The following is a 144,179-nucleotide window of genomic DNA, read 5'->3' on the forward strand; positions in this document are numbered from 1 at the left end:
AATCATTAGATGCAGAGTCTACCTTTCTCTGTTGTGCCCCAACAACATATTTTATCCCCAACTACAGAAGAGCACTCTGCTTTATGGCACCAATGTGACATTTCAATATCACAAATTAACCATCCTGGCAACCTTTCTGGCTGGAGTGTATGAGTTGACTGATCTTGTGGAGCATTGTGCTGTGGGGCTTGGAGCTGACATGACCCTCGCTCACATCCAATTTATTTTATGAGCTTAAACAGTCAGAAGAAAGGGGAATATTCATCCCATTGGTCACGCACTGGACTTGAGAACCAGCCTGAAAAGGTGAAAGACTGAGTTCAACCAGATGGTACAACTCAGTCTATGGCTCCTCTCTCCAACCTAGAACATTTGAATTTCAGAAGTTTCCCATCTTCCCCAACTCAATCCATGGTCCCTTTCCTAACCTTTAACTTTCAAATTTGAGAGGTCTCCCTCTCACCCTTCCCCCATTCTGTGACTTCCGAATTTTCGAAGCGAGAAAGATGAAGACAAAACACATTTGAAAAATAATTCACAATTCATTTATTTCCAAAATTCTCTTGCTTTTGTTATACCAAGGTGTTAAATAACTTAAATACATCCTCCACAGTCACTCTGAAGAATCAGTACATTACCTACAAGCTATGCACATGAGGTAGAAACAAATAATTTAGGCTCCATTAGACTCTGTGAGAAAAAAACACACATAACCTGGGTATGTTAGTATCAGGAGTGCAATGACCACAAGTTCGCTTTTCTTTTTCCACTTTTCATTCAGTTAAATTGGTAAGCTACATGTAGCAAAGGTCTCCCGCTATCCCACCCCGATATTCCAGATTTCCGCACCATGTCTGACTGGGTTATATATCTTCATTAACATTGCAGTGCAGTACCAAGGAAATGCTGTATTGCATGGGGTGTCATCATTTGGATCTAGATTGCATCTGTCTGTTCAGTTGGGTGTTAGAAAAATCTAATTGCACTATTAGAAGGAGATTAGAGAGTTCTGCAAGTGTCAATTGGTTATTCAACTCATTACCGCTTGTGCAATCTTGCCGTGTGCAAAATGGCTGCCATGCCTGATTACATAACAACAGTGACTGTATTTCAAAGTAATTCATTACAACTGAAAGCAACTTGCTAAGGCTCCTTCATCAGCAAACCCAACAACCTCCAATCTAGAAGGATAAGGGCAGAAGGTGCATGGAAACTCCATCACCCCGAAGTTCCCCTCAAAGTCATTCCAATTTGGAAATATATTACCATTACTTAATCGTCGCTGGGTCAAAATCCTGGAACTCTCTACCTAACAATATTGTAGGAGTATCTTCACTGCACAGACTGCAGCAGTTCAAGAAGGCACACCACCACTCAAAAGCAATTAAGGATGGGAAATAAATGCTAGTCTTGCGATGATTTTTGAAAAATGTGAAATGCTTTGAAATATTTCCCAAGAGTTATTGTGATTTTTCTGATTTCTTCTTTGCTGTCAGGGCACTGAGATTTGGAACTGTCAATGGTAGGGCTGTGATAGGCACAAACTGGCTTTAGGACATTCAATGGTACAACCCATTAGAGCAAAATGCTCACTGCGCAACTTCCTAGAATGAAGCCCCTATGGCAAACCCTAGCGTGAAGCAAGTTCAGAAGCTGATTTAAAAAATGCTCCCTTTTATCACTGCTTTAAACCATAGTGGCACAACCTAGTATCAGAGGTTTCATCAGAATAACTGCATTGGAACATAGCAGAAAGACAGTTTCATTGATTTCTATCCAATATTAATGTTTTTTCCCACTAAAGATGACAGTGGCCATATTACACATTCACTGCTTTGATGATATTTCAACTCTCTATTTCAAACTGTCAAATATCGGAATAAAGTCTTGAGTGAGGCTAGGTGGTCTCCCTCTCCACACAGGCTGCATCGTTGTGTGATGACATTACTGACTACAGATAACACTTGCGAGTGCATTAAGCCTCAGTGGGGAGAGGTACAATTAAGGATGGAAGTTTGGCTCTTCGCTCAAGAGCAGGTAACAATGGGTGCTCCAAGACGAGGCCAAGAACTTGCAAGGGATTTTAAGTCAAGTGACCTACCCCCAGCCGCCCTTCCCCACCACCCCTCCCCCCCACCCACATCCCATCAACCGTTCTCAGTGAAGGGGAAATTTCAACTATCACTGCAGGTCAGGAATACCTGCTTAATAACAAGTTAGAAAAGACTGGCGGTCGGATTAACACAGGAATATCTGCTAGAATGGGATTAATATGGTGCCCAGTCCTAGGCCTTTCTTCTATCACCGGAAATCTGAAGTTCCAAACTTTTAGGCCATACAATCCAGAAATATTCTGAACTCTGTCGACTAACAAATAAAAAAGCAAAAGAGCAGGGCCAGCATCATCAAAGGATGGGTACTGCTTTAGATCAAGTCCTTTCCATCAGAATTAGGCAATACTGATCTAGAATCCTTCCCTAAATATTAATCTTTCTTCTTCTCAGATGCTGACAAATCCCTGCTGCATATTTCCAGCAGTTTTGCTTATTACAGATATTCAATGTTTTTCATTTTGTCTCCACTGCTTGACCACAGTCTTGAGGGGTTCTCATGTACTCGGCACTCTGGGTTAAGGTGCTTGAGGTGGTGGAGATTCAGGGAGGAGGCAGGTCAAGGAATTAGTGACTTGGAAAGAGAAAGTCTGCAACCATTGCACTCCTAATTAATGTCAATATAAAGTATATGTGCCGCACTAACTGAGACGTATTAATACCACAGGAGAACAGGAGAAAACTCAGTATTTACAATTTACAAGAGCAAAATATATCCACATTAAATAGTATATATTTAAATAATTACAGAAAGCATCCAGGTTCAGTGCGAGAATCTGCTTTAAAGTCACACAGCAACCCTCATTCTTCCTCATATACACCCTCACCCACACATAAACACCCCAATCCATACATAGACATCCTCACCCACACATAAACATATACATCCTTGCCCACACAATGCACATAAACATTGGACCTCCATCTATTTCCTCCTGTCTCTCTTTTGGGGTGAAACCACAGTATATGAACACATTACCCCCATGAAGTTCCTCTCTCCTCACTTTTAATGAAGGGGCTTAATCCATTTTGCTTCCTCTGCAGGTGAGTGACACAATTATTAATATAGCAGTCCATAACTTGCATTTCGACAGTGCACGCTACATACAGAATGCATCTCAACACACTTAACATTAGGACGTCAAAAAACAAAGAACACCGAGCATTAGGGAAGAAGTGGAGAGGGCCCGGGGGGATGGGGGTAGTTGGAGGAGAGCAATCAAAGATGGAGGAGCTTTTCAAAATCAGGGATTTGGGTGGCAAGCCCAATGTAACCGGGCTGGGGAATGATGGAAAGCAGTCAGTGGGAAGGAAAAAGGAGAGCACCAGCTGGGTAATGGAATGTGCGGCAGGAGGAATTCACTAAGATAGAAGGAGCGAGGCTATAGGGGTGTTTGAAATTGAGGCCAAGAATTTTGAAGCAAGCTTACATGGCAATGAGGAGCCAATGGATTAAGGTGATGTAAATGCAGGACATAAGCATTTGACACAAATACATTTACCCTTGCACAGTGAGGTTTCACCTCATTTATGACAAAGAAAAGCATCTAAATTGCAATGCAAGCCTGAGTTTTAATATTGAATGAATGCTGAACCAATGTAATGCAAATTTAATTAAAACAATCTTGTGTAAATGTTTTATTGCTATACATTTAATAATTTTATCCTTTCTCATCATGTCTTCGAAAAGCATTCTTGCCTATCATTCATCTCAAATTAGCCCAATATACAAATAAAATCATATACCCTTTGGCTCAGTGGGTAAATGCATTGCCCTGCATCTATGTTTTTGTAACCTCCTGACTCAACTATTCAAATGTTTTCCTGGTCAGCCTCCCACTTCCACATTCCATAAATTTAAGCCTATCCAAAACTCTGCTGCCCCTATCCCATTCACCCTCCACACTGGGGCTGGCTCAGCTAAATTGGCTCTAGTTCACAACATGGTGATTTAAAATTCTTATTCTTGTGTTCAAATTCCGCCATGCCTTGTCATCCGTGTATCCTACTCCAGTCCTACAAACCTCCAAGACCTCTGCATCCCCCATTTCCATTACCCTACCATTGGCAGCCATGGATTCAGCCATCTAAGCCCCAAGCTCTGGAATTCTCTCCCTAAACCTCGTTGCCTCTCCTCCTGTGTCTTCTCTTTTAAGTACCTCCTTAAAACAATTCTTCAATTCACTCAAAGTTTCTCATTGAACAGTCCACAGTGCTATTCCATTTGATAGATTAAACTCAGCTCTCTCCAACAAATGCCCCCAGAATTCTGGATTCTCATTTGTTGATTGTCACAAGAACTAAAGGAACCCATGGGTGTGAATTTCTACTCTTGTCCTAAGTTCTCTCACACCCCAATTCAGGATTTGCTTGCTGACTCCAATTATGCAAGTATGGATCACTTCAATCTCAAAGTGTTTACCTGTCTCAATTGGGAAAGAGACAGCCTCCAGTTAATAGGGAGTTCTTCTGAGGAGGGGATGATTCCTCCCATAACATTTGGCACTAGCTGGACCAAGAAGACAAATGAGCAGGGCCATTACAGGGCAAAATGGATATCAAGCTGGGCAGGCTGCAGACATATTTCTGCAGGGAACTCTAGTCCATCGATTGGCTAAGTGGGACATAGCTGGGTGGAACTGCAGCTTTCCTCACACTCTGATGAGTAATTTTGATGATGATGATTTTAACAAATTATTCTAAGGACTCCATGGGGACCTAGACACAACTTCAGACTCTTCGACAGTTTGTGGACAATGTTGTTCCCCTAAATGACTGAACAGTCCCAAATGGTACCATTGATACCATTCCAGTAATCTGAGCACTCCCACAAGTTGGGGGTTGAGATTCTTGATATTACCAATGAGAATGCTATGAAGTGAATTTTACACAACACAAATCCCCACAGGTTATTAGATGCCTATCATGGCCTAACTACCTGCAGAAGGAGCGAAGCTGAACTACAGACCCTTATGAAGCCCCATCTTTGTTCACTGATGGAATGCACAAATGGAATGGAACGTAGGCTCCTCCACACATCTATATGATGATTAAAAGAGAACTGCAGTCTCCATAGCTGCATAGACAATGCTGTCTGCACAACTTGTCTGATTTTCCATTCATTCATTAATGAACGGGTAACTCTCCACAACCCCTGCCCCAAGATATTCCCCTACACACTCCACCCAGGCAGTATTTGATGTACAAGTACAAAAGATGCAATTTGCTGTACGTTTTTTAAACATATATTACCTATCACCACCTCCCCCCCCACCCACCACCACACACTTCCCCAACATACACCTCACCCAAGTACCTATAACTCACATTGAACATATGCTTCTGTTCGGTGCATACAACCATGTGATATCCTTCAGAAGTGACAACATCTCTGCCTAAATTCAATGTTATCACTTCAATAAAGGGACATATTTATTAAGGTCTCGCAAATACTATTTACTGGTATTTAATCAAAACCTCTTCTATGTGTTTTGAATGCTTATTCTTGTGTTCCTTTTTACATTTTTTTAAGTTATCCATTCTGCTGAGTTGGAGGAAGATATCCTTGGTTTGCCGTGTGTTAGAGATGTAAACCTATTGGTAAAATTTCATATGATCCCCAAGTTTGTGGCTTTGCCGGAAATGGCAGATGTCTCAAAATCTTTGTTAGGTTTTACGATGTCACCAACACACAGTGACCAGAGATAACCTTTGCCTTATGTGTTTCCTGGGATCAGTTGACCCAATTTTCCACACACACATACATGCACACGCACACTCACATGCAGCCATTGCACCCCTTCCCTCCCACTAACATTTACATATTTTATAATATATATATATTTATGATTAGAACTGACCAGTTCTGTGACCGTTATACTATAGGTTACAGCAATGGGTACACTTTTATCAGCCAGTGGTGCACTGTGGTAGAAAGTTAAACTAAAGCCCTTCCAATACTGCTACCAGGGTCTATAAACTCTGCACTGTGCCAGTCATTTATAACACACCCTGCAATAGTGTGGGTTTACGTTCACCTTTATTTTTGCGTCATTTAAGAAAATCTTGGTATTATGATCCATGTCTGGGTGTCAAAACAGGTTACAAAACACAATGTCGCAACTTTCTTTGGATGTTCTTTCCCCAGCTCCAAATTACTATCCTCCTCTCTCTTGAAGGCACTGACTGGTGGGGTGTGGTTCCATGGGCATCATCTGCTCTTAGATACCTCACGCCAGATGGAGTTTTGGCAATTGAACTCAGGATAAATTGTAACTGAGTCTGAACTGTCCTTAACTAATATCCACACAAACACACACACACATACGTGCCTGCCAGTTGGAGTCATTGAATAGCAATCTGGAGTAGGAACACTTCCAGATCTTTTGGGTCCATCCTCTAGTCCAGAGGTACTGAGCCCAATCATAGTGCCTCTAATGGTTTCCTGGCTGAGATCAGCTTACGCAGTGTATGAAACCTGGGACCTATCTGCCTTGCACACCTCAGTTCTATACTTGGAAGTACATGTACCCACTAAGCCACTGAAGGAATTTTCAGTTCCCACTGGCACACTGTGATCTACAGGAAATAATACTAGGGTGTGTTATAAGAAGAGCATGTAGCACATTAATAACAGTCGTTTAACAAAAATCTAACAACAATTTTTATAATTCTATACAACTAATATGAGGCTGTTCACCACATCTGCATGCACTGAACCCTCCATCCCCATTTCCACCCTAGATGAATGTGTAGCTCCTTTGATTGGTTCTTACATTGCTCTGGGAATTCTAGTCCCAGTGTTGTCCAGCCTTGTCTTATTGAATTAATTTGGTCCAAGTGGTTTCCATGTCGTCATCCAAAGTATTCTTTGAGCATAAGAAACCATCTTAAGTATGTCCTGAAACCCAAGGTGCTAGAAATCTGGTCTCAGTCCAGGAAACAAAAATCCATGTACTGTCAAAATGATCTGATGTTCCTTGACATTTTTTTGGGATATTGTGTCTGAATTAAATGATACCAATCTGATGTGTTGTGCACAAATGGCTGAATGGATCAGTCTAGCAGCCAAGTCAGCTTCAAAATCTCATCAGTCCAGTATTTACTGATTTCTGAACAAGAATTAGTCATTTTTGATTAGAATTAGATCTAACCACGCATTTGATCATTCAACATTAGATTGGCATTCCAATTAGATCCAATGAACCCAAGCCACCCAAACTGGTCCATGGAATTTTTTTTTTAAAGTTGATGCAATGTTGACATTCTACCACTAGATGCCACCAGCATATTTAGTGAATACTATTTACACGGCATGCTTGTGGCAAATAAACTTAAGTTTCAGAAGGTGAGGTTCGATTGTGTTTCATCTTCCTGCTGCTCCTCGGTATGTTCCTATTTTTGTAATCTGCTCATTTCAGCTGTGAATGCTTTCCTAACGGAGCTACCGGTACTGAATCCATCTTGTAGAAATTAGAGGTGTCAGAGTTAAATAGCAGTTTGTGAACATGCATGGTGATACGTCAAATTCTTATAATAGAGTGCGGAATATGTAATTACTGCCACTGCTTTAGATCTTCAGGCAGTTAAATCCACTTAAGCACAGTAGGTTAGTATCAGAGACCAGCTTTTCCAACGACATGTGCCACCATGTCTACTTAAAAGTCTGCCAGTCTTCAGTCTGAAGAACCACAGTCCTTGGAATAAAATCTCGTCCTTGTCCAGCAGCCCTCCACAGTCAAGTCTACATTTTCGTGCGAGAGCTCTTTAATTTTATTGGCTAGTGCTTTTTCTGTCATGTATAATTGACCTACAACAATCATAGCGTAAGAACGATGGATAACGTTCTGACTCTACCAACATGGTTGTTGGAGCATACTGCAATTTCCATTTTCAATTTGGTTTCCACTGAAGGCTACATTGGGATGGTCAGTGGTGTATTGGTCTGTATTCTGGGAGACATTATTTAAAGTGAGTAGTTGAGGAGAAACAATGGGCCACATTGCTAGTCTGGTTTTCATCTGTTTCTATGTGTAAATCCTGTGTTTTCTATTTGTAAATCCTGCTTTCCTTGTATATCAAACTGCCTGTTCAGCAGAGGACCACAGGCTATTGGCGAACATTTAGCTTGCAGGCCTTGTTTATTATGAATACCACAACGTAATGAGATCATTGCGTCATTGAAGCGTGGGAACTCACTGCCATACACTGGGGCCACATAACTGTCCAGGGTTCACAATTTATGGCCATTTTATATGAGCTGATTCACGCCAATTAGGGTTAAAATGGGATGGTCCCAGACCCAATATAAACAGATCATTAATGTCTACTGGCATGGATACTACTACACTGTGGGCCTGCATCTTCTGGGAACTTGACAATTAACAGCCACTGGAGTGAGGAGACTTTCATCTACCTGATGCCTCAGCTGGATTCAAACGCACGTCCCAGGAATGAAAGGACCAGAACATATTAACACTCTGCTCTAAACCCTTTCCATGTACAAAAGCCGCTTTGTCTGGCTCCTTGTTCTAATTGCACTATGGAGACCTATTTTCTTTTAACAACCCAACCTGAACCCTGCAGAACAAACATAAAAACCGTGACCCTCAGAAAAGGCATGTTAAGGTTAAGGAAAGCTTTGCCAAGAACTTGCCGAGATTCTAAATAAAACCATGAAACATCTCATGTTTTCTTTCTCATTATTCCACACCCCACCCCATCCCGATCCCTATCCCTCTCGCTGGATGGCACTGATTCCTCACAGGATTACTGTACCATAGGCACCGGTCACCCTCATCACCTCACTATTATTCACATGCGAGCCATGAAAGCAACAGGTTACGAGGCTATTCAATTATGGGGGATGGGGTGGAGGAGGCATAAACCCAAACTTGCCCTCAGCTGACTTCCACACTCAAGCACTTCGAGCAGATGTCAGTGTAGTAATTAGGAATGAGGCATAATGGCTGATTGCCCGCTCTCTAACCCTGAAGCAGTGCTATCACTTGCCAAGCTGAGATTAGGTAGCTCAGCACTGGGAATCGATGTGTGGCCTTCCTAGTTGGTATGCCTGAGCTACAAAAAGGGCAGGTCTATTCAGCGACACTTGTCTCTGTTCTCACCATGTTTCTCTCCTCACGTCCTTGGGACACTGGCTCTTGCTGGGACATCAGTCGCAGATAGCTTGTCTTCTCTGGTACCTTACACCAGTGACCATTCTTAACTGAGTGCAGATAATGAACTCCAGCAGGCTGTACATTTATAGGCGTTGTCCCAGACCTACCCTCAGATGCATTTCCAGCAGGGAATACTGGATAGCAATCAGAAATAGCCACAAGTGTCTACTTCCCATTCCCTAGTCCTGGGGCACTGAGGTCAATTGCAGCCCCATCTCCATCCCTGTGGAGATCAGCTCATTCAGTACAGGCAGAGAATCAAACCTGAGTCTTCTCTGGTCTGTATGGTTCACCACTAGAGCAAAGAGGGACATTTACTCCCTAACTTTCTACCATTTTATGTAGATATGAGGAGAGCAGCTTACATAAAGTAGGTGTTACTCGATGATGTCATGAGCTTGGCCTGAATTCCCACCAAAATATGTTAAATATTTGGATTGTGGCTACCTTTTGATAATTCTTCATCCAATCAACTTTGGCTATTTGTTGCATAATGGCCTTTCAAACTGTTTCTTCACTCTTCTGCCCTTCAGCCCAAATGACACCTGCTAGCTCTTCTGCCTCTATCTGTTCTGTCCAATATTTAAAAAGTTTCTATGTAACACAAATAATTAACTAATTGAGCACTGAGTGATATGCAATGGACTTTGAAATTGTAGGCCTGAACAAGCCTGGTTGTAATCCATTGGAATTAAATTTCTTACATTCGTAACAAGCTCGTCAGTGGGAGACCTACTGAAGCATGCTCAGTTGCTGTTGACCTGCCATATGCTGAAGACGATCCATCATATCCAGGATGTTGCAATGAACTGGTTTGTTTAGAATCTGGCATTGTGCCATTCAATATCTATCTACCTTCTCTGTGTTGTTTGACTTTAGCTCTTTGAATCCAAAAGGTCTGTGATGGAGTTTATACATTTGATGTACATTGAAACCAGAATTCTCTCTATGTATTTTTTGGGACTATTGGGAATTCCTGCAGTTTGTCCTCAGGCAGAACTTTCCTGCTCCTCACCATAGTTCTCCAGAGCCTTTTCCATTGGAAATTGGAAGTTTTAGTCTTTGCAGGTATAAATCTCTTCTCTTTGAGTACATTGCTTACACTCCACATAACAGCACCAGCGCACTTGGCACTGACAGGGCCGTGTCACCACTCGACTCTGAGTATTGTGCCCTCGACCACAGCAGATGCTCTCACAGTTCTTGTCCTTATAGCATTTCCTTGTCGCAGTGCCCGGCGAGTACTTGCTTGGCCGGCAGAAGCTCGGCGAGTCATCGATATAGACCAAGTCAGTAGTTCTTGGGATCTGGTTTTGCTGGTGATGTATAGAAGCAATGGCCTTTTTCGGTGGTGTAATCTCCCCTTCGCCAGTAGCTTCATTGGTCGTGCTGCCCACCTTGAGTGAGGTCTCATATTTCAATTTGAGTAACTTGCCGATCTCATGGAAAGGGGAGAGCTGCCTCCAGCAAGTCCGAACGGTGCAGGAGCCAGAAACACCATGGCATTTGCAGGTGGTCTCCACACCGGATTTGATAACCTGTAGAAAAGACAGGTATACAGACATCAGTCAGTATAAAAAGCTATTTGAGGCAGCTCAACAGTAAGGACCACACGAGAAGTACACTTAGAATCTTCGAATTATACACCATTCGGCCCATTGTACTTGTGCTGGCTCTTTAAAGGAGCTATCCAATTGGTCCTACTCTCTTTGCTCTTTCCCCATAGCCCAGGAAGTTTTCCTTTTCAAGTATCTATCCAATTCACTTTTGAACGTTACTATGGAATTCGCTTCTGCTACTGTTCAGGCAGTGAATTCCAATTTATAACAACTTGTGGTGTGAAGAAATGTCTCCTTATCTCTCCCTTGGTTCTTTTGTTAATTATTTTAAATATGTGTCAAACCTTCTGCCAATGGAAACAGTTGCTGTCTATCTACTTTATCAAAATGCTTCATAATTTTGAACATCTCTATTAAATCTTCCCTTATACTTCTCTGCTCTAAGCTGAACATTCCCAGCTTTTCTCGTCTCTTCACGAAACTGAAGTCCCTCATCCCTGGCATCATTTTAGTAAATTGCCTCCATAGCCACCAGATGGCCTTGACATCCTTTCTAAAGTGTGGTGCCCAGAATTGAACACAATACTCCAGCTGAGGCCTAACCTGTGATTTATAAAGGTTTAGCATAACTTCCTTAGAGAGGTTCCTCTAAAAAGACGATTTCATTTTAAAACATGTGATTTCTGCAGGAATTCTCCCCATCATCTACGGTTACTTCAGCAGAGAATTGGCAGAAATCATGGATAAACAGTATAAATGACCAGTCACACCAATTTCTCCAGGGCTTCCATCCATTTTTGCAGAGATTCTACCTCCTCATTTTGTGCTCAGATGGGAGAGACTTTAACATCAGGAAATGAAACTTTGTTAGCCTCAAATGTTTCCAAGGTCAGGTATAGGACGATTAAAACTCTCTCTAAGCTAACTTAAAAAGAAAGACTTTCATTTATTTAGCACCTTTCATGACCTCAGGATGTCCCAAAGTGCTTCACAGCCAAGGAGGTACTTTCTGAAATGTAGTCACTGTTGCGATGCAGGAAATGCAGCTGCCAATCTATTCACAGCAACATCCCATAAACAGAGTAAGATAAATGACAGTTATTCAGTGATGGTGGTTGAGATATTAATGTTGGTTAAGTCAACAGCAGAGGTCCCTGCTCTGTTATGAGTAATGCTACTTGATCTCTTATGTCCACATGAGAGTCTTGTTTGCCCACTGCCCATAAAGCTGTACGTGAAATGAGTTTTGGTTCTTTATTCTGTCAGTCTGGACTGGAGTCAGGTTTATAGTGATCGAGGACCAATGTCAAACCCACTCATTTTTACCAATAGCAAGACACAGATTCTAGAATCTTCCTGCTTCAGGCTACAAAACAATTTTTAGAAACATGTTAAAGCCCAACATTTGGCCCAACAAGACCAGCCCACTTGCATTGATCACAATCCCACCTTCTCACTGCATAACTCAATCCCTTCTCTCATGGAATCATAGAATGATTACAGCACAGAAGCAGGCCATTTGGCCCATCATGTCCATGCTGGCTCTCTGCAAGAGCGACACAGTTAGTCCCACTCCCCCACCCTTTCCCCGTAGCCCTACAAACTGTTTCTTTTCAGGTGCTTATCCAATTCACTTTTGAAAGCCATGATTCAATCTGTCTTGCGTAAAAAGGTTTTCTTCAGGTCACCATTGTTTTTTTGCCGTTCACCTTAAATCGGTGTGCCCTGGTTCTCGACCCTTCCACCAATGGAAACAGTTTCTCTCTATCTACTCTGTCCAGACCCCTCATGATTTTGAACACCTCTATCAAATCTCCTCCCAACCTTCTCTTCTCTGAAGACAACAACCCTAGTTTCTCCAATCTATCCACATAACTGAAGTCCCTCAACCATTCTCATAAACCTTTTCTACACCCTCTCTAAAGTCTTCACATCCTTCTGAAAGTGCAGTGCCCAGAACTGTACACAATACTCTAGTTGAGGTGGAACCAGTGTTCATCATTACTTGCATTTGTACTCAATGTCTTTAATTATAAAGACTAGGATCCTGTATGCCTTTTTAACATTTTCTTAACCTGTCCTGCCACCTTCAATGATTTGTGCACATATACCCCAGGTCCTTCTGTTCCTGCACCCTCCTTAGAATTGCACCATTTATTGTATATGGCCTCTCTTTATCCTTCCTACCAAAATATACCACTTCTCTATCCAGTAGCACATCTAAGTGCCACTCTCTTCAGTAGCTTATCCCGGGATATGGGAAAAGTTCTGCCTGACTTCCAATATTACTCCGAAAGTCCTCATTCTTAATTTGGGTCCCTTGGGATTAAAAAATGAAATGGGTGGTACAATACTCTCTGGGCATTTTTAATAAATTTCTCCTGTAATTTTCCAATAATCTTTCCCAATGAGGGAGATTCTGCGCTGGGAGCAGAGAGATGTAACTTTTAGTCTTTACTCAACAGCAGATAAGTGATGACTTTAAAATGGCATTGTGCAATGTTGATGTATGAAAGTGTTTTGGGTTCCTATGATATTCCTCTGTCCAGTACAGGTGCTGTTGGGTGCAGTAGTGTAGTGGTTATGGCAAGCCAGAGGACAGGAGTTCAAATCCCGCCAAGGCAAGTTGTGAAATTCAATTTCAATAATTTGGTAACTTGTGTCTTGGCAGCAGAAATAACCAGAGAAGTTGTCAGATTGTTCTAAAAACCCAAATTGATTCACTAATATCCCTTTAGGAATTGGAACCTGTAACCCCTACCTGGTCTTTTTATTCATTCTTGGAATATGGGAGTGACTAGCAAGGCCAGCATTTATTGCAGACACCTAGTTGCCCTTGAGAAGGTGGTGATGGGCCTTCATATTGAACTGCTGCAGTCTGGGTGGAGAGGTTCTCTCACAATGCTGTTAGGTAGGGAGCTACAGGTTTTTGACCCAGTGATGTTGAAGGAATGGCAATATATGTCCAAGTCAGGATTGTGTGTGACTTGGAGAGGAACTTGTAGGTAATAATGTTCCCTTACATGAGAGGTATAGACAGGGTGGATAGCAAGAAGCTTTTTCCCAGAGTGGGGGATTCAAATACTAGGGGTCACGAGTTCAAAGTGAGAGGGGAAAAGTTTAGGGGGGATATGCGTGGAAAGTTCTTTACGCAGAGGGTGGTGGGTGCCTGGAACGCGTTGCCAGCGGAGGTGGTAGATGCGAACACGATAGCGTCTTTTAAGATGTATCTAGACAGATACATGAATGGGCAGGAAGCAAAGAGATACAGACCCTTAGAAAATAGGCGACATGATTAGGTAGAGGATCTGGATCGGCGCAGGCTTGGAGGGCCGAAGGACCTGTTCCTGTGCTGTAATTTTCTTTGTTCTTTGTTCTACACCTGCTGCCCTTGTCCTTCTAGGTGGTAGAGGTTGCAGGTTCTGAAGATACCTTGGTGATTTGTTGCAGTACTGCCACAGCACTCCGTTGGTGGAGAGAGTGGATATTTAAGGCTACACATTACTCCAGTCACCCAATTTGAAGGTAGAGGCTCACTACCTCCTTTGTCAAGATAATTAGGGGAGGGACATGAATGTGGCCTTGCAAGCATTACCCACACCCCGAGAACAGATAAAAAATTAACCTGCTCGACGTAAGTGGGGTCAATGCGTCTGTAGTGGGGTCGATGTGTTTGTCAGACTACAGACGGAGAAATGTGACACTAGTGCATGAGGCTTTTGTGTGCAGAATTATGCAATTTTAATGCAGAGTTTTTTTTATTAAATGTAATGAAATTTGTTCTTGGGAGCAAAGGGAATATATGAGACACTCTCATAAAACCTAACTATATGAACAGAAAATGAAAGCTGGCATTGCAGGCACAAATCAGCATCAATTCCACTTGTAACTCCTTACAATCTACACAGGTTTGTGATGCTGAATGGGTTAATGTGGTGTTTGAACATTCACAGTTTTATTTGCTGTCAAATTTACATTACTTCCCCTCTACCCCCATGCTCCCGATGGACTGCTCCACTGATGATGTCATGAGTTGACACTCTGCCATGCTCTGTGTATTATCTGTTAACCGCATGACATCATCCAGTGGAAAAGTCTGTCTGAAAAACAGGGGCATAGCATTTGGCACGATGATTTAAGGTGTTGATCTGAGATTTAGAAGACTTCATTAACTAAAGGGGATAATCCCTCTAATTTTGTGCATTGTTTTATCTTTGGACCATAAGAAAAATAAGAACAGGAATAGGTCATTCAGCACTAAAATTGCACCCTCTTGCTCTAGATTCCCTTTCCAGAGACAATCATTTCTCCGTATCTACCCTATTGAATCATTTGATCATTTTCAAAACTTTGATTAGATGACTCCTTAACCTTCTAAGCTCAAGGGAATACCAGTAAGTTTATGCAACTTGTCCTCATAATTTAGCATTTAAGTCCTGGTATCATTCTGATGAACCTGCTCTTTATCCCCTGCAAAGCCAAAATATCTTTCCTCAGGTTTGGTGAACACAGTACTGTAGGTGAGCGGAGGGGTGGGGTGGGGACCAAGGCCCTGTACAACTGAATCATCACTTCATCACTTATGAATTCAAACCCCCTTGAGATAAAGGCCAACATTCCATTTATCTTTCTGATTAATTTTTGTGTCTGCACTAGGTTTTAGTGATTTGTGTATATGGACACCAAAATCCTACATCTCTACAGCTCCTAGTCCTTCACGATTAAGGAAATGCTCCAATTTGTTTTGTTCAGATCCAAAGTGCATAACCTTACACTTCCCCACATTGAACTCCATGTGCCACTCACTTAGTCTGTCTATTTCCCTACTCCCATATACAGAATTTACTATGTCTCATGGTTGGATCTGAACAGACAATGTTTGGGTTGCTAGTCTAGTACCATAACCACAAGGGTCGTCTACCCTATCCCCCTGATCAGGTACAGCACAGTTAGGTATAGTACAAAACTTTCTCTGCAACACCCCATCAGGCATTATAAGATCAGGTGCACCAGGGGTCAGATGTAACTTCCTGCTCCTATATCTACACTTTTAATGGTAGCCTCCTAATGGTAGCACTCTCACCTCTGAGTCAGAAGGCTGTGGGTTCAAGTGCCACTCCAGGAATTGAGCACAAAAATCAATGTTGACACTCCAGTGCCGTACTGAGGGGGCGCTGCACTGTTGGAAGTGCCATCTTTCGGGTGAGACATTAACCTGAGGGTCCAACTTCCCTCACTGGTGGACATAACATTTTGAAGAAGAGCAGGAGAGTTATTCTTCCTGGTGTCCTGGCCAATATTTATCCCTCAGTCAACATCACAAAACAGATTATCTGGTCATTATCACATTGCTGATTATGGAGCTTGCTGCATGCAAATTGGCTGCTGTGTTTCCTACATTACAACAGTAACTAAACTTCAAAAGTACTTCATTGGCTGTAAAGTGCTTTGGGACATTCATAGGTTGTGAAAGATGCTATAGAAATGGAAGTCTTGTATTATTACACATTGCAGTACAGTGACTGTTGTTACAAAGGTCAGGAAAAGTGGCAGTTATTTTGCATTTAGCAAAACACCACAATCAAGAGTGAGATGAACAGCAAGTTAATTTGGAGGTTGAGGGAGGTCAGGGTTTCTTCAAATAAAGCCATGGCTTCTCCAGCTGCACCTGGTCCACTGGAATATTGGGTCTTGGTTTGACATTTCAACTGAAGCATTGAGCCTTCAGTACTGCTGCACTCCCCTCAGTGCTGTACTGCAGTGTCAGCTTAGATGATGAACTCAAAAGCTTAGTATGGGGATTGAATCTATGACCTTCTGGACCTGAGAGGAGTGTGCTTTCAACTGAGCCAAGATGACACATATGCACCAGTTGTGCCAAATCTGCTGCCAGGCCTCCACCAATACCACTGCAAACGAGTCAACAGAAGTTGACTGAGATGAATGGAACTCCTTTCAGTCATCATTCCTCCTCTCCCTCTCTGGCAGCAATAGGCCTTCATTTAGCAACCCTCACTGACAAGTTGGATGGAAATCCAATTGTGGAACTGACTGCTGCCACTGTTCTGTCCCCTGCTACTCCAATGAATGGCATCAAGCTGCTGAAACACTAGGGTTTTAATGAGTGATTTAGCAGCCATCATTGACAAAAGCATCAAAGGGAAATAATGCTCGGGAACCCATTTAAAAAAAATTCATTCTGGTTATGTGGGTGCTGCTGGCAAAGCCAGTATCTATTGGCCATTCCCAGTCTCCAGCTTACTAGGCCACTGCAGAAGGCAGTTTAGAGTCAACCGCATTGGTGTGGGACTGGAGTTACATATAGGCCAGATGGGGTACTAACACCAGATTTCCTTCCCTCAAGGTCATTAGTGAACGAGTTGGGTTTTCACAACAATTCTGCAATTTTATGGTCACTTTTACTGATACCAACTTTTTATTTCCAGAACTTTTTAAAACTAAATTCAAATTCTTAATCTGCCTCAGTACGATTGTGAGCTCACACTCTCTGAATTAGTTGTCCAGGCCTCTAAATTTACGAGTCCAGTAATGTAACCACTGGAAGTACATTTTCATTTAAATGATGAATGATGCTGCTTTGAGGAGGTATTGAGGTTATAATTAGACCACTGTGAACTGCCTACATATTGTCACAGACGTTTATCAGCTTCTGAAAAAAGCCTTGTGAATTCATCACTTTGACGTCATAGGCTTTGAGAAAACAATGCAGACTAGCCACCGTCTTTAGCATTCAAAAGTCATAGATGGTAACTTAAGGTGGGTGGTACACTTGCCTGTCATCTCTAGGATCTGGCTTCCAACCCAGCCCAGACTATGAGATAAAAGTCTGCTCGGCCTACTGACTGTAAGGAGCTCATGGGAAATGAGTTGGGCAGTCTCAATCCAGTTACTAGTGGGCATGTATCCATACCACAAAACCTTAATATGGTAGTGATTAGTACTCTATCAGAAAGGCTACAGGATGATGTGGGTAGGAAAAGGGGGTTGCTGGGGGAGGGCACAAAATATCACACTGGGGGTGAGGCTGAGGCACATCGTTAGAACACAGTAGATGGCACTTAACTCTGCATCTAGCTGTACTATACCTGACCTGGAGAGATTAATGCAAACAAATTAATGCAAATTTCCAGATCCCAACAATGCGCTGCGTCTACATTCTTCAAAGGTTAATGCTCTAATTGAGACGGAAGTGAGCTCAGTGCCCAATTAGTGGCGCTGAACTCTGAGAGGATATGGGAGATGCCTATTGGAGCAGGAGCCTCAAAGGCAGATGGCAGCCAGGTGGGGCCTACGCTGTCTTACACAAGAGAGGAAGCAGGAATTCAGAGGGCCAGAAGCCTCAGTGCACAGAGAATCGGCCAAACATCCAGGCAAACAGTACAGCATCCGATCTCACAGTGAAACACGTGGTGGCAAAATTTTTTTCCATTCCTTATAAAAGCTTTGCAGCTCCCCACATTGAACCCAACAACTGTGCACTAACATGCACCAGACTTTTGGGTTTGGTGATTCCCGCTTTACAAATCGCCTCCTGGCCCTCACCCGCTCATTAACAACTCCTCAAGGAGCTTATTAGGCCATTAATTGGAGATGAGCGGGTTTCCGGTTACCCCCCACCTGATCTCCCGCACCCCTCCTCGTCTCCTTCCGCACCCCTCCTCGCACCTTCCGCACCCCTCCTCGCACCCCCCACACCCCTCCTCGCCCCCTCCTGCAATTGAACATCCTTTTCTTGAACAGCCCTTGCTGTCTGAAATGGGAAGAGTTTCACTTCCAGCAGTAATATTTCTCATCTTGATGGGCACAATAGATAAACAAAGACAGAGAAAAACATAGCTTCGAAGGGAACCATAGCTCTCGGAGCCCAACAGACCAAGAAGCTCCCAGATTGAAGCCCTGATCTGTTCTGAGTTAGCTTTTCTCAGCTGGGTGGTCATAGCAATGCTACAATTAAACTCAGTAGGCATGCATTAGGCAGACAGTCTACTCCTTAATAATGACAAGGCCTTTTCCGGAAAGTGAGTGTATGTATCTGGCTATTGGTTGAGGACAATATTGTGCTGTTAAGTGAAGCTCCCGCAAATGAATAAACTGTGAAAACTTGCTCTCTAGGATCACACATGAAGCATAGGTACTTGGGAGAGGTAAATCAGGATGCACAATGTCTGTGGAACAATTCTGCAGCAAAGCAAAATGCTTTGGAGAGGAAGAGAGAAAACTGGAGGTACCAAAAATAAATCAATAGGAAAAGAGAATAAATGACCATTGTGTTAAGCTATCAAAGGGTCCGTGAGGCTGGATAAGTCATAGCCTGAACCTTGAGAACATTTACACCTCAGGCTGCCATTAACTTAAGTCCTGAATTAGAAATGACTTTCAGTTGCAATGGGATTAGTGCTTCTTTGCAGCAGTCTTTTTCTCAGGGAAAGAGAGAATGAGAGAGCGTACTTGGGAAGAGAAAAGACATTCGTTTTTTTCATAAATGACTCATTGAGAGCTGGAGCTCAACCTTGACACAAAAAAACTGAAGAGGTTTCTCTTAATTACCTCATCCTCACTCCAGACAAGCCCCTTATTTACAATGAGTTAGAACTCATTGAAAGTACTTATGGTCTTTCAAACAGAGCATCTGTGATGCATACTATTGGTTTATGTCTTTCCTTGTGCACTTATGACTAAATATGTGAGGAGCAAACAAAACAGAGGGAGAGGACAAAAGAAATCACTCATAGATAGAGAGATACAGAATGAAGTAGCGAGATGGAGAGAGATAGAGATGGAGAGGAATGGTGAATTAGAGAGACAGAAAGAGCTGTAGACAGATGGAAAGAGGGATGGAGAAATAAAGAGATTGGGAAAGAGAAAGACAGAGAGACACAGAGATGAAGAGAAATAGACGAAGAACTGGAGACAGAGGGAGAAAGATGAAGAGAGTACATAAACAGAGTACATAGACACAGGATACAGAAAGTAGAACATACAAAGAGAAAGAGAAAAACAGAAAGAGCCATGCATTCAGAATGAGGAAGAAAGGCACACAGAACAAGAAAAACAAGGGGCAAAAACAGAAAATGCTGGAAAAACCCAGCAAGAAAAACAAAGGAATGTATAAACAAAAAAATGAGGGAGAAGGAAAAAAAAAAGAGAAAGAGAGAGAACAAATCAAGTAAAAGTTCAGTAAGAAATTGGAAGAGAAGGAAGCTGAGAATTCCAGCTGGCCGCTCCAATATTGAATTTCACTTCCTGATTACATATACCTGCCCAACTTTTTGAAAAATGATCATTTTCTCTTAAAGCAGTGAGTAGAGGAGACTGACAGAAGTCAGCTTGTCCAGTCTCTGAGGATAGATGGGCCCTGTGAGCTGGCTCATCATTTTCTGAGGTGATGGAAAATTGAGATACCGGAGGTGGGATTCAAAAAATGTGACCGCTGCATAGACTGGGTTAGACACTTGCCATGACCATAGGGTCATGGGTTCAAGTCCCACTCCAGAGATTTGAGCACAAAATCTAGACGGACACTTCAATACAGTGCTGTCTGAGATGCTATCTTTTGGATGAGACGTTAAACCAAAGCCCTGTCTGCCCTCTCAGGTGAACATAAAAGATCCCATGGCACTATTTTTGAAGAAGAGCAGAGGAGTTCTCCTAGGTATCCTGGCCAATATTTATCCCTCAACCATCATCAGTGAAAAAAATTAGCTGGACATTTTCTCATTGCTGTTTGTGGAACCTTGCTGCACACAAATGAGTTTCCACAGTACTTAATTGGCTGTAAAATGTTTTGGGATGTCCTGAGATCATGAAAGGCATTACTATAAATGCACGACATTCAAAACTTCTGATCTCTGGGATTTGGGTTTTGATCTAAAAGGATAGAAAGAATTTATAGAGTCATAGAGTCATTTATGACATAGAAGGAGGCCCTTCAGCCCACTGAGCCCATGCCAGCTCTCCACGGAGCAATTTAGGCACTGCCTCTCCCCCACTCGATCCCTGTAGCCCTGCAATTTATTTCCTTCAAGTGCCCATCCAATTTCCTTTTGAAATCATTGATTGTTTCCGCTTCCACCACCCTTATGGGCAGCGAGTTCCAGTTCATTAATACTCGCTGTGTTTCCCCTGCATCTCTTGCCCAAAACCTTCAATCTGTGTCTCCTAGTCCTTGTACTATCGGTTAATGGGAACAGTTATTCCTTATCTACCTGATCTAAGCATACTAACATACAAATTAGGAGCAGGAGTAGGCCACTCGGCCCTTCGAGCCTGCTCCACCATACAACAAGATCATGGCTGATCTGATTGTAACCTCAACTCCACATTCCCACCTACCCCCAATAACTGTTCACCCCCTTGCTTATCAAGAATCTATCTAACTCTGCCTTAAAAATATTCAAAGACTCTTCTTCCACCGCTTTTTGAGGAAGAGGGTTCCAAAGACTCACGACCCTCAGAGAAAAAATTTCGCCTCATCTCTATCTTAAATGGGTGACCATTTATTTTTAAACAATGATCCCTAGTTCTAGATTCTCCCACAAGAGAAAACATCCTTTCCACATCCATCCTGTCAAGACCCTTCAAGATCTGATATGTTTCAATCAAGTCACCTCTTACTCTTCTAAACTCCAGCAGATACAAGTCTAGCCTGTACAACCTTTTCTCATAAGACAACTCGCCCATTAGTCTACTAAGCCTTCTCTGAACTGTTTCTAATGTATTTACATCTTTCCTTAAATAAGGAGACCAATACTGTACAAGGTACTCCAGATGTGGTTTCACCAATGCCCTGTATAACTGAAGCCTACTTTTGTATTCAATTCCCCTCGCAGTAAATGATAAATTATAAATTATAACTGATAAATTATAAATCATTCTATTAGGTTTCCTAATTACTTGCTGAACCTGCATACTAACCATTAGTGATTCATGCACTTGAACACCCCTAAGCCTGTCATAACTTTGTACACCTAATCAAATATCCCCTCAATCTCCTTTACTCCAAGGAGAGCAACTCCAGCTTTTCCAATCTAACCTTGTAAATAAAATCTCCCATCTCTGGAACCATTCTGGTAAATTTCCTCAGCACCCTCTCAAGGACCCCATATCCTTTCCAGAGTATAGTTACAAGAACTGGACTCAATACTCTAGTTGGGGCCCAACTAGAGCTTTATAAAGGTTCAGTAGAACTTCCCTGCTTTTGTACTCAGTGCCTCTATTTATGAAGTCCAAGATCCCATACGCTTTGCTAACCATACTCTCAATATGTCCTGCCGTCTTCAAAGATCGATGCATATGCACCTCTGTTCTTGCACACTCTTTAGAATTGTGCCGTTAAGTGTATACTGCCTCACCCTATCTCTTCTGCCAAAATGCATCACCTCATACTTCTCTGTATTAAATTCCATCTCCCACTTGTCTGCACATTCTGCTAGCCTATCTATGTCCTGTTGCAGGCAGTTTATATCATCCTCACTGTTTGCTATTCCTCCAAGTTGGGTATCATCTGCAAATTTTGAAATTCTACTCTATATTCCAAGATCCAAGTTATTTATATATAGCAAAAAAAAAAGCAGTGGTCCTAGCACTGACCCTTGGAGAACACCACTGTTTACCATCCTGCATTCTGAAAAACAATCATTTATCATGACTCACTGTTTTCTGTCCTTAAGCCAATTTTTTTTATCCAATTGGACACTGATCCTCCTATTCCATGAGCCTCAATTTTGTTAACCAGCCTTTTATGTGGTACTTTATCAAACACTTTCTTAAAATACATATAGACCACATCCACCGCATTCCCTTCATCATCCATTTCTGTTGTGCTACAACCAGGTGAGAAAGGTGTCTAGGGTTCCCTTTCAGCCTTCACCTGGTCTTACTGTAACAGGGTTTAATTTCACCCATTGGTGAATCCTTGTTCACCGCTTTCCAATTATAAGGCAAAGAAACCAGCACAAACAGACTTTCTTAGGTTTAAAGAAGAAAAGTTTAAATTTATTAAGCTTAAACTCTAATTCGGTTAACGCCTATGGACACACAACGTGCTCACGCTAGCATGCATACGTGATACACATATGCAAACAGAGACAGAAAAGAGAAGAAAAATAAAGTGGAAATGTTTGAGGCAATTTCTTCGAGCTCACTGTAGAGTCCTTGATTGTAGGTAGATCTTGCTTTTCGTTGGGGCCCAGTATTCTTCTTAAACCTTATACGCTGTAGGAGACTTTTCTCTCTTGGGGTTCATGTGTCTTCAGTGGATTCAGAGGCTTGTGAGAAAGAGATGGGAGCAGACAGGACAGATCTTCTCAATCCAGGAGCAAACAGACACACTCAGTTCAAACTGTTTTTACAATTCAGAAAAACCCAGATTGCCAAGCAGGTTAGTCATGTGACTAACTGGTCTGGCCACGTCTTGGATTGTATCACCTTAGCAGTCTCTGGAATGCTCCTCTTACACACAATACCTGGTGATCAAGGTCCATTGTGGGTTGAATGTGTCAGGGAATGGTCCTTTGTCGTTCCAAGCACCATCTGTTAATATGCAAATGTCTTTTCCAGCCATGGCTGATCTGTTTAACAAGTTCTTTCTTCACTCCAGTAACAGTTTAAAATTAACGTTTATGATAAAATTAATGTGCCTCATTCTTGGCAGGTGGGGGCCTAGCATGACAGTTGCTTCATCAAAAATTCCATTAGATTAGTCAAGCATGATCCGCCTTTCACAAATCCATGCTGGCTATCCTTAATTAACTCAATTAATAAAAGCAAAATACTGCAGTTGCTTGAAATCTGAAACAAAAACAAAAAGTGCTGGAAATACTCAGCAGTTCTGGCAGCGTCTGTGGAGAGAGAAGCAAAGTTAACATTTCAGGTCTGTGACCTTTCATTCATTAATTCAAACTCTCCAAGTTGCTGCTGATTTTTTTTCCCCCTGATTATTGTTTTTAAAACTTTACCCACCACTGATGTTAAATTAACGGGCCTGTAGTTACTAGGACTGTCTTTACGCCCTTTCTTGAATAAGGGGATCACATTTGCTGATCTCCAACCCTATCTAGGGAACATTGGAAGATTGCCCTTCCACTATCTCCACCCTCACTTCCTTTAGCACCTTTCATGTCTAAAGGACAACCCAAAGCGCATTACAACCAATAAACTATGTTTGAGGTGCAGTCACTGCTGTAATGCAAGGTCACAAAACAGCAATAGGTTAATGACCAGATAATTTGTTTTAGTGATGATGGTTGAGGGATAGGTATTGGCCAGGACCCTGGGAGAATTCCCCTGCTCTTCTTCGAGTAGTGCCATGGGATCTTTTACATCCACTTGAGAGGGCATATAGGATCTCATAGGTGTCACTGGAAATGAAAATCAGAATGGATGTCTAACAGGCAACTGAATCAATAAGCCTGCTTTATATCTTCCATTTCCTGCACTAATAACTCTTCCTATTGAAGAGAACAAATTACAGATCAGAGGAAAAGAAAAGTAGTGAAAATTAGGAACAAATGCATGAAAATATATTCAGTTCCCCCATTATTGCAAATCCTATTGACAATAAAATACAAGGTACCTCTTGATATAAGAGGTTGTGAGCAAAGCTCCTTCACTAATGAGATACTAAGAAAGTAAAATGCACTGTCATCTCTGCAACACACTCCCTTTCCCCAGCACATTCTGATATCCCACCTCCTTTTCCTTTCTTTTCCAAAAGTTTTATGCTTCTCAAGGTGTTAGTGATGGGGAATGGAACTCTTCCCATTTCAGTCAGTATCAAGCACTCCCAGGTCAGGGCACAGCACAACCGCATGCATAGCTTCCTTTATTATGGTCCTAGAACATGCTGCAGCCCCAAGCTCAGAAGGGTGCCCCCTACTGCACTAGTGTGACACTCTTCTAACACCAACTATCTCTCTCTCTTTCTTCTCTCAGCAAGATTAGTACTGAGTCAAGGATGGGTTTGGGCAAATTCATTCTGGTTCAACGTATAAAATGAGCCAGGGAGTCTGACACTGAGCTGGTTCCTGACAGTGTTTTGCAATACAATGCAGGTATGCAGGGCTTGTTTAGCAGGCTAACATGAGAGGTCTTTTACTGCATTCTCAGAATGTGGGCATCACTAGGCCAGCATGCATTGTCCATTCCTATTTGCCCTGAGAAAATGGCAGTGGGACTTCTTCAGAACTGTTGCAGTCCCTGTGGTGAAGACCTTGCTTTCCTTCCCAAGAGGCATTTGTGAACCAGTTGGGTTTTTACAAAAACCTGACAGCATCATGATCATTTTATCTGATACCAGATTTTTTTATTAAACGGAATTCAAATTCTCAAACTACTATGGTGATATTTGAATGTTGCTCTCTGGATTATTAATCCAGGTCAATCGATTACTAGTCCATTAATATAGCCAGGATACTATCGCAACCCTTAGTAGCAGCAGCGAGGAAGAACATGGGTCAATCCTATTCCCAGAACAAATAAACCTGCTCATTTCTATTTCCAAGTGCAGCCAACAGCAGAAGGGCAGTGTGCTTACTTTCAAATGGACAGTAAGTGCTGTCAACAGAAGGTGTGAAAACTGCTCACAATGTGGACCTATGCCTATTGAATAACTGAGTTCAAGGTGCCCAAACCAATTTTTTATGTAGGACACCTACAACTGACTGACAGGACGAGAATGGCTTTTATCCTCTCCTTTCTGGGCTGGATTTCAACACAGTTCCCAGAGGCGATAGGCCACTGTTCCAACCACCTACACCGCCCAGTCTGAAGTTAACAAGACATTTTTTTCAAATGTTAACAGTCTGTGAAACCAAATATTCAGATGGAGCTCAGTGACTCAACAGTGGAATCAGTAAAACTTATGAACTAGCCAGCTATATGACTGTAACATTCAATCACAGACTAGGGAGTGTTCAAGACAGGGTTTGAGAGAGGTTAGAGGCCAGTGTCAGAATGGGAAATATTAAGGCATTCCCTGAGCTTTAGCTCCTAATTGAACTTAATGCAATGTTGAACTGACTATTTAATACAAAAACAAATATTTCTCATGCTGCTGCCATTTATTTCTCTTCAAACATTCTCCCTATGCATTACAACAGTGACTACACTTCAAAAAGTACTTCATTGGCTGTTAAGCACTTTGAGATGTCCAGTGGTCATGCAAGGTGCTAAATGAATGCAAGTCTTTCTTTTCTTTCTATTTCTCCTCCAGATGTTGATTCATGTTGGAATGCTTTCTCACCATTCTATGGATGAGAGTCTGGAGAGTGAGAGGCAGCAGGCTCTTCGACTGTGGGAGACATTACAGCTGAGCCCGATTCTCACCACACGTGCATGCACTTTTCAGGAGAACTTACTGGATAAAGAATGGGAATGGTAAACCTGGAATTTTTTTCCGCTGCCTGAGCCCAAAGACTCTGAGGCCGACTATAGTTCTTCCTCTACCAAGATCAGCTCACTCACCACAGGCTGAGGATCACAACTGAGATCCTCCTGGTCAATGTGACTCAGTACCAACAGAGCCATCAGAAGAACTAGGAAATAATAGGTCATGGAAGGGAATGCAAAGCTGGGAGGTTTAATCACATGACCTCCTACCTCAATTAGTCTCCCGGCCCATCATGGAGCAAATGGTCAAGAATAGCCAGTACAATACCCACAATCCTCTGTCCTGGCCAAAGTTTACCCCTGAACTAAGATCATTAAAACAGATTACCTGCTCATTTATTTAATTACTGTTTGTGGGATTTACTGCAATGGTGACTTTATTTCAATACAGTACTTTTTGGGCTGTGAAGCAGTTTGAGGGGTCCTGATGTCATGAAAGGTGCTATATCACAGAATCTCAGAACAGTTACAGTGCAGGAGGCCATTCGACCCATTGTATCTGCACCAGCTCTCCGAAAGAGCAACTCCCTCAGTTCTATCCCCCTGCCATCTCCCCATAACCCTACACATTCTTCCTTTTCATATAACTGTCTAATTCCCTTTTGAATGCTTCAATTGAACCTGCCTCCATCACATTCTCAGGCAGCACATTCCAGACCTTAACCACTCTCTGCGTGAAAAAGTTTTTCCTCATGTCACTTTTGCTTCTCTTACCAAATACTTTAAATCTGTGCCCTCTCGTTCTCGATCCTTTCATGAGTGGGAACAGTTTCTCTCTATCTACTCTGTCCAGACCCCTCATGATTTTGATTACCTCGATCAAATCACCTCTCCGCCTTCTCTTCTCCAACAAAAACAGTCCTAACTTCTCCAATCTATCTATCTATATAACTGAAATTCCTCATCCCTTCAACCATTCTCGTGAATCTCTTCTGTACTTTCTCCAATGCCCTCACATTTTGCCTCAAATGCGGCACCCAGAACTGGACGCAATACTCCAGCTGAGGCCGAACTAGTATCTTATACAAGTTCAACATAACGTCCTTGCTCATGTAAGTGCAAGTTTTTTGTGTGTCATTTGAAGGAAATAAAATTAGCACACAAAGGGTTATTTGAACTGGGTGGTGTCCAGGCTGCATTGTGCAGGCGACTAATGGATGACACCACGATTTATTAGTTTGTTAACCAAGACTGATGTCTTGAAGAAGATTGCATTGGTCTGAATGATGGGTATATACAATGGATGATTTGCATGTTGGCATGTTTAGATCGTGACTTTACTACGAGTAACACAGGTCTGGAATGTTTTCCTCTTAACAGATGTTGAATGTCTCAATAATTAATGGTCTCAAGCCCAAATGCAGCATGTGGAATTCTGCTTCAAATTGCTCAGTGTTGATTTTCCTTCCCTGTATTCTACAGTGAATTAAACGATTGGTTGAATTGGATGATGCAGTGGGTCAAGAATATCAGTACAATAGATGAAGGTCTCCTCTTTGTCTCTTTTTGAAATAAATAACTTGCATTTATATAGCGCCTTTCACAACCTTAGGACATCCCAAGTGCTTTGCAACCAAGGAGATAACTTTGACATTCAGCCCCCGTTGGAATGTAACTAACTACAGTAAGGTTCCCCAAATGACGATAAGATGAATGATCAGATAATATTTTAATAATGTTGGCTGCAAGAAAAAAAAGAGCTTGCTTTTATATAGTGTCTCTCAGGACATCCCAGAGCACTTTACAATACAGACCTTGAGGGATAGAAATTGGCTAAGACACCAGGAGAACTTCCCTGCTCTTCAAATAATGTAACTGGATCTTTTACACCCATCCAAAAAGGCAGACAAGGTTCCTTTGATTTCAGGCCTCAACCAAACCGCAGCACCAAACCCGAGTAATCTATTGATGTGTCAACTGAGATTATGGTCTGAAGCTATGAACCCATAATTTTATAATTTAGTAACGAGAGTGCTCTTCCAGTGAGCCAAACTGACACTCAGAACACAGATACTCACTAAAGTCAACCAACAGGTCAAACTGCCCAGTGCAGTGGCCCTGCTCTGCCAATGGGATTAGATGACACAAATGTCATAGAGTCATACAGCATAGAAACAGGCCCTTTGGCCCACCGCGTCCATGCCGACCATAATGCCTATCTATACTAATCCCAACACCCTTGTGAATCTTTCCTGCACCCTCTCTAGCTTGATCGCATCTTTCCTGTAGTGCGGCGACCAGAACTGCCCACAGTACTCCAAATGCAGCCTAACCAACGTTATGTACAAATGTAACATGACATCCCAACTCTTGTACTCAATGCCTCGGCCGATGAAGGCAAGCATGCCATACGCCTTCTTCACCACCCTGTCTACCAGTGTTGCCACTTTCAGGGAACTATGTACTTGCACCCCAAGGTCTCTCTGCTCAACAACACTCCCCAGAGCCCTGCCATTCACTGTGTATGTCCTGCCCTGGTTTAACTTCCCAAAATGCGTCACTTTGCGCTTGTCTGCGTTAAATTCCATTTGCCAATCCCTTGCCCACTTTCCCAGTTTATCTATGTCCTGTTGTAACCTTCTTCACTGTCCACTATACCACCAATTTTGGTGTCATCTGCAAACTTACTAATTATGCCCCCTACATTCACATCCAAGTCATTACTATATACGACAAACAACAGAGGGCCCAGCATCGATCCTTGCGGCACACTACTGGTCACCGGCCTCTAATCTGAAAAACAACCCTCCACTACCACCCTCTGCCTCCTCTCACCAAGCCAATTTTGTATCCAATTTGCTAGCTCACCCTGGATCCCATGTATTCGAACCTTCTGGACCAGCCTACCATGTGGGACCTTGTCAAAGGCCTTGCTAAAGTCCATGTAGACAACGTCCATCGCCCTGCCCTCGTCAATCCTCTTGGACACCTCCTCAAAAAACTCAATGAAATTTGTGAGGCATGATTTCCCACGCACAAAGCCATGCTGACTATCCCTAATCAGACCTTGCCTTTCCAAATGCATATAAATCCTGTCTCTCAGAATCCCTTCCAATAACTTTCCCACCACTGATGTAAGGCTCACTAGCCTGTAGTTCCCTGGCTTATCCCTGCTGCCCTTCTTAAATAAAGGCACAACATTAGCTTTCCTCCAGTCTTCCGGTACCTCACCCATGGCTAATGATGATACAAAAATCTCTGCCAGGGCCCCAGCAATCTCCTCCCTTGCTTCCCATAGCATCCTAGGATACACCTGGTCAGGCCCTGGGGATTTATCCACCTTAATGCGCTTCAAAACGTCCAACACCTCCTCCTTTGTAATGTTGATATGCTCCAGGTTATCGCTGTTCCTTCCCTTGAACTCACCAGCTTCCATGATCTTCTCCACGGTAAATATGGACGAGAAGTATTCATTTAAGACCTTGCCCATTTTCCGTGGCTCCACACATAGATTACCACACTGATCCTTAAGGGAACCTACTCTCTCCCTAGCTACCCTTTTACTCTTAATATACTTATAGAATCTTTTAGGATTCTCCTTTATCTTATCTGTTAGGGAAATCTCATGGCCCCTTTCGCCCTCCTAATTTCCTTCTTAAGTGTACTCCAACATCCCCTATACTCCTCGAGGGACTCGCTTGGTCCCAGCTGCTTATACCTGACATATGCCTCCTTCTTTGTTCTGACCAGATCCTCAATATCCCTCGTCAACCAAGTTCCCTAAACTTGACAGCCTTGCCCTTCCATCTAACAGGAACATGCTGGCCCTGAACTCTTCCTATCTCACTTTTAAAAGCCTCCCACTTGCCAGACGTCCCTTTACCTGTAAAGGGCCTCTCCCATTCAACTTTTGAGAGTTCCTGTCTGATGCCATCAAAATTAGCCTTCCCCCAATTTAGGACTTCAACCTGAGGACCAGTCCTATCCTTTTCCATAACTATCTTGAAGCTAATAGAGTTATGGTCACTGGTCCCAAAGTGCTCCCCTACTGACACATCAACCACCTGCCCAGCCTCATTTCCCAAGAGGAGGTCGAGTGTAGTCCCTTCTCTAGTAGGGCCATCCACATACTGCTTCAGAAAACTATCCTGGACACACTTAACAAATTCTTCCCCATCTGATCCCTTAGTACTAAGGCAGTCCCAGTCAATATTAGGGAAGTTAAAATCACCTACTATTACAACCCTATAATTCCAACACCTATTTGTGATTTCCCTACATATAAGCTCCTTCAATTCCCCAGACTATTGGGGGAACCTATAGTATAATCCCATCAAAGTGATCACCACTTTCTTATTTCTAAGTTCTACCCATATGGCCTCGCTGGATGTTCCCCCGGGATATCATCTTTAAGTACTGCCGTGATGTCCTGCCTAATCAATAGTGCTTCAAAATGTGTTCAAGAGTCATGTAGCATTAGTAACAAGTGTTTTGATGTAATTTTTCTGTTAAGTATTTTCAAGAAAAGGTCATTCAAAATAGAGAGATTGATGCCTTTATTTGAATGGTGGACAAAGGGATCTCATGGATAAGCATTGAAAGTGTTTATTAGTAGTATCATTTCAAGGCAAAGGACTTCTTTCTGTATTTAAGAATACTGACCGAGCAGGTGAGGATATTATCCTCAAATACCAAACAAGAATGTGAAATAAAAAATGGTAGGCTAAGTGTGAACTCCGAATGTGGTATTGTATGATATAACAACAACTTGCATTTATCTCATGCCTTGAAAGTAGGAAATGTCTCAAGGAACTTCACAGAAGTGTTATTGGATAAAAATGAACTGAGCCAGAGAAGGAGATGCTTAAGAAATAAGTTTTAAGGAGCATCTTAAAAGAGGAGAAAAAGTTGAAGAGGGGAAGAGATTTGGGAAGGAATTCCAGAGCTTATGGCCTAGATGACTGAAGACGCAGCCGCCAATGATGGGATAAAGGAAATGGGATATGCACATGAGGCCAGAATTGGAGGAATGCATATATCTTGGACAGTTGTAGGACTAGAGGAGATTCCAGGGATAGGAAAGAGAGAGACCATGGAGGAATCTGAACGCGAGTATAAAATTTATTAAATTGACACTTTGGTGGACCAGGAGGCAATTTAGGTCAAGTTTATGAAGGGTGGAAGATGGGAGGCTGGCCAGGGGAGCATTAGGATAGCTTGGAGGTAACAAAAGCATGAAGGAGGGTATAAGCCAAGATGATGACAGGTTCAATTCCCAGTCTGTGCTGAATTGGCTGAGGAGCAGCAGGCAGGCTTCTATAAATGGCTACAGTCTCCCAGGCTAGAGAAGGGAAAACAAATTCAGCCTGGCTTCCTGTTTCTGATGACTATCCAGCATCCCCTGCTAGGAGGTGTGGAACCGAATGAGGACAGGGTAGGGTTGGCTGTGATGCCTTCCATTAGCAAATAGTCTGTTGACCCTCACTGTCTGGGCTCTCATGTGAAGAAAGACTACTGAATGAGCTAATGGTATCAGCATGAGCCAGTACCTTGGGAGAGGAAGGAAGAAAACTGGCTTGGCTGACATACAGAAAGGTGGGACACGGGCCGATATCCAAAATTCCTGGAACACAGGTGCATGAAATGCTCCACACTGAGTTGCTGAATGCAAGCATGTCACTGATAGAAAGGAGGAGTGTGGAATACTTTTTAATGAGAAACAGGAAAATGTCTGATTGTTAGCAATCATGTTTAAAAGCATTGCAATTCCACCAGTTAGTTAGCAGATCCTTAATGATGAAAAAAAATGGGAATTCTTTCATTCAAGGATGAATTTCACTGCCCAACTGTTCTCCAAACAGGAGAAAGTAGATCTCCCCTCAGTATGCATCTGCATCACAGGCTTAGTTGATGCAACTCCTTTCATACCAACACTGCATCTAGACCTCTGGCCTACAGCATTATCAAGGTTAAGACGACCACCCAGGAGTTCCAATGCATGTCTGGCAAAGGCAGAGGATTTGTTTGCCTGAACAGCCTCTCTGTTGAAGTACATGGGATAACTCTGTGGTTCTGCAATCCTGCCCTGTTTCTCCAGACTCGGTCCCAGCCAAAGCTAGGAGCTCTTGATTGTGGAAACACCATCTGGTGTCCTGTCCAACACCTATCTGTCAACCAACACCACAAAACAGATGTGATCATTTCTCTTGTTACCGTTTGTAAGACCTTGCTGTGTGCACATTGGCTGCTAATTTCCAACACAGTGCGAAAGAGAATACTGAAGCATTTGCAATGATCTTCAGCCAGAAGTGCCAAGTGGAGGATCCATCACGTCCTCCTCCCGACATCCCCAGCATCACAGATGCCAGTCTTCAGCCAATTCGATTCACTGCACATGATATCAAGAAACAACTGAAGGCACTGGATACTGTAAAGACTATGGACCATGAAAACATTCCAGCGAAAGTGCTGATGACTTGTGCTCCAGAAATTGCCATGCCACAAGCCAAGCTGTTCCAGTACCGCTACAACACTGGCATCTCCCAGCAATGTGGAAAATTGCCCACGTATGTCCTGTACACAAAAAAGCAGGACAAATCCAACCTGGCCAATTACTGCCCCAGTCTACTCTCGATCATCAGTAAAGTGATGGAAGGGGTTATCAACAGTGCTATTAAGCGGCACTTGCTTAGCAATAACCTGCTCACTGACACTCAGTTTGGATTCTGCCAGGGCCACTCAGCTCCTGACCTCATTACAGCCTTGGTTCAAACATGGACAAAAGAGCTAAACTCCAGAGGTGAGGCAAGAGTGACTGCCCTAGACATCAAGGCAGCATTTGACCAAGTATGGCATCAAGGAACTCTGGTAAAACTGAAGTCCATGGGGATCAGGGCGAAAATACTCCACTGGTTGCAGTCAAACCTAGTGCAAAGAAAGATGGTTGTGGTTGTCTCAGCTCCAGGACATCTCTGCAGGAGTTCCTCAGGGTAGTGTCCTAGGCCCAACTATCCTCGGCTGCTTCATCAATGACCTTACTTCAATCATAAGGTCAGAAGTGGGGATGTTCGCTGATGATTGCACAATGTTTAGCACCATTCGCGACTCCTCAGATACTGAAGCAGTCCGCGTAGAAATGCAGCAACACCTGGACAATAGCCAAGCTTGGGCTAAGTGGCAAGTAATATTGGCGTCTCACAAGTGCCAGGTAATGACCATCTCCAACAAGAGAGAATCTAACCATCTCCCCTTGACATTTAATGGCAGTACGTTTGCTGAATCCCCACTAACATCCTGGGGGTTACCATTGACCAGAAGCTGAACTTGAGTAGTCATATAAATATCGTGGCTGCAAGAGGAGGTCAGAAGCTAGGAATCCTGCAGCAAGTAGCTCACCTCCTGACTCGCCAAAGCCTGCCTACCATCTGCCTACAAGGCACAAGTCAGTGATGGAATACTCTCCACTGGCCTGGATGGGTGCAGCTCCAACTACATTCAAGAAGCTCAACACCATCTGGGCCAAAGCAGCCCACTTGATTGGCACCCCATCAACAAACATTCACTCCCTCCACTAGTGATGCACAGTGGCAGCAGTGTGTACAATCTACGAGATGCACTGCAGCAATGCACCAAGGCTCCTCAGGCAGCACCTTCCAAACCCGTGACTTCTACCACCTAGAAGAACAAAGGCAGCAGATGCATGGGAACACAACCACCTGCAAGTTCCCTTCCAAGCCACACACCATCCTGACTTGGAACTATAATCATTGTTCCTTCACTGTCGCTGGGTCAAAATCTTGGAACTCCCTTCCTAACAGGACTGTGGGTGTACCTACCCCACATGGACTGCAGCGGTTCAAGGCGGCGGCTCACCACCAAGGGCAATTAGGGATGGGCAATAAATGTTGGCCTAGCCATCGATGCCCACATCCCATGAACGAATAAAAAAAACTTTACAATAGTGACTATACTTCAAAAGTATTTCATTGGCTCCGAAGAACCGGAGGACTTGAAAGGCAAAATCTAATTTCTTTCTTTCAGTGGTGTATAGCATGGCAACTTTGAAAGAAGCAGAGGACAATATGTATTCATTATGGTGGGGCTTGCCAGTCTGAGGGAAATGTATTTGTTATCCAGTTGTGGATCCAGTATCAGCATCATACACTCCCAGGTTGGTTAAATAGCAGGCAAATGTAAATCTCCTAACATGTACCAGAAATACACCTCAACACCAACTTTACCTAACCACAATGACAATCTTCTGAACCAGACCAGCATTCTTGCAGCCAAAGTCAGACTGCCTAAAAGTAATTTTGTCCTGGGTGCTTCTGACTGGAAATTGAGTTGTGATGTAACCAACATTAGACTGGGCTACATTAAGATCTAGGCCCCAGAGATGGAAGGCTTTGTAACCCATTGCATGATGGAACAGTAGACTACATTTTCACTTTTGCCACTCCTGCTGGAGAGCTTTATGCATTGGGAGCACACATTCAAAATTTGGGGATGTATATCTGAATTTCTGATGTTCACTCAAAGCTCAAATCAGTGCAGAAACTAAAATTTATTCCATTGTCCTTTAGGGTCTAGGTCCAAGGTTCAAACCCAACCAAAAACATGAAGACAAACAAAGAAACATACAGGATTGGAAGAAACAATTGCTGGCTCGGCTCAAATGTTAAAAACTACTTTGTCTCCAAAACTACACAATCATTTGCTTCATATCTGCATATGAGTAAATTTGTTATTTAGGTAGGGAACAAGTTTATTATTTCTTAAAGTAAGGGACTGACAGGTAGTGTGAAAGGGAAGTCTATGATGGAATGGACCAAGGCTCAGTGAAGTCAACAGCCTTTGCTCAATCCAGATGTTAGAGTAGATTTTTAACTTGGCGTAAAACTGGTGGATCAAACACCAGTTAAAGAAACTGGTGGACAATCTGTAACGCCAGCTTTACAAGCAGACGACAAGTTGAAAGTTTACCCAGCTCACATTAAGTATCGATCCTCTTGAATTTGTCAATTCATAATCTGAAAGCTAAAACTAAACTGGTTAAAAATTACTCCCTGGAAAAATCTTTACACAAAGAAAAATATTTGGATTTCTATAAATCGCATCATACCTCAAAATGCCTCACAACCAAGAATGTGCAGTTACTAGGCCGGGAATTTCGTCTGAGCTGATCATGCTCCACAGTTTACAATTCTGCTGCACTTCCAGCACAGGTAAAGCTGCAGATTGGCAGCAGCTCCACAGAAATTCTCAGCCTACGTAGGTGAAGGCAAATTTCACACAGCGATATTCAGTAGATATTTAAGACAAGGAAATGGCTCATTAGTCTGTTTTTGGTCAGAGTGCTAAGCAAGGTTCCTGCTCAGGTTCCAGTCTACCATTGGATTTTTCACATCCACCTAAGGAGCAAGGGCAGACAAGGGGTGCATTTTAACACAGAGTGGGTTTCTGGTGAGAAATTCACATAAATTCACAAGGACTTGCATGTTAAATTCAGACATAAAGAGCCAAGTTCCAAGCAGGTGGAATGCAAAATCAATCCCCCGCACCCACCCCGTCACCCCGCCAAGCACACACAAATCCTAAGGATGACATCTGAAATACCACACTCCTTCACTACTGCATTGATGTGGCGAGGTGTTGGCATAGTGGTAATATCACTGAACTAGTAGTCCAGAGCCCAGGCTAATGCTCTGGGGAGATGGGTTTGAATCCCACCATGGCAGATGGTGAAATTTGAATTCAATGAATAAATCTGGAATTTAGAAAAACTAGTCTAATGGTTAATCGTTAAAAATCCATCTGGTTCACTAACGTCCTTTAGGGAAGGAAATCTGCTGTCCTTACCCGGTCTGACCTACATGTGACCCCAGCCCCACGTCATTGTGGTTGCTTATTAAATGGCCTAGCAAGCCACTCAGTTGTATCAAACGCTACGAAACCTAAGAAAAGGAATGAAACCGGACAGACCACCCAACATTGATCTAGGCACTGGAAATGACAATGGCAAACCCAGCCCTGTCAACCCTGCGAAGTTCTCCTCACTAACTTCTTGGGCCTTCTGCCAAAATTGAGAGAGCTACCAACAGACTAGTTAAGCATAGTTATACTCATGGAATCATTCCTTACAGACAACATCCCCAGACACTACCATCCCTATCCCTGTCCTATCCCACTGGCAGGACAGACCCACCAGAGGTGGCGGCACAGTGGTATACAGTCAGGAGGGAGTGGCCCTGGGAGTCCTCAACATTGACTGTAGAGTCTCATGGTGTCAGGTCAAACATGGGCAAGGAAACCTCCTGCTAATTACCACCTACTGCCACCACCACCCAGGGGAATCCTCAGTTGAGGAAAAAGGAAGGGAGGGGAAGATGTGTTTGGTAGTGGCATCATGCTGGAGGTGGCGGAGGATGATCCTTTGGATATGGAGGCTGATGGGATGGAAAGTGAGGACAAGGGGAGAGGGTAGAGGTGCAGGAAATGGGCCGGACACAGTTGAGGCTCGCTAGGCCACGGAAAAAGGAAGACATATCAGAAGCGCTGTGGTTGACAGGGCCCTCAACCGTGTCCGGCCCATTTCCTGCACCTCTACCCTCACCCCTTCCCCTCCCTCCCAGAACCGTGACAGGGTTCCCCTTGTCCTCACTTTCCATCCCATCAACTTCCATATCCAAAGGATCATCCTCCGCCATTTCCGCCACCTCCAGCGTGATGCCACTACCAAACACATCTTCCCCTCCCTTCCCCTGTCAGCATTCCGAAGGGATTGTTCCCTCCGCGACACCCTGGTCCACTCGTCCATTACCCCCACCACCTCGTCCCCGTCCCATGGCACCTTCCCCTGCAATCGCAGGAGGCGTAATACCTGCCCATTTACCTCCTCTCTTCTCACTGTCCCAGGCCCCAAACACTCCTTTCAGGTGAAGCAGCGATTTACTTGTACTTCTTTCAATAATGTATTCGCTGCTCACAATGTGGTCTCCTCTACATTGGGTAGACCAAACACAGACAGGGTGACCGCTTAGCGGAACACCTCTGCTCAGTCCGCAAGCAGGACCCCGAGCTTCTGGTTGCTAGCCATCTCAACACTTTTCCCCCCCCACTGCACTCATGCTCACATCTCTGTCCTGGACTTGCTGTAGTGTTCCAGTGAACATCAACTCAAGCTCACGGAATAGCATCTCATTTACCAATTAGGCACACTACAGCCTGCCGGACTGAACATTGAGTTCAATAATTTCAGAGCATGACGGGCCCCCCATTTTACTTTTATTTTTAGTTATTTTTTCTTTATATTTTTTTTGTGTGTTTATTTTATTTCATCTTAGTTTGTTCAGTTTGCTTACCTACTGTTATTTCTCATGTTTGTACTTGCTGCTGTTCAATATTCAGTCCGTTAACACCCTATCTGTACTACTGCTTTGTCTTTCAACACACTATTAACATATTGTTTGCCTTTGCTCCATGACCTTCTGGTCGGTTATTCTGTGACCTTGTCCTATCTACACCTTCTCCTTTGTTATCTCTTGCGCCACCCCCGCTTTACTTGCTTATAACCTTTGACATTTCTAATATTTGCCAGTTCTAAAGAAGGATCACTGACCTGAAATGTGAACTCTGCTTCTCTCTCCACAGATGCTGCCAGACCTGCTGAGTATTTCCAGCATTTCTTGTTTTTATTTCAGATTTCCAGCATCTGCAGTATTTTGCTTTTATCTATACAATTGAAGCAAGACTTCACTACTCCTGTACTCAAATCCTCTTGCGACAAAGGCTAACATACCATTCGCCTTCCTAATTGCTTGCTGCACCTGCATGTTAGCTTTCAGTGACTTACTGATGAGGACACCAAGGTCCCTTTGTACATATAAACTTTCTAATCTCTTACCATTGAAGAAATACTCTGCACATCTATTCCTCCGACCAAAGTGGATAACCTCACATTTTTCCATCTGCTGTGTTCTTGCCCAAAGTGTGTCCAAATCCCCTTGAAGCCGCTTTGCATCTTCCTCACAACACACATTCCCATCTAGTTTTGTCATCCATGAACTTGGAAATATTACATTTGGTCCCCACATCCAAATCATTGATATATATTGTGAACAGCTGGGGTCCAAGTACTGATCCTTACGGTATCTCACTGGTTACAGTCTGCCAATGCGAGAATGACCCGTTTATTCCTACTCTTTGTTTGCTGCCTGTTAACCAATCCTGTATATTACCTCCTATTCCATGTGCTTTAATTTTGCAAACAACCTACAGAGGGGGACTTTATGAAAAGCCTTCTGAAAGTCCAAATATACCACGTCTACCAACTCCCCTTAATCAATTCTGTTACCAACATCCTCAAAAAATTCCAACACGTTTGGCAAACATGATTTCCCATTCATAAATCCATGTTGACTATGCCCAATCAGATCATTATTATCCAAGTGTCCATTTATCAACTCCTTTAGAATAGATTATAGCATTTTCCTACTACTGATGTTATGCTAACAGGTCTGTATTTCCGTTTTCTCTCCCTCCTTTCTTAAATAGTGGGGTGACATTTGCTACTTTCCAATCTGCAGGATCCGTTGCAGAATCTATAGAATTTTGGAAGATGATCACCAATCCATCCATAGCTACCTCTCAACACTCTGGGGTGTAGAACATCAGGTCCTGGGGACTTATCAAACTTCAGCCTTCAGCCCCATTAATTTCTCCTTCAATTCCTCACTCTCCCTAGTCCCTTGGATCTCTCATTCTGGGAGATTTCTTGTATCTTCCTCAGTGAAGACAGACACAAAGTAATCACTTAGCTTCTCTGCCATTTTTCTATTCCCCATTATAAATTCTCTTGACTCTGCTTGTAATGGACACACATTTGTCTTAGCCAGGTGTTTTCTTTTTACATACCTATGAAGCTTTCACAGTCCGTTTTTATGTTTCTTGCTAGTTTACATTCGTATTCTATTCTCCCTTTCTTTATCAGTTTCGTGGTCTTCCTTTGCTGTATTCTAAAATCCTCCCAATCCTCAGGTTTACTACTGTTTTATTTTATTTATTTTTATTTATTTAGAGATACTGAAACAGGCCCTTCGGCCCAATGAGTCTGTGCCGACCAACAACCACCCATTTATACTAACCCTACAGTAATCCCATATTCCCTACCACCTACCTACACTAGGGGCAATTTACAATGGCCAATTTACCTATCACCTGCAAGTCTTTGGATGTGGGAGGAAACCAGAGCACCCGGCGAAAACCCACGCAGACACAGGGAGAACTTGCAAACTCTGCACAGGCAGTACCCAGAATCGAACCCGGGTCCCTGGAGCTGTGAGGCTGCGGTGCTAACCACTGCGCCACTGTGCCGCCCATTTCTGGCAACATTACAGGCCTTTTCTTTTAATCTGATACAATCCTTAACTTCCTTTGTTAGCCATGTTTGACTGCCTTTTCTTTTGGGGTTTTTGTGCTTTGAAGGAATGTATAGTTGCTGTAAACTATGTAATAATTCTTTAAAGACTATCCATTGCCTGTGTACTGTCATACTTTTTAATGTATTTTCCCAATCCACCTCCGCCAATTTGCCCCTCATACCTTCATAATTTCCTTTGTTCAAATTTAACATCCTGGCTTCAGATTGAACTACCTCACTTTCAACATAATGTAAAATTCTACCATATTATGGTCATTCATCCTAAAAGGTTCTTTTACAACAAGATTAATAATTAACCCTTTCTCATTACATAAATACTGGATCTAAAATAGCTGGTTCTCTAGTCGGTTCTCAACATACTCCTCTAGAAAACCATCCCTAACACATTCCAGAAACTTATCCTCCACAGCATTAGTGCTCATTAGGTTTATCCAGTCTATATGCAGATTGAAATCACCCGTGATTACTATATTACCCATGCTACATGCTTCTCTGATCTCCTGTTTAATGCTATGCCTCACACTACCACTACAGTTTGATGGCCTATAAACAACTCCTACCCATGTTTGCTACTCCTTGCTGTTTTAGTTCCACCCAAATAGATTCCACATTTTGTTCTTCCGATCTGAGATTCGCCCTTACGAATGTACTGATCCCATCCCTTATTATCAGCGCAACACCATCCTCTTTTCCTTTTTGCCTGTCCTTCCTAAATGTTGAATATCTTGAATATTCAGTTCCCAGTCTTGGTCACCCTGTTGCCACGTTGCTGTTATGGCAATTAGATCATACCCATTTACCTCTATTTGGGCCTTTAAATCATTTACCTTGTTGCGAATGCTGCGTGCATTCAGGTAAATTGCCCTTAACCTTGTCTTCTTGACATTATTCTCCATTCTAAGCCTAGTTGATGCTCGCCTTTGTTTCGCCTGCTTTCTAATGTCACTTGCTACTTTTCTACCTCCTGTCACCAGCTTTACTTCCTTCCAATTTGAGTTACCCCTCAGTTTCCCATCCCTCTCACAAGTTAGTTTAAACCCTCACCAACAGCACTAGCAAATGTCCCTGCTAGGATATTAGTTCCGGTCCTATTAAGGTGTAGCCCGTCCAGATCCCACCTGGCCCAGAACTGGTCCCAATGCCTCAGAAATCTCATGCCCTCCCTCCTACACTAATTCTCCAGCCACGTATTCAATCAATTCTCCTATTCCTATGCTCACTTGTACGTGGGAGTAATCCTGAGATTACTGCTCATAAGGTCCTGCTTTTTAATTTCCTTCCTAACTCCCTAAAATCTGCTTTCAGGATCTCATCCCTCCTCCTACCTATGTTTATTGGTACCAATGTGGACCACGACCTCTGGTTGTTCATCCTCCCTCAGAAGGATGTCCTGCAGCCGTTCCATGACATCCTTGACCCTAGCACCAGGGAGGCAACACACCATCCTGGAGTCACGTTTACTGCCGCAGAAACGACTGTCTGATCCCCTAACTTTCGAATCCCCTATCACTATTGCTCTTCCATTCTTCTTCCTCCCCTTGTTTCTGTGATATCAAGAAACAGCTGAAGACAATAGATACTGCAAAGGCAATGGGCCCTGACAACATTCTGGCAATGGTATTGCAGTCTTGTGCTCCAGAACTAGCTGCCCCCCTAGCCAAGCTGTTCCAGTACAGCTACAACACTGGCACTTAGCTGGCAAAAGCAGGATAAATCCAACCTGGCCAATTACCGCTCTATAAGTCTACTCTCTATCAGTAAAGTGATGGAAGGGGTGGTCGACAGTGCTATCAAGTGGCATTTGCTCAGCAATAACCTGCTCACTGATGCTCAGTTTGGGTTCCACCAGGGCCAGTCAGCTCCTGACCTCATTACAACTTCCCATCTGTGGTTTTAAGCTAGTGTCTTTCTGCAGCAGAGAGGAGAGAAGCTTTTGGACTCTGATACGTACAAATCTAAGTGGGAGTGTCTCTCTCTCTCCATTCCAGTTTGAAAGCTTTCAAATCCTGCTTGTTGACTGACCATCTTTGCATATTCTGGCTACACCAGAAACTCCGTTGGAGAAAATCATCCGCATCGTTGTCTCCAAGAGACCCACAGAACTGGTCATCTACCTCTTCAAACTGAAGGCCTCAGGACCACAGAATTCAGCGAGAAGCCAGCCGAATCACCAAATGCCACAAACTGTATGTATACCTTTTTTTTTACGGCCTCTAACTCAACCAATCTACCTTTCCCCACGCTGTAACCTATTTGTGTGTGTAAACCTCGTGTGTGTGCGCGCGCGAGTGAAAGTTGGCATGTAGTTTATTACTTTTATTAGTTCAGTTTAGGTACAATAAAATTAACCTCTGTTAAACTCAAGAAAACCTGTCCGATTACTTACTTGCCATGATCAGAACAAGAACTAATCAAATACCGACTGAATTGGCCAGTACATCCACATTAAGAAAGAATTAAACCTGTTGTGGTCAAATGAGGAGAGGGAAAAGAGGGAAGCTCTTTGACCCCTCCTCACTTGACCGTAACAGGCAGAAAACTATCCACTGGTTGGAGTCATACCCAGCACAAAGGAAGATGGCTGTGGTTGTTGGAGGTCAATCATCTGAGCTCCAGGACATCACTGCAGGAGTTCCTCAGGGTAGTGTGCTAGACTCAACTGTCTTCAGCTGCTTCATCAATGACCTTCCCTCTATCATAAGGACAGAAGTGGGGATGTCGGCTGAAGATTGCACAATGTTCAGCACCATTCACAGATAATGAAGCAGCCAGTGTGCAGATGCAGCAAGACCTGGACAACATCCAGGCTTGGGCTGATAAGTGGCAAGTAACTCTCGCGCCACACAAATGCCAGGCAATGACCATATCAAACAAGAGTGTATCGAACCATCTCCCCTTTATTAGATTAGAGATACAGCACTGAAACAGGCCCTTCGGCCCACCGAGTCTGTGCCGAACATCAACCACCCATTTATACTAATCCTACACTAATCCCATATTCCTACCAAACATCCACCACCTGTCCCTATATTTCCCTACCACCTACCTATACTAGTGACAATTTATAATGGCCAATTTACCTATCAACCTGCAAGTCTTTTGGCTTGTGGGAGGAAACCGGAGCACCCGGAGAAAACCCACGCAGACACAGGGAGAACTTGCAAACTCCACACAGGCAGTACCCGGAATTGAACCCGGGTCCCTGGAGCTGTGAGGCTGCTGTGCTAACCACTGCGCCACTGTGCCGCCCGTTTTTAGGCTTCAATAGCATTACCACCACGGAATCCTGGGGCTTACCACTGACCAGAAACTGAACTAGACATGCTGTGGCTACAAGAGCAGGTCAGGGGCTAGGAATTCTGCGGTGAGTAACTCACCTCCTGTCTCCCCAGTGCCTGTCCACCATCTACAAGGCACAAGTCAGGAGTGTGATGGAATACTCTCCACTTGCCTGAATGGGTGCAGCTCCAACAACACTCATGAAGCTCGACACCATCCAGGACAAGGCTGGGCACTTGACTGGCACACCATCCACAACATTCAACATTCGTTCCCTTCACCACTGACACACAGTGGCAGCAGTGTGTACCATCTCCAAGATGCACTGCAGCAACTCACCAAGGCTCCTTAAACAGCACCTTCCAAACCCGCGACCTCTACCACCTAGAAGGACAAGGGCAGCAGATGCATGGCAACACCACCTGCAAGTTTCCCTCCAAGCCACATACTATCCTGACTTGGAACTATATTGCCGTTCCTTTTCTGTCACTGGGTCAAAATCCTGGAACTCATTTCCTAACAGCAATGTTGGTGTACCTACACCCCAAGGACTGCAGTGGTTCAAGAAGGCAACTGACCACCACTTCTCAAGGGCAATTAGGGGATGGGCAATAAATGCTGGCCTAGCCAGCGACGCCCACCTCCCACAAACAGATAAAAAAAAATTTACATACTGAAGTCTTAGAGTTGACTGACCTACAGCTTTCAAAGCTCAGAAGTCAGAATGCTACCAACTGAGGTATTTGAGAATCATTAGGATCAGAAAGATAGAGCTGCCACGACTATATAAATGGTGGAGCAGGCTCAGTGGGCTGACTCCTTTTCCAAATGACATTATCCGTCCCACCCTCTCCATCTCCCTTCCTGTGGTCCACAGTTAAGATTCTGGAATATATTACCATTTATCAGCACATAATAAAAAAAAACAATTACATGTCTCGAGTTTTATTGGAATCAGATGTGCTCTTTAAAATGTAAAGGAATTTTTTTAAAAAAGAGATTTAAAAAAATGTAAACATCACAAGACAAATTTCTGGAATAACTGAAGGCCACAGATCAGAACCAGCCTTCCTGAAAAATAGCCAAAAAGAAGCTTCAGAACTTCTGCCAGTTAAAAAAAAAAAATCAGAGATCAAAAGAACATTTCAGTACAGTGAAAAGACCATTCAGCCCATCGAACTAGCTGGTTTCACCCACGAATTACCTGCTCTATCTCACACAGCTTCTCACTATTGGATCTCCTGTGGCATCGCTCAGGGTAATCCAAATAACGCGCTGCTTTATAAGGACATGACTGCTATGCATGTAACATACTCCTTTTTTTTCATTTATTCATGAGATGTGAATGTCGCTGGCAAGGCCAAAAATAATTGTCCATTTCAAATTGCACTTGAGAAGGTGGTGGTGAACTGCCTTATTGAACCGCTGCAGTCCATGTGGAGAAAGTACTCCCACAATGCTATTAGGGAGCAAGTTCCAAGATTTTGATCCAGCAGCGATGAAGGAACAGCAATATATTTCCAAGTTAGGATGGTGTCTGACTTGGTGGGGAACTGTTTCTATGCAGCTGCTGCCCTTGTCCTTCTCGGCGGTAGAGGTCTCAGGTTTGAGAGGTGCTGTCTAAGAAGCCTTGGTGAGTTGCTGCAGTGCATTTGTAGATGGTACACTGCTGCAACTGTGCGTTGGTGGCGGAGGGAGTGAATGTTGAAGGTGGTGGATGAGCTGCCAATCAAGTGTCTGCTTTGTCCTTGATGGTGTCAAGCTTCATGAGTATTGTTGGAGCTGCACCCATCCAGGCAAGTGGAGAGTATTCCATCACACTCCTGACTTGTGCCTTGTAGATGGTGGACAGGCTTTGAGGCGTCAGGAGGTGAGTTACTCGCTGCAGGATTCCTAGCCTCTGACCTGCTCTTGTAGCCACAATACCTTTGTAGCTGGTCCAGTTAAGTTTTTGATCAATGGTATCCCCCAGGCAGTTGATGGTAGGGGATTCAGTGATGCAATGTAGTTGAATGTCATGGAGAGATGATTAAATTCTCTTTTGTTTGAGATGTTCATTGCCTGGCACTTGTGTGGCATAAGCCTGGATGTTGTCCAGGTCTTGATGCATGCAAGCATAGTCTGCTTCATTATTTGAGGAGTTGCAAATGTGACTGAACACTGTTCAATCAACAGCGAACATTCCCACTTCTGACCTTATGATAGAGGGAAGGTAATTGATGAAGCAGTTAAAGATGGTTGGGCCTAGGACACTACCCTGCAGTGATGTCCTTGGACTGAGATAATTGGCCTTCAACAACCACAAACATCTTCCTTTATGCTGGGTATGACTCCAGTCAGTGGAGAGCTGTCCGCCGATTCCCATTGACTTCAATTTTATTAGGGCTCTTTGATGTCACATTCGATTAAAGGGCATATCAAGCACAGTCACTCTCACCTCACATCTGGAATTCAGCTCTTTTGTCCATGTTTGGACCAAGGTTGTAATGAGGTCTGGAGCCCAGACTGAGCATCGGGGAGCAGGTTATTTCTGAGTTAAGTGCTGCTTGATAGCACTGTCGACAACACCTTCCATCACTTTGCTGATGATTAAAAGTAAGTTGATGGAGCAGTAATTAACTGGATTGAATTTGTACTTTTTGTGGACTGGAAATACCTGGACAATTTTCTACATTGTCTTCAAGATAGATGGCTGTGTTGTAACTGTACAGGAACAGCTTAACTAGAGGAGCAGCTAGTTCTGGTGCACAAGTCTTCAGCACTGTAACTGGGAAGTTGTTGGTCTTTGATGTTTCCAGTGCCTTCAGCTGTTTCTTGATTATAGCGTGGAATGAATCGAATAGGCTGAAGATTGGCATCTGTGATGTTGGGGACTTCAGGAGGAGGCTGAGATGGATCATCCACTCAGCACTTCTGGTTGAGGATGGTTGCAAATGTTCAGTCTTGTCTTTTGCACTGATGTGCTGGGCTCCCCCATCATTGAGGATGGGAATATTTGTGGAGCCTCCTCCTCCCATTAATTGTTCAATTGTCCACCACCTTTCATGACTGGATGTGACAGGACTGCAGAGCTTTGATCTGATCTGTTGGTTGTGGGATTGCTTAGCTGTGTCTATCACATGCTGCTTCCACTGTTTAGCATGCATGTAGTCCTGTGTTGTAGCTTCACCAGGTTGGCACCTCATTTTTAGGTATGCCTGGTGCTGCTCCTGGCACGCTCTTCTAAACACCTTATTGAGTCAGAGTTGGTCCCTTGGCTTGATGGTAATGGTAGAGTTAGGGATATGTTGGGCCATTAGATTACAGATTGTGGTTGGATACAATTTTGCTCCTGCTGATGGTCTCCAAGGCCTAACGGATGCCCAATTTTGAGCTGCTAGAATGAATCTATTTCATTTAGCATGGTGGTCGTGCCACACAACACAGTGAAGGGTGTTCAGTGTCACAATGGGACTGCATTTCCACAAGGACTGTGTGATAGTCACAGCTACCAATACAGTCATAGACAAATGCATCTGTGACAAGTAGACTGGCAAGGATAAGGTCAAGTACATATTTTTTCTCATATTGGTTCTTTCACCAGTTGCCACAAGACCAGTCTGCCAGCAATGTCATTCAGGACTCAGCCAGTTCAGTCTTAGTCATGCTTCCGAACCACACCCAGTGATGGACATTGAAATCCTCCATCCAGAGAACTTCCTGTGCCTTTGCTGCCCTCAATGCTTCTTCCAAGTGGTGTTCAACATGGAGAAGCACTGATTAACCAGTTGAGGGAGGACAATAGGTGGTAATCAGCAGGAGGGTTCATTGGCCATGTTTGACTTGATGCCAGGAGACTTCATGGGGTCCAGAGTCAATGTTGAGGACTCCCAGGGCAACTCCCTCCCAACTGTATACCACAGTGACGCTACCTCTGGTGGGTCTGTCCTGCTGGTGGGACAGGACATACCCAGGAATGATGATTGGGAAATCTGGGACGTTGTTTAAAAGGTATGACTCTGAGTATGACTTTGTAAAGCTGTTACTTGGTTAATCTGTGGGACAGCTCTTCCAATTTTGGCACAAGTCCCCAGATATTTGTAAGGAGGACTTTGCAGGGTTGACTGGGCTGGGTATGCCTTTCTTGTGTCTGATGCCAAGTTTGATGCCAGGTGTTTTTTAGTAGCAATTTGATACAACTAGTGTTTTTCCAGGCCATTCAGAGGGCAGTTAAGAGTCAACCACATTGCTTTGGGGCTGGAGTCACAAGTAGGGCAGACTATGCAAGGGCAGTAGATTTCCTTCCCTAAAGGGCATTAATGAACTAGATGGTCTTTTTTTTTTAATGAAAATCTGGTAGTTTCATGAAATACCAAGATTAGCTTTTTATTCTGCAGACAAGGCAGAACTGTGTTTAACCAGGTTTGTCCCTGTTAAGACCACAAAGTCTAATTGATTTTAACAGGCACAACCTGAGGTCAGTCAGAGGGAAATTTGAAAATCGGCAGGTGCTTGTAAATTCCCATCTCCTAGCCTGGAAAACGAAGCACGGAATAGCTAACTTTCTTATTCATTGGGCTGGATTTTATGGGCTTCCCTAAAACGGGGTCAGAGGCAGTGGGGGGGGGGGGGGGGGGGGGGGGACAGGGAATCACGACGGGTGGTGGGGGTAGAGGGCCCATCACCTCCCTGCTGCCAAGCAATCTTACTGGAGGCGGGATAGGCTAACCATGGCTTTCCTGCCCAGAGGTCAATTGAGGGCCTTAATTGGCCATTAATAGGCTACTTAAGGGCCTCTTCCTGCCACCGCTGGGATCTTTCCAGCGGCAGGGGTTGTCTCCACCATGTGGGGAGGTGTTCTTGTAACACAAGCTGCACTCGCTGCAGGCTTGGGAAGGGGTTCCTCCTCTGTGGGCAATCTGTGGCCACTTTACCTCCCGGGACACCACCGGGGCCTACTGGACTGGATCCGGTGACTCCCACTCACTTACCTGAGATGCAGGATCCCAGCGCTGGGCCTGGGTCTGAGGCCTCTGCAGTACTGGCAGTGGCCACCGCTCCTGGTGGCACTGCCGATACCGCTGAGCAGCTGGCCCTTTGATTGGCCAGCATCTCTGAGGCAGGATCCCCGTCTTTAAAGGGATGGGGTTCCCGGCTCGTGAAATAGATTTAATAAACTGGAGGATTGCTCCGGGGGCGGCACGGTCCATCTAAGCTACCTTCCACTATCCTGGTAGTGACATGATACAATGATAATGGATTTGTTGACAAATCATAGCAATTAATCTCTATCAATTAGTCTACAACAGACCCACATGCTATTTACGGTCTAGCAGGTTGGTCATATTCTCTACTACTTGTCCTTCAACTAGGTTCATCAGTCTTGCGAGAAGTGGAGGATCAGAACCCTAGAAAATGGATCGTACCCAAATCTGGGTGGGATTTAGGAGCAGCAGCTATTGCATGCACCTAATGAGGCTGATGGCAGGACCACAGGAAATTACTGCTTTGGACTCATTTGTTAGTTACTGACAAGCTGTGGGCACCTGTCATGGCTTCAGAGGCATCTCACCTATCATGGGGAGATGAGCACAAGATCGGCTACCTTGGACAGAGCAGTGGAACTAAGGTGAGTCTGGGTTGATGGGGCTGGGGAGGGGTGAGCAGTGGATGCCAGCGGTTCTCAGTTTAAATGCGGGGTAGGGAGGAGCACCTCTGCTCTTCTCGGCTCGCCATTCTTTCTTGGAATTCGTTCTCAGGATGTGGGCGTTGCCAGCAAGGCCGGCATTTATTGCCCGTCCCTAGCTGCCTTCTTGAACTGACTATTGGTGAGTATTCCCACAGTGCTGTTTGGTAGGGAGGTCCAGGACTTTGATCCAGCGATGATGAGTGAACGGCGATATATCTTGATGTTTTTGTTTAAAAAATGTATTTTAGAGGACCGCTAGTTAGATTGAATATAAATCTGGTAATCCTGAATGCAGTAGGCCTGAAGCATGCTGTGACCAGTATAAACCAATTTTCAGTTTGGGTCCTAAAACACGTGTTGCACCTCTTATTAGCATATTCAAAGAGGCCCAAGGCATATTTCAGGCTTCCACCAGGAAGGCCTCTACAACACCCAAAGCCATATGTCTTTGGCTGTGTCTCTGCGATATTCGAACATGGGAGGTTGGGCACCCATTTTCCGTCTGTCAAACGGCAGAGAGCGATCCAATTTCTAGGCCAGGGTGTTTTTCCTGTGTACTCCTGGGGTTTCTGCAGCTCTTCAGCTTGTCCACTGCAACTTTAGTGGGAGACCCCCGCCCTTGCACAAATTCACCTTCTATGTGTCCTATATCAGTGTATCTGCTCGTTGTGTTGCTCTGTGTGTTTGGCCTGGGTAAAAATGGAGAGGAAAGAGGTGATATTGATCTGGAAGAATTCTTACACAAGGAGCGCCACAAAATTAGGTAGGTGACCTACAAACTGCACAGGAACCGAGTGGAAAGTGTATGTCTCAGGGCTGTGGCTGTAATGGAAGAACCTACAACATTGGGAACGAACTGAAGGAATTTAGACCTAAGTGGGAGCTGGAACCATTCCCTTTGCTTTTTTCCCCCTGCCTAACTTAATGTATTTCTACTTTAGAATAGTCTTTACAAGTCCCACATTAGCATCAAAAAAATCTTAAAAGCCGTATTAGGTTCTCTCTACTACAAAGAGTAATAGCTTGGCAACTCTTGGGTTTTATTAAAGTCAGCTGCATATTGCAGAGTCCCACGGTGATTTAGAAATCCAGGAGTGGCCATGCATCCCCATGTTTAAAGATGGAGTTGTACATTCCAGAAAATCTTCCTAGAAAGCGTTTGGCAGTTTGTTTTTTGTTTGATGCAATGGCGCAACTCATGGACATAGAGACCCATTGCTTACGCATGATATCACTGCAAACGCAGCTGGTGTGCAGCTCACCACCCTTCTGGGTGATGGTTAACAAGACCTTGTAATTCTTCTGGCACATAAAAGCATGTTACAGAAAAAAAACAGTCTTGTGCTGCCGATTATGTCCTTTAACTGGTCTGGCGCAGTGGTTAGCACCGCAGCCTCACAGCTCCAGTGACCCGGGTGCGGTTCTGGGTACTGCCTGTGCGGAGTTTGCAAGTTCTCCCTGTGACCGCATGGGTTTCCGCCGGGTGCTCCGGTTTCCTCCCACAGCCAAAGACTTTGCAGGTTGATAGGTAAATTGGCCATTGTAAATTGCCCCTAGTGTAGGTAGGTAGTAGGAGAATGCTGGGGATGTGACAGGGAATATGGGATTAACGTAGGATTAGTATAAATGGGTAGTTGTTGGTCGGCACAGACACTTGGGCCGAAGGGCCTGTTTCAGTGCTGTATCTCTCTATGACTATGAATACTAGATCATGATAGTCAAATCAGAAGCAAGCAGGAAGGGCCTTGGTTGGTAATACTCTTGCCTCGCAGTCAGAAAGTTTGTTGGTTCAAGCCACACTCCAGAGGACAGGATCCAGGCTGGCACTTCAGTGCAGTAGTGAGGGAGTTCAACATTTTTCAGAGGTGCTGGATGAGGCATTAGATAGATCTTAAAAATCCCATAAAACCATTCGAAGAACAGATAGTTCTCCTATTGTCTCAGCCAATGTTCCTCCCTCAAACAAAGCACAGATTCTCTCATCTTTTGTCTGATTGCTGTTTATGGGATGTTGCTGGTACAGAACACCTTATTTGTTTACCTACACGTGCTTCAAAAGTAACTCAATGCAATAATTCTTACTATTAATCCCTGAGGTGTGGTCATCGTTGGCAAGGCTGGCATTTATAATTGGTAGTGGTCCTTCTTTTTGAACTGCTGCAGTCTTAGCTTACTTTTTTTAAACAAAAACTGCTTTCTAGGAGTACTCTTCAGTTGCCTGAATCCATTCATTTATCCTTTTGTTATTTATTTACTTTTGCATTTTCGGATTTGTTTGTGCTTCCGTGACATTTCTGCAAACTTAACGTTCATTTTAAACACCTGAAATGTTAATGGATATTCCTCTGGGAATTCCTCTTAGTTCTGAGGATAATGAGGAAGTTTTAAAGGAATGATCAGAAGCAGGCCACCTGTACAGGCTCACCAGTCACCAAGTATGTGATGTCACAGACCCTGCTAGGGATACTTCAGCGGATTTGCCAAGACATGCCTTCACTTCACCAGGAAGGTCCTTCTCTAGCTCAGGATTGGGCCCTGGAATTACATGCTATTTCATTACGCAAGCAGAAAATATGCATGGCAAAGAACATAGGAACAGGAGTATGCCATTTACCTCCGAGCCTGAAGTATCAGCCTCGCGAGGCAAGAATGAGAATGCTACCAACTGATCCAAGTTGAACAATACTGAAGTTGCTTTCAAGACTATACTGACCCAGTTTCCCTTCAAAGAACTTGACATTGCCACTCACCTTGACACCAACATTGGTATTGTGCAGATCAACGCGTGCTCGTAAATCTTTGTTGGACTTCTTTTGTCCCATAAACTCTTTGACAAACTTGTTGCTGTACTTGAGGTTGTCCCCGCAGCCTCCCCACTGCCAAGCCTCCCGGTTTTCCAAGTCAGGAGCTTCGTCACAGGTACATCGCTCCATTCGGCCAGCACTGCAAGCCTTAGCCAGGGCGTGAGTCAATCCAGCGGAAGAGATAGCATATAGGAAGGCAGTCTCTTTAAAACCTGAGGGGGTAAAAGAATTAATGAGTTTGTTTTATTGAGAAGCAAAGTGGCCGAAAGTACAGGACTGAAGGTTGATAACAATGATGGAAAACAAAGAAAATCAAGAATTATTGCTTGGTTACCATCAGGCATGGGTTTAAAAACTGGAAGGCTATAGGTGGAAAGGAAGCTTGAGGGAGCTGAAGAGTTCTAGGAAAGAGTAGGTTTGAGATTGAAATGATGTCATGAGTCTTAATTTCAAATCACTGAGGAGGAAGACTATAGACAGAGGAGGAGTTAGGCTGACAATCCAGTATATTACTAAACAAGTGCAGCACTGCCAGAGGTGCCTTTCAGATGGGAGGTTAAATTGAATCCAGTCTTGTATTCTTAGGTGGACGTAAAAGATCCCATGACACTATTTTAAAGAGCGGTGGAGTTTTCCACGTGTCCGAGTCAATGTTTATCTTTCAACCAACATCACCAAAACTCTTTCTCTCCACAGATGTTGCCAGACCTGCTGAGTATTTCCAGCATTTTGTTTTTATCTTTCAATGTAATACTGGCTCCCTTGACAAAGAAGGGAGCATAAGTTCATTGTAGATGGGAGTCTGGATGACTATGTGAGCCACTACATTCAGTGGAGTTTGCAAATAGTGCAGATTCTCCCACATGCAAGGTTACAGGTCTCAGCTGTGCTTCCAGGGAAGTTGCCGAGCAGAACCCGGACACAGCCTATACCCAGTGTAAAATGCCTGTGGTGGACTCACCGCAGGATATAGCTGGCCACTACCTGGCAGCCTTTTTCACAGTGGGACCGGCAACACATCATTCCTGTTCATGTAGACACTGCTTAAAAGGGAGCAATTCACTTTCATCTGTTAACTTGAGTTATCTCAGTATCAGTGCATGGACAGTAACCTGTCTCTAGATGCAGAAATCAACAAGCGCATGGGAAAGGCTTCCACTGCTGTGTCCAGACTGGCCAAGAGAGTGTGGGAAAATGGCGCACTGACACGGAACACAAAAGTCTGAGTGTATCAAGCCTGTGTCCTCAGTACCTTGCTCGATGGCAGCGAGGCCTGGACAACGTATGTCAGCCAAGAGCGACGTCTCAATTCATTCCATCTTCGCTGCCTTCGTAGAATACTTGGCATCAGGTGGCAGGACCGTATCTCCAAAACAGAAGTCCTCGAGGCGGCCAACATCCCCAGCTTATACACACTACTGAGTCAGCGGCGCTTGAGATGGCTTGGCCATGTGAGCCGCATGGAAGATGGCAGGATCCCCAAAGACACATTGTACAGTGAGCTCGCCACTGGTATCAGACCCACCGGCCTCTATGTCTCCGCTTTAAAGACGTCTGCAAACGCGACATGAAGTCCTGTGACATTGATCACAAGTCGTGGGAGTCAGTTGCCAGCGATCGCCAGAGCTGGCGGGCAGCCATAAAGGCGGGGCTAAATTGTGGCGAGTCGAAGAGACTTAGCAGTTGGCAGGAAAAAAGACAAAAGCGCAAGGGGAGAGCCAACTGTGTAACAGCCCCGACAAACAAATTTTTCTGCAGCACCTGTGGAAGAGCCTGTCATTCTAGAATTGGCCTTTATAGCCACTCCAGGCGCTGCTTCAAAAACCACTGACCACCTCCAGGCGCGTATCCATTGGCTTCTTTATCTTGAGAGACAAAGAGTGCATGGACATGAACATTATTTCAGTGAGCAAGTTATTAGATAGATTTCTTATAGAAAACTATATCTTGGGATAGAGTACTTGAGTAATTTGTGGCATGTGGTAAGCGTAGCATACGTGTAAGGAACAAGTGACTTTGGACCTATGGTTCCCAAAGTTTACCACCACTGGAGTATTCCTTGTGCTATATCTGGATCTATTGTAGACTAATTGATAAACATTGTTCACAGAATTACATAATAATACAGTGCAGAAGAGGCCCTTCGACCCATCGAGTCTGCACCGATGCAGTAAAACACCTGACCTGTCTACCTAATCCCATTTGCCAGCACTTGGCCCATAGCCTTGAATGTTATGACGTGCCAAGTGCTCATCCAAGTACTTTTTAAAGGATGTGAGGCAACCTGCATCTACCACCCTCCCAGGCAGGGCATTCCAGACTGTCACCACCCTCTGGGTAAAAAAGTTCTTCCTCAAGTCCCCCTTAAACCTCCCGCCCCTCACCTTAAACTTGTGACCCCTCATAACTGACCCTTCAACTAAGGGGAACAGCTGCTCCCTATCCACCCTGTCCATGCCCCTCATAATCTTGTACACCTTGATTAGGTCACCCCTCAGTCTTCTCTGCTCCAGCGAAAACAACCCAAGCCTTTCCAACCTCTTCATAGCTGAAATGTTCCATCCCAGGCAACATCCTGGTGAATCGCCTCTGCACACCCTCCAGTGCATTCACATCCTTCCTATAATGTGGTGACCAGAATTGCACACAGTACTCCAGCTGTGGCCTTACCAAAGTTCTGTACAACTCCAACATGACCTCCCTGCTTTTGTAACCTATGCCTCGATTGATAAAGGCAAGTGTCCCACATGGCTTTTGCACCACCCTATTAACCTGCCCTTCTGCCTTCAGAGATCTATGGACAAACACGCCAAGGTCCCTTTGTTCCTCGTAACTTCCCAGTGTCAGGCCATTCATTGAATACTTCCATGTCACATTACTCCTTCCAAAGTGTATCACCTCACACTTTTCAGCGTTAAATTCCATCTGCCACTTTTCTGCCCATTTGACCATCCCGTCTATATCTTCCTGTAACCTAAGACACTCCACCTCACTGTTACCTACTCGGCCAATCTTTGTGTCATCCGCGAACTTACTGATCCTACCCCCCGCATAGTCATCTATGTCGTTTATATAAATGACAAACAATAGGGGACCCAGCACAGATCCCTGTGGTACGCCACTGGACACTGGCTTCCAGTCACTGAAACAGCCGTCTGTCATCACTCTGTCTCCTACAGCTAAGCCAATTTTGAATCCACCTCATCAAGTCACCTTGTATCCCATGTGCATTTGCTTTCTTGATAAGTCTCCCATGTGGGACCTTGTCAAAGGCTTTGCTGAAATCCATGTAAACTACATCAACTGCACTACCCTCATCTACACACCTGGTCACATGATCAAAAAATTCAATCAAATTTGTTCAGCATGACCTCCCTCTGACAAAGCCATGCTGACTATTCCTAATCAAATTTTGCCTCTCCAAGTGGAGATAGATTCTCTCCTTCAGCGAGATTTGCCGTGATTAGTCAACAACTCCATTATCACTGTATCATATGACAACGAGGTTGGTAGAAAGTGAATGAGATGGATCCCATCCATTTTTTTAAAAATTCATTCATGAGATGTGGGTGTCGGTGGCTCGGCCACCATTTATTGTCCATCCCTAATTGCCCTTGAGAAGGTAGTGGTGAGCTGCCTTCTTGAACCGCTGCAGTCCCCATGAGGTAGGTACACCCACAGTGCTGTTAGGAAGGGAGTTCCAGGACTTTGACCCAGCGATAGTGAAGGAACAGCGATATAGTTCTAAGTCAGGATGGTGTGTGACTTGAAGGGAAACTTGCGTTGCTGCAGTGCATCTTGTAGATGGTACACACTGCTGCAACTGTGCGTCGGTGGTGGAGGGAGTGAATGCTTGTGGATGGGGTGCCAATCAAGTGGGTTGCTTTGTCCTGGATGGTGTTGAGCATCTTGTGTTGTTGGAGCTGCACGCATCCAGGCAAGTGGAGAGTATTCCATCACACTCCTGACTTGTGCCTTGTAGATGGTGGACAGGCTTTGGGGAGTCAGGAGGTGAGTTACTCGCTGCAGGATTCCTAGCCTCTGACCTGCTCTTGTAGCCACGCTATTTATATGGCTACTTCAGTTCAGTTTCTGGTCAATGGTAGCTGCTAGGATGTTGATAGTGGGGGATTCAGCGATGGTAATGCCATTAAATGTCAAGGGGAGATGGTTAGATTCTCTCTTGTTGGAGATGGTCATTGCCTGGCACTTGTGTGGAGCGAATGTTACTTGCCACTTATCAGCCCAAGCCTGGATATTGTCCAGGTATTGCTGCATTTCTACACGGACTGTTTCAGTATCTGAAGAGCCGCAAATGGTGCTGAACATTGTGCAATCATCAGCGAACATCCCCACTTCTGACCTTATGTTTGAAGGAATGTCATTGATGAAGCAGCTGAAGATAGTTGGGCTTAGGACACTACCCTGAGGAACTCCAGCAGTGATGTCCTGGAGCTCAGATGATTGACCTCCGACAACCACAACCATCTTCATTTGTGCTAGGTATGACTCCAAACAGCGGAGAGTTTTCCCCCTGATTCCCAGTGACTCCAGTTTTACTAGGGCTCCTTGATGCCATACCCGGTCAAATGCTACCTTGATGTCAAGGGCAGTCACTCTCACCTCACCTCGAGTTCAGCTCTTTTGTCCATGTTTGAACCACTGTAATGAGGTCAGGAGCTGAGTGGCCCTGGCAGAACCCAAACTGAGCCTCTGAGGAGGTTATTGCTAAGCGGGTGCCGCTTAATGGCACTGTTCATGACACCTTCCATCACTTTACTGATGATTGGGAGAAGACTGATGGGGGCGGTAATTGGCCGGGTTGGACTTGTCTTGCTTTTTGTATACTGAACATACCTGGGCAATTTTCCACATTTCCGGGTAGATGCCAGTGTTGTAGTTGTTTTGGAACAGCTTGGCTAGGGGCACGGCAAGTTCTGGAGCACAGGTCTTCAGTACTATTGCTGGAATATTGTCAGGGTCCAAAGCTTTTGCAGTATCCAGTGCCTTCAGTCATTTCTTGATATCACGCAGAATGAATCGAATTGGCTGAAGTCTGGCATCTGTGATGCTGGGGACTTCAGGAGGAGGACGAGATGGATCATCAACTCGGCACTTCTGGCTGAAGATTGTTTCATCTGGCAATTCCTATGTTCCTACAGTACACACCTCCTTCTGTGCTGCAAATGACTCTATAAAAGGGAGCAATTCAAATCCATCTGTACAGTTTTGTGTATCTCTATTGCAGCTCCTGTACAGGTAGATTACACATAGACTAAAAGGGAATTATTCACCCCCATCTGGCAATGATCTCAGTGGCAGGTCCTGTACAGTGCATGGCAAGGAAAAACGTCATTCCCAGATAATACTGTACAGGCTGTGTGTCTCAGTGCCAACTCCTCCATTGCAATATAGAAAGAAAGAACATAACTCCTTCACATCCTCAGCACCCTGGAGTGGAACTTGAACCCAGAACCTTCCTGAATCAAGGAGCATGAGCACTCCAATTGAGCCAAAGATGGCTCCTAAGAACACTTGTGTGGCCTTGTCAGAGAACTGTCAGCTCTGTGGCCTCAGCAGCTCTACAAATCAGAGCAGCCAGGTAGGCAGGCCCCTCCAGATGGCCCATTGGGGACACGATGGTAGCTTTCCCTACCCGTGGCCCCCTCTTTGGGGCACAGAGCCTCCAACTCCAATGACCACCCCACCCTCGGTTTGGCTACAGGGAGGCCATCTCCATGAAGCTGCTGACCTCCCCACATAGCAGTGGTGTGTACAGTCGATGACAAAGAAAAATGTAATTCCCAGCCAGCCAGCAAATGTCACTGACCTGGGAAAATCATCGTTGATTATTTAAATTAGCTTCCCGCCTCCATTTGACAGGCAGCCGATCCATGTCCGGTCCCACCGCTGGGAAGCTTCTCCGGCACCAGGACTGTGTGGGAGAGCCATCCCGACGTGACTCCCTGCTATTTACCCAGTGCCCTGCCTCCCAGCCTACTACCCTCTGATGGTGGCATGAATCCAACCAACAGACCCCAACTCCACCCCCTACTCTGACAATATTTAAGTTAACCTGACCCTAGAAAAAAAAAGAATCAGCAAGGATCAGGAGACCAACAGTGGAGTGGGCACTAATCCCCAGTACAACACCCAACCGTAAGAAATGGCAAAGTTATGGAAGGAGAGGCTAAGGGGCAGGAAGCCTATGAGGAATGGGGATGATGGAATCCAGGATTTATTGCAAGGTGGGATAACAGTTGCAGATTTTTGGACAAATTGAAGATAAATACAGTATCAAGGACACAGTAATAGCCAGAAAAAACATGAAAAAGAGAGGAGGTCAAAGATCAGACATAAGGGACACCTACAGGAATCAGTTAGTACCCTTGATTGTTGCTCAAGTCTGAGACAGTGATTAATTTCAACTTTTTTTAAATCACATATGTCCTTACTCTTGAGACGTTTGAGATTTATGAGAATGGTTCCAGGGATTAGGGACTTCAGTTATGTGGATAGATTGGAGAGGCTGGGGTTATTCTCCTGAGAGAAGAGAAGGTTGAGAGGAGATTTAATAGACGTGTTTAAAATCATGAGAGATCTTGACAGAGAGGTTAGGGAGAAACTGTTCCCATTGGTGGAAGGGTTGAGGACCAGAGAACAGAGATTTAAGGTGATTGACAAAAAAACCAAAGGTGAGTAAAGGAAGAACTTTACTTAGCAAGAGGTTACGATCTGGAATGTACTGCTTAAAAGGGTGGTGGAGGCAGATTGAATTGTGGCTGTCAACAGGGAATCAACTAAGCACCTGAAAAAGGGAAAAAAATTGCAGGCACTGAAAAGGGCCAGGGAGTGGAACTAGCTAAATTGCTCTTGCAGACTGCAGGCACAGACTTGATGGGCTGAATGGCCTCCTTCTGTGCTGTAACCATGCTATGATTTTTCCCAGCTAGATCCCCAAGATATGGGGCGGCACAGTGGCGCAGTGGTTAGCACCGCAGCCTCACAGCTCCAGCGACCCGGGTTCAATTCTGGGTACTGCCTGTGTGGAGTTTGCAAGTTCTCCGTGTCTGCGTGGGTTTCCTCCCGGTGCTCCAGTTTCCTCCCACAGCCAAAAGACTTGCAGGTTGATAGGTAAATTGGCCATTATAAATTGTCCCTAGTATAGGTAGGTGGTAGGGGAATATAGGGACAGGTGAGGATGTGGTAGGAATATGGGATTAGTGTAGGATTAGTATAAATGGGTGGTTAATAGTCGGCACAGACTCGGTGGGCCGAAGGGCCTGTTTCAGTGCTGTATCTCTAAATAAAAAATAAATTAAAAAAAAATAAAAATAAAAAGAGGCAGCTTGTACTAGCTATGCAGCCCAGACAAGTCCCTCTCAGGCAGCTCCCCAAGGTGCGGGGGGCTGTGTACAATTTTGAAGGGAAGAATTCACCCTGGTTTACACAACTGTGAATCTGTGCACGGGTAAGGGCAAAGCAAACAGCTGCCCTGTAACCATGGTAATCATTGAGCGGACAGAGTTATTGATACAGGTGGTTAAATGAATGGCGTAACTGGTTACAACACTTTCCTCTCACCTCTGGGATCTAGGTTTGAATGCAGCCAAAACTGATGGATTGAAAGTCTCCTCTCTCCCTCTCCCTCTCTTCCTCATTGCTAGTTTGTAAGGGATCTTGGGCAGTTTCCATCCCAGTTGCTAGTGGGCATGAGTCCACAGCATAAAATTATTCATCAATCATTACAAAAATGCCACTAAATTGGCAGCCTCGCTGAGTGAGGCCCCTAGAGATGGCTGGTGCAGGAAATTGAAATGTCACAATGGTGCAGCAAGCATTGCTCCTCTGAGGTTTGAGAAGAGGCACTCTGATGGGGGCACTGTAGAACCAGCTTGGCTCTGCCTTTATATAATCCAGTCCTGGGAAAGCGGTGCTCAAAGGGAGACCCATGAGCCCCATCTCTTCTCTTCCCGTCTCTTCTGTGCGCCTCGCTTGCTGCAGCTTCCCAAAAATATTATAAGATTAAGGAGTAACTGACTGATGAAACATAGAACTAGCAGAAAATGTGAAGCCCAGTATCACAGAATCCTGATCTCCCTGGCTTTATATAGCAAAACCAATTGCCTTGTCAACAGCACCATGTCCTTGGAAATGAGCCTTAAAAGAGAGAGGGCTAGACATTCGGCTCTGTAGCGCCTGGGTTTTTGGCATTACTGGTGCCATTTTGTATCCGAAATGGCATCCATATGCACACAATTCTGGCCATTTTGGTAAGGGCCAAACAACAGACATACTTTACCCATGTTAAAAACATACTTTAGTGCATTAACATATGCAAATAAGGGGCCTAACATCTACTTCTGCTCCTCTTGCAGCTTTGGGTTGTACCTGAAGCAGCTAGCACCAGAGCTAAAGAGCACAGAATGAAGTAAAGGTTAGAACTCAGCTTATTTACCGGTCTCTGACCACATTCCTAACTCCGACCACTCGACCCACCCAGATCTCCACCCGGACCCGGTCCTGGCCTTCTAGCACAGTGCCCCCCAATCCCACTCCAAGGGCCAGCCAACAATATTGTACACCCCTGCGATGTTCTTTTCCAATCACTGACCTATCATGTTGGTGAAGTCAAACAACTGGAAGCTTTTGCTACTATTGCTTTTCCTAATATATATTAATGGCCTAGACCTTGGTGTACTGAGCACAATTTCAAAGGTTGCAGATGATACAAAACTTGGAAGCATTGTGAACTGTGAGGAGGATAGTGTAGAACTTCAAAAAGGACATACAGGTTGGTGGAATGGGCAGACAGGTGGCAGATGCAGTTCAGTGCAGAGAAATTAGGTGATTCATTTTGGTAGGAAGAACATGGACAGACAATATAGAATAAAGGGCACAATTCTAAAGGGGGTGCAGGAGCAGAGGGACCTAGGTGTGTCTGTGCATAAGTCATTAAAGGTGGAAGGACAGGTTAAGAGAGCAGTTAATATAGCATACAGTATCCTGGGCTTTATTAGAGGCATGGAGTACAAGAGCAAGGAAGTTATGTTGAACTTTTATAAGAACTAGTTTGGCCTCAGCTGGAGTATTATGTCCAATTCTGGGCTCCGCACTTGAGGAAAGACATGAGAGCATTGGCAAGAGTACAGAAAAGATTCAGAAGAATGGTTCCTGGGATGACGAATTTCAGTTATGAAGATAGATTGGAGAGGTTAGGACTGTTTTCCTTGGAGAAGAGAAGGCTGAGAGGTGATTTGATAGAGGTATTCAAAATCATAAGGGGTGTTTATAGAGTAGATAGAGAGAAACTGTTCCCACTCGTGAAAGGATCGAGAATGAGAGGGCACAGATTTAAAATATTTGTTAAGAGAAACAAGTGACATGGAGGAAAAACAGCGAGTGGTTAAAGACTGAAATGCGCTGCCTGAGAAAGTGGTGGAGGTAGATTCAATTGAAGTATTCAAAAGGGAATTAGACAGTTATATGAAAAAGGAAGAATGTGTAGGGTTAAGGGGAGAAGGCAGGAGAATAGGACAGAGGGAATTGCTCTTTCAGAGAGCCAATGCAGACATGATGGGCAGAATGGCCTCCTTCTGTGCCGTAACAATTCTGTGATTCTGTGATATCTTGTGCCCAAAGAAATTGACAAACACACACTCAGGACTAAGATTGACACGGAAGCTAGTTCAAATATCCTACCAGTCTGAATACTGAAGGTTATGTACTGGGGTCATTGGAAATTAATGATACAACCGACAACGGCAAAGTTAACTGTGTAAAATGGGTCACTCCTCCCTTGCAGTGGCACACTGACAATGCAATGCAGCTATGGAAAGTTGGCATAGAAACTAAAAATATTTCACCTGCTAGACATGAGTGGACCAGCAGTGGCAGGACTACCAGCGTGTAAGGACCTCAACATCCTGACTATCCATGAGGTCACCAAGGTACCCATTACAGCAGAAGAGACCAAGGGTACCTGCATTGAGTCAATCCAGGACTTAAAACAAATGTACATGGACGGGTTCGAATTCATAGGAGATCTCAAAGGTGATGCCGTACTGCACCTCAGAGAGGATGCAATTCTGTCAGTCGACACTCCCAGAAAGTGCAGCATGCACGTAGAAGAAAAACTTAAGCGCGCGTTGGATGACATGGAACGCAGTGGCATCATCCATTGTGTACATCACACAGACAAGTGCAGCTCAATCATTGCGTATTGAAGAAGGATGGAGCAATCAGGGTATGTCCAGATCCAAGGCATCTAAACCTCTCCCAAACCTGCCCCAAGATTCCGACATTAGAGGAATTGAATCCCAAGTTCACAGGAGCTAAATTCTTCTCCCAAGTTGGATGCCAAGCACGGATATTGGTCAGTACACCTAGCTACGGAATCTCAGGAAATCGCCACCTTCAGAACATCATTTGGAAGATATTGCTTGCAGAGACTACCCTTTAGCTTATCTGTCAGTCAAAATCTGTTTCAGCAGCATATGGACAGAATTTTAGAAAATGTGCCTGGATGTATATGCATGGCCAATGATATTGTGGTAATGGGCAAAACCAAAGAGCATGATCAAAATCTTCATTCACGGATGGCAGTAGCTCGTCGCAAAGGGCTCATTTTTAATAGCAAGAAGTGCCAGGTGAATGCAAGTCAGATAAATTTCTTTGGCTCCATCTATTCAGGTTGCGGAATCTGCCTGACCTAGGCAAAATCGAAGACATAAGGCATATGCCTACTCTACAAGACAAAGAAGATCTACAAGGGTGACTCGGATTTTTAACGTCTTGGCACCATACATTCCAAATTTTTCTGACAAAACATCATCACAGAGAGCTCTTAAAGAAAGACATACCATATGTATGACAGGAGTACCATCAGTATGTGTCTGAGTCTCTCAAATAAGCATTGTCAGCAGAAAGCTAAACCCTGCAGCACTATGATCCAAGGAAGAAGACAATCCTGGAAGTCGACACCTCACAGAAAGGGCTAGGAGCGTGCATCCTATAGGATCGCAAACAGATTGCATTCGGATCCAAAGGTTTATCCTCAGCACAATCCAACTACTCAAACAAACAGAGCTTGAAACACTTGCTCTGGTGTTTGGGAATCACAAGATTCCACACTTACCTGTTCAGTAAGCGGTTCAGGTTGGAAACTGAAGACAAACCACTGGAGATGATCTGGCGCAAACCCTTGACAAGCGCACCACCTCAACTACAGCGGCTTAGTGAAAGTACAGGGGTACGACTTTGATGTCTGCTACAAACCGGGTACCAAAATGGTCACCTTGGATATGTTGATCAGATTGCCAAATCCGAAGAATGAAGAAGTCTCACTGGATCTACAAGTAGACAGCTTGGACATCGAGGTAGAAGATGTGCTCAAAATTGATTTATGGCATTTTGGTTGGCACAAATGTGACCAACTGCAATCAGAAACAGCCAATAACCCACAACTGAAGACACTGTGGAGAGTCATCATAGAAGGATGGCCTGATACGATAAAAGAGGTGCCAGAAACCCTCAGATGCTTTTGGCCTTATAGAGATAAATTTGGTAACTCGAGAGACGTCACCTTCAAAGGAAAACAAGCGATTGTGCCCAAAGCTCTCCAACAGGAGATCTGGTCACAACTTCACCAAGGCCACATGGGTAAAAAGCTAATGAGATGACTGGCACGAGACATTGTTAATTGGCCAGGGTTCAATGGTGACATCAAAAAGTTAGTGAGGATGTGCGAGGCATGTCAGAGCGACCAGACACAATAACGTAAAGAACCTCTACACCCTCACGAGATTCCATCAGTTCCTTCGTCCAAAATCATCACTGATCTATTTCCTGTTAATGGAGATGACTTTATCTTAGTCACCAATTATTTCTCCAAAATTCTAATTCTCAGACAGATAAAAGACATTTCAAGTGCAGTTGTCGCAGACACATTGAGTGCCATATTGGGCTGGATTTTCAGGAGCGCACGTCAGGATCTGTGGCGGTGGGTGCCTGAAGATGGCCCTGGATGAGGCCCGCCATGGACCTCGATGCCTGCAGGGCCCGGCCCAATCCTCCTGGTGGCGGTGAGGCACCATGGCGGCATCCCCACCATTGGGTGATGGGACCTGAATTAACATATGCAAATGAATAAAATTAATATGCACACACCTGGAATCTTACAGACCCGCCACTATCTTCAGAGTGGCAGCCGGCACTCGCGTGCCTTTGGATCCCGGTCCAGGTAAACGAGGCGCAACACTGGTGGGGGAGGGGGGGGGCGGGGGGGGGGAGGAAGTAAGTTTATCAGTGCAAGTGGGTGGAGAGGTGGGGTCATATTAACGTCATGGGTATAGGCAATAGTGGGAAGGCTTTGATTAAATACCACATATTGGGCTTGTAGCAAAATTTGAAACCCATAGGATAAGAGGGGCAGTAGCCACATGGATACAAAATTGGCTAAGGGATAGAAAAGTATACATGGATTTTAGTAAGGCATTTGACAAGGTCCCGCATTATCAGACTGGTCAGTAAAATGAAAGCCCATGTGATAGAGGAATGAGGCAGGTTGGATCCAAAATTGGCTCAGTGACAGGAAGCAAAGGGTAGTAATCAATGGATGTTTTTGTGAATGGAAAGCTGTTACCAGTGGCATTCACAGGGCTTAGTATTGGGTCCCTTGCTGTTTGTGGTATATATTAATGATTTGGACTTAAATATGGGAGGCGTGATTGGGAAATTTGCTGATGACAAAAATTGGTCGTGTAGTTGATAGTGAAGAAGATGGCTGTAGACAGTGGCGCAGTGGTTAGCACCACAGCCTCACAGCTCCAGCGACCTGGGTTCAATTCTGGGTACTGCCTGTGTGGAGTTTGCAAGTTCTCCCTGTGTTCGCGTGGGTTTCCTCCGGTTTCCTCCCACATGCCAAAGATTTGCAGGCTGATAGGTAAATTGGCCATTAGCAATTGCCCCTAGTATAGGTAGGTGGTAGGGAAATATAGGGACAGGTGGGGATGGGGTAGGAATATGGAATTAGTGTAGGATTAGTATAAATGGGTGGTTGGTCGGCACAGACTCGGTGGGCCGAAGGGCCTGTTTCAGTGCTGTATCTCTAAAACTAAAACTAAACTAAGCTTGTAGTTTAAACTTTGTGCAGTTTGTGGGGGTGGGGCGAAGGTCAGATGGTAAAGATAAGCATTTTGGTGGGGGGGGGGCAAATAATTAATTTAATTGTTATTGGCGGGGGTGGGAGAGCAGCAAAATAATTGTATTCATTAATTTTATGCCACGTATCTTTAAATATTTTAAAAAGCCGGTAGGGCAGACAGCCCAGTCTATACGGTGCATCTGAAGAAATTATTTCTGACAATGAGCCACAGTATCAGAGCAGACCTTTCAGCGATATGTGTGCCAAATGGGGTGTTAACCATGTGACATCTTCACCACTTTACCCTAGATCTAATGGTCTTGCCAAGCGAATGGTTTGCACAGTTAAATCGCTTATCCTGAAGTGTAGGACAATGAAACAAGATTTTCCTGTTGCCATGTTACACCTCAGAGCTACACCTATGGATATGGGCTTACCATCACCAGCAGAGATCATGTTTGGCACACAAGTGCAAACGATTCTGCCAAGCCATCATCTGTCCAAAATCTCTATGATGCAGGAGACACTGCTTGAAAAACAAGGGAAAATGAAGATGGTGCATGACTGACATGCAGGGCGGTACTACCTCAACTACACAGAGGACAAAAGGTCAGGGTCGTACACCCCACAATGAGAACATGGTTACCCGCAGAGGTATCCAAAGTATGCAGTGAACCTAGGTCTTACGAGATTACAACATCAAAATGAGCAGTGTTGAGGAGGAACCGAAGCCAATTAAGAGAAGTGTGTAATACTCCAATTGCGCACAGCGGACTCGAAAGAACACATTCTGATCTGAAAGAGTTGTCAAACTACTGAAATGATATATGGACTCTTGAGCTTCTGCACTTGTAAATTTCGCAATTCTTTTCTTTATACTTGTAAATTTTACAATGTTTATCCCTGTATAACTAATTTTGATATTCAATTTTATGTGTTTTTACTTGTATCATACGAGACTTATCTTTGGAAAGAAAGGGGATGTTGTATGATTGCTTTAAGAGTGATATCCCTTTAAGAACTCAGTACGCTAATGAGCTAAGTACCAGGATGTAGTCATGTGACTAGAAGCCATAGTCACTCTGCACAGCAACACCCTAGGCAAAGGTTTTGTATCTAGTTTGCTGTGTTTTGTATGTACTAGTTTAGCTGTTAATAAACCTTCTAGATATCTTCAGGGAACTGGAATCCACATATCTCATTGTGATGCTTAAGATAACAAAGAAACTTATGACAGTCCTCAATTCACACAATGAATGATATCAGAGCAGGACACTGTTCCATTGCCTTAGTACTGCAATCCCTCATTCACAACAGGAAATCGCCCTCCACCCCCCCACCAAACAAAAACACTATAACAATTACTGTCAGCCGTCAAACTGCTTGAACAATTAACGCACGCCCCACTGTTTTACTGGAGGTACTGATCCATTTAAAATACACAGATTAATGCATTTGCTAAAATGCTGGAGCCAGATACTTGACACGAGCATGTTCAATGACTGGACAACATCATGACTATTGGTCTGTTTTATATTTGATATTGGACAAGTCACAAGTTCTGGTGAGAGATTCTTTTTATTCTTTGCACATGTTTTATAAAAGAGCAAGCAAAGTGTGCAATTTCATTTTTAATTAGATGATATTGCATATGTGGGGTTTATCTGAAGTGTACAGCTTGCAGAAGTCATACCAGGGCTCATAAATCAGCACGCTGCATGCCAGATGTGCTGTAATAAACTCATAACCTTTTTGCTGGCAAGGCAATTGAAAATGGAAAAAATAATTACAGTCAAATGTACTTGTCCTCTCGGACTAAAAATGCTATTTTAATTTCTCATATTGAAAAAAATGAAAAGTCAAGTTTAATCGTCGTCTCAGCAGAAGAAACAATTGAGGTCTGCTCCTTAGCCTCCTGATTATAGGTTCAAGTACCAAGGCTGCCTGATTCACTAATTTGCTAGTCAATTCCTGTCTGGAAGTCTTCATCTGACTTTTTCCTCCGTCTGCCTTTCTCTGTATCTATATCTCTGTCTGTCTGCCTTTCTCCTTGTGTCTGCATACCCTCTGTGTGTGGCTCTCTTTCTCTGAGTAGAACTGATCTTGCCAAAAGTTCAGCTTGAGTACTAAACAGAAACTTCCGGTCACGATGAGCTTTACGCTACAATTGTCAACATGAAGAATATCACTCCCTCAGTCTGCTTTATTTAGTTTTTTTCCCCCATTTTTTTCCTGAGATGTGGGTGTCATTGATAGGGCCAGCATTTATTGCTCTTCACTAGTTGGCCTAAGATGGTGGTGGTGGGCCACCTGCTTGAACCACCGCAGTGTAGTGATTTGATACAACTCAGTAGCTTGCTCGGCCACTTCAGAGGGCAGTTAAGAGTCAACCACATTGACTGGAGTCACATATAGACCAGACCAGGTAAGGACAGCAGGTTTTCTGCCCTACATTAGTCAACCAGTTGGGTTTTTACTACCATTGATGGCGACATGGTCACTTATTGATATCAGCTTTTTATTTCCAGAATTTTAAAATTAAATGCAAATTTTCAAACTGCCATAGTGGGATTTCAGCTACATTCTCTGGGTTACAAGTCCAGTACATTAACACTCTCCCTGTCAATCCATGTTAAGTGTCCATTTTAACCTTTTAAGTCTTTCTATCAGTTGCTCTCATTCCCACTTCAGTACTTTTCTCTTTCCTTTGGGGTGGGCGGGGGGAGGGGGGGGGGTCCTTTTTCATTCTCACTTTAGTCTCATTACTTCCTTTCTCACTTGCTTTGTTTCTCTTTCCTCTGGGCTGATAATACAGTTACATGCATAGAAAATGCCTCAGTGTTATGGGCATAAGGATAAATGGATGTGGAGGCCTGCTTCACTCTCCACGTGATGAGTACAGATAAATGTAGACAGAAATACGTTATATGCTAGTACCTTGCATATCAATTGTGAATTCATGTGAATTAGAGGCTTTCGGAAACGTGACTGGACACCCTGAGTAATGTTGCAGACAACGAGTCTCAGTTCAGTGGAGGTCCACGTTATTTAATTCCTGGGTGACGCTCTCCTTGTTAACAGGGTCACCCTTCATTATTGGCTCTGTTGCTCTGTGACCTTGTGTAGCCAATTTTTGCATGGGGTCTTTGTACGCTATGCCATTGAAATGTAAACAAAAGTAAAGGCAGCACCTTATGGGCTGCTGTCAGGTGTCAGTGTTGGCGCTCCAGCTCCGAATCCCCGTGGCACTGCCACAAAAATTTTTGAATGATTGATCTCACGTAATTGCACAAGGTCAGCTCGATTGGGCACTGGCGCAGTGAATACCTGAGAAGCAGAATTCCCAGTAGCATTATCACCCAATAGTCTCTCCTTTATGCTTTTAGCCCTTTCATTCTGCTGCTTTGGTCAGTCAATGGGCTGCACTTTATAAGCCCTGGAGGGATGGGAGGGTGGAGGGGGGTGGGTGAGGTGGAGGGTGCCATAAAATAGTGCAGGAAGGCGGGGTGGGTGAAGTGCCTGGGCGCCTTCCTGATGCCATTCAATTTTGTCAGGGACGGGGATCTCTGACGACAGCCTTCCCACCCAGAGGCTAATTGAGGCCCTTAAATGGCCAATTAAGGGCCTCTTCCTGCCACAGCTGGCATTTTACCAGTGGCAGAAAGGCCCTCTGCCACGTGGGTAGATTGCCCAGTAAGCCAGGTGACCTCCCTGTGGGCTGGGTTGGGGGGGGGGGGTGCGGAGCCCTCCTCTGTGGGCCATCAAAGGTGCCCCTCCACAAACAACACCCCTCCTGCCCTCAATGACTAGCCCCCCCCACCCAGCACGGCCTGCTGGACTAGCCCCAGCAAGTCCACTCCACTTAAATGAGATCCAGGGCACCAGCACTGCTCCTTGTCCCGGGGCTCCTGCAGTATCAGCTGTGTCCACTGCTTCTGGTAGCACTGTTGGTACTGCAGAGCTGCCAGCCTTCCAACTGACCGGCCGCTCTTGGAGGCGGGATCCCCATCCTTAAAAGAACGGGCACCCCAATAGTGGGCAGTTAATTAGCTGTGAAATTCAGCAGGGGGGGGGTCCAAAACAGGGCTGAGGCAGGGTCATGCCCTGCCTTCCAGCCTGTCACCGCAACCCCCGTTGTGCAGGTAAGCTCCAGCCCAATATGTCTTTTTCCTTCTCGTTCTGTCTTTTTCTCTCCTCTCTCTATTTGTTCCCTGATCTCTCTATTTAAATGTACTTCCAAACTCTAGTTCCAGTGAGAATCACATGCTCTTTTATCTTTCTCATGTCTGTGTAACCTTTTCCTTGCTTTTCTGACTGTCTTATGGCCCTTTCTCTGCCTTTCCTTTTTTCTCTCTCTGTATGCCTTGTGTTCTTTTCCCTCTTTCTCCATCTAACCCCGTCTACCCCTTTCACTGTTTAGATACTCTTCTCCCTCAGTTCTTTTGCCTCTTTCAGCCTGTTATTTCCCTCTTCTTTTGTCCTTTTTTCTTTCCACATCTGTCCTTCTCTCCCTCTAGATGATCTTTCCTCTCTGTATATCCTTTTGTTCCTCTCTTTCTCCTTACACGTCTTTCCCACTCTGTTCCTTTGTAGTAAGTTGTGCATCTCCCGCTAATGACAACTTTTACTCCTCTGTCAGCCGATAACAGAGCATTCGGCAGGCAGCTCCCTCCCCCTATACCAGTTCATATACAGCACAACTTACTTTCACTGCCACTGAAGCATTTCCCAGTTCCAGAAATGTGACTCAACATCAACTCCAAGAAAAATATCCATTACTCCACCAGTATGATATTTAATTTCCTACATCGTCTACCCTGGAGTTTCTCTGAGTAAGACTGCTCAGTTTTGTGCTGAATTAAAATGCAGCTTGGACTCATGTCCACTATACACTGGACTGAGGTCACCACATTTAAAATCAGGAACAGATCAGCTGTCCAGTTCATCCATAATGCTGACCAAGGCCATTTATCTCCTGAGAAAGAGATTTTGTTTCCTGTAGTGAGCCACATAGTTTAGGTGTTGCCCTGATGAAAATCTTGAAGTGAGTGACGGGTTGCGTCAGCCACATGGACTGAAGGGGCGGCTAAGTGGGGCAAAAAACATTTTGTACAGATCAATGAGCGAGTGATCAATCTCTTGTGCAGGGTCCCAGGGAGACGGTGGAAGCAGTTAGTATTGATTCATTCAAATGAAAATTTGATGGGTTTCTTTCAGGAAATAAAATTTTGGGATACAGTACAAGTTATTACAGATGTGATGTGTGCGGAGCATAGTGAGCTTGAGAGGACCAGATGAATTTGGACCTATGATTCCCAAAGATTTTCCTCACATCATGCCTGGGTCTGTTGTAGACTAATTGATAGAGGATGATTTTCATGATTAATCAACAACTCCATTACTGTTATATCATTTAACTATCAGGAAGGTAAAAGCGGAACTAGGTGGGCCTTGGGTCTTTTTTATCTAACAATTTCTATGTTGACCAGAACATGGACTTTCTCTCAAAGACCCTCCATCAAAAACATGTTTTTTCCTTTATGGATACTGACTCAGAGGTGAGAGTGCTACCATTGAGGCAAGGCTAACACCTAAACTACACTAATATAGATTTGAACAATACAGCCTGTCACTTTAATAAAGGGCTTTCAAGTAGTGCTATAGTTGCAGGGTAGCCTGATGCCCATAACGTACTCTAGTTTTTTTTTCTCGTTTTAAGCAAGAGAAGGTCAGAGGAAATATTCGGAAACCCCAGCCAGGTAGACTGTGTAAAATCAAAGGGACAAAACTGAATGAAGAAGAGTGTGAAGGGCAAAGAGATCAGAACAAAGGCAAATTTAAAATGTCAAAGAAAAGCAGAAAATGCTAGAAATATATTTTACACATATCCTCATTAAATCATCAGCATTGCCACTTGCCGTGTCTTGCCCAACACGTGAACTGGCCTTTGTTTTTCAGACCAGCCACTGTACGGGCAGAATTTTTACTGAGCTGATCACAGGGAATGGGTTAGATAGAAAGTCGGAGGGAACCCGCTTTTCGGGATTCCCCCACATGTTGCGGATATTTAACTCCAAAGAGTGCCACTGGCATCACTGATCAGTTCCCCATCTGGAGGCCTAATCTGATTGGCAAGCTGGGCCTCTAGTCAGGTGAGGAGCTGGCCAGTGGCAGTTGAAACAGCAGCTAAGTCTGCACCAGGGATGGGTCAGGGGGAAGGCAGCATTGATCGCAGTGAGTGGTTGATCGAAGGGTTGGAGGAAGGGAGTCGATTGGGTGTGTTGCCAAAAGGTTGGAGCCCTGAGGGCAGGGAAGGTCGGAGGGACCCTGGCAGGGGAGTTGGAGGGAGAGTGTGAATTGAAGGCGGTGGGGAGGACTTGGGTGGGGGAGGGGGTAAATTGGGGCCTGCTGGTGGAGGAGGGGGCGTTCAGGTTTGGAGGCCTTGTGGTGGGATCAGAGGCCTCAGGGGAGAGGGGGGGGTGCGAAATGGTTGTCGGTGGGTGTGTGGGGTGGTGCCCGATCACGGAGGTTTCTCAGGCAGGCAACTGGAGCCAGGAGATAGGTATAAAGCACTTGCCTCCTGAATCCACTAACTTCTCATCTGGAGGAAGCTGCTGAGTTTCCTGAGCATCAGGAAACCCAGCCAAACAAAGTTGAAGTTGAAAAGTAGAATGATAATGAGACTCACAGCCTCGTTGTCTATTTAAAGTTGCAGCCCACCTCCTTGGTCACTTATCCACCTTCCGGCTCCAGTTAAAGTTGGAACTGGGTGGGTTGGGAAACGGATTTCTGAGAGCCAACCAACCAACTCAACCATGCTCTTTTTTAATGTTAAAATTCAGCTGTCCATTTCCCAACATTTTCCATTTTATTCTGTGGTATTCAAACAGACAGCTAGAGTAGGTCGAGGCATGAACGAACATTGAGGTGACACCATCTCTTCTTCTACCTTATCGCTCAAAAATATACTTAATATACAGCAATTACCCAGCAGAAGAGATACAGGACATCAAGAACTTCACAGTACAGGAAGAGCCACAACTGACCTCTCCTCAAAAGGCTTGTCCTGTAGCGTCCCTCCAGGGTGCAGTTCCACCTCTCAAATCTGAACTGGTACTGACACTCGAGGGCGCTCATACTGATTGCTTCCATTAGGGTTTCTGCCACTCCAGGGTCCCGCCTGCACATCCGCCGCTGTTTCCGTTCCAGCTTCAGACGATCACAGACCTTGAAGTGGGCCTTCCCGTGAGTCTGTTCTGTTTCTTGGGTCAGAGGCAAGATGGTGAGTGGTTCATTACCAGTTAAACTGTGAAAGAAAGGGGAGGGAGAAAAAAACATGAGTGTTGAAACTTGAGGAAAGGAAGGTTTTCCTTTGATAAAAAGAATGTGTGCATTTTCCATTTCCCTGCCAACCTGCCCATGTTCCCCCACCACATACAACATGAAGTACTGAAAGTCAGGTAGAGCATGGGCTAGATACAGAGTAAAGCTCCCTTTATGCTCTCCCATCAAAACACTTCTAGGTTAGGTTTAGCATGGGTTAGATACAGATTAAAGCACCTTCTACATTGCATCAAACATTCCCAGGACGGGTATGAACATAAGGAACAGGAGTAGGCTAATCAGCACCTCGAGCGTGCTCTGCTATTCAATTAGATTGTGGCTAGTCTGTACTTCAACTCCATTTACCAACCTTTAGCAGTGATAGTTTGCCTCAGTCGGTAGTGCTCTAGCCTCAGTCAACAGGCTGGAGATTCCAGCTGCACTCTAGAACATACGGCTACAATCTATACTGATGCTCTGGTACAGTACTGGTATAGTGTCCCATTGTTGAAAATGCTGCTCTTTGGGTAAAACATTAAAGTAAGCTTCTATCCATTTGTTCAGTTGGGTACCTGCTATTTTACGTTGGCGTTACAGTTGCCACAACACTATCTGAAAAAGAATAGGGAGCTGCCCTGACCAACATCTCAGTTTGATGCCACTAGATAGAAATCGTCATTCATCATTTGCTGTTTTTGGGATATTGCCATGTGTAAAACGGTTGCTGCTTTTTCCTGCATAACAGTGACTGCACCTCAAATGCATTTCATTGATTCTGAACTGCTGTGAGATATCCAATTAGGTACCATGGAAATTGCAAACTCTTTCTCACTGCTTTGTTATCTATCAACTCTGTACAGCTCCTCAATGTTAGCCAAAAGCTTCAGCTGGAGAACCAGTTGGCTCCAGACAACTCTTGTGAACTTGGTACCAAGAAGCTAGCAGTTACATCAACTTTCTCCAAGTGAAACATGAACCCGATCTGAACAGAATTATGAAGTCAAGACAGAGTTCTGTGGCCAGCACATTGAGAAATAATTTGCAGTTAGTTATCCTGAAAACCAACTCCCCTGATGATTGTTAGTGGGACTTTGCTGTACCAAAATGGATGCCAATTTTGCTTATATGTTAACAGTAATGGCACTTCAAAAAGTATTGTCTGTCTGTGAAGTGTTTTGGAGATCTTTGTGAAAGGTGCAATAAGACATAATATAAATGCCAGGCCTCCTTTTTTGATTGTTATGGGCCATTGCACATTACATGGAAAACAGATCGCTGTAATCTAGTTGAGTGGCAATATTTCATCTGGTTGGAAAGGGAGGGGGTGGGTGGGCAGTGTAGGCGAACCATTTTACACAGGAGGGGGTCATTATGTTGACTAATACATTCATACAATACTACCTTGTGGGCTGCAGAATGGGAGTGGACTAAAGTTGGAGCAGGCTGTAAAATTGAAATAATTGGTGTTGCTGAGCCTTCTGTCAACACCGAGGGGTTGAATTTCCACCAGGGGTTTCAGTGGTGTAAACACCATTTCTTCGAGGTTTCCATGAACTTCCAATTAACTTAAGTCATTCGACCGGGAGAGTCCTCGTTGAAGTTAATTGTGCATGGTTAAGCTATTACAGCAGCCATATAAGTTTGGGTTGGAGGATTTGAAGAGCGGATAAAGATAAATAGAAGGTGGCCTAGCCTCAACTCATTATCTGCCCAATGGTTCGAAGCCATTTCTCCACCTGAGACCAACAGACGAGGAAAGACCCAGACTGTATCTCCAGTCTGTGCTTCATTTGCTAGTCTTAGCAGGAGCATATGCTACAATGGTTCTCTGTCTATTGGGGGGGGGGGGGGGGGGGGGGGGGAGGGGAGGAAAGGGGAGAATTGTTCAGCGTTCCTGCTGCTGAAGACTATCCAATGACCATTGCTAGAGGGTGTGGATGCCAGGTTATGGCATGATTGGTCTTTGCTTAGACTTCCTTCATAATTGAATAGCCAGCTGACATTGATTGTCAAGCACACTCATGAGTAATGGTCCGTGGGAGAGTTACCAGCATGAAAACTGTACCTCAGTAAATGGAATTGACGCCTTTGTGATTAGAAAAATTGGACTAAAGCCCCCACTGAAAGCAATGGAAACAGACCGACAGGAGTATGGAGGGACAGCTGGTTTGAGAAGTCATTGTGCTGCCTGACTGCAGACAACGATAATCTGCACCAACTTAAACCTTTCAACAAGCACCTTTCACCTTTCAAAATCTCCAAGAGCGAGTCCCATTCCAGACACTTGAGCACATAATCCAGGTTGACACTGCAGCACAGTACTGCAGGACTGTTGCACTATTGGAGCAGCTGTCTTTTGGATGTTACACTGAAGCCCCATCAGCCCTCTCAGGTGGGTGTAAAAGAGCAGTGGAATTCTCCCTTGTGTCCTGGCCAATATTTATCCCTCAATCAACTTCACCAAAACAGATTATCTGGTCATTATCTCATTGCTGTTTATGGGACCTTGCTGTGGGCAAATTGGCTGCTGTGTTTCATAAATTACAATAGTGGCTTCACGCCAAAATATTTCATTGGCTGTAAAACTATTTCAGATGTTCTGAGATTCAATTTTGTCTTCTCTTTCCAATCGACCTTCCTCGTTTATGAAAATATTTTCAATAATGCTACCCAAATACCATGGAAAATCTTTGAATGAAAAAAATCAGGGCAAGCTTGGAATCTCATTCATTGCCCATATGAAAGTATTAACACTGCATCAGCAAGGTAGGACACACAAACGTTTCATTTGTAAGCTGAGGGAGGTAGTGCTAGGGAATGGATCACTATTCATTTCAGATACCAATATTGACACCAAGCTCTCTTACATTTGGCATTGCATGGTTAGATGCAAAGAAAGCCCTCGCCAATTCTATCCCAACAGCATACCCCATACCCAATTTCAGAAAATCACCCCCAACACACCATCTTACTCTTCCATTTTCCACCCATTCTGTGATTTCCCTGGGTGAGATTGCCAGATACATTGGACCACAGATACAATGGCCCTAAGCCTGGATCGACCAGCACCCTTATCGACAGCAGAAGGAAGAGATCTTTGTCCAATTATCACAAAAGGTTATTATGCAGGTTCAGCAAGTGATAAGGCAAATGGAATGATGGCACTATTGCAAGGGAATCGAGTATGAAGATAGGGAAGTTTTACTGCAGCTTGGTGAACTGCATCTGGAAGACTGTGTACAGTTTTGGTCTCCTTATTTGAAAGAGGATATAATTACATGAGAAGCAGTTCAGAGAAGGTTCACTCAAATAATTCCAGGGATGAAGGGCTTATGAAGAAAGGTTGAACAGGTTGGGCATGTACTCATTGGAGTTTAGAAAAATAAGAGGTGATCTTATTGAAATATACAAAATCCTGAGGGAGCTTGATGGACTGGATATTGGGAGGATGTTTCCTCTTTTTGTTTAGTCGTCCGTGGGATGTGGGCGTCGCTGGCTAGGCCAGCATTTATTGCCCATCCCTAATTGCAGTGAAGGAATGGCGATATAGTTCCAAGTCAGGATGGTGTGTGGCTTGGAGGGGAACTTGCATGTGGTGTTCCCATACATCTGCTACCCTTATCCTTCTAGATGGTAGAGGTTGCAGATTTGGAAGGTGCTGTCTAAGGAGCCTTGATGCGTTGCTGCAGTGCATCTTGTAGATGGCACACACTGCTGGCATTATGCGTTGGTGGTGGATGGGGTGCCAATCAAGCGGGCTGCTTTGTCCTGGATGGTGTCGAGCTTCTAGTGTTGTTGGAGCTGCACCCAACCAGGCAAGTGGAGAGTATTCCATCACACTCCTGACTTGTGCCTTGTAGATGGTGGACAGGCTTTGGGGAGTCAGGAGGTGAGTTACTGGCCACAGGATTCCTAGCCTCTGAACTGCTCTTTTAGCCATGGTATTTGTATGGCTACTCCAGTTAAATTTCTGGTCAATGGTAACCCCCAGGATGTTGACAGTGGGGGCTTCAGCAATTGTACTGCTATGGAGTGTCAAGGGGAGATGGTTAGATTCTCTCCTGTTGGAGACTGTCTTTTGGGGGACACCATTTACAAAGAAGAGGTCTCCCTTTTAAGACAGAGATGAGATTTTGTTTTTCTCACAGGGTCGTTCGTCTGTGGAATTCTCTTCCTCAGAAAGCAGTGAAGGCTGGGTCATTGAATTTATTCAAGGCTGAGTTACATAGATTTTTGATTGACATGAGAGTCAAGGGTTATTGGAGGGGCAGACAGGAAAGTGGAGTTGAGACTTCAACCAGATCAGCCATGGTCTTATGGAATGGCTAAGCAGCCTCGAAGGGCCGAATGGCCTACTCCTGCTCCTAAATTCTATGTTCCTGTGGGTTGGGTTGGAACACATGTTCCAAAAGAAGATGATTATCTAACTAATCTCATCACCCAGTTCTAGTCCTTAATGTTACATTTCCTGTTGCCTCCCTTGTTGCCTTTGGAAAAGACTGTAGTTAAACCAATGGTTTAAATTACAAACTCTTTAAATCAAATATATAAACAAATATCTTGCTTGAGGATAATGCTGAGGGTTGCTGCCTCACAGAGTGTTGGGATGCTGGCCTGTGCCTCTGAATCCCAACAAGATGAGCCGTTGATTTGAAACATGCTGCTCTGAGCAGTTGCCAAGTGGAATCCACAAGAACAGCTTCGGTTTCTATGGCATGGCCTCACTTGCTGAAAGATGTCTCAAAGCGTTTACCGAGCAGAGCACTAAAAGTAGACACTGAGGATGGGGAGGAAGGAAGACCAAGAAATGAATTATAGGGGCAGAGCCAGTTCAAATACTTCTACACGCAAATTGTAGTGGAAATCTGGAACACTACCCTCAAAAGCTGTTGAAACTAGGTCAATTAAAAATTTCAAACCGGAGTTTGATAGATTTTTTTTAGGCAAGGATATTGAGACATGTGGAACCAAGGTGGTAGATTGAGTTAATGTACAGATCCAATTGAATGGTGGAACAGGCTCATGAGTAATTCATCTTGGGCACCAGTGCACATTGGCAGCCCATTAAAGCCATGGAAAAGAAAATCAGACAGAGTGCAAATTGGGCTACCAAAGCACTATCACTTGTTTTATCAATTGTCTTTTTCTTTTCTTCCCTCTTTCTCTTTCAGTGATGACCACAGAAGGCCTTTGTCCTCTCAATCACCCATACTCTTAGGCTGCATTCAAACATATGAATTCAGAGCTGGAGTAGGCCACTCAGCAGCTTTTGATCTCAGGCAGGTGTAGAGTGTGATGCACAGTTGTCAGACTCAAAGTTACAGTGCCACTGCAAATCACCATTGGTAGCAAACTTATCTCGGAGTCAGAAGCTTGTCCTTCTGAGACTTGATCACTTAATCCAGGCTGACTCTTCAGTGCAGGTACTGAGGGAGCACTGCACTATCAGGGGGGTTGTTGAATTGCCTGTTCAGGTCAATGCTAAAGATCCCATGACATTATTTGAAAAAAAACAAGAGAGTTCTACCCGATGTCCTGGCCAACATTCCTCCAACAGCAAACACCATCAGAAACAGATTAACTAACTGCTCTTCTCATGATTGTTTGAGGGATCTTGATGTGCACAAAATGGCTTCCAGGTGTGTCCCAGAGAGTAACAAAAAGTGCATGAATGGGTATTTTCACCTTATCTACCTGGTTTCCACTGTAGTTACAATAGACTATTATGAGAATTCCCCACCCCCCACCCTGTCCCATACCCACTGTCACTTTTGTTTCTCAAGGTTTTGCACAGAATTGTACTCGTGGGCAGCTAATGTCAGGAACTCACAGGTGGGAGCTTGTGCGGCTTTGCACTGGGCCTAAAGTTATACTGCAGTGGGTGCAAACCTGAATCGCTGCAATACAGCCTCTCCGCTGAAGGCTTGACCAATCATGTGCCAGTACACTTGAAAGCCACATGAGGATTGGACCCCATATTAATGCTACCACTTTTTGGTCAATTTACGCACAATATGACTTTAATACAGAAGCATCAGCACAACTGCACCCCAAATTTCATGTAGGTATGACTGCTGTAGCAATGGCATAAATCTCTCGTACAATCAGCATATTCAGTTGATTGAAACATCCCACTTTTTGGGATATTTCAGCCTCAAAAATAAAGGACTGAATATCATTGGTAAAACCTGGATTTCCAAATTGTGATATTCTCTCATTTAAAAAAAAATTTGTATTTAATTTAATGCTCTGAGATCTTTCAGTTTTATTTATTGTTTTAAGATTACTCCTTAAAACATTAAAATGATGAGCTCTGGGGAAAGTGATATCACATCAAATCAGTTTAGCTTTGTCTACATTGCCTCAATACCCCTTAGCCCCACCAACCTCAGGAGCCCTGTGCCCCAAACCTATATACGAGCATGTATCTCCACTTCCTGCACCAGATATTTACAGCCTTTCTTACAGAGCTAGATTACTAAAGATACAAAGATAGAACGTGGAGAGATAGGAGAGAAAGACAAGAAAGAAGCACAGCCAGAGACACACACAGCAAAGAAGATAGAGAGTTCAAGCGGCACAGGAAGATGGAAAGGCATACAGAGATAGAGAGAAAAAAAGAGAATGAGGAGAAAGAGATAAAGAGGAGATCAGAGCAAGTGACAAATATAGCAAGGAAGATAAAGTTCAAGAAACAGGGAGCTGGAGAGACATGCAGAGATAGATGTGTGATAAAATGCAAGAGAACCAGAGAGCAAGGGAGGGAGAGAGAGAGAGAGAGAGAGAGAGAGAGAGATCCCTATATCCCATCTGTATCATAAAAATTTGAACCAAGGTCAAGGAGAGGAATGAACACTGTTTTAACCCACACTGATTTTCCATCTCATTAGTCTGGGCTGAATTTGGACTCAGATCAATGAGGTGAAAGGGCAGCATTCTAACATACACGACCTTCCAGACTCCATCAGAGAGCGGAGTCCCAGAGATACTCTAACCTAGCCCATTTCCTTTCAGAATAAGCATTGATGACATCATTACCGTATGACATTATTGGCTTAGTTGAAGGCAATAGACCATTTTTGACAGCTCTCCTCATTGCTGGTTGGCACCGTCCCATCTCATTTTATTTTTATAAGGAAGCATTATAGCTACAGCTGCTTTGCTGAAGCATTTTTCTAATCCCTGGTTTCACTTAACTATTGGTGCTCTCTCGATGGAGAAATTATCCCACGCATGGTATGATGTAGAGTGCTCCATGGCATCATGCATCTAATAAAGACACATTCAAGCACTTGACCAGGTCAAGGCCCTAGGACCTGGGCCAAGAAATTAAAATAGGCTAAACTGCTGCTGCAAAAGGCATTAGGCAGACTTCACGTGGAGCACTTGTGCAGTTGGCATCACCTGATTATGGGCAGGAATACTACTGCCCTTGAAGGGAGCAGCCAAGATGATTCCAGGTATCAGTTGTGAGGAAATGTCTCACTAATTTGATTGAGTTTTTTGAGGAAGTGATGAAGATGATTGATGAAGGAAGGGCAGTGGATGTTATCTATATGGACTTCAGTAAAGCCTTTGACAAGGTCCCTCATGGCAGACTGATACAAAAGGTGAAGTCACATGGGATCAGAGGGGAGCTGGCAAGATGGATACAGAACTGGCGCGGTCATAGAAGACAGAGGGTATCAGTGGAAGGGTGCTTTTCTGAATGGAGGGATATGACGAGTGGTGTTCCGCAGGGATCAGTGCTGGGACCTTTGCTGTTTGTAGTATATATAAATGATTTGGAGAAAAATGTAGCTGGTCTGATTAGTAAGTTTGCTGACGACACAAAGGTTGGTGGAGTTGCGGACAGTGATGAGGATTGTCAGAGGATACAGCAGGATATAGATCGGTTGGAGACTTGGGCGGAGAAATGGCAGATGGAGTTTAATCCAGACAAATGTGAGGTAATGCATTTTGGAAGGTCTAATGCAGGTGGGAAGTATACAGTAAATGGCAGAACCCTTAGGAGTATTGATAGGCAGAGAGATCTGGGCGTACAGGTCCACAGGTCACTGAAAGTGGCAACGCAGGTGGATAAGGTAGTCAAAAAGGCATACGGCATGCTTGCCTTCATCGGTCGGGGCATAGAGTATAAAAATTGGCAAGTCATGCTGCAGCTGTACAGAACTTTAGTTAGGCCACACTTAGAATATTGTGTGCAATTCTGGTCGCCACACTACCAGAAGGACGTGGAGGCTTTGGAGAGGGTACAGAAGAGGTTTACCAGGATGTTGCCTGGTCTGGAGGGCATTAGCTATGAGGAGAGATTGGATAAACTCGGATTGTTTTCACTGGAACGATGGAGATGGAGGGCCGACATGATAGAGGTTTACAAAGTTATAAGCGGCATGGACAGAGTGGATAGTCAGAAGCTTTTTCCCAGGGTGGAAGAGTCAGTTACTAGGGGACATAGGTTTAAGGTGAGAGGGGCAAAGTCTAGAGGGGATGTGCGAGGCAAGTTCTTTACACAGAGGGTGGTGAGTGCCTGGAACTTATTGCCGGGGGAGGTGGTGGAAGCAGTTACCATAGAGACGTTTAAGAGGCATCTTGACAAATACATGAATAGGATGGGAATAGAAGGATATGGACCCCAGAAGTGCAGAAGGTTTTAGTTTAGGCAGGCATCAAGATCAGCGCAGGCTTGGAGGGCCGAATGGCCTGTTCCTGTGCTGTGCTGTACTGTTCTTTGTTCTTTGTAAATTGACTTTGCCTGGTTGCAGAAAAGGGACTTTGAGGTGACCTGACTGATTGTCTAGCAATTCCCTCCAGTTTGCCCCTTTGTTGTTGCTGTAACTCTGCTGGTAGCGGGAAGTTAAACCCCAATTTCCACTGCACCTCCAGTGATATTAGCGGAGTAGGAGCAACAAGGAGATTCCCAAACTCTGGAGACAAACCTATAGACAAAGACACATTGGGACAGAGAGAAATATATTGAGACAGACAAAGACATTGACAGTGAGAATGACAAACATATGTAGAGAGCCAGAGTGAAACAATGAGACAAACATACTGACAGTAGCACACTGAAACACAAAAAGACACATCAATAGAGAAAGACAGACAGACATGGGGACAGAAAGAGAGGCAGAGAGACAGACAGTGCTCCACTCCCTCCTGCCTTGGAGGAATAAAGGATCCTGCAGTCACCTGGACTGGATTCCCAATTACGATCATTGAGAGTTACAAAAATACACTTTACACAACAATTAAGAAAACTGGAGCAGTTTGTATGTGGTCAGGGGATGTGACAAGTAACCTCCAACACCCTTGCCAGGCATTAATTTTACTTTGAAAGGCATGAGTTGTGCAGCACCCTCTTGTGATCAGCCTGAGTACTGCACCACACATTTTAAAAAGCAACACTGCACACAAATCAAAAAAATGGGCTCGTCCATCTAACCAATATACAGCTTCTCAGCCGATAATATTACAGATGCTTTGTACATGTACAGGAGCTGACAGTGAGACACACTGAGGGTTTAAACACAGTAATCACGAGTGAAGGGTTCTAAAATGTCTATTTCCAGATAAAGGCAGCTTCCCAAATTTCCTCAGACTAATTCCTCCAGGATCATTTTTCTGGATCCTGAACTTCTAATTCATTCTAAAGGCCTGTGTTTATTGCCAATCCCTACTTATCCCAAGAGATAGTGGTGGGCCGCTTTCTTGAACCACATTTCTGTGGGTTTGGAGTTACATATCAAACAGACTGAATAATGATGGCTCTAAAGCACATTAGTGAACCAGTTGCTTTTTAAAAAAATGACAGTCAGATAGCTTCATGATCACTTTTACCGATGCAAGCTTTTTACTTCCAGATTTTTTTTTGCACTGAATTCAAATTCTTATTTAGCTAGAATTGAAGTTATGTTCTCTAGCATTAGTCCAATCATCTGAATTACTAGTCCAGTAACAAACAGTACACAAGACTGACCCTGACCTTTGCTCACATAAAACAAGAAGCATGGCTGCAGCTTTAGACTGACCCTGGAGGGGGAGAACTCTCCACGACTGTGAGCAAACACATCTTGAAAAAGGGCTTGCACAGATCTCACCAAACAAAGTGGGAGTGCACAAGTACAACACATCTTGAATGCACAGTGTAATGGAGCGAAGGGTGGGGTGGAGGGTAAAGACTGCCACCTCTGCTGGGCCAAGCCTGAAACAGAAAGAATTTGCACTTATTTAGTGCCTTTCACAACATCAGGATATCTCAAAGCATCTTATAACCAATAAAGTGTCGTCACTGATGTAAGAAATACAGCACCCAATTTGCACACAGTAAGCTTCCACAAACTGCAGTGAAATAATGATATGATAACTGCTTTAGTGATAAATATGGGCCAGGACACCAGGGAGAACTTCTTTGCTCTTTTTCAAATAGTGTCATGGAATGTTTTATGTCCACCTGAGAGCAGGTTTAAAATTTCATCTGAAAGATGGCATCGGCAGCAGTGCAGCACTTCCTCAGTATTACACTGAATTGTTAGCCTGGATTATTTGCTCAGGTTGCTGGAATGGTGCTTGAAGCCACATGCTTCTACTGTAGAGGCAAGAGTACTACCACTGAGCCAAGTGCTGGCAGTTTGAAAGAACCATTGCCAGTTTATCAATAAACTTAAAATGTCTTACTGCTCATAATAGCTAAGTGACCATTGAGAGGTAGGATAGGGTTTTCTACTAATTGTTCCACCCACTTAAACTATGCCAGCATGAGGAAACAATGGACAGGTAATGTGTTCCCACTAAAGGCCTTTAGACCCAACAAACTGAACCATCCACTGACCCGATTTGTCATCCGAGTATTCAGTCCCTTCTCTCTCCAGAATGAGGTATAAATGGAAGCAAAAGAGGCCTCCTTATAGCCTAAAGGGTTAACACACTGCCCGGGGTAATTTTGAACCATGCCTGGGTTGACAATTGGCTACCATTAGTGCCAGCTCCCCTTGGACTATAGCAAGGAAAATAAGTTAGGGTTTTCACTTCTAATCACTAAGCAGTGAGCCCTCCTGGGGAGGAGTATTTCTGTGGACAGGATTGGGCTCAGCAGTAATCTCCACGCCTCCACATTTGAATGCCCTGCCAACACTAACTAGGCCACAGGATGAAGCTTGGCACTTGGCTAACATATGAAAGGGTATTTGAATATTTGAATTGTATGCCTGCCACAGCCATCGCAAAGGTTGGGGTGGTGGGGGGAGGGGGGGTGGTAGAAAGTGGAGCAAACTGGCCTAAAAAAAAATTAGATTTGCTATTTATGTTAAACACTATTTCAAGGGGATCATTCTTTGATGTAGAGTCACACCTGTAACTATATACTTCTACCATTTGGTTGAGTGTCAAATCCCCATACCTACACTTACAGCATTATTAATGTAATCTGGGGGAGATTCTCTCTATCCTGACTTACCGTAAGCAATGCCACAGAAGATGTATTAATAAAGAGAAATCATCCAAATACCACTCACCTACCTTCTGGCAGCTGAGGACCTCATGGGATTGGCCAAGGCCTACCAGCAGGTTTACTACCCACAATTGCTGCCAGTAAAGGTAAGTGGTGTAAGGAGATATTGGCTTTGAAATTGCCTTATCCAAAGTTGGGCAATAGAGAAGGGCCCTGGCAGATGTTGACTGAATTGGTCTCAGTCAGGGCAGAGATGGGGCCTTGAAGTGGGCTCGTGCAATTTCCATTCTTGATCGGCATCCAGTGACCCCTCCTGGGTACTACAAGTGTGTGGGCAACTGGTGAGAACTGGATCGGAAATGACTTTGATGCCTCTGCCCCCCCCCCCACCACCACCGCCCCCCAGCGTTTTGGATCCCTGACATCCATGGGACTAAGTCAGCACGTTTAAAAAAGGAAAAGGGAAGTATAAGTTTTTGCTTGTGTCAATGACAGTTGACATTATATACACTCTAGCTCACCTTACCCAAGTGTCAACTGTGGCTTAGTTGGCAGCACTCTTGCCTCTGAGTCTCAAAGTTACAGGTTTAAGTCCCATTCCTGGGCTTGAGCATAAAAATCAAGGCTGACACTCCAGTGCAGTATTGAGGGAGCGCTGCCCTGTCGGAGGTGCTGTCTTTTGGTTGAGACCTTAAACTAGGCCCCATCTGCTTGCTCAGGTGGATATAAAAGATCTCACGGCACAATCTCGAAGAACAGCAGCAGAGTTTTCCCCGATGTCCCGGCCAATATTTATCCCTCAAATCAACATCACACAAAAGAATTATCTGGTCATTCTGGGGTGGATTTTGTGGAGGAGGCGGAGCTCCCGACGCCAGACCGAAAAGGTAAGGGGAACCCAGCCTTGACCTTTTCGTGCCCCCTCCTCACCCACACCCCCTCCCCCGGAACAATCATCCAGTGTTTTGAAGCCTAAGTGCCTGGCGCCGCTATCTCCATCCATTTAAAGACGGAGATCCTGCCTCCAAGAGCTGTCGGCCAATCAAAGGGCCAGCAGCATCGGCAGCACCACCGGGAGTGGTGGCCACTGCCAGTACTGCAGAGGCCTCGGACTCAGTCCCAGCGCTGTAACCCCAGAACTCAGTTAACTGAGGCGGGGTTGCAGGGGCCAGTCTGGCAGGCCCCGGCAAAGGTTGGGGGAGGTTGGACGTGAAGTCCAGGGGGAGGGGGAGCTATGAAGTTGTAGGTTTTGTCAGCGGGGATCCACTGTAGGCCACAGTTTGCCCACGAGGGAGGGACATACCTCCAAAGCCCACAGGGAGGCCACTTCGTTGTACGAGCTGCCCTCCCCGTGTGGCACAGGCCACACCCCCGCCACTGGTTAGATGCCAGTAGTGGCGGAAAGAGGCCCTTAAATGGCCGCTAACCTCTATTGGTCTCTGGGCGGGAAGGCCGACGTTGGCCTATCCTGCCCCCGGCAAAAGTCGCTTGGCAAAGTAGCGGTGATGGACCCGCCGCCCCAGCCACCTGTCGCAATTCTTGGACCCCAACCCCACCACCGTCTCAGACCCCACCTCAGGGGGGCCCATAAAATCCAGCCCTGTTTGTGGGAGCTTGATGTGCGCATACTGGCAGCCGCATTTCCTACATTACAACAGTGACTACACTTCAAAAAGTATTTCATTGACTGAAAATGCTTTGAGATGTCTGTAATCATGAAAGGTGCTATATCAATGCAAATCTTTCTTTTTCTGGTTTCTTGGTCAATAGGTCAAAAAAGCAACAATGGCTGTGCCACTAAATGTCTTCCTCCAGTTTAAGTATGCAAGTCTGTCTAAGGCTGTACTTCATGGTTTTCTTGCCTTGTTGAACGCCCTTTTCTCAATATTCAGTGTAAATTCCGTATGAGCAGTTTTTAAAAAATACAAACTGCCGAGAGACTTATTCGGTGAACGATCTACATTTTGTATTACTGAGCCATACAGACCAAGAAAGCTACATTCCACCCACCCGCCACAAACATCTGCACCATGCTCCCTGATCTCACACAGGCATGCTAGTTGGAATGTTATAATTTTCCTCAGTCTCAGAGTTGCAGAAGTACACAGTTAACCTGGGAACTTGTGGACGAGGTACCACAGGACTAAGTGCCCATTCAACCTGCACCCCAGTACCTTCACAAAGCTGGAAAATAAATCAAAAGAGAAAATAGCATCATGGAAAAAAAAAATGAAGAGAAACAATTCTATTTTTAATGTCAAGCAGTTTACCAACCCCAATATGGCTAAGGTACAGAGTAACGCTCCCTCTACACTGCCCCAAACACTCCCAGATCAGATACAGCACAGGTTACATACAAAATAAAGCTTCATTTACAGTGTCCCATCAATAATTCCCTTGGCAGGTACAACCTAGATTAGGAACAGATAAAGCTCCCTTTACACTGTTCCATCAAAACCTCCCAGGTCAGACACAGCATGTGTTAAATATAAAGTAGAGTCCCTCTACACTGTCCCGTCAAAACCCCAGGTCAGCAACAGCATGGTTTAAATACAGACTAAGCTTCCCTCTACACTGTCCCATCAAATACTTCCTGGGCAGGTATATCATAGGTTAGATACTGTAAAGCTCCTTCTACATTGTTCCTTTAAGTATGCCTCCCACGCAGTATGAATGGTAATGACTGTTGCTGTCCCCAGCTGTAACTTTTACCCCTGTGTGTATAAAGTTCCCTTGCAATCCTCTCATGTGCAATACTGCTGCAATTTATGTGACAGCCTCATCTTGAGATAAACATGTTGCAATTGCTCTGGCACTAAGACATTTAAATGGCTATAATTTATTATGTGAAACCAAATGTAAATATGAAGAGAAAGCTCTGAGAATTGTTTGTTGAGATGATTCAAATGCAATCTTTGGCTACACTACATGACAGGAACAAATCCCAGCTTCCATACTGAGCAATTAGGAAATGAAGTCCTTTGAGATGTCTTCTACTAGCTGAGGTCAATGACACCAATAAGAAGGAAACCTGTGTTACATTCCTATCACTCGAGGAGTATTTGCAACCCATCCACACCTGCGCCCAATAACTCCCCTTCCCTCGAGAATGCCTCTTGCTTTAGATGCTTCCATGATCCTGGAAGCCATGCTGACAGGAGTATAACTCCAAACGCAATAGAGACAGGTCGAAAGTTAGCAGCCAGACCAAAGGGAGATCACCAGGTTCTTCTGGTAGTGGCTTAAGAGTTAGGTTAATGACTGGTGTATGTAAAAATGCCTTTTGTTACGTAAACAATCCAGAGATAGGGCAAGCCTCTTACAGACGGGCAAATATAAACCTAAAGAGAACTGCGAACTGCTGAATGTAAGGCAAGATGATAGTTCAAGGGAGTCAAATACCTTCCTTTGTGCAGACTGTAATGGAAGAGATTGATTGCCTCATGCGCCACTAGGCACAGAAGGCACAGTATTAAACTATCCACTAATTCAACACAACTGAGATTATACCCAAAGCCTTCTTACTCTATCATGCAGCTCCCCACACCTGGTACTGTACTTGGTGAGCCAGAGTCCTTTCACACCAAATAAGATGATAAATCAGCAGTAAGAAAAGTCTACAAGAGCCTTCTGAAGCCTCTGGTACACAAACTCTTTCCTTTTAAGGAAATAAACTTGCAGGGCTATGGGGATCAAGCAGGGGAGTGAGACTGACTAGATTGCTTAGTGGAGAATCGGCATGGATTCGATGGGCTGAACAGCCTCCTTATATGCCATAAATGACTATTAATGCATCCAGCCTCCCTCTGAAGGTCCATGTGCGTATTTTCCCCATAATCATTCCTGCCAGATTATTATAAACATCTAGTGCTGTTGAGCAAAGCAGCGTTTAAATATGATAGAGTAGTGAATATGATCCTGGACTGACAACCACACGTTGAAATCTCACCACAGTTGGTTGTTGAACTGAATTCAATAATTTCTGTCATTTATGGGCTGACACCAGAGGAAAAAGAAACTAACTATGAAAGCTTCCATATTGTTGTATAACCCCAACAGGTTCATTAACGTCCTTCGGTGAAAAGAACCTGCCACCCCTACCTGTTATGAACTAAATGTTACTCCAGTCACATGTTATGGCTCTTAATATCCTGTGAAGTGGCCCAATAGGCCACTTCGATATTAAAAAAAATGCTAACAGGTAAAGAAAGCCTATCACTATCTTTAGAGCCCAACTAGAGATGGACAATAGATGTGAAGACATCTAGAATAAATAGAAAAACTGCTTTACTATTCTTGTTCCTAACATCCTTGCTCACTCTGAAGTAATATTCTGGATTTATCTATTCCTTATAATACTCTCTTGTTACATCTGTTATTGTCATCTGTAGAGCTTCAAATGTCTTCAATCTTCCCTCATAGCCCATCCTCTGCAGTCAGTCTGATTGTCTTTCTCTAGACCCAGATCAATACCTATAACTTTTATTTTTGCAGAACAGAGCACAGTATTCCAGAGGGGGGAAATTTTCCAATTTCCTGCTCCCAGAAAGGTACCTAGATCATTGACAGTGAATATTGGAAATCCTTGTGTGTGCTGCGTCAGCAAAGTATAGACAGTGTATACCTGGATTTCTGATAATGAGGTCCCAGTGAGTGAGGATCCTTAATGGGAGGACAACGTCAGTCGAAATTGTGTGGTCTTCAGTACTCCAAGTTCCACAACAAGTCAGGAAAACGCCTAAATTGTAGGGTAATTTTATCAATATGAAGGGAAGTGAAGAATGGAAAATCAAGGAAGGACACCAGCTCACCTAGTTTGTGCCACTTCCTATTTAACTTACTGGAAAATTGACACTACCATCCCCCCCACCTCATGATTGGGTGGGCAGAGAGGTAATGGGGGGCATGGGGTGACAACTGATCTCTATGCTGGATTCTCCAATCTACAATTCCTCTCAAGACGGGGTGGGGGGGGGGGGCGGTGGGGGGGGTTGGTGCTGCTCAACAGCCTTGTAGTTCTTGGTGAATCTACCATTGTATGTCAACACTGAGGTTTGGCACCACTGGCTAAACTTCCAGTACAGGCAAGTGGGCTGAACAGAGACAGATGCCAATCTTGTTGACTGAGGTCAGTCAAATTGGCAGATTATGCCTGTGGCCAGTGTGCAGTGCATTCTGGGTAAATTGTTGTCTCCAGCTCTTCGCCACATGGGAGGCGAAGAATGTCCAGTTGTATAGTGTAGCTTAAAGAGATGAGGGAGGCAATTTTCAGAGCATATGTTGGTGGAGACCCATTGCTATTGCATCCTCAAAATTACTCCTATGTGGCAACTATGGTATGTGGTTCTCGTGGTTCTGGTACTACACAAATAAGGCAGAGTTTGTGGGTTCAAACTTGAGCATAGCAAGTTGGGATATTGAATTCAATAAATTTGAGGATTATGGGCTGGCTCACTAATATCCTTCAGGGAAAGGGATGCGTCACCACTATTTGGTCTGACCTACATGAGACTCCAGTCATATAGTTGGCTCTCAACGCCCTCAAAGCAACTAGATCTTGGCAATAAATGTGGCCTTGTCAACATTGTCCACATCCCGAGAGCAAATTTTTAAAAAAAAGCAAATCAGAGACTCCCAAAACAATCAGAGTCTACGGATGATGAACCCAAGTGGATGTATATCCAATGTGCAGCTCAGTGCTAGTGGGACTTCTCTTGGCTTTTTATTACTCTGCCCTGCGTACCCTCCATCCTGCCTGAAGACTCCACATACACAGTCTCCTATGCCAACCAATTCTTTACCAGGACCTTAAAATGATGGAGTGAAACTGGTCTTTGGGAGTTGCTTAAAACAGACAATAAAATGAAAATTGGATGGGCTGTCAATTTGCCCATGTCTATTTTGACCTATTGTCGAAGATTGCAGCCCCAGTTCTTCAGCCTGTGTTCCCCATGAGTGCAGCTCTACACTGCACACACTGAATAGCTGAATCACCCTTACATCTGGTTATTCAGCCCTAATGTTTCCCACATTGATGCTTTCACAGGCACTGGTCATCACCTGGTAACATAACCCAAATGGTCATTCTTTATAAATAAACCTAGACTGTCATGTATTTGTTGGGTATTTAATGGTGTGGGGACCATCAGATCTAAATTCCCTCACCCTTATTATCACCTCTGCGTCAGAAAGTTATGCATTCAAGTCCTGCTCCAGAGACTTAAGCACACAACTAGTCTGATATTCGAGTAGTGATGCACTGTCAGAGGTGCTGTCTTTTGGGTGAGACACTAAACTGAGGCCCTGTGTGTTCTCTCAGGTGGACATTAAAGATCCCACAGCACAATTTCATGAATAGCAGCAGGCTTTGTGGTGTTGAAAATTTGCTTTCCAGCAGGAATCAGTGATGAGAAGCAACAACCTTCACTGACTTTTTTTTTTCCTTCCCTACTCCAGGATTGCAATGGCCAACCACAGCAGCCCAACCACTAGTCCAGCACAGAACAAGGATTGACCCTGTATCCTCTTAGATCCACATGCATTAAGTGTCAATTGTCAGCTGTGGTTGAGTGGTAGCACTCTTGCTCCCGAGTCAAAAGGTTATGGGTTCAAGTTCCATTAGAAACATAGAATATAGGAGCAGAAGTCAGCCATTTGGCCCTTCGGGCCTGCTCCGCCATTCAAACAAGATCATGATTGATCATCTAATTCAGTACCCTGTTCCCGCTTTTTCCCTATATCCCTTGACTCCTTTGGCATTCTGAAGACTTGAGCAGAAAATTTAGTCTGATGTTCCATTACAGAAGGAGTGCTGCACTGTCGGAAGTGCAAAGGCCCTGTCTGTCCTCTCAGCTGGACATAAAAGATCTCAGGGCACTATTTGAATAAGGGGAGTTCTCCCTGGTGTTCTAGGCAATACTTATCCCTCTAACAACGTCACTAAAAAAAACATTATCTGGTCATTTATCTCATTGCTTTTTTGTGTGCGCAAATTGTTTGCTGTGTTTCCTACATTACAGCAGTTACTGCACGTCATTGCCTAGAAAGTTCTAGAGCATGAAATATGTAATTTAAATGTGAGTCTTTCTTTCTAAGAAGATTGGGGATTCAAGGCTCACTCAGGATCTGAGCTGACATTCCGGATGAGCGCTACATTGTTGTTGGAGGTGATATTCTTTAGAGCATTGGCAACATTGCCCTTTCTGATGGTTTACTAAAATCCCAGACCACCACATAAAGGAATGCAAAAAAGTCTCAGTGTCCTGGTCAATATTCTTCTCAGCCAATATTCTTCTCAGTCAATACAACACAAATAACTAATCATTAATCTCAATACTGTTTCTGGGTGGGTGGGGGCTTCATGCAATGTGCTAAATGGCTGTCACGTCTGACTAGATTACAATAGTTGGTTGCATCTCAGTGTACATCATTGTGAAGTGTTTTGAGACAAATGAGTGACCCGAAATACTGCTATATTAATGGAATGTCTTTTTTTTTAAATCGCCTGTAGAGTGTGTATACCGATTGAGTACTGGGAGTTAGTTCCAAGAAAAACGGTCTCTTTCAGCCACAGAAAAAAAAATCAAGACATTATTCTCTCTCCCCCACCCCAATCTTCTTCCACATGCATCTAATTTGCAGTAACTGAAGCTACCAGCCAAAAGCAGCAAGGCCTGGGTTTGAAAGTCAAGTCAGAAACACATTGGAATGATCTGCACAGTGCTGATAGAACTAACATCAGTCCCAGGCAGGCCAGGCTCACAGCCAGAAACTCATTGGCTCGCGTTCCCAGTAGAGCACAGGGTCAAGCCAACAGCACGCTAACAGGTGATTGTCGAGCCCCAGCATTGCGCATAGTGCAGCTTTCTATCCAAGTACAGTTTCAAAAAGTATTATATTATAACCCATTCCCCCCTCCCTTGTCGGTCAGACTCCACAAGAACACACACTTCATGGTCACTGAGTACAGGTGTTAAATGTATCAGTTCCCATTTCCCCCCCACCCCCCAACAACCCTCCGCCTACCATTTCCTCCTTCCTGAAGTTGTCGATTGCTGCTGGGGTTACAATCCCACAACAGCCTTTCAACCAAATGATTACTCTCGATTTGTGAAGGAGGTATTGAATGATTGCCAGTTGCTCGACTTGGGGAGGGTGGAGGTAGGGGATGTGGTGGGGTGGGGGGGTAGCTGTGTTCTGCTCTTAGAAACCGCCCAAAATATTTTGCATACCATTGTTTTATTTTGCAGGCAAACAGGTAGGTTATATTGCAAAATGTAATTTCCCACAAACAGCAATGAGTTGAGTAGCTAATTAATCGGTTTTCGATGGTATTGGTTGAGGTTGGCATGGTGGCCTGGGACATCAGGAAAACTCCTTGCTCTTCTCTTTAACATCCAACTGAACTAGCAGATAGGACCTCAGTTTAACATCTCAGCTGAGGAATGGCATCTCCAACAGTGCAGCACTCCCTCAGTACTGCACTGAAGAGCTGGCCTAGATTGGGTGCTCAACTTCTGGATTAGGCCTTGAACTCAAGTTTTCAGATCCAAAGAGAGGGTAATACCAACTAAGCTTCAAGATTGATGTCAGTAGGGCTCGACAAAGTATGGGGAAAATTACCTTGTATTTCTGCTCCTGACCTCTATCCAACAGGCCCTACTGAAAAGTAAACCTATGTGGAATTGGGTGGGGACAGGCTAGGATATTTGTCAGCTTGGCTTAATTGGTACTGCTGTCTCTGCTTGAGTCAGAAAATTTAAGTTCAAGGTCCAAAGATAATGGAACAGACTTGGGGCATGACTCATGACATTGCCAGAACTGGGCAGGGGATCTTTACCATTAGCTAAGATGGCCAAACACTCTTGCTCAACCATTATTATTTAGTGATCAGGATTAAAATGGGGACAGCAAAATAGAATCCATCTGAGATATCGACAGATGTTCCAAATTTTCTCCCTCGCGACACTACCAGATTAGAAGCGGTCATTCGCTTCAATACGATATTCCGTTTATCAAAGACAAACAAACATTCACGACAAAACAATGGCAAAACGCAGTTTGATGGCATGTGGCACCAGGGAAAGGAGTGTAGGAGATGTGTACCCAAGTGGGCGCACTCGGGAACCTGTCGAATGAGTGCCAGGTGCTTCCAGTAGGGAGGGGAAAGAAGAGGAAACTTGCAAATGGCCCAATGCACCGTCCTTGAGGTCAACCTTGCACACTTCTGCAAACTCGGTCAAATATGCCATTCCTTGGGAGCAGCAGGGGAGGTTATTATTTCCCGGTATTCTCAGATTAACAAGCTAAGAAACGGAAAGCAAAAAAAAAAAAAAAAACTTGAAACCGTCTTTATACCTTAGTTAAATTCTCCATCTCAGCCTCAGGAAGGTCCCAGTTTCAATTCCAAATCTGTCTCCTGTTCCAATCCCTCCATGGCCTTGTCCCTCCTATCTCTAATCTCCTCCAGCACTTTTAGAACTTTGCATTCATCTAATTCTGGCCTCTTGTGCATACCCCACTTCCTTCACCCAGCCAAACCTTCAGCTGTCTAGGCATCAATCTCTAGAATTTCCTCTCTAAAGATCTCTGTCTCTCCAGCTATCTCCCCTCCTTTAAGGCATTCCTTAAAACCTATCTCTTTGGCCAAGCTTTAGGTTACTGTCCAATATCTCCTCATGTGGCTGGATGTCTAATTCTATCTGATTAGACTTCTATGAAGCACCTTACGACAGTAAAGGCATTATATAAATGGTGGGTACTGTTGTCCCTGAGTTAATGTGCCCTACAATGGGATTAACACTGCTGAGTTAAGGAGATGAATCAGGCAGGGAGGGAGTCTTGCTCCAAGTCACTACCTTCCTAGAAAGTGCACGGAATTGTACAATACAGATGTTGGGCATGGAATTGGGAAGGGCTGGCAATGGTGCTAGTCTGTTGCTACTCACCGCCATTGGTCACACACTAAAAATGGACACTTGGATGAGATACTGGGGAAAGCAACACTGTACACTAACATGAGTCAACAAGGGAAGAGGGAAGTGGTGGGGGAGAAGAGAGCTACAAAAAAATTTAGTCAATCAACCAGTCCATAAAACAGCAACAGTGACAAACACGTCACATCATGTCAGGCTAAAATGGGTCTTTTAAAAAACAATTTCCTCCCCAATTACACACTGGCCCTACCCTGAACTTCAGTAAATGTTTCCTACACATGACTGTATCACAGTGAAGCCAGTTTATTCCAGCCCCATCTTTGCAGCAGTTGATTGGAAAGATTAGGGTGGTCCTTCTTAATCACCCAGCTTTTAAAATAAAATAGAACCGGGTATCAATGACAGCGTCCATGAAATTCATATCCTCCCTCCAGTCACAGAGACTGTTAGGCTGAGGAAGGGTAGATGGGGGGGATTGGCATGAGTACAAACTTCAGATTACTGCTGACTCCCCTGCTGCGCTGTTATAGGCACAGCCTCCCCTTTTCACAATTTCCTGTAGGTGCATCCTCCTGTGGAATCCTAGGATACTTCCCAAACAAATGAATTGGGAGTGGGGAAGCTAGGAATGGAAGGGGGTTGGTGGGGGGGCGTGGGCTGGTGGAAAGATTGTGGTGAGAGACAGCACCGAATATACTCCAGCTCCTCCAAAATCTGTAATTAGTCAGGGTGGAATGCGAAGCCATCTTTCAAATATCCTGCAGGAAATGATTTTTGAATTCTGTTGTAGGAAGGGAGCGTTGACCTGAACCTTTACACAGCATCAATGTTACTACAGCTGAAAACCAAAGCCACAACCCTAAATAGTGTGCAGGTTGTGAGAGTGTGTCTATGCGCGTGTCTCTGTGCATGCCGCTTTGTGTATGTATCTCTCTCTCTGCAAGTCACTGTGTTTGTGTGTGTGTGTGTGAGTGAGTGAGAGTGTGCCTAGGTGTGTGTGTTGCTGTGCGTGTGGTAAGTATGTCTTTCTCTTTGTGGGTATTTGCTCTATTTATTTGTGTTATAAAGATTTCCCTGGGATGGGAGCAGGAGTGCACCTTGGGTATTCCCTGCTGAGGGTTACCTTCAATTGCAGGGCATCCCACACCACCCTCCCCCTCAACCCATGACCTGCCACATTGTGGCTACAAGAGCAGGTCAGAGGCTGGGAATTTTGCAGCGAGTAACTCATCTCCTGAATTCCCAAATCATGTCTATAAAGGCACAAGTCAGGAGTGTGATGGAATACTCTCCACTTGCCTGGATGAATGCGGCTCCAATAACACTCAGGAAGCTCGACACCATCCAGGACAAGGCAGCTCATCCACAAACATTCACTCCCTCCATCACCAATGCGCAGTGGCAGCAGTATGTAACATATACAAGATGCACTGCAGCAACTCACCACGCCTCCTTTGACAGCACCTTCCAAACCCGTGAACTCTTCCACCGAGAAGGACAAGGGCAGCAGACACACAAGAACACCACCACCTCCAAACCATACACCATCCTGACTTGGAACCATATCGTCATTCCTTCATTGTTGCTGGGTCAAAATCTTGTAACTCCCTTCCTAATAGCACTGAGGGTGCACCTACCCCACATGGACTGCAGTGGCTCAAGAAGGCAGCTCACCACCATCTTCTCAAGGGAAATTAGGGATGGGCAATAAATGCTGGGCTCACCAGCGATGCCCATATCCCATGAAACAAATTAACAAAAAGGTCCTCAGCTACCACCTTCCACCTCACCCGCTGACTGGGGGTTTGGTTGGCAGTTGGGCCCGGCCTATTGAAAAATAGAGACCTGGGCCTTCTCTTCGGCAAGTAAAGGCATAACCGCGCTAAACACAACGGCATAATGCTATAACCAAAAATTATTCCTTTTTATTTTAACATAACGATAGCAGGAGATTCTAAGTTGCATCAGAAACCCTGAGGGAAGGAGCTTAGAGAGAAATATAAAAACTGTTTTTGCTGGCTCAGTGATGTCTGTTGGAACATGTGCTAAAATGTAGGGCAAGGACAAGAGCAGTGCGAGCTGCAATGACCAAGAACCCCCACCCCCATGGTTGAATAGACCCATTGTCAGGAATCTCATGTAAAGAATGGCCAGTTGGATAAGATGTACCTGAGCACTGATTTTTGGAGTGATGCTCCAGCACAAGTTGTAATCTCAGATGGAAATAAAAAAACATGAAAAGCAACATAACAGCAAGATTTCCTGTTGTTACACAATGAGCTTACTGAGTCCTAAAGATGAGAGAAAGTGATGAACTCAGTCATGCAAATGGTAAACCCACTGTCCAGGGTGGCAATGAGTGTACAGACAATGAAGGTCTGTTGGTCTGTGCTGTGATAGCTGATATCACCTGGGGTGGAGATGCAATTGTTCCTAGTGAAAGAAAAGAAAGAGTTGCATTTGTATAATACCTTTGCTGGCCTCCCAATGCACTGTACAGCCGATGAAGTACTTCTGATGTGTAGTCACTGTTATAATGCAGGGAACGCAGCAGCTAATGTATGGCCCAGCAAGTTCCCACAAAATGATCTGATCATCTGTTGTAGATGTTGGTTGAAAGATAAATATTGGCCAGGACACTAGAATTCCCCTGCTCTTTTAGTGCAATAGGATCTTTTACATCCATCTGACAGTGCAGACAGGGCCTCTGTTTAACATTTCATTTGGAAGAGAGCACCTCCGACAGGACTTCACTGGAGTGTCAGCCTGGATTTTGAACTCATGTCTCTGTTAGGACTTGAACCCACATCCTTCTGACTCAGAGGCAAGAGTAATGCCCTCTCAAGCAGCTGTTAAAAAAGTGTCCCATGACACAATTAAAAGAAGAGCAGGGGAGTTTTCCCGGGTGCAGAATTCACTCTTCAACCAACATTGCCAAAACCAATTATTTGGTCCTCATCATATTTCTGTTCGTGGGACCTTGTTTGCATAAATTGGTTGCTGTGTTTCCTAAATTGCAACAGTGACCAACATTCAAAAATACTTCATTGACTGAAAAGCACTTTGGGACATCCTAAGGTTGTGAAAGGCACTAATATCTTTCACATGAGACATTCATCGCCAACAGTGAGTAATACTGCATTCAGTTCTAAGGCTTGGCACTTGCATTCTACAAATGTTACTAATATCCATTTACATCTACGGAATATAGAATAGCCAGCAGAGGCTGAACAGCAGACCCCCTCTATCTGCCCTGAACAATGAGTGCTTGGATGAGCAAGGAATTGGCAACATCCACAATGGAAACCAAAGGGGGAAGAGTGGCAGAGTAACATTGTGGATTATGAGATGGGAAAAAAGGCGAACATCTTTCACAGAAATGGAATGGATCTGGAACCTGTAATATGAGAGAGAGAGCGAGAGAGAAGAGAGAGAGAGAGAGAGAGAGAGAAAGGGCAAAGTTTCTGTTGTATCCCTATTATATGAAGGGGGTGGGGGTTTAGATCTTTTACCATGTGTGGAACAGATTAATAAAGGGCTCCTGGCACAGAAGGGCATTAAACCTCAAGGGTCCTGCTGAGAGGAGGGGAGAGGTAGGCTCAGGGGTGGGGTGTGCAGACTTCATTCAATCCTTAGAACTCAGCTTCAGCACTTGGCTTGCTCATGGGCAATATAAATACTCAGCTACGGAGGGAGTGACAGATTCGCCCCATGTCAAAGTGAAGACCCATATTGCATGGACCATCCTGGGAGGAAGGGAGAACAATCACCCACTGCCTATGGTGCAGATTCATAACACTGAAGATTCCTACGATTAATCATTAAGGGAGGAAACCTTGAATATTTAAAGGGGAACTGCCCCATTCTAATTGAACAGAAGTCTCATTGAAGAACAGAATGAATATTCAGTCTGGTAAATTAATAACCACAGCAGGAAGATTTAAGTTGTCTATTTCTGGAGAAATTTATTTATTTAGAGATACAGCACTGAAACAGACCCTTCGGCCCACCGAGTCTGTGCCGACCAACAACCACCCATTTATACTTTCTTTCTTTCTTTTGGGCCTCCTTATCTCGAGAGACAATGGATACGCGCCTGGAGGTGGTCAGTGGTTTGTGAAGCAGCGCCTGGAGTGGCTATAAAGGCCAATTCTAGAGTGACAGGCTTTTCCACAGGTGCTGCAGAGAAATTTGTTTGTCGGGGCTGTTGCACAGTTGGCTCTCCCCTTGCGCCTCTGTCTTTTTTCCTGCCAACTACTAAGTCTCTTCGACTCGCCACATTTTAGCCCCGTCTTTATGGCTGCCCGCCTAACCCTACAGTAATCCCATATTCCCTACCACCTACCTACACTAGAGGCAATTTACAATGGCCAATTTACCCATCAACCTGCAAGTCTTTGGCTGTGGGAGGAAACCGGAGCACCCGGTGAAAACCCACACGGTCACAGGGAGAACTTGCAAACTCCGCACAGGCAGTACCCAAAATCGAACGTGGGTCCCTGGAGCTGTGAGGCTGCGGTGCTAACCACTGCGCCACTGTGCCGCCCTTTATTAAAACCTTTGTGCTTTTATTAGGAGTAAGAGTCAGCGAGCACCTTCCACGAGGTTCACAATAACACCAACACACACCTAGAAATCATTGTTGGTGACATTGACAAAGGTGATGAATGATGATGATGGTTTGATGGCAGTCTATGATTCATCTCCAATTTAATTTACTTGGTGATATTTGTGGATGACGGTTAGTGGTCCCAGGAGATTTCTTCCTTATTTTCGTGAAGGTGTTAACACATTTAAGATTCCCACCTGTGCTTTAATAGAAGAGTAGAATGTCAACACAAGCTTCCTTTGAGCCTCTGACCCTGTAGGCAGGGAAGGGCGAGAAAGCTATATATGTCGAACAGGGTGCGAAATCAAGAGACATTACAATTAGGGAATGTCTCTAAACTACCTTTTTTTAAATAAAGTATTTGTCCGCTAATTTCACCAACTAAATTCCGGGCCTCATGGCAATTTCGGTATCAAAATCACAAGGCAGACGGTACAATTACATTTCTACAAAAGAGTCACTCCGTTTTGTAAGGCAACTAACTGGTGTCTCCACGTCACAATCAAAAAGCGAGATCAGCAAAACGGAGACACTGTCCCTTTAAGACAGGTGCTCCTTCATCTGTGCACTACATCAGAAGCACAGTTTTATAGGTTAAGCACCTTCGGTTCTGCATTTTAAATTGTTTAACATTATACTGGGACTTTTTTGCCTTTATATTTCACGGCAGTTTAGAGACGTTTCCTAATTATAAAATCATTTCGTTTTGTGTCCAACTCAAAGGCAGAGCGCCTGGATTAAAGGATGAGAGGTCAAAAAACAATCAGATCTATCCAATTTTATTTATTTATTGCAAAGATAATTTTATCTAAACAAACATAAACATGTCAGAACCTTTTAGGTCATAAGAAGGTCAATTTCCAATTTCATCCATTCCGCACCCCTTTTTTTAAGTGGATAGGTTTTTTTTTAAAGATAGCTAATTATTTTAATTTGATAATCTTAATTATTTCCAATCTGGAAGAAATATTGAGAATGGTAAGGACTGCAACTTTTTCATTTTAACTTTTCACCTTGTCCCTCTGTATAAACTGATCCCAGGTTCACCTCACATCCTGATAAACAAGAGGCCAGCAGAATTTGAAGGTCGGAGGATTCCCTGGGATTAAATCCCCGATCTTTTCTTTGCGATTCCACGCAGTATTTTTTTTTGTAAAAAAACATGTTCTGGCTCATGTTATTATAGCTGGTAACTGTAAAGTAGCCTCCAAACTACAAATGGATTTGGTGGTCCCACCAAAAGGGGAGGAAGGTCTCACAAAAAAAAACCTGTCTGCATAACTTGAAGCTGTAAAAAGATGAGTTCCAGACTCAGAGTCTAAGGCAGAGTTTGATATAAACCGCGATCTAGCACTTCATTTTCACACACACAATTCTGCCCTCCCAACTCTTGGCTTACTATTCTCATGTTTAGCAGGTTGAGCAGGCGTTTGAATGTTGGTGGGCGGGGGCAAAATAAATAAAAATATAGAAGTCAGAAAGTGTCACTCTATATAAAATAGTTAGGAACAATAATTCACAGCAAAGTGCAACCTCTGTCCTCCCCTTACACAATCTTCCAGTACAGTATTGCACTTTAAAATACAGATCATTGCATCAAGCGATGAGACGCGACCTAACAGTAAATCCTGGGAGAGACAAACAGTACAAAAGAGAGAGAGACGTTCAGATAGGATCACGAGACAATCTTTTTCTCCCAAAAGTAAATGAATCAAGTTAAAATGTGTAAGTGATCCGTGCAAGAGAGATCAGACCGCACTCGGGATAAAGGAAATATTAAAATCAGAATTGCACACAGCAACCTGCAGCTGGGAGCCCTGTGCAGATCTGTTTCAATATCCCAGACACTAAGGAGGCGCACCCAACTAATTTAAAAACTCGCTATATACTATTTTTTTGTGTCACAAGAAAACAAAGCACACAAAAAATGAAATTAAAAATTCTGGGAAAGTTTGAAAGAAATACTTTTTTGAGAGAGTTTCAAAAATACTCGAGAAAATTTGAAAAAATAGTTTTGAAAGAGTGAAAAAGAAGTTTTGATGAAAGTTTGGAAAACAGTTTTGAAAAAAAAAGTTTTGGGATTTTAATAAAAAGCTTTAAAAGTTTTCAGAACATACCCGAAATAGGCAGTGGTGTTGCCGATGGTCAGAAGGACTATAACAGTGAAGAGTTGCCATCCCAGAAAGCAGTGTCCATCCAGCATTTTGCTGTACCGGCTCGGAAGCTGACCATCTCGTTTCGTATTGAGGTTAGTTTCTGGTGAGTTTCGCGATCGCGGCGCCTTCTTATAGAGCAGCCGAATTGAGCCCCAGAGCCAGGCGCAGGCGCGCTGACCGGTCCGCCTCCCCGCTTAGCTAGCCAGCACCACAACAAGCGGAGCAGGGGTAGGGTGGAGCTGGAATCAGAGAGAGGGAGAGGAGGGGGGCGGGAGAGGGTGGGGGCTGGTGGTGGTTGTGTAGCGTCTGACAGAGAGAGAGAGAGAGAGGGAGCTGCAATCAGGTTGGAATCCGACACACAGAGACAGACAGAAAGAGGGAGAATGCAGTGAGCTGGAATCAGATTGGGACAACGAGAGGGGACTGGAATTGGAGATTGAGAAGGAGAACTGGAATTCCAGAAAGAGGGAGAGCTACAATCAAGCAGAAGGAGAGAGATGGAATTAGGCAGATAGAGAGATGGAGTTAAAAAGAGGGAGGGAGAGAAAGCTGGAATCAGAGAGCATTTGAATTAAACAGAGTGCTAAACTTAGACAAAGAAAGAGCTGGAATTAGACAGAGGGAGGGACCTGGATTGAGATAGAGAGGGAGCAAGAACAGGAATTAAAGAACTGAATTCAAAAAGAGTGTGGAATTACACAAAGCTGTTACCATAGACAGAGAGAGGGAGAGAGCTGGAATTAGACTGACAGAGCTGGAATAAGGCGGGGGACCTTGGATCGGATGGCGAGAGCTGGAATCAGAGAATATGATGGAATGGGAGATAGACAGAGTACCAGAATCAGCCAGAGCTAGAATTAAACTGAGAGAGACTTGGAATCAGAAAGAAAGTGGGGGGTGGGTGGGGGGGGGGGGTGGGGGGAGCAGTAAGAGTTGGAATCAAACAGCATTGGAATTTGAGAACAAAAGGCAGAGAGCTGAAATCTGAAAGACAGCGAGACAGTTAGATGGAATTAGACAGAGAGACAGATGCTGATTGCTGGAATCAGACAGAAGATGATCACTTGAATCAGACAGGGATATAGAGGTCAATGGAAACATGAGATAAAGTGAGCCAAATAGCATGGGATGGAATGAAGGAGAGACCATGGAATGGAATGAATTAAGCAACATGGGATAAAATGAATTAATTAAGCAACATGGGATAGAGTAATGAAAAGTCATGGGATACACTGAACATAAGAGATTGGATTGGGAATGAGAGTATGGAATACAATGATTGAAAGAATCGGATAGAGTGAATGAGAGACTATCGGATATAGTGAATGCCAACATAGTAGACAGTAACTGAAATAGCATGGGATAGAAAGAATGCGAGAATGAGATATATCGTCGACAAATCAAAGCATGCCATAGAATGAATGATACTTTCAGATGGAGTAAGTCGAGTGAATGAGTAAGTATGGGACAGAGTGATTGAGAGAGCACTGGATAGTGAATGTGAAGCCATGGGAAAAATTGAATGAGAAAACATGGAATAGGTTGAATGAGGTAGAGTGCCACAAACTCCATTCCCTAGCAACTGATTCCATCCCCCATCCTAACCACTGCTTCAGGTCGAACCAGACTGTTCGCAACCTTGACTCTGAGCTGATAGCCCCATATCCTCTCCTTCATCAAGACCACTTACTTACACCTCTGTAATATACCCGTCTTCGCCCCTGCCTCAGCTCATCTGCTGCTGAAACCCTCATCAATGCTTTTATTACCTCCAGACAGCACTATTCCAATGCTCTCCTGCCTATCTTTTATCTTTCACCTTGTGTAAACTTAAGCTCATCCGAAAATCTGCTGCCCAAATCCTGAATTGTACCAAGTCCCATTCACCCATCACCCCTTTGCTCGCACTTGTACCAAGTCCCATTCACCCATCACCCCTTTGCTCGCACTTGTACCAAGTCCCATTCACCCATCACCCCTTTGCTCGCACTTGTACCAAGTCCCATTCACCCATCACTCCTTTGCTCGCACTTGTACCAAGTCCCATTCACCCATCACCCCTTTGCTCGCACTTGTACTAAGTCCCATTCACCCATCACTCCTTTGCTCGCACTTGTACCAAGTCCCATTCACCCATCACCCCTTTGCTCGCACTTGTACCAAGTCCCATTCACCCATCACTCCTTTGCTCGCACTTGTACCAAGTCCCATTCACCCATCACTCCTTTGCTCGCACTTGTACCAAGTCCCATTCACCCATCACCCCTTTGCTCGCACTTGTACCAAGTCCCATTCACCCATCACTCCTTTGCTCGCACTTGTACCAAGTCCCATTCACCCATCACCCCTTTGCTCGCACTTGTACCAAGTCCCATTCACCCATCACTCCTTTGCTCGCACTTGTACCAAGTCCCATTCACCCATCACCCCTTTGCTCACTGATCTACATTGGCTTCTTGTCCAGCAACCCTTTGATTTTAAAATTTTCATCCTCGTGTTCAAATCCCTCCATAGCCTCATCCCTCACCATCTCTGTAAACCCCTCCAGCCATACAGCCATCCAAGAACTCTGCGTTCCTCCAATTCTGGCCTTTTGTGCATCCCTGATTTCTCTCCCTCTATTGGCTGCCAGATCTAGGCCCCAGGATCTGGAATTTCCTCCTTAAACCTCTCTGCCTCTCTGACCCTCTCTCTCTTCCTTTGAGATGCTCCTTAAAACATACTACTTTGATTTTGCTTTTAGCCACCTATCTCTTTATGTGGCTTGGGGGTCAAAGCTTGTCTGGTAACTGTCCTGTGAAGCAGCTTGGGAAGTTTTATTACATTAAAAGCACTACATAAATGTAAGTTGTTGTTGCTTGAATAAAAGAGCACTGGTCCGAATGGATGAGAGACCTACTGTTGAAGTGAACAAACTAAAGAAAAAAATCATTTTCATTTTATAAAGCCCCATTAAGACCTCAGGACATCTGAAAGTGCTCTACAGCCAACAAAAGTTTTGTTTAAGTATAGTCACTGTTGTAGTATATGAAATACAACAGCTGATTTGCAGATAGTAAGGTCCCACTGACAACAATGAAATTAATGACCAGATAATTTTGCAGACAACACAAAGTTTTTTTAGCAAGGAAGATACCTGTAGACTGCAGGAAGATATCAATGGACTGGTCAGATGGGCAGAAAAGTGGCAAATGGAATTCAATCCGGAGAAGTGTGAGGTGATGCATTTGGGGAGGTCAAACAAGGCAAAGGAATACATGATTAATGGGAGGATACTGAGAGGTGTAGAGGAAGTGAAGGACCTTTGAGTGAATGTCCACAGATCCCTGAAGGTAGCAGGACAGGTCAATAAGGTGGTTAAAGAAGGCATATGGAATCCTTTCCTTTATTAGATGAGGTATAGAATATATAGAGTAGGGAGGTTATGCTGGAACAGTATAAATCATTAGTTAGACCACAACTCAAGTACTGTGTGCAGTTCTGGTCACCTCATTACAGAAAGAATGTAATTGCACTAGAGAGGGTACAAAGGAGATTTATGAGGATGTTGCCAAGGCTGGAAAAATGCAACTATGAGGAAAGATTGAATAGGCTGGGGTTGTCCTCCTTGGAACAGAGAAGTCTGAGGGGAGATCTGATTGAGATGTACAAAAATGTGAGCAGCCTGGATAGAGTAGATGGAAAGGACCTATTTACCTTAGCAGAGGGATCAGTGAATAGGGGGCATAGCTTTAAAGTGATTGGTAGAAGGATTAGAGGGGAGATGAGGAAAAATGCTTTCAACCAGAGGGTGGTGGGGGTCTGGAAATTATTGTCTGAAAGGGTGGTAGAGGCAGAAAATCTCATCTCATTTAAAAGGTGCCTGGATGTGCACCTGAAGTGCCGTAACCTGCAGGGCTGAAAAGTGGAAAAGGGTGGCTTTTTTTTGGCCGGTGCAGACACGATGGGCGAAGCAGCCTCTTTCTGTGCCGTAAACGTTCTCTGATTCTATAATCTGTTTTTAGTGATGTAGGTTGAGGGATAAATGCTGGCCAGAAACCCCTCCCCTCTTCTTCAAATAGTGTCAAAGGCTCTTTTACATCCATCTGAGAGGACAGACAGGGTTCCTGATACATCGCTTTTAGCTTGCCTTAAGGTCACTGACCTGACTCCTGCTCCATTCTTAACAATTATTGCTCTACCTCTGTAATTCTGCACAAACCTTTCACTACTAGCCTTTAACTAATCATCACTTAAGGCATTTTAACCCTTCTTTTATGCAAATCTACTTTCACAATGAAATTATCAAATGAAGATAGCCTGAGGTTACAGATCTATCTATCTATAATCTATCTATCTATCACTCTGTCATTATAATGATCTCTAGAGCTAAGTAATCCATATGCATATATCTATGGCCTGTTTCCACGTTGCAGCTTCTGTGCATTCTCTCTCTCTCTCTCTCCCTCTCTCTCATATCTGAGGTTTACTTAGATAATATATATATGAAATTCTTACAAATGTCACACCCTCCATTGAAACCTACATTTCTAATGGAAATTCCAATGTTAAAATGTCCACACTTGCCTATTGCACTTGCCAGTTATGTTTCCCAGTAACACCAGTAGATGGCGCTCTAATAGGACGTCCAATCTTCTAATTTTCTCGGTCTCTATAAGATCACTATCTATTACAATTGTCAGTAATATTGTAATATTATAAATTTTAAAAACTTGAATGTGATTTAAAAAGATATTTGGTATAAAAATTAGGGCCTCGCTACCCCTGCTGACCCTGGCCCCAGACTGCTATTTCCCAACTTTGGCCCACATTGAGGCTGTCCTGGACTAACATCAGCTGACCTGTGCCTCTGTCAGCCACAGACCCAGTCTCACTGCTATTCAATAAAAATTCTTACCTGCCCTCTGGCTCCTTCTAAAATGTTGATCCCATTCTCCAAGGCTCTCAGGTATGGTCCCCTGGCTCTACTAAAAGCCATGTTGATCTAGTGCCTGCATCACTGCTCCCACACCCCCACAGCCACCTCAACTCTGGATCCGAGCTTTTCTCTGGACCCCTCCATGTAAAATGGAGGCTACTTGCTCTTCACTACTACTTGTGAGCTTGCTCTGACAAATGGCTGCAGATCACCCATTGACTCACCATGAACCAGGCGACTGGACATCAGCCAGTATATCTTCATTTCTTGCATCTAGTATACATCCTTTGCATTTCAGACGTCACACTTCAGACAGATGCCAGAAGTTAAAACAGAAAAAAAAGGCCGTTTCCTGATGATCTGAATCTGGTCTCTCTACAGTTGCAGGAACCAGGGATTTACAAGCAGCAGCCAATCTATAGAAACCTCCCTCTACAGTTAACCTCTAGTTGATCTGGGGAGATATCAGTTTAGACCATTTCCCTACACTGAGCAGCTAATCAGCAGCCTTAATGAGAACGACTGAGTTCAACGTAGCTCCGTCTTGGCAGCTAATCGTCATCACTGTCCTCGATGAGAGATATCACTAAGGTGTTTCTTGTTTGAGAGAACTCCTCTAAGATCCTTTGGGGTGGATATTCCCGCAAGCTGAGTTTGTGCAGCTGGCCGGTAACCCAACTATCCCAGCAAGAGGCAACGTTAATTTTGAGGACCGGGCCTTGTTAGCGTTTTGATGCCAGACTGAGGTCAGGTAGCTGCCGTAATATAAAGAAGCTCAGTCGGCTTTGGAGCTAATAGATCTGTGGGGGAGTGGCTCCCCCACCCCCATCATCTCGAGGAGGAGGGGGAGGGGTCAGACTGGGGCAATGGCCCTGGTTGATTCTGTGTTGATAGGTTGATACTGTTCAGAGTGGGAATGCCACATGCTGCACCCAGTTCAGTCCAAAATATGGCAATTCGAGGCCTCTGTATATCATTGGACCCCAATTTCTGCTCAACATAGGAACATGTTGTACCTCTAGCACCTGATTCAGGGAAGGAAGTAGCATTTTGGCTGGCGGCGAAATCAGGTTGGAACATGGGAACAGGGTGATAAGTCATTGCACCCCAGTTTCGAGGTGTTGCCAGCCTGTGTCTGCTGGATGGGAGGCCTGAAAATTCAGCCCAATGTGTTTAAAGCTAGAGTAGTAAAATTCCAAGCGTGGGGAATTTGTTAAGAGCTGTATTCCCATGGGAAGTTACTTGAATCAACACCTGCTTTTACTTTTACCAGGTTGTTTGAAGTTTGTGTTTGGAATGAAAATTAGATTGCCGGGGGCAGGAGAGAAATTCCCAGATTAAAAGCATGAAATGATTTATTCCCGAAGCTTTGACAGCAACCCGTTCTAATTGAACTTCATCATTAACTGTTACTCCCCCCTCCTCCATTTGTTTTCTAATTCTCCCCCACCTCTGTGCTGATTTGTTTTTGAGTGAACGTCCACAGACACAAGCCACACTTTGGTACCTCGTTCAAGTGGTTATTGTGTGTGAGCCTAGTCAGTATGTGTAACCTCAGTACGTAGCCAGAGGAACTGGGAGTCAGGGTTTTGTAGGCCCAGCACTGATCCATGTACTTTTTGAGTAGGGCTTCACCTTCAGGATGCAGGATCAATAATGTACCCTTAATTGATGGCGGGACATTGAGCCACCAGTAGATGGATATCATAACCAGGTCTGATCTTATCATAACTATTTCATCACTGGGGAGGACTGAGGACATGCATTTTAATTATGAAAGAGTAGGAATAGGCTAGACGTTAGCCAGTTCTTCTTTTCCCAGAGAGTAGTGAGCCTCTGGAATGCATTGCTGGATTATGTGGGTTCTGCTATCTCTGTATGTCTTCAAAAGGAAGCAATACTGGTTCTTGGCTGGGCCACAGATCATGGCGAATAGAAGGTAAGAGGAGTAAACAGCATACACATGGTCAGTGTGATCTTCTGGATGGTTTTGATCAGCTGAGGAGATTGGAAAGGAATTTCCTAATTATTTTTCCCCATATTGGCACTGGATTTTCTTTCCCATTTTTGTGTCTCAAGAGATTACGTGGCTGTGGCAGGGGTTGTGGGGGGAGTGCGTGGGAAAAGGGAAAAGTATCTAATCATGATGCTCCAGGTATTAAGTGTGGAGCAGGCTTGATGGACCTGCCAGTCTTTGCCTGCCCATCATGTTCATATGGTTCTATCACTGGATACCCATCCACATGCACTTTCCTGCATAGCTAACTAGATGACAGTAAGGATCACGAACTATATATCCCCCTCCCTTGTCCAAAAGCTCTTAGCCAACTCTCGTGCCCTAGCAGCATCCTGCCTGTTACCAATGCAGATCAGTAGTCAAACCTGGGTTTGGTCTTGTCTCTGCCTCAGTAGGGTAACAAACATGAGCTTCATGTGACTCCCTCCTCAATTTTTAAAACTTGATCTGGTTTCCCCATCTCTCCAGATGGTCTCGTATCTCGGCATTTCTCTTCCACCACTCACCTTTGCCTGGCTGGGACGTGGTGGAGGGACTGGAGACTTTGTTGGCCGCTATAAGGAGGTGCAGAAGAGTGGAATGCTCCACAGAGCAAAACTGCCCCAAACAGCAGGTTTGTGTGTATGAGTCCCAAGGTGTCTTATTGTTCATAGACTGGGTCTCTGTGTGTCTATTTGTGTATATACAGTCTCTCTTTGTCTGGATGCAAGGGAGACTCATCGAATGACTCCAGGTTCCCAACCTGGGGAGGAAGACAATAAATTAACTTGGATATGACTATTAGCATTGTAAAATCTTGCAGCAAAGAAGGGCAATTCAGCTCATCTTGTATGTGCTGGCTCTTTGGCTGAGCTATCCAATTAGTCCCACTCCCTTACTCTTTCCCCATTGCCCTTCAGTTTCTTTCCTTTTCAGTATATATCCTTTTAAAAGTTACTTTTGAATCTGCTTCCACCATCGTTTCAGGCAGTGCATTCCAGATCAACATAACTCACTGCATAAAATAATTTCTTCTGATCACCACCCTGGTTTTTTTTGCTAATATTTTAAATCAGTACCCTCTGGGTACTGACCCTCCTGCCAGTCGAAACAGTTTCTCACTAACTATGCTTCCAAAACTCTTCATAAGTTTTAATGTCTCTATTAAATCTCCCCTTAACCTTCTCTGCTCTAGAACAGTCACAGCTTCTCCAGTCACTCCACATAACTGAAGTTCCTCATCCTTGTTATCTTTTCAGTATTATTCTTTGCATCTTCTCTGAGGCCTTGGCATCTTCCTAAAAATGTGGTGCCCAGAATTGGACCCAGCTGAGGGCTAACCAGTGATTTATAAATGTTTGGCATTACTTCCTTGCTTATGTAGGATTGCCTTGCAGGTTGGCATCTGATCAGCACTGGTAACACAAAAGAAAGAGTGAAAATAGGAGACAGATTTATAGGGTTGAAGTATCCGAGGTAGTAAACAGGTGAGGAGTCAAGTGAGTGCAGTAATGGTTAGGACACTGGTTGCATGCTCCTCTTCAGATTCATGTGCAGTACGACTGGGTTTTAACTTCTTCTGTGAAAAGAACACATGAGTAAATAAGCATATGTGGATCTGTTGACCTTACACGCACAATTACACTTTCCCTTGTCCAGTGCTGGGACTGCAAAGTAATACTCATTGTTGCTTGTCTTCTCCTGTCAAGTCTTCAGAGTTGTTGAAATTCCTTCCATGACATACAGCTATGAGCACTGTCTCTGTTTAATACTTGAGAGTTGTCTTTCATGGTCAAAAATCTGTTATCTTTCAATAGAACAGAGCTTTGTTAGCATGTCCAGATAATGGAACAGGTTCTCCTCAAAGGTCTTTTAATCCTTTTCCTTCAGAACTGTGCACTGCACTGCTGGATTAAATAACATTTTGACACCTTTGCACAGTTTGGTGTCAAGTTAGCTGTCCGATAAACGTTAGTCTTTGCTTCATTTCTTTTCACTTGGATCCCAGCCTGCGACTTCCTTGGTGTAAACACGATGAAAGTGAGACATAAGACTTTGCTATTTCTTTCACTGCTCAAGCTGCATTGCGATTGGATACTGAATTTTCCTCGATCAGAGGTTTCAAAAACAGTGATTTTACTAGCAGCTCATGAGTGACGAAGAACAAAAATATCTGCCCAAAGGAAAGTAGGACTGAAAAGGATTGCAGTGAGAGGAAGGAAATCTTAAAACAGGAACTGCAGAACCAAAATCCCGGGGGAAATACAGCTTGGAAAGGAAATGAGAAATTGCAAAAACTGAAAATAAAAGCATCAAGGAATACTGAGAGAATAGAGAAAGAGATAAGGGGCTAGCTAGAAGCAATACTTTCTTATGCCCCTCCAGCTTGTACTCGTAAGCCTTTACTCTGTTCTCCGAGACAAAATCAAATATCCCTGACTGATCCTCTATATCCCTGAGCTTTATTAATCTAAATGTCTCTATCATATCCCCCTCAGTCTTCTCCTCAAAAGGAACAGTCCCACTTCTGTGAGTCTCTCCTCATTTGTTCTATTATCTAGTTGTCTTATCAGTTCCTCTTTCCTTGGTGAAGCCAAATTTTAAATGTTACATACAGCTTACCTTCAAAAGGACAGAACGGGGAGGTTTCAACACCTCACCTCCTCCATCCATGTTTCCACCCGACATGCCTATCCTCTTGGTTCACCGCCTTCCCATACCAATTGGAATACTAATTGCTCATTGCAGGATCATGCTGTGCACAAACTGACTGTTGCATTCACCTATAAAGTAACAGTGACCACACTTCAGAAGTTAATCCATTGACTATGAAACATTTTGGGGCTTCCCGAGGATGTGAAAGACATCATATAGGGAATGATAGAATAATTGTTGCGTAACTTTACTAGTAATCTAAAGGTCTGGACTAATAACCCAGAGAATGTGAACTCGATATGTCAGCTTTAGAATTTGAATTATGTAAATAAAAAACTGGTATCAGTGATAATGAAGCTGTTGGATTGTTGTAAAAACCCAATTGTGAGGGGAGGAAACCTGCCAACCTTACGTGCTCAAGCCAATATGTGACTCTAGTCCCACATCCATCCTGTTGACTCTTAACTGCCCTCTGAAATGCATTAGCATGCCACTTAGTTGTACCTGAAGAAAATCAAGAATCAGTTCAAGAAGTCCCACCACTGCTCAAAGGCAACTAAATGTTGTTGTATGATTGCCTTTACGAGTGATATCCCTTTAAGATCTTAGTATGCTAATGGGGCAAATACCAGAACACAGTCTTGTAACTTGGAGCCAGAGCCGCTCTGCTACTGTAACACCTAGAGGCAAGTTCTGTAAATAGTTATCTTTCTACAAGTTTAATAGTTCAGCTGTAATAAGCCGGTTTGAGATCGTCAACAACCTGGACTCCATGCATCTCATTTATGTTGCATCAGACAACATAAAAAGAACTCATTTTTTGGGGGCAGCTGTGATGAGAAGACAGAATCTAAGATTGAAGACTACAGGGAAAACAGCTTTAAAGTACTACCTATAGCTAGAAGAGGGAAATTAAAAAGAAATACAGGCCCAAACAGTAAAAAAGAGAACTTACCTCCAGCTGTAAAAGACAAAGTTCTGAATAACAAGCTGCAAATCAATCACTGTAATCGGGTGAGTCATTGTGCCATTGGTAGAGGAATCCCAGTTTTAGAAAAACAGCTTTAAAGTGCTTTAAAAAATTGATTTGATTTTCAAGGCCTCCAAAGAAAAAATATTCCTTTCCCAAGCTGCGGCATTACAGGAGACGTCCAACAGCAAAAAGCGTGGGAATGTTCCATTCACGCAGCCCGCAGCCAAAGTTTTTAAAAAAACTATTAAAACCACTCAACTGTGAAGAGCTTTCATTCACTCAGCCAAACTTGAAAAAAAAAACATAAAACCACTTGAGCATAAAGAATTGCCTATTGAACGGCTGTATAAACAAACTCTAGCAGAAAAAAACACTTGAAATGCCTATTGCACAGCTGTGTAAACAGACAGACTAGAGTCCTGGAACAGACAAGCACTGATAAACACATGCTCCTGTCAATCAAAGAAGCCAAGGGAGTTTTTTTAAAGGGAAGACAGTACAGAGTCAGAGAACAAGTTGAGTATTGTAGAAAGTAGAAGCATGTTGTCAAAGATTTTCGTCTTGCACTCATCAGGACAATCCACAATAATAACCAATGTATGGGAAAACAACAACTTATACTGCATGAGGAGAGTGCTGATTGGTTGGCAAGTGAACTCTGATTTGTAGAGGCATTGCCATGGAGAATGCACCAGTTTACAGTGACTGACAGTTAACTGCCAAGCTTTGTTGCAAGGTATGGGGGCCGTACCCAACCAACCCCTGCTTGCAAAACTCAAAACACATTGTCCAACATTAGATGTGATTCTGTGATTGACAACATTTGCTAAATAATCCACAGTGTGCTAAGAATTACGCTGACAACCAATTTAGTATTGTCAGTAGGGTTCACAGTGTGGTGCATTTGTGCATCCTGGAAGCTACATACATTAATACATAGGGCCCTGTTCTTTGCAGACAGAAAGAATATGTACAAACATTGCACCTGTTTCAGCTGAAAAAAGTAAGTGACTGACATTCGCTAGTTCATTCCTCAGGGCAATGCCTTAACCAATCAAAGTCAAGCTGCCTGGTTTAAATTTCAAACAAAGCTTGGCAGTCAACGGTCAGTCACTGTAAAGTGGTGCATTCTCCGTGGCAAAGCCTCTACCAATCAGAGTTCCAAGGACCGGAACCTGATCACAGACTCTGACCAGGATCAAACAGTGCAGTCTGGAAACCCAGCAACAGCACAAGTATGCGACACCTTCACTTCTGCTATCTAGAGAACCACAAGCACCACAATGAGCCAAAATGGACAGGTACCTCCATGAGGCCAGGACATCTTCCCCCAACAAGTCCTCAAACTTGAGCCCCAATTCTTCAGATGCGGAGGATGAGGAGAGGCGAAGGACATGCAATGTCCTGAAGAGGCAGAGGAGGAGTAAGTTGAAACATTGTCTGTTGGCTCTTCGAGATGAGGTGCCGGAACTTTCCAAGAATGACAAGGCCCCAAAGGTGGTCATCTTGAGAAAAGCAACAGAGTATGTTAGCAGGCTGAAGGCAGAGCAACAGAAAATGAATGCAGAAAGGGAGAAATGTCAGAAAGAACAGCAACAGATGAGATGCAAATTCCCCGAGCAAGAGATGTCAAACCATCGAGACGATATATGGACCTTTGAGCCTCTATATTTCTGAAGTTCATACTCTCTATCCATGAGTAAATAATTTTGATGTTATCCAATTTCATGTGTTTTTACTTTTAGCATACAAGACTTATCTTTGGAAAGAAGGGGGATGTTGTATGATTGCCTTGAAGAGTGATATCCCTTTAAGATCTTCGTATGCTAATGAGCCAAATACTAAGATGCAGTCATGTGACTCAGAGCCAGAGCCACTCTGCTACTGTAACACCTAGAGGCAAGTTCTGTGAATAGTTAGCTCTGTACAGTACAATAGTTTAGCTGTAAAAAACCTGTTTGAGATCTTCAACAACCTGGACTCCACACTTCTAGAGTCACAGAGAGATACAGCACTGAAACAGGCTCTTTGGCCCACCGAGACTGTGCCAACCAACAACCACCCATTTATACTAATCCTACATTCCCTACCGCATCCCCACCATTCTCTTACCACCTACCTACACTAGGGGCAATTTACAATGGCCAATTTACCTATCAACCTGCAAGTCTTTGGCTGTGAGAGGAAACCTGAGCACCCGGCAGAAACCCACGTGGTCACAGGGAGAACTTGCAAACTCTGCACAGGCAGTACCCAGAACTGAACCTGGGTCGCTGGAGCTGTGAGGCTGCGGTGATAACCACTGCGCCACTGTGCCGCCCCGGTTCTCATTTATGTTGGAGCAGAAAACGTAAAAAGAAACTCATTATAAAGATGACAACATTTGTTGACTTTTCCAGTGATGCCCACATCCCAAGAACAAATTTTACAAACTGGAAGTTTATTTCCTTTCTGTGTTCTGAAGTCCCAGACTGGGGCTTGAAACCATAACCTTCCAACTTACCACTAACAATATTGTCAACTGAACCAAACTGAGATAAAAAAGAGAGGTATTTGTTTACTTAACTGAGTAATTTCACGAATGATACGTTGCTAGCAAGCTGCTGTGCTCAATAGTTGATTGGGTCGGACGAACGGCATCGCAGTGCTGCAGTCGTATCTCTAATGCGGGGAGACAGTGGCCTAGTGGCAATGTCACTGGACTGTTAATTTAGAGACCTAGGCTAATGTCCTAAGGGCAGGGGTTCAAATCCCACCAGAGCAACTTCTGGAATTTAAATTCAATTAATAAAAATCTGGAATTTAAAACTTGTCTTAGTTATGGTGCCAAGAAACTATCATTGATTGTTGTCAAAACCCATTTGGTTCACTAATGCCTTTAGGGAAGGAAATCTGCTGTGTTTACTGTAGTATAAGGACATGTAAGGGTTAATGCTGGAGACAATGAGAGCAACCCTTCCCACTGTAAAGGTGATGTATAACAGGTAATGGGCTGGCAAAGAGTGTGTGTCAACATGAAGGATTGAGGAGAGTGTAAATAGGGATGTGTAACTAATAAGAGTTATTAGTTGACCTTATCCAGACTCTCAATAATGCCCCAGCTATGCTGCAACTACAACACACAACATGGTGGCAATGGTTAAAACAACTAGAAATTACTGAAAATCACCTTATCTGCCAAGAGAACAGCAGATCTCATCGGGGGATTGCAACGTGCTCCATAGTCGAAGAAGACACAGACAGTCAGCTGTGCAGGCTCTCAGACCGCAGCACAGTAGCGTGATGCTCTGCAACAAAACATCCAGGCCTAGCAATCGGGTTCCAAGTCCCAGCGACAGTCCAAGATCGGGTGAGAGAATTTCAAAGGATAAAGGCGCATTGTGTTGAAAAAAAGGGGGGAGAGGCCGATCTCGGGTGAAAAAGTGACTTGGGAGTTGGGCGGAGTCGGCAGCATTATGCAACCAGACCGCAGAGGGAAAGTGTGGGAAATCCCCAGAAAGACTGCGAACACCTCCATTAAAGCCAAAACAATTTAAAAAGCCTAGGAAAGCTAAATAGATCTGAAATTTGGAATGCCTGAACGCTTCCACAATCAGGAAGGACCCAATCAGGTACAAAATTGGTCTTTATGGAGAAAACAATTTCTACGATTTAGAAATCCTACCCAACTCCATACTAAATCAGAAGCAGAACAAGTAAATAATCTCTTATACTCCATGGGTGTAATTGTGGACAATGTGATTGTGAGGCTTCTGATAAATTCGAGGATGTACTTCAAGCCTTTGACAGATATTTCAATTTGCGCAGCATCAAAGTTCTGGAAAGAACAAAATTTAACAAGCGAGTCCAGAAGATAGGCAAATCCGTAGATTCTTTTGTAAATGATCTGTACAGAATGGCTGGAGAATTAAAGGCCAAACTGATAAGGGACCGAATAGTTGTCGGAATAGCTGATGAATCTTTGTCAGATCTCTTGCAGTCAAAAGATGACCATACACTTGAGAAAGCAATTCAGAGTGTATGACAGGCTGAAGTCTGTAAACAAAATACAGCCATTCTGCAGGCTGAAAAGAAGCCTTGGATTAAATGAAATCCAATGACTGTACAGTTCTTGAAGCCAAAGACAGAGAGGCAATGACACACACAGGTGAGAAGGTGCACGACACCGGGAAACCATGCCAGCGCTGTGGAGCCAGGAAGACCCACAGATGTATTGCTAGTAAAGCGGAATGTTTCAACTGTAAAAAGACTAGGCATTATGAGAAAATGTGCCACAGCAAGACCTCTTCGCTCAGAATTGCAAAGCAAAAGACCATCACACAGAGAGCGGTAAATGACGTGCATCAACTTCCAGCAAAAAAGGAACCAGGAGATTTCCTAGGAGAAGTTAATGACCCAAATGAAGGATTTTGGATGGCGGACATCTATCTAAATGGACAGCTAACGCATTTTAAACTGGACACAGGTGCTAGAGTCACAGTTCTGTAAGACCAAATGCCATGATTGATGAGACATTGCCTATAGCCAGCGCACACACAGTTGCATTGTTCAGGCGGGACACAACTGAAAGTGAAGGATAAACTTCAAGCAACTCTCCAATATAGAGGGAGACTTTATATGACTTGAAAAACCAAGAATTTTCCCTCCTAAACAGAAAAGTGTGCTTAGACCTGCATCTGATCAAGAAGATAAACAAAGTCAAACAGCCACCGGTAAACAGTCACTTCCAAGCAGACTACCTGAAACTTTTCACAGGTCTCAGAAGACTCAAGACAGAGTATAGAGTCACATTTAAAGAAAATGCCAGACCAGTGTTTATTTTAACACCCAGAAAAATACCTCACCCATTGAGAAACCAAGTTCAAGACCAGTTGGAGGAGATGACAAGAATGGGGTCATTTTTCTGGTTATGCAACCAATGGAATGATGTTCAATCGTGGTTCCTGTCCCAAAACAAAATGGAACGCTAGGTATTTGTGCGCAGCTTAACAAAGCAGTAGTGTGGGAGATTCACTCAATGTCCATAGTGGATAATAGATTGGCAAAATTGTCTCAATGCATCATGTTTACCAAACTGGATGCCAATAATGGGTTGAAGATTACTAACCACATTTATAACACCTTTCAGGAGGTTTTGTTTCGATCGGTTTCCGTTTGGGCTAACCTCCGTACCAGATCTATTCCATCTTAGAAGGGCTCAAAGGAGTTAGTTATTTGTTGCATGGATGACATCCTGATACATGGGCAGACAGTAGAGGAACATGACCACAGAGTTCGAGCAGTTCTACAACGATTTCAAGAAGCAGGACTAACTCTGAACGAGAAGTGCGAATTTTCCAAGACCTCAATTCGTTTCTTGGGACACATAGTAAGCAGTAAAGATATCATGGCAGATCCACAGAAGACACGAGCCATTACAGAATTCCCTACTCCTACTTCCATTCAGCAGCTCCAAAGATTCCTGGGAATGGTGAAACAACTAGGCAAATTTCTACCTTATTTAGTACAGGTAAGAGAAGCGCTAAGACAACTTCTCAAAAAAGCTCAAGCGCGGTGTTGGAGTTCACACCAAGAACAAGCATTCCAGAAGAATAAAGATATGCTCACATCACCGGACATCTTGGCAAACTATAACCCTACACCACCAACAACGAAAGCGGCAGACACCCCCTCCACGGGGTTAGGAGCAGTCCTTTTCCAGGCGCAACCTGATGGTTCTTGCAGGTAAACTGTTGGTATCTTTGTTGGACGAAAAGTAGATCGCAAAAATGCCTCCAAGAATCCAAAGATTTCATTGAAGATTGATGAGATATATGTATGAGACAGTATATGTCCAGGGAAAGATGCAAATGTCTGCTGATGTGCTATCAAGAGCAACAGTAGACCATCGAGCACAACAAGATGTGAATTTTGTCGATGAGATAGACTCATACATGCAGTATACGGTACAAAATTGGCCAGCAAGCATACAGAAACTTCAAGAAATTTGTCATGACAAAAAAGCGATGAAGAATGTATTCATATACGGCAGTATTGCACACAAGGGTGGCCACAAGAACGTCCTTTTGGGAAGACAATGAAAACTTTCTATGAATATAGAAAATACTTCACAATTATCGATGATTTTCTAGTTTATAATGACAGAGTAGTCATTCCTAGTTCACTGAGATCGTATATTTTAGAACAGAAGGCCATATGGGAATAACAAAGTGCAGAGCAAGGGCACAATCATCAGTGTGGTGGCCAGGAATATCCAAAGATATCAAAAATCTGATCCAGAACTGCCAGATCTGTACAGTACAAAGACCAGAACAGTGTGAACCTTTGTTAACTACTCAATTTCCGACCAGACTTTGGCAACGGCTGGATATGGATTTATTCATGTTCAGTGGGATGGCCTACATAATCACCATTGATTACATCTCAAGGTCGATAGAAGTGAAGTTAGTTATATTCAACAACAACCGAAGCAGTTATATGAGTTCTACAAGACACCTTTGTGACACATCATATCCCTGACAACGGACCACAGTTCGTGAATGAATATTTCCCACAGTTTGCAACAAGAATGGGATTTCAACATCTCACAAGTTCACCACATTATCCACAGTCGAATGGTGAAGTGGAAAGTGGTGTAAGAACCATAAAGCCCTTATCGAAGAGGAATGAAGACCTTCCACCCTCACTTTTAATTTATTCATCTACACCGTTGATATGTGGACTATCACCTGCAGAGTTACTGATGGCTAGGAAGATAAGAACGCAACTTCCTGTGTTGCCTAAAATATTACTTCCAGGATTGAATGTCCGGAACTACGAGAGAGTAAGATACCGGGAAAACTCTTATCGAAAGCAACAAACTTGAAATTACGACAAACGATTTTGTGCCAGTGACTTACCGAAACTGAATGAAAGCCAGAGAGTATGGATATTTGTCGTAGAAATGGAAGGTACTGTAATCCACAGAGATGAAAACTACCAGAGATCGTATGTGGTACACACAACAGAAGGGAACATATGTAGAAATAGGAGAAACATTATCCTTATTCCCCAGAAGCAACAGTCAATCATTTATTTAGAAGACCCAGATGATGATGAACAATCCCAAAGCAAACAGAATCATACAATCCTTAGTAAAGATCAACCAAGTCGGCGATCCAGACTTACAAGGAAGCCTACTAATCGTCCCAGTCAGACTACAACAAGATCAGGTGGAGTCGTGAAACCTCCTAACAGACTAAATCTGTGAAGTCAGAGACTTGGTGGGGGGGTGGGGGAGGGGGTGGCATGGGGGAAGGGTAGTAGATAAAGTCAAGAATGGATATATGTTTAAGAAAATGTTGGATAAAGACTTGGGGGGAGATGTAGTATAAGGACCTGAAAGAGTTAATGTTGGAGAAAGTGAGACCAACCCCACCCACTATAAGAGTGATGATGTAACAGGCACAGGGTAATGGGCTGGAAAAGAAGAGCGTGGCAGCTCAAAGAATGCTAGTTAAGGAGGCTTGAGGAGAGCCATAATAGGGATGTGTAAATAATAAGAGCTATTAGTTGACCTTATCCAGACTCCGAGACTTTCTCAATAACACCCCAGCTATGCTGCAACTACAACAACACACATTTACCTGGTCTGGCCTATATGTGGCTTCAGACCCACAGCTATATGGTTGACTCTTAACTGCCCTAGCAAGCCACTCAGTTGTTAAGGGAAATTAGGGATGGTCAACAAATACTGGCCTTGCCAGTGATGCCCACATCCCATGAAAAAATATTTTTTTAAATTCCCTATTGAGCACAGCTAGGGTTGCGGGATCAGTACATTTATTTTTGCACATGTCAGCAGTGGCTTAATGGTCGAACTCTGACCTCTGATTCAGAGGATGTAGGTCTGAGCTTTGCTCCAGAAAATTGAGCATGTAATTGGTAGTGTTGTCTTATGGATGAGACTTTAGAACATAGAACATAGAACAGTACAGCACAGTACAGGCCCTTTGGCCCACGATGTTGTGCCGAACCTTTAACCTACTCTAGGAACAAACTACCTACATACCCTTCATTCTACTATCATCCATGTACCTATCCAAGAGTCGCTTAAATGTCCCTAATGTATCTGCTTCCACTACCACCGCTGGCAGTGCATTTCACGCACCCACCACTCTCTGTGGAAAGAACCTACCTCTGACATCTCTCCGAAACCTTCCTCCAATCACCTTAAAATTATGCCCCCTGGTGATAGACCTTTCCACCCTGGGAAAAAGTCTCTGGCTATCCACTCTATCTATGCCTCTCATCATCTTGTACCCCTCTATCAAGTCACCTCTCATCCTTCTCCGCTCCAATGAGAAAAGCCCTAGCTCCCTCAACCTTTCTTCGTAAGCCATGCCCTCCAGTCCAGGCAGCATCCTGGTAAATCTCCTCTGCACCCTCTCTAAAGCTTCCACATCCTTCCTATAATGAGGCGACCAGAACTGAACACAATATTCCAAGTGTGGTCTAACCAGGGCTTTATAGAGCTGCAGCATAACCTCGCGGCTCTTAAACTCAATCCCCCTGTTAATGAAAGCCAACACACCATACGCCTTCTTAACAACCCTATCAACTTGGATGGCAACTTTGAGCGATCTATGGACATGGACCCCAAGATCCCTCTGTTCCTCCACACTACCAAGAATCCTGTCTTTAAGCTTGTATTCTGCATTCAAATTCGACCTTCCAAAATGAATCACTTCACACTTTTCCAGGTTGAACTCCATCTGTCACTTCTCAGCCCAGCTCTGCATCCTGTCAATGTCCCGTTGCAACCTACAACAGCCCTCCACACTATCCACAACTCCAGCAACCTTTGTGTCATCGGCAAACTTACTAACCCAGCCTTCCACTTCCTCATCCAAGTCATTTATAAAAATCACAAAGAGCAGAGGTCCCAGAACAGATCCCTGCGGAACACCACTGGTCACCGAGCTCCAGGCTGAACACTTTCCATCTACTACCACCCTCTGTCTTCTATGGGCCAGCCAATTCTGTATCCAGACAGCCAACTTTCCCTGTATCCCATGCCTCCTTACTTTCTGAATGAGCCTACCATGGGGAACCTTATCAAACGCCTTGCTAAAATCCATGTACACCACATCCACTGCTCTTCCTTCATCAACGTGTTTTGTCACATCTTCAAAGAATTCAATAAGGCTTGTGAGGCATTACCTGCCCCTCACACGTCCATGCTGACTGTCTCTAATCAAACTGTGCTTTTCCAAATAATCATAAATCCTGTCTCTCAGAATCCTCTCCAATAATTTGCCCACTACCGACGTAAGACTGACTGGTCTATAATTCCCAGGGTTATCCCTATTCCCTTTCTTGAACAAGGGAATAACATTTGTCACCCTCCAATCATCTGGTACTACTCCAGTGGACAGTGAGGACGCAAAGATCATCGCCAAAGGTGCAGCAATCTCTTCCCTCGCTTCCCGTAATATCCTTGGGTATATCCCGTCTGGCCCCGGGGACTTATCTGTCCTCATGTCTTTCAAAATTTCCAGCACATTCTCCCTCTTAACATCAACCTGTTGGAGCATATCAGCCTGTTTCACGCTGTCCTCACAAACGACCAGTTCCCTCTCACTGGTGAATACTGAAGCAAAGTATTCATTTAGGACCTCCCCTACCTCCTCCGACTCCAGGCACAAGTTCCCTCCACTATCCCTGATTGGCCCTACCCTCACTCTGGCCATCCTCTTGTTCCTCACATAAGTGTAGAACGCCTTGGGATTTTCCTTAATCCTACCCGCCAAGACTTTTTCATGTCCCCTTCTAGCTCTCCTAAGTCCATTCTTCAGTTCCTTCCTGGCTACCTTGTAACCCTCTAGAGCCCTGTCTGATCCTTGCTTCCTCAACCTTAAGTAAGCTTCCTTCTTCCTCTTGATTAGCTGTTCCACATCTCTTGTCATCCAAGGTTCCTTCACCCTACCATCCCTTCCTTGCCTCATCGGGACAAACCTATCCAGCAGTCGCAGCAAGTGCTCCCTAAACAACCTCCACATTTCTGTCGTGCATTTCCCTGACAACATCTGTTCCCAATTTATTTTCCCCAGTTCCTGCCTAATAGCATTGTAATTTCGCCTCCCCCAATTAAATATTTTCCCATCCCGTCTGCTCCTGTCCCTCTCCATGACTATGGTAAAGGTCAGGGAGTTGTGATCACTATCACCAAAATGCTCTCCCACCGAGAGATCTGCCACCTGGCCTGGTTCGTTGCCAAGCACCAAATCCAACATAGCCTCCTCTCTAGTCGGCCTATCTACATATTGAGTCAGGAAACCTTCCTGGACACACCTGACAAAAACTGCTCCATCCAAACTATTTGCACGAAGGAGGTTCCAATCAATATTAGTTTTAAACTGAGCCTCTGTCTCAAAGAACCCATAGCACTATTTGGTGGGGAGTTTCCTCTGCATCCTGGCCAGCAGTTATCCCTCCACAAATGCCTAATACAGATTGTTTAGTCATTTATTTCATTGCTGTTTGTGGGTCCTCGCTGTGCGTAATTTGACTGCGGTGTTTCCTACATTCATCAGTGACTGTGCTTCGAAAGTCCTTCATTAGCAATAAAGCACTTTGGAATGCCCTGACATCATGATAGATGCATAAAAATGCAAGTCTTTCTTTCATAAATATGTGCATTTCATGAATCCTTAGTTTTGTCGGGTTGCCAAGCAACAAATGCCCTAGACATGTTTTGTGCCAGCCCCTAGCTTGATGGTGGATTTATTTAGCAACTGTGTGAGTATACCTGTCAGCATATGACATTATTCATAAGTTTATATAATAACACAACATTCATCTAAAAAAGAATCCTGTAGTATTCGCAACCAAACTTGAGTGTAAAATGGAAAACATACAGCAGGCTTGGGTGATGTCATGAGTCCGAACTCCATACGGCCACTGCTAGGGTGGAATGGAATAAAATCCCTCTCTTTCTCTTTAACAGCTGTAAAATGTAGAACAAGATTAGCCATACTTCGAATCCTTATGGCCTGGAGTCTAAATCACAAAAATGCCTCCATTTCAATGCTGCCAGTCCCACTGTGACAGCCCATGAAGTTGGCTGGTCTGGGCAACTGAAATATCGTTTTGGTACAGTAAAGGGTGACTTCCTGACGTTGGGGATAGAATAGGAGGTGGTTTACCCCACCAAGGTGTCACCAATGATTCAGTGATAGCAGTCATCTCTGAGTCAGAAAGTTATGGGTTAAGTGAGACTTGAGCAGAAAATTGAGGCTGACACTTCAGTACGGCACTTTGCTGACAAAGGTCCTGCCCTTTGGGTGAGATTTTAAACTGAATCCGAGTCTGTTTTCTCAGATGGACATAAAAGATTTTAAAGCAGAGGTGGGGAATTGTCCTCGCCAATATTTATCCCTCAACCAACCTCTAAAACAAATTATCTCATAGTTTATCTCTGCATTTCATGAGATCTCGCTACACGTAAATTGACTGCAACATTTCCTACATTACAACAGTGATTACACATCATTGGTTGTAAATTGTTTTGGAATGGCCTGGGGTCAAGAACAACCCGATATAAATGCAAGTTCTTTCTTCTCTGGCCAAGGTTACATGGCCTGGTGTTCTGGATATTGATATTGGATATCAAAAGTAGGAAATGCTCCCAGCCTGAGTTTAACATCTCTCACTTTGATGAGTACAAGTATATACACCACCAATTATTAAGGGTATAATAGTGTAGTGGTTATGTTACTGCACTAGTAACCCAGAGAATTGGGCTAATAATCCAGAGAACTGTGGCAGTTTGAGACTTTGAATTCAGTTTTGAAAATTCTGAAAATAAAAAGCTGGTATCAGTAAAAGTAACCATGAATCTGTTGAATTGTTGTAACCCTGCTGTCCTTACACAGTCTGGCAATTCCACACCAACATAGCTGTCTCCTACCTGTCCTCTGAAGTGGCCGAGCAAGGCATTAAATTGTATCAAACCACTACCAGCAGACTAAGAAGGTTAATCATCACCGTCTCAAGGATAACTCAGAATTAGCAACAAATGCCAACTTTGCGAGTGATGCCCACACACTAAAAATGAATTTTAAAAAATTGTCAGCTTCACATTGAAGATTATTATATTATGAAAAATTTAGCATTGAATTACCTCAAGGTCATGTGGCATAAAGACTCATTTATACATTCTTTCCTCCTGTGGACCCATTGCTTATCCTATCTTTCTTTTAGTACCGTGGATTGGTTCTCCAAGCTGATTCTTCAATGTTGTTTCCAGAAGACATGAAGATGCTTGTTCATTTCTGGTGCAAATTCTTTAGCTTAAAATATGTAATGGCTGGTAGGTAGCATTAATGCCCTAATGCCTGAATTCTCCACATGATCTCAGCACTGGGACACCGTTGCTGACTCAACATGGTAGGGCATGTGCTTATTTAAAGAGCCTGATAGTTTATCAAGACCACACCTTCCATAAACCATGTATGATCCTTTCTATTTTGAACTACACCCTATCCATTTAATCTCATTAGAAAAGGTTCTTAAAGTTACTGCTTCAGGTGAGGTGTTAAATTGAGGCACCATCTATCTGTTTAAAAATTGTGTGACACTATTTAAAGCTGAAATTTAGTATGGAGAGGTGTAAAGTACTGCAAATATCAAGAAAAAATGGCGGCGCAATAACTAAGGTTGAAGTTCAAAGAGATCCGACACTCAAAAAGTCATTATAGAGGAACAATCAACAATGCAAATCAAATGAAAGGTCATTGACTGGAAACATTACCTGTTTTTCTCTCAACAGATGCTGCCTGACTTGTTCAGCATTTCCAGCACTTTCTGTTTTTATTAAGCCAAAGCAAATGTTGCACTATATAACAAAAGCAGTAGAGTACAGATCAGTGGTCCCGCTCAAACTGTTGAGTACTCTGGTCAGACCACACCATGAGTACTGTATTCAGTTTGGGTTACTGAGTTACAGCGGAGATTTTCAAGTTCTGGAGGCAGTTCAGAGAAGAACCTGATAGCTGATCTCTAGGTTAGAGCACTGTGTTACATGGAAAGACAAGAGGAACTGAGAGACGACCTTGCAGAAAGACATGTAAGGTCACAATTGATATAGAAAAGGAAATCTGGAACATGACTTCAAAGTAAACTAAATAAATTTAGGACTCATGTCAAGGGGTTCTTCAAATAAATAGAGAAAAATACAAGGATGGGACTTCGGGATCGAAGGGTGAGCTGAGATTAATCTAATCTAATCTAATCTAATCTAATCTAATCTACGTGTTTGGTGAGTATCTGGTAAGTGATTAAGGTCCATTCTAATCCTAATGTTTAAAATAGTGAAGGAACTAGTCGGAAACTTAATAAAATATATTTTTAAAAAGGGAAATAAATAAATAATTGAATAAAATAATTAAGTAGATAATTAAAACAAATTAAGGATGGCTGGGCAGGTGATGTGTCATGGCTGCAGCATGTGGGAGCTCCTGGATGTCAGTGTGATCCAGGGCAAACACGTCTACAGTAAGTGTTAGCAGCTCGAAGAGCTTTGGCTCAAAGTCATTGAACTGGAGTCCGAGCTGCAGACACTGCAACACATCAGGGAGGGGGAAAGTTACCTTGACATTTTGTACCAGGAGGTGGTCACACTCCTTAGGACAGTGTGTACTGATTTGGTCAGTGGTCAGGGACAGGAGAGTATGGCTGCAGCTGAGGCAGGTAAGGGGACCCAGAGGGCAGGAGTGCAGGAGCCTCAGCCTTTGCGATTGTCCAACAGGTTTGAGGTTCTTTCAGCTTGTTTGGATGAGAGTGGAGGCTGCAGGGTGGATGAGCAACCTGGCACCATGATACAGGAAGCCATTCAAGTGGAGGGAGTAAAAAGGAATGTAGTGGTAGTAGGGGACAGTATAGTGAGGGGGATTGAAACTGTTCTCTGCAGCAAAGAGCGAGAGTCCAGTCAGCTGTGTTGCCTGTCCAGTGCCAGGGTTTGGGACATCTGCTCAGGGCTAGACAGGAACTTACAGTGGGAGGGGGAGGATCCAGTTGTCGTCCATGTAGGTACCAACAACATATGCAGGACAAGGAAAGAGGTTCTGCATAGTCAGTATGAGGAACTAGGTGCCAAATTAAGAAGCAGAACCTCAAAGGTAATAATCTCTGGATTATTTCCTAAACCACATGCAAATTGGCATAGGGCAAATAAGATTTGAGAAATTAATGCATGGCTCAAAGACTGGTGTGGTAGAAGTGGGTTCCAGTTCGTGGGGCACTGGCATCAGCACTGGGGAAAGTGGTGGCTGTGCTGTTGGAACGGTCTACACCTAAACCGTGCTGGGGACGATGTTCTAGTGAGTCACATAACTAAGGAAGTAGAGAGGATTTTAAATTGAATAGTAGGGGCAAGGGATCAAATTTGGGAAGATATGGTAAATCAAGGAGTAGAGACAAGGCAAGAAAGGTATTACTATGGGAAATGATAAACTGACTGTGACTGGAAGGGACAAAGCATACAAATCTAAGAGTAAATCAACAGATAAGGCTAGAGGTTACAAAAACAGTAAAAGGACAAAACTAAAGGTTTTCTATCTGAATGCACATAGCATTTGAAACAAAACAGATGAACTGAGAGCATAAATAGACATAAATAAGTACTATCTGATAGCCATTACAGAGACACGGCTGCAGGACGACATAGATTGGGACCTGAATATTGAAGGGTACATGGCATTTAGGAAGGGCTGGAAGCTAGGAAAAGGTGGAGAGGTAGCTCTGTTAATTAATGACGGTATTAGCGCAATAGAGAGGGATGACCTAAGTTCAGGAGACCAGGATGTAGAAGCAGTTTGGGGCAAGATGAGAAATCATAAAGGCAAGAAATCATTTGTGGGAGTGGTGTACAGGCCACCTAACATTAACGACACTGTAGGATGGGGTATAGAGGAAGAAATAATGGCAGCTTGTTAGAAAGGTACAGCAATAATTATGGGGGATTTTAACCTACATATAGACTGGAAAAATCAGATGGGCAGAGGTAGTCTAGATGAGGAGTACATAGAATGTTTTTGGTATAATTTCTTGGAACAATATGTTCAGGATCCAACCAGACAGCAGGCTATACTAGACCTGGTATTGTGCAACGAGATAGGATTAATTAATGACCTCATAGTTAAGGCACCCCTAGATAGCAGCGATCATAATATGATTGAATTTTACATTCAGTTTGAGGGAGAGAAGAGTGGCTCCAAGACCAATATTTTAAACCTAAATAAGAGCAATTATGAGGGAATGAAAGCAGAGCTAGCTAAAGTGAACTGGCAAATCAGGTTAAGGGATATGTCAATAGAGATGCAGTGGCAGACATTTAAGGGGATATTTCAGAATACACAGAATAGATACATTTCAAGGAGAAAGAAAAATTCCAAGCATTGGACCCGCCATCCGTGGTTAACTAGAACAGTTAAAGATAGTATCAAACTTAAAGAAAAAGCCCATAATTGCACAAAGATAGGAGGCAGGTCAGAAGATTGGACAGAATACAAAAAACAGCAAAGGAGCCTAAAAGATTGATAAGGAAGGTAAAATTAGAGTACAGGAGAAAGCCAGCTAGAAATATAAAGACAGATAGTAAGAGATCCTATAGATATTTAAAAAAGAATAGTTAACAAAGTGAGTGTTGTTCCTATAGAAAGTGAGTCTGGGGAATTCATAATGCGTAATAAGGAGATGGCAAATGAATTGAACAGATATTTTGCATCGGTCTTCACTATTGAGGATACAAGTAACATCCCAGTATTAGCTATAAATCAGGAAATGGAAGGGAGGGAGGAACTCAAGAAAATTACAATCACCAGGTAAGTGGTACTGAACAAATTGTTGGAGCTGCGGGCTGACAAGTCCCCGGGTCCTGATGGACTTCATCCAAGGGTGTTAAAAGAAGAGTTTGGGGGATAGTTACTCATTAGTTTTAATTTTCCAAAATGCCCTAGATTCGGGGAAGGTTCCGTTAGATTGGAAAATAGTGAATGTAACTCCTTTATTCAAAAAGGGAGGGAGACAGAAAGCAGGAAACTACAGGCCAGTTAGCTTAACATCTGTCTTAGGGAAAATGTTAGAAGCTATTATTATGGATGTTATAGTAGGGCATTTAGAAAACTTCAAGGTAATCAAGCAGAGTCAACATGGTTTTGTGAAAGGGAAATCATGTTTAAACCAATTTATTGGAGTTTTTTGAGGGAGTTACATATACTGTGGAGAAAGGGGAACTGGTGGATATATTGTACTTAGATTTCCAGAAGACATTTGATAAGGTGCCACAGCAAAGGTTATTGAAGAAAATAAAACTCATGGTGTAGGGGTAACATATTGGCATGGATAGAAGATTGGCTAGCTAACAGGAAACAGAGAGTCGACATAAATGGGTCATTTTCTGGTTGGCAAGATGTTAACGAGTGGTGTGACACAGGGATCAGTTCCGGGGCCACAACTTTTTACAATTTATATAAATGACTTAGATGAAGGGACCGAAGGTATGGTTGCTAAATTTGATGATGACACAAAGATAGCTAGGAAAGTAACTTGTGAAGAGGATATAAGGAGGCTACAAAGGGATATAGATAGATTAAGTGAGTGGACAAAGACCTGGAAAATGGAGTATAAAGTGGGAAAGTGGGAAATTGTCCACTTTGCCAGAAAGAATAAAAAAGAAGCATATTATCTAAATGGTGAAAGATTGCAGAGCTCTGAGTTGCAGAAGGATCTGAGTGTCCTAGTGTATGAATCGCAAATGGTTAGTATGCAGGTACAGCACATAATTAGGAAAGCTAATAGGATGTTATTGTTTATCGTGAGGGGAATTGAATACAAAAGTAGCAAGGTATGCTTCAGCTATACAGGGCATTGGTGAGACCACATCTGGAGTACTGTGTACAGTACTGGTCTCCTTATTTAAGGAAGGATGTAAATGTGTTGGAGGCAGTACAGAGAAGGTTTACTGGACTAATACCTGGAATGGGCGGGCTGTCTTACAAGGAAAGATTACACAGGCTAGGCTTGTACCCGCTGGAATTTACAAGAGTAAGAGGTGACTTGATTGAAACATGTAAGATCCTGAGGGGTTTTGACAGGGTTGATGCGGAAAGGATGTTTCCCCTTGTGGGAGAATCTAGAACTAGGGGTCGCCCATTTAAGACAGAGATGAGGAGAAATTTTTTTCTCTCAGAAGGTCGTGAGTCTTTGGAACTCTCTTCCTCAAAAGGCGGTGGAAGCAGAGTCTTTGAATATTTTTAAGGCAGAGGTAGATAGATTCTTGATAAGCAAGGGGGTGGAAGATTATCGGGGGTAGGTGGAAATGTGGAGTAATCAGTTCAGCCATGAACTTATTGAATGGCAGAGCAGGCTCAAATGGCCAAGTGGCTTACTCCTGCTCCTAATTCATATGTTTGTATGTTCGTAATGAAAAAAGGTCTTGTATTTATTTTGCCTTTCATGACCTCAAGACATGTCAAAGCACTTTACGAAGAATTTTGCGCTTTTGAAGTATAGTCACTGTTGTAATGTAGGGAATGTGGCAGACAATTTTAACACAGCAAGTTTCCTCAAACAGCAATGAGATACAAATGACCAAATAAGCTGCTCTTTAGAGATGTTAGTTGAAGGATAAATTTTGGCCAGGATGCTAGGGAGAGCATTCCTACTCTTCTCGAATAGCGCCATGACATCCCACTGAAAGGACAGACTGGGACTCGGGTTAATACCTCAACCGAAAAACAGCTACTCCAATAGTGCAGCACTCCCTTAGTAATGGACTGCCAGCATAAATTATGTGCTCACGGTTCTGGAATAGAATTTGAACCCACAACCTTCTGACTCACACCTGACCCATATCTATCGATCTATATAATGGCTGCAATGTTTGCCTATATAACAACATTTTGTTGGGTAAATTTACTAATGTTATACTTTCAGAAAGGAGTTGCAAAGAAAGTGTGATTTCCGCCTACAGTGTTGTAGGCCTATACAGATCTGTACTTCCCTTGAGCATGGCATTAGGAAAGTGGGATAGGTGAATTCATCTTTGTACATAAAGCACTCTGGGCCATTTCTGAGAGACACAATAAAGACAGTTTATAAATGCAAGTCTTTGCTTCAAAAGTAAACCAAGAAAAACTCTGGAACATCTATCCAGTACCACAACCTACACCACGCATTGGCCAATTGACTTCCTCACCACAACATTTCTACAGATAAAATATGCTAAGGACCATCATATTCCATGACCATACAGGGAGTTACACAGAGAGGGTGAGCCCTATGCAACAACCTTATGCTTTTCCAAGGAATGAAAGACAGTCAGTTAATAGAGCAAGCCATGTCTCTCTGTCTCTTTCACTCTCTGTAAAGTACTTTGGGACATTGGGAGGTTGTGAAAGGCACTATAGAAATGCAAGTCTTTACTTATTTATTTCCCCACCTCTTAGCAACCAGGTACAGAATAGTATTGATAAAGGCCTAGAAGCAAGGTTCCTACTTCATTCTCTTAATTCCATGGAGTAGTGCATACCAAGGAGGTGTGTAGGGATACCTGGATAAGAAGAATAACTGAAAACTGAAGAAAAATCTAAAACATCTACAATCAAAATACTCAGGAAGAGAAATGGGATCATATCTGTGCAAGTGTTGGAAACAACTCCTCAAAACATACAAAAAAAACTAAACATAATGTACTATAACCCCTGCAGAATAATTTCTATTTTGATAAGATCATCTCATGAATGTTGGAGCTAATTCATTTGCCATGCAAGTGATTCATTTAGCTCCCTGTTTGCTGAATGTCACTTATGAAATAAGCATCTCTATTCCTTCAGCTCCCACACCATCATGGGATTTATTTACTCAATACACTTCTGGTGACCTTGGAGTTGAAATCAGGTTACAGTGTTAGTAATGAGTGTGTTAAAGTGCAATTATCACATTCCCCTTCCTTCACCGGTTTAACAAGGGATTTAAATAAACAAGTTGAAATGGCAGGCAGAGGAGAATTTTACACTAACCTATTAACATGTCTATTGCTAAAATTGTGCAGTTTAATTTCAACCCGTTTACCTTTTAATTCATCCTCCAGGCTTGCAGGATGACATCAAGGCAGAGTGAAGACATCACACAGGTGGGTTTGACATAGTGCAAGAAAGAAGGTTAAGAACGTGATTGAGAATTATAAGGATGGGTACAGATGGCGATGTTGAAATCTCGTGTGAGACATGGTGGTCTTGAGCTGCTCGGGGCTACAGTAGTGCCCTTGTCAAAATAAGTTATGAGTGTATAAAGTGGAATGTGGGCTTGGATGTGGTGTTTGATGTCTTGTTTGATTTTCCTTTGGGGAAAGGTAAAACTATTGAAACATTTCATCAGGAGCTTAAATGGACAGCATTCTTGATAGTGTGAAATGCACCTGTGTAAAATAGTACAGGCAGCATACTTCAGAATGAATGCCAAGGGCTTGGAGAGGGTGCAGAGGAGATACACTAGAATATTAGGGACGCTAGACTTCAGTTATGTGGGGAGTTGAGAGAAGCTGCACCAATTCACCTTAGAACAGAAAAGGTTAAGGGGAAATTTCAAGTGATGGGAAGTATTGACAAAATAGATAGGGAGAAATTATTTCCATTGGCAGGAGCATCAGTAGCCCGAGATCACTGAGTCACGATAATTGTTAAAAAAACAGGGAGGAGATGAGGAGACATTTTCTTACACAGTGAGTTGTTATGATATGGACTGCACTGTCTGAAAGGGTGGAGGAAGCTGATTCAGTAATAACATTCAAGTGGGAACTGAATATATACTTGGAAAGGAAACAGTTTCAGGACTCTGAGCAAAGTGCTGGTAAGTGGGACTAATGGGATAGCTCTTTCAAAGAGTTGGCATGGACGTGATGGGCCAAATGGTCTCCTCAGTGCTTGAAGATTTTATGATTCTACATTTGTACCTGGGGTGTTTTGCTGCTTTTCCACCGGAGCTACCATAGTTGATCAGGAGAACTCCCAAGGAAATTCCCAGTGTTGGAGACATGTCGATGAACAATAATCTTGGACTTCTTGGCTTGGCTTTGCTCTAACTCTAGCAGATACCTGCAACACATTTGCAGTGCAATTAGTATCTTTATTGCAACAGTACTTCTTTAAATCCCCATCCCATGCCATTCTATTCTTGCCTTGCCATCCCTCTCATGCCATACCCATCCCATTCCTTTCATCCCTATCATATCATCCCAATCCCATTCCCCATCCCACCCCTTCTTCCTATGCCATCCCCATCCCCCATTCCATACCCTCTATATATTCTCCGCCTTCAATGCTGTTTTCCCCCATGCTATCCCCCCTCCCCACCCTACCTCTTGCGGAGTGTTTTGTTTGATGAGGTTGTTCTGCACCTGTGGAATGACAGTTGGTTAATTAGATATTTTAAAATTTTATTGTAATATTTGGGTACTGAGTGTACCCATGCACTGCCCACCAAATAAACCCACCAACAGACGCACCCCTTAAACTGGCCAATTAAAACAGTCCAGACAGACAAAAACTGTGTATTATTATGATTATACATTCTCCCTCCTCCCCCACACCACCATCCTGTGCCCCCCATCCCCACTCTGCCCAATCAGTTCAAGAGCCTGAATCTTTCTTTGAGGATGACAAAGGTCTACCCAATCAATACTCTAGCAACTGAATGCTCCACTTTATGTCACTTCTCTGATATTGGCTTTAGATTCCTGAATACAGTAAGCAGCCATCTATCTTGTCATACTGGCATTTCAAATAGTGATGCAACTATGAATTAGTGTAAAGTAAATGAGTGGTGGAAACTGTCAGGGTAGTGGGCATCATTCTGTACATATAGTCATATCCCACTGCACATTCATAGAATGGAACCACTTTCTGTGCAGTATCAGTAGGTACAATCAGACAGTAAAATGAGGAAATCTCATGTTGCTAGTTGTTTTCCATGGGGAAATTCAGTGGTGTGAAACAAGGCATCTGTGGCTTAAAAACAGAAAATGCTGGAAATACCCAGCAGATCTGGCAGCATCTGTGGAAAGAGAAACCGAGTTAACATTTCAAGTCGATGACCTTTCATCATTTATGACTTACATTATAGTGCAGGTTGCGAGATTTGGCAGCTATATCTCCTGCTGTTCCTTGAGAGAACCCAGTGGCATAAAAAACAACTATGGCTAGTTTTCCTTTATAGCCACAGTGTACTAACCACAAGATGTGGTGCAGCAAATTTCCAAGGCTTCTTTAGCTGCAGCTCCCAAACCCTCGGCCTCCACCACCTAGATGGACATGGGTATCAGGGTATATGGGAACGCCAGTACTGGGTAAAGGGTAGCAGGTTCCCTTCCCTGAATGACATTAGTGAACCATTTGAGTTCAAAGGTGAGCCTCAATATTGACTGTCAGATTATTCCATAAAGGAAGCCTAACAGTCCAATCCCATTGTTCACCCATGCAGGCTTTCCAGCGAGAGTCACCAAATGGCAATAAGTGCGGACCTTGGCCGCTTTCTTTCTCCTCTCCCCAGGGATGCAAAGGCTCAAATGAGATAAGCTATCTCATCAGAGGCTGGGCAAAATGGTTTAATTAAAGGAGAGTATCAGAGCTCTAGAGCATTCCTTCTTTATGAGTTCATTTAATCACATAAGCTGCTGTGGAACAGCAGGACCTCTCTGAAAACCCTGTTGGTTGCTTTTTTTTTTGAAAAAAAGAGTTTTCAAAATTTTACACTGTTTTATGTTTTGGAACGGTTCTTGTATATTGGGAATAGCCATGACAGTGACCCCCTGATCCTGTCCCGATTTGACATTTTTACAAGCAGACTATCCAGCAGGCGTCACTGGATAGTGATCAGGAGTGTGCACTCTCGCTGATTTTCTTCTGCTCCTTAACCCCTGGGACACTGAAACCAATTGCAGTCTTTCTCCCATTGCCAAGGCTGAGAGCAGCTAAATCCTAAAGAAAGACATGCATTTATGGAGGGTCTTTCACAATCTCAGGATGTCCCAAAGTGCTTTACAGTCGATGAAGTGCTTTTGAAGTGTAGTCACTGTTGTAATGTAGGAAATGCAGCAGCTTATTTGCACACAGCAAACACCCACAACCAGCAAAAAGATAAATGGGCTAATCATCTATTTTAGCTGTTGGTTGATGGATAAATGTTGGCCAGGGCATCAGCAGAACTTCCCTGCTCATCTTCAAAATACTGTTATAGAATCTACTGCGAGGAGAGACAGGGCCTCTCACACCTCATCAGAAAATGGCACCCCAAACGGCACATTATAACATTGAAGTGTCAGCCTCGATTTTTGCTCAGGTCCCTGGAATTGGATTTGAATCCACAACCTCCTGGCTCAGAGGAAAGAGTACTACCACAAAACCACAAACTAACAACATAGGACAGGAGGCTGCTATTCCTAACCTATATAGTACATAGCCATACCTGAAGAGAGCACTTCTAAGTCAGTGGGAGTATCAGTAGGCTCAGAGTCCGCTCAACATTCAGTTCCCAGAACTTACAATACTTCCAGTGTTTATGTACTTCAGAACAGCAGTGCAAGAAGGTGCCCTACCACCACCTTCTCAAGGAAAATTAGGGATGGACAATAAATGCCAGGCTTGCCAGCAACACCCACATCCTGAGAATGAATTATAAAAGAAAGAAATAATAAAAATAATTTTAAAATAAAACAAATAGAAATAGTAGTCAGTTTCTTTTTAAAATTTAAACTCTGTCTGCAAACCACACATTAAACAAATAGATCAGTTTTCAGTGTGTTAGCCACAGTCCATATTATAGTTCACCCTGCAGTCAGACAGCACAATATGAAGCATTTGAGGCTGCAAGTGCAGAGTTGAAGCTCAGCTGAATTATCAGAAAAAAACTTGCATTTATATAATGCCTCATTAGATCCCAAGCACTTCACATGCAAATGACTTACAATTAATGTTGTTACATAAGCTAATGCAGTGGCCATTTTGCAGACAGAAAGATCGCACAAACAACCATGACAAGTACTAGCGCCTTTAAAGTAGTAAAACATCCCAATGTGCTTCACAAGCACTTAATTAGACAGAAAAATTGACACCAAGACACAGAAGGAGACATTAGGACTGGTGACCAAAAGCTTGGTCAAAGAGGTAGGTTTTAAAAAATGCCTTAAAGGAGGAGAGAGAGAGAGGAGGAGAGGTTTAGTGAGGGAATTCCAAAGCTTAGGACATAGATGGCTGAAGGCATGGCCACCAATGGTGGGGCACAGGGAATGGGAAAGGCTTCTCCAGATCGCCCGCTGGACCTCCAGCAGTAGATGGGGGTGGAAACACCAGAAAAGAACAATGTATGTGACAATTTCTGCCATGTTTCCAGGAGGGGGTGTTCCACAAAGTTATGATGGGAAATTGGGAAGTCTTCTTGGGGATTTTATTCTGTGATTTTTAATATTTCCTTAAACCAGTGGAACAGACAGATGATAACTGCATTTAAGATATCTGAAGAGGGGCCAGTTTGACAGTATAGTACTACCTCAGTACTGCCCCATGGTGTTGACCAAGATCAGGTGCTCAAACTTCAAATTGGAAATACAACCACAAACCACCTGATTTAGAGATGAGTGTGGTGCCATCTGAGAAAAGCTACTCAAAGCTCTGATCGAATTATCATCTTTCAGCTATCATTGGCATTGCATAGTACAGCTGGATTCTACATTTATTTTAATTAACTTGTTTATTATAAATCTTCCATTAAAATAATGGACAACTACCCCTGAATGTATAAAACTCTCATATATCGATATTTACTCTGTGCTAAGTTAGATGATCTAAACCATGGATGCTGCGGGAGCTCCGCAATCTGATTGAGCCTTTCTGAGCCACAAATGGAAGCATCCGCCAGCATTCCCAAATCCGATTTGTAAACAGTGACACCTGTTGGAATATGGGTGTTCGGGAAAGTGAATGAAGACATGGTTAAGCTTATAGATCAGATAAACATTGTAATATACAATACACACAGCTTCTCTTCATAATATATACAGGGTCTGCTATTCCCTGTAACATATACAGGGTCTGCTATTCATACAGTGATAAATACAAACATACGAATTAGGAGCAGGAGCAGGCCACTCGGCACTCGAGTCTGCGATGCCATTCAATGAGATCGTGCTTGATCTGATTGTAACCTCGAGTCTACATTCCCGCCTACCCCTGATAATCTTTCACCCCCTTGCTTATCAAGTATCTATCTACCTCCGCCTTAAAAATATTCAAAGACTCACGACCCTCTGAGAGAAAACATTTCTCCTCATCTCAGTCTTAAATGGGTGGCCATTTATTTTTAAACAGTGATCCCTAGTTCTAGATTATTCCACAAGGGAAAACATCCTTTCCAAATCAAACCTGTCAAGACCCCTCAGGATCCTATGCTTCAATGAAGTTGCGTCTTACTCTTCTAAACTACAGTGGATACAAGCCTAGCTTGTCCAATCTTTCCTCATAAGACAACCTGTCCATTCTCGGTATTAGTCCAGTAAACCTTCTCTGAACTGCTTCCAACACATTTACATTCTTCCTTAAATAAGAAGACCAGTACTGTATATAGTACTCCAGATGTGGTCTCACCAATGCCCTGTATAACTGAAGCATAACCTCCCTACTTTTGTATTCAATTCCCCTTGCAATAAACAATAATATTCTATTAGCTTTCCTAATTACTTGCTGACCTGCATACTAACCTTTCACGATTCATGCACGAGGACACCCAGATCCCTCTGCATCTCAGAGCTCTGCGACCTCTCACCATTTAGTCATTTATATAAATTGTAAAAAGTTGAGGCCCCAGCACTGATCCCTGCGGCACACCACTCATTACATCTTGCCAACCAGAAAATGACCCATTTATGCCTACTCTCTGTTTCCTGTTAGCGAGCCAATCTTCTATCCATATCAATATGTTACCTCCTACACCATGAGCTTTTATTTTTCGTAATAACCTTTGCTGTGGCACCTTATCAAATGCCTTCTGGAAATCTAAGTACAGTACATCCACCAGTTCCTCTTTATCCACAGCACATGTTACTTCTTCAAAGAACTATTCTCTATAATATATACATGACTTGTAAGTCTCTATAACACATACAGGGTCTGCTACACTCAACAATATGCATAAGGTCTGCAATTCCTTGTAACATATACATGGTCTGCTATTTTCTATATAAATACAGGGTCTGCTAGTCTCTACAATACACACAGAATCTGCTATTTCCTGTAACATTCAATTAATTAATAAATCTGGTTGGAATCTACCTAGCGCAAAGGAAGATGGTTGTGATTGTTGGAAGTCAATCATCTCAGCTCCAGGACATCACTGCAGAAGTTCTTCAATGTTCTAGGCCCAACCATCTTCAGCTGCTTCATCAATGACCTTCCTTCAATCATAAGGTCAGAAGTGGGGATGTTCGCTGATGATTGCACAATGTTCTGCACCATCTGCGACTCCTTAGATACTGAAGCAGTCCGTATCGAAATGCAGCAAGACCTGGACAATATCCAGGTTTGGGCTGATAAGTGGCAAGTAACATTCGCGCCTCACAAGTGCCAAGCAATGACCATCTCCAACAAGAGAGAATCTAACCATCTTCTCTTGACATTCAATGGCATTACGATCACTGAATCCCCCACTATCAACATCCTGGAGGTTACCATTGACCAGAAAATGAACTGGAGAAACCATTGGCTGGTAATCCTTGGCAAATAACTCACCTCCTGACTCCCCAAAGCCTGTCCACCATCTACAAGGCACAAGTCAGGTGTGTGATGGGATACTCTCCACTTGCCTGGATGCGTGCAGCTCCAACAACACTCAAAAAGCTCGACACCATCCAGGACAAAGCAACCTGCTTGATTGGCACACCATCCACAAACATTCACTCCCTCCACCACCGACGCACAGTGGCAGCAGTGTGTACCATCTACAAGATGCACTGCAGCATTGCACCAAGGCTACTCAGGCAGCACCTTCTATACCCATGACTTCTACCACCTAGAAGGACAAGGGCAGCAGATGCATGGGAACACAGCCACCTGCAAGTTCCCCTCCAAGCCACACGCCATTCTGACTTGGAACTTGTCATTCCTTCACTGTCACTGGGTCAAAATCCTGGAACTCCCTTCCTAACAGCACTGTGGGTGTACCTACCCCACATGGACTGCAGCGGTTCAACAAGGGAGCTCACCACCATCTTCTCAAGGGCAATTAGGGATGGGCAATAAATGCTGGCCTGGCCAGTGACGCCCACATCCCATGAAAAGAATTTTTAAAAAAGCTGGTCTTATTAACAATTATCATGAACATACCAGATTGTTGTAAAAACACATCTGGTTCACTAATGTCCTTCAGAGGAGAAAATCTGGCATCCTAACCTGGTCTGGCATACATGTGACTCCAGACCCACAGCAATGTGATTGACACCTAACAACCTTCTGAAATGGCTGAACAAGCCACTCAGTTGTAGATGGCTCACCACCACCTGCTCAAGGGCAGTTAGGGATGGGCAATAAATACTGGCCTTGCCAGCAATGCCCACTTCCCAAGAACGAATAAAAAAATATACAGGGTCTGCTATTCTCTATAATACACACAGGGTATGCTATTCCATACAATATATATAGGTTTGTTATTCTCTATAATAAATGCAGGTCTGCTATTCTTTATAATACACATGATCTGCTATTCTCTATAATATATGCAGGGTCTACTATTCTCTATAATATAAACAGGGTCCATTATTCTCAATATAACAGATGCAGAGTTTTCTTTCTTCTTTCCTTGTCTCAAGAGACAATGGGTAAGCGCCTAGAGGTGGTCAGTGGTTTGTGGAGCAGCGCCTGGAGTGGCTATAAAGGCCAATTCTAGAGTGACAGACTCTTCCACAGGCACTATAGATAAAATTGGTTTTTGGGGCTCTCCTTGCACTTCTGTCTTTTTCCCTGCCAACTGCTAAGTCTCTTCGACTTGCCACTCTTTAGGCCCGCCTTTATGGCTGTCTTCCAGCTCTGGCGATCACTGGCAACTGACTCCCACGACTTGTGGTCAATGTCACAGGACTTCATGTCGCGTTTGCAGACATCTTTAAAGTGGAGACATGGACGGCCGGTGGGTCTGATACCAGTGACGATCTCGCTGTACAATGTGTCCTTGGGGATCCTGCCATCCTCCATGCGCCTCATGGCCAAGCCATCTCAAGCACCGCTGGCTCAGTAGGGTATATAAGCTGGGGATGTTGGCCGCCTCGAGGACTTCTGTGTTGGAGATACGGTCCTGCCACCTGATGCCAAGGATTCTCCGGAGGCAGCGAAGATGGAATAAGTTGAGACGCCGCTCGTGGCTGACATATGTTGTCCAGGCCTCGCTGCCGTAGAGCAAGGTACTGAGGACACAGGCTTGAAACACTCGGACTTTTGTGTTCCGTGTCAGTGCACCATTTTCCCACACCCTCTTGGCCAGTCTGGACATAGCAGCGGACGCCTTTCCCATGCGCTTGTTGATTTCTGCATTGAGAGACAGGCTACTGGTGATAGTTGAGCCACTTCCAGAGTGTGGTTGTTGATATTGATGGTTGGAGCATTTCTGACGTCCTGTCCCATGAAGTTCATTATCTTGAGGCTGATGGTTAGACCAAATTCATTGCAGGCAGCCGCAATCCTGTCGATGAGTCTCTGCAGACACTCTTCTGTGTGGGATGTTAATACAACATCGTCAGCAAAGAGGAGTTCCCTGATGAGGACTTTCCATACTTTTGTCTTCACTCTAAGATGGGCAAGGTTGAACAACCTGCCATCTGATCTTGTGTGGAGGAAAATCCCTTCTTCTGAAGACTTGAACGCATGTGAGAGCAGCAGTGAGAAGAAGATCCCAAACAGTGTAGGTGCGAGAACACAGCCCTGTTTCACACCACTCAGGATAGGAAAGGGGTCTGATGAGGCACCGCTCTGCTGAACTGTGCCTTTCATATTGTCATGGAATGAGGTGATGATACTAAGCTTTGGTGGACATCTGATCTTTGCTAGTAGTCTGAAGAGACTACATATGCTGATGAGGTCAAAGGCTTTGGTGAGATCAATGAAAGCAATGTAGAGGGGCAACTGTTGTTCGCGGCATTTCTCCTGTAGCTGGCGAAGGGAGAACAGCATGTCAATGGTGGATCTCTCTGCTCGAAAGCCGCACTGTGCTTCAGGGTAGACGCGCTCAGCCAGCTTCTGGAGTCTGTTTAAAACGACTCGAGCGAAGACTTTCCCCACTATGCTGAGCAGGGAGATTCCACGGTAGTTGTTGCAGTCACTGCGGTAACCCTTGTTCTTATAGAGGGTGATGATATTGGCATTGCGCATGTCCTGTGGTACTGCTCCCTCATCCCAGCACAGGCAAAGCAATTCATGAAAGTATAGCAGGCTTAGCACACTTGATTATTTCAGGGGTAATGCCGTCTTTCCCAGGGGCTTTTCCACTGGCTAGAAAATCAATGGCATCACTGAGTTCCGATTTTGTTGGCTGTTCATCCAGCTCATTCATGACTGGCAGAGACTGGGCTGCATTGAGGCCGGTATCAGTGTCAACATTTTCCCTGGAGTACAGTTCTAGGTAGTGCTCCACCCAGTGGTCCATTTGCTTGCGTTGGTCAGTGATTGTTTCCCCTGATTTAGACTTGTGGGGACGATCTTCTTGATGGTTGGCCCAAAAGCTCTCTTAATGCCATCATACATTCCTCTGATGTTAATAAATGTAGGACAGAACTTTAGTTTCAAGATCCCGATCATGACGCCAGACTGAATTTTGGGCCGGGAACCTGGTAGTAACCATGGCAGGCCCCGCGAAGAGATTTTCAAGGAGACAGCCAATTAAGAGGCCTCCTGCGGGAGCCCTGTCTAATTAAGGACCGTGGGTAGGCTCCACCGCTAGGAGGGTCACTGGGAGTGCCTAAGGCTCTGGGCCTCAGAGGAACCCCTCCACAGGATGGCCTGCAGTTGTGGCTGTGGCTCTTGATGCCCTGCAGATCCATACTGGGCTGTTTTGCAGGATGCGCCTCTGGACCCCCGGCCTACTGCAGGGAGGCTGCCATCTATAAGCTCCAGCCACATTGGAGGGCCTGTTCACCGTCTGGAAAATCCCTCAACTGGTACTTTAATTGGCCTAATTGGCTGCTTGCCAGTGATGGGAAGCTGGCCATCACCCTCCCCTGAAGCTGCCTCCCTGAAAATAGGCCAAAGGCAGGAACATTCCGGCAGATCAGCATGTCGACACACGCGCTTCCAAATCCGCCTCTGCCTAGGGATGAAAATTCAGCATGTAAGATCTGTTGCTCTCCAATGTATACACAGGATCTGTTATTCTCTATAATTCCATATTCTCTTTCCACAGAGTCCATTATTCGCCCTAATATATGCAGGGTCTGCTATTCTCCATAATTTACACTGTGTCTGTTAGTCTCAATAATATATGACAGCTATTATGTTACTGCCACAAATGATACGAGCGAAACATTCATGTCTTGGAGTGAAAGCAGCCAGTGACTGAAACATAGGAACAGGTGTAGGCCATTCAGCCCCTTCAGCCTGTTCCAGAATTCAAGTAGAATATCGCTGATCTGTATTTCAACTCCATTTACTCACCTTTGCTCCACCTTAAACATTCACTCACTCACTCCCTCCACCATCACCATTGACAACAAGTGTATACCATCTTTATGATGCACTGCAGTGACTTGCCAAGCCTCTTTCGACAGCACCTTCCAAACCCGCAACCTCTATCACCGACAAGAACAAGGGCAGCAGATGCATGGGAACACCACCACCTACAAGTTCCCCTCCAAGCCACACACCATCCTGACTTGGAACTACATCACCGGTCCTTCACTGTCGCAGGGTCAAAATCCTGAAACTCCCTTCCTAACAGCACTGTGGGTGTACCTACCCAACATCAACTGCAGCAGTTCATGAAGGAAGCTCACCATCACCTTCTCAAGGAAATTAGGGATGGGCAATAAATGCAGTCCTAGCCAGCAACACTCACATCCCATGAATGAATAAAAAAAAATTCTCGATACCCTTAATTAAGAATAATGTATCGACTGCAGTCTTGAAAGCTCCAATTGACCTAGTGCCCATGGCCTTTTGAGGGAGAGAGTTCCAAGTTTCCACTGTCGTTTGTGTGAAAAAATGCTTCACAATTTCCCCCCTAAACGACTCAGTTCTAAATTTAAGATTATGCTGTTTTGTTCTCGATTTCCTCCTCCAGAGGAAATAGCTTCTCTATATCTACCTTAAGACCTTCTGACTTTGGGGTGAAAGTGTTCCGAGTGAGCCAAGCTGACACTTATCTGGAAGGTGCTAACGTGCTGAAAAGCTTGTCAGCTCACAGCTGCTGCTGACTTTAACTGACTTCAGGCCACGAACTGATTCTGTTGAGTGTGCCGGGACCATGGAACAGGACTAATTGGGAAAAATGTTATCCTTGGAGCAGGATTATACATCGAGGGATGTTTTTCCTGGACTCTGCAGCCGACATATTGAGTGTGAATGGGAAGTGATGTGCTTGATGGGAATGTTATGGTTAGGTCAGGTTGTATGTGGGGTTAAACGGACACTTGAAGTCATTCTGTGAGCACATTGCAGGTGTCCTGCCTCTCAACTTATCTTAATCCAGCTCAAGAAGAGACCTCTCTTGTTTCCATCCCACCTTTCCTTTGTCAGCCATAGCTCAGTTTGTAGCACTCTCACTTCTGAATCAGAAAGTTGTGGGTGCAATTTCCACTTGAGCACAAAATTGAGGTTGCCACTCCAGTGCCGTACTGAGGGAGCACTGCATTGTCAGAGGGTCAGTAATCAGCTGCACCGTTGATGCTGCTGTTTTTTGGATGAGTCATTAAATGGAGTTTCCGTCTGCTCTGTCAGGTGGATATAAAACACTTCATGGCACTATTTCAAAGAAGGGCAGGGAATCTGTGATGATATTTATCCCTCAACCAACATCACTAAAAACAGATCATCTGGTCATTATCACATTACTATTTGTGGAAGCTTGCTGTGCACAAATTGGCTGATTTATTTCCTATCTTACAATAATGCCTTCACTTCAAAAGTACATCATTGGTTGTAATGTGCTGAGGTTAGGAAAGGCACTATATAAATTCATAACTTTCTTCTTTCATCCATTTAGAGACAGAGTTCTCATTCCAATGATTCCCTAGAATGGGTAATTCCTGCCAGGAGAGAGACTAAATCAAAATATCTTGTTAATTAAGGAGTCTATGTGAAGGCCGATGAAAAGAGCAAGTCTCAATTTGGGATCTCATTATAAGAAATGTCTCTTGGATTGAGGTGGTCTCATCTCGACCTTCTTTTAAAAAAGGCATTGTCACCACCAAGACTTTATCCATTGAGAGAGTCTCAGCATTAAAATGTTTTCTGAAAAGAATTGAAGACCTCTCTTCCACAGATCTTGATGCTGGTCTGAGAAAAGCAGATGAGGAAAGCCATGGGCTTGATTCCTTGTCTGTGCTGAGAAAGTTGACCTTAGCCAGGACATTGATAGGGACACAACAACTGGCCTTAGTGGCTTAGGGATTGGGAAATCAGTCAGGATTTTATTCATGGACCTCCAGTGACTTCCAAATAGGAAACCAATGATGTTGGGTGAGAACAGGGCTGTTGTCTGCTTCAATGACCCTCGTAACCTAATCTGCTAACACTCATTGCTTCAACACAGATGAGGTGGCCCTTGATCATGGAACCCATCACAATATGAAGCAATATGTTCAGGATCGGGTGGGAGAGAGTGCAAGGCAGGGGTGGATAGCAACCGTAGATTTTTTTTCTGCACTTTCCAGCTTAAATAAACCAAATGCCAGCAAGCTTAGATCTATTGCTCCATTGTCAACTTCCTTTCTGCCTGAATACAGTAAATGTTCCGATTGTATTTGACCCTTTCAGGCGACCTAGGGTAGAGTGACTATTACAAACACGTGCTTTAAGTCTCACAAGCCACCTGGGATGTTCGCTAATGGGTTTTGTCAACAGTTTTGCCCCAAGGGAGTGAACAGCAACAGAATGGGCTCATTCTGCCTGAACGCCCTGTTCACAGCACCTGTTCTCTCCCAGAAGCCAAAGCTTTTCTGTGTGACGCTGCTGCCACCTAGTGCCGAGGTTGATATTTCATGAGACCTCTATCTACAAGAACATTCACTGTAAGAAGCAAAAGACTGATATTCTCCTCTCGTCTGACCTGGCCAATGCAGAATCAAGAGTATTGGACTTCAGCTTCCATTTGACATACTACGACTGACACCTCTTCCCTCTGGAACTTCCTTCCTAGATACCTGTGCTATGTCACCATCTTTCCTGCTTGCCAAAACCTTCCAGAAACCTTTCTCTTTGACTTCACTATACCTTCCCGTGTTTCAGAGAACTTTACAGAAAGGAAGATTGGAAATTTAATAGGGGTGCAGTCAAAGATATAGGCCCTGGTTTTAATTGTGGGCTAGTTTCAAATTCGCTTGCTGTTCTAGAAATGAGACCCAGGGCTGTTTTAACTCCCATGTCTCATTTAAATCTTGCCGGCTGACTTCCTGTCTGCTCACAATTTCCCTGCCAAAGCTTCTTCTACCAAACACCTCGATATATTTTAATTTTTGTAAACTTGTATACCTCCAAGCTATGAAACTTTCCCCCTTTTCTGTCAGGTCAGACCACACCAGAAAAGTCCCTTGAATACTTGTAAGTCCTGTTTCTATTTGTCTAAAAGGATGACTGCAGCATTTATTGTCCCATTCTCTCCTGTCACCCTTTGGGCCCCAGCCACTCCCCACATTACCTCCTGCTTTCTTCCTGATGTAACCCCACTTGACCCACCAGATCCTGCCCCCACTGCTTGTTCTTCACCACCGTAGCTGGACCACAGGATAGCTGAATGTTCCCAGCTCTTCCACTGCCAGACCTGTCACCTTCCACTGCCCAACCGTCAGACTTTTAGCACCCTGTGGGACTGCTCTGAGGCCTAATCGTGCCTGACTTGAAGTATTCCATCCTTGACAACTAATCTTTGTTGCCAGAGATTCCCTGATCAGCTGCCATAACTTCAGTGGAAACACCAGACATGCCATGTGAACGGTGATGTCACTGCAGTCACAGTTGCTGATCATGAGAGCCCCTTCCCCAAGGAAATTCCCAGTACACATCTTTAGACACAATAGGGAATCATTTGAAATTTGCACCGTATGACAACTTCCCAGACTGAAATGCTCCACAACCTAGTCCCCTACCCTTTGGAACATCAACTGCATCAAGGTAAGATCTCAGTCTGCAATATGCCCCAGGCAAATGACATCCACAAACATGGTGTCAGCTTCCAAATGTCTGTTGATGACCCCCAGCTCTATCTCTCTTGCTGACTCCACTGCCTCCGTGTTGTCAGACTACCTAGTCTTAGCTGGGTCACAAATTCCTCCAGTTAAACTTTGGGAAGCCTGAAGACATCATCTTCTGTCACCATCGGCAATGCCATTGATTCCATTCCTCTCCTTGGCCA

At 43.9% G+C, this 144,179-nt stretch overlaps 1 protein-coding gene across 1 annotated transcript; it reads right to left on the bottom strand.

Moving 5' to 3' along the window:
- Positions 1-5,407: 5,407 nt before the first annotated feature.
- wnt9a (wingless-type MMTV integration site family, member 9A) lies at positions 5,408-100,111 on the bottom strand. The gene is made up of 4 exons (XM_068031474.1): positions 99,963-100,111; positions 71,576-71,835; positions 51,332-51,597; positions 5,408-10,827 (listed from the first exon to the last, which is right to left on the bottom strand). Exons 1-4 carry the CDS (start codon positions 100,046-100,048, stop codon positions 10,345-10,347), a joined length of 1,095 nt encoding a protein of 364 aa, XP_067887575.1. The 5' UTR covers positions 100,049-100,111; the 3' UTR covers positions 5,408-10,344.
- Positions 100,112-144,179: the final 44,068 nt, after the last annotated feature.

The sequence above is a fragment of the Heterodontus francisci genome, chromosome 5 (assembly GCF_036365525.1).
Source record: "Heterodontus francisci isolate sHetFra1 chromosome 5, sHetFra1.hap1, whole genome shotgun sequence".
Classification (NCBI taxonomy): Eukaryota; Metazoa; Chordata; class Chondrichthyes; order Heterodontiformes; family Heterodontidae; genus Heterodontus; species Heterodontus francisci.

Excerpts from the sequence above, each read along its gene's own strand:
- wnt9a (XM_068031474.1), bottom strand. The coding sequence starts at position 100,048 with ATGCTGGATGGACACTGCTTTCTGGGATGGCAACTCTTCACTGTTATA. Across the intron at positions 51,598-71,575 it reads GACAAGCCTTTTGAGGAGAG|GTTTTAAAGAGACTGCCTTC; the intron begins GTCAGTTGTGGC and ends TTACCCCCTCAG. Across the intron at positions 10,828-51,331 it reads ATACCAATGTTGGTGTCAAG|GTTATCAAATCCGGTGTGGA; the intron begins GTGAGTGGCAAT and ends TCTTTTCTACAG.